Source organism: Anopheles ziemanni, chromosome 3, assembly GCF_943734765.1.
Source record: "Anopheles ziemanni chromosome 3, idAnoZiCoDA_A2_x.2, whole genome shotgun sequence".
NCBI classification, from domain to species: Eukaryota; Metazoa; Arthropoda; class Insecta; order Diptera; family Culicidae; genus Anopheles; species Anopheles ziemanni.
Window position 1 is genome coordinate 27,791,304 of NC_080706.1, and position 124,305 is coordinate 27,915,608.

Sequence of the window (124,305 nt, forward strand, 5' to 3'; positions counted from 1 at the left end):
GAATAATTACGTCGTCCGTTTCATCATATTGTTTACGTGTGAAGATGAAAGTGAGGGCAGTTATTTGTTTGTCTTATTCCGATCTCAAAACATATTGAAATTGTTATAGAGAGAAATGAAAATTGATGCTTTTTAGGTATGAATGTCAATGCAAAATATCATCAAGTATTTTAAAATTCAGGAATGTTTTGGAAACAAGTTCGCATAAACAAACAAACATCGGTCAATTGAAGATCATCTGCGTACAAAAGTGCCACAATGGAATGCATACAAGATCGATAAGCAGGTTATGCTACTCTTCAGACACATTTCGGGGACAATTACAAATGGGCCCGATAGCACGTGACTCAATATACACGGCTCATGGCGTTCCACATTTTCAAAAAAAACAAAAACACACCCAAGTCTTGCGATCGTTCTGTCCTGCAACTTGCCAAACCGGAGGATTGAAATTAATGATGAGGTATGAGAATACACTAAAGATAGAACCACACAAAGCCACACCATTTATCGCTAAACTCGATGGGTTTTTCACTGACCTCCCGACCGGACCGGAGATTGAACCGTGACGATGTCTTCGGTTCGCTGGAAATCGTACGGACCGATCGGATACTCCTGTTACGATGGCTCCAGTCTCCTGCCAGCCGGATTCGGATACACACCGTCCGGCGGACTCCCCGATGGTTAATAATGATCGGACCGTATGTGATAGTTCGACCGAAGCGTGCGGCCATCAATTATCCGTGATTAAATATCAATTTATCATTATGTTTTGCTTTTTCGATCCCTTTCTCTCCCACCACCACCCGGCCCTTCTCCTCACGTCCCGTGGCGTAACGAGTCGCAGTGAGCAGGCGCAAAGTAATGAATAACTGTAATCCCCTGATGCCAGCTGTCCGTCAACTCGCTTGGGTCGTGGCTGTTGGTGTTGGCAAGAAAATCCGGCATCGATCGGTCGAGCTGCTCCTGCGGAGGATTTCGCCGGCGGCGGCCGCGTTTTGGGGGCGGGCGTCGAAAGGCAAATTATACGCCCGGTAAACGCAGGGAGCGATATCTTATTAACGGTCACGCATCCCAGCGGCACCGGGAGAAGAAAAACAGAAGAAAAACAAACCCCGACGACGCCGAGTAATCGATGATCGTCGACAAGTGTCGTGTGGCTCACCGGGTGCGCCCTGGCCGAGCCTTTTACGGTGTGCTTTAGCTGGGGTGGCTCCTAGGGGCGCCGACGCTATTTGGGCCAGGTTCGCGTTCGCATGAGCGGATTATGGGCGAGATCGCGATTGTTTTTCTTCTTCACTCCGGCTCGGAAGGCAATAAACGATATAGCACCGCGGAGCGGCCCTGCGAGGTGTTAAACACTTAATTAACCTTGCCTGAAGGTGAATCGCGGAGGTGGACCGATCAAGGTGCTGTGGCTTTGATGCGACCGAAAAGTAGGACTGGAGCGGATTTGCGCGTTTATGGGGTAGCTTGCAAGATTTTTTCAACTGTCAAGATGTTTGCGCCATTGGTTATAACTAGAGTTATGTAAATCTGATTCAGATTCCTGAATCTGAATGAATCTCTGCCTAATAAGGGATTCGTGAATCTTTCGTCAAGAGATTCATGAATCCTTAAGGCACACCATCTGATGAAAAGTCACCAATCAAAAATGGGTTGAGGGACCCTTTTTTTTTGTCGCATTGTCCACGCCTATGAAAGAATCGGGGAGATTCGTGACAGATCCATGAAAGATTCATGAAGATTCATTAAGGTTTCGAAAGATTCATTAAGCTTTGAAGATTCGAAACCGCAAAGATTCATGAATCAATGGGAATGAATCTTAGGTGAGAGATATATGAATGAATCTCACCAAAAGATTCATCAAGCACAACACTAGTTTTAACGTATAACAATGTATCTTGTCTGATTAAGATAACCATTAGATTTTTTTAATTCAGTTATTTAAAAAAGGCATCAAATTTTTCAAATAGGTATATATCAGTTCTCTGCGTTTTAGAAAAGTCGATGGTTTGAATTGTCTTGCAACTTTACCACTTTGTATAAGTAAGAAATAAACTTGTTGAATTGAAAGTTCAACTCTTAGTTCTATCGTGCAACGTATCCGTTAGGGAATTAAATGAATACCGGCCAGATTTAATATATTTACTGCACGCGGATGTACTGCTCCTTTGTGGAGCCGATCTAGTCTTATTTGAGACAAACCTGATCAGCTACCAACTGTACATAAACTAGCTGCAATGGCAATGGGATCACGCTGCTATCCCTGCCAATCCGCTGATCGACAGTTATTAATAAAATGCACCTTTTAATATCGCTCGTAAAGTACGGAGCACTACTCCTTTCTTTCGTTCGACGGACTTGTTTGATGGATAAGAAAGGGAGTGTAAGCTTCCCCGGCATCTATTTGTATTTCTTTTATGTGTTTTTTTTTCCTACCCTTCACCGGGTGGCGTTACTTTTACGAGCTACTTCGATGTTAATTTATGAAACGATCCTACCTTCAATAGCGCTCGGTTGCAAACGATATGTTTGGTAAGTCGGTGCAACTAAATCTTCTTAATAAGAACACCCCTTGAAAGACCTTGCGACCTTTGCAGCACTGGCAACTGGTTGAGATGAGGATACTGCTCCCATTTTGATCTCCAGCACGATGTCCTATAAAAGAGCACTATGGAATGATAGGTTTTATTGGAAAACGCCTTGACTAGCCAATCCTTTATTGGTTTGATGGGAATTCTTTCGATTAATGGGTCCTAAGGAAATTATCCCTCGAGCTGTATTTGACTGTACTGGATGGATTTAGCTATTTTCTCACTTTTTCACTACCAATATAATAAACTAATCGTACGCGCGGCCTGTTTTGAAACATGTTGGGTCGCTTTTTGCGGTCGACAAGTCGCAAGTTCCTGTTTTCGTTTCAATAAAGTGCGCAATTTCGCTCCGAGGAAGCCGTACGCAAACGCAAACCGTTGAATTCGAGATAGGAGGGTAATTTAAATCATACTCTACCTAACTGGAGGCAACTGGGATCTCACCGATAAAATGCGAACCCCTTGCGAACGGTAATAATCGATAAAATCGTAGACTCCTAAATTTTGCCAGCGGTCAAAACTGGCGGACCACCTGGCAGTGGCAGGTTTTGCTGAGGAATCGTGGAAGTAAAATAAAATAAAAAGCCAGAATTCGTATGGAGAAAAAAGGAGGCAAAAGCAGGTTAAACGTAACCGGTCAGCTAGGTTTGCTCAGTCCGGGTAATCGCGAGATCATCTGCCGAAGGGCTGTTTTGTGTAACACATTAACGTGTAATAACCGCCCAGGTGAAACACGCAACATGCGATTGCCACCCAGAAAAAGTGGTTGAGCTCGGTTCTACTTATTTATTGAAGCAAACACATGCCAACAAATTGAAATACGTTCGCAGTAGGAAAGCACTTATTGAGAAACACTAAGAGAAATATATTTTGAAACTGATTTTATAATTGCGACTTAAAGACTTTATGGTATTCTATCGTTTAAGCGATAAAAAAGTGCATGCTACACGTGTCTACGACACCTGCGCAACTGATCCGATTTTTCAAGCTAACAAACGAACAAACCAACCGACAAACAGTCGACTTATAAACCACTTTTTAACACCCTCAATCTGCTTGCACGCGCTTGCCCAACAGCCCCGACGGTCAAAGGGCCATCCGATGTGGTTTCCAGGTTCCCGTTCGTTGCCTTTTCCCCTTCGCGCCGTATCACGCTCAGTTTACCACAATTTTCTTTCTTTCTAGGATTTCGGTAGTCCCTTGCAAGGGACGGGACAGATAAATTGCTCAATCTCCAAAAACAAGCCAAAATACACCGATAAATCATGTGGCAAGCAATTTTTCACTAATTTACTGTCGCGGAGGGGGAGTTCAGGTGGCAGGGGGAAGGCCCGGGGAGGCTGGTAGGATTGGCCCGCCTTGGGCCGACCGACGGATGTCGACATGCGTATGGATTTATTTTCGTCATCTCGGTTAGGAAACAAACGAAATAGAAATGTCTGCGTGAGGCATTCGCATGCATAGGCATGTGTAAACATTTTCTTTCGCCTTTCATCTGAACTATTCGTCTACAAAACCGCAGAAAAAGTGGAAGTAATTGATATGAACTAATTGTACCTTTTTCATACAACTCTCAAAGTACTAGAAGGTGGTAGAATAGGACATTTCATTTGAATGGAACTACGCTTCGACTAGTCTTTTTAAGCTTAGTTTTTATCCGGGTTGGATTCAGATGGTTCCTCACACAACATGTCACCTATCAATGGTGACATGTGGACTACAAAAGTTGTATACTATTTACGAATTTTTCAAATCCGTTAATTGGATGAATTTCGTTGATCTTTCGTATGTGTTTTTCTCTCGCTCGTCTCTTCTTTACTGCCCGATTTCTCTCCTCTTTTTCCATTCCAGTTGATGAATGGCACAGCCCGGACGGAACCAGCGAAACCAGATCGTGTCCGCACGAGCGCGTGGAAACCAAAATAAATAATAAGACAGGTCGCTCCCCAAACAAGTGGCCCTTTTGCGCTGGAGCCGATGAAGTCAATCCGTCATTCCGAAATCCCTGGCCCAGGCGACAGGCGACACTGTTGTGGCACGTGCTACGACGACGACGACGATGGATCCACGGAGTTGTCCAAGACTTGAGAGCGAGACTTGAGGAAACAAATTGAGATTTGAGCAGGAACCGTTTTAAGCCAAACCCGGGCAAAAGGGCTCTGGTGGCCCCCGGGAATCGCGACCGGAGAAAACAATCGGGGGAGGGCAGCACGCGCTTAGCGAGACGCACTTTTGCGTCATCAATCAACTGTCACGCGGGAAATTAGAATACAATGCACATTATTTCGAGCCGGTAAGGAAGTAATGCACCGCGACAACTTTTCCAAGTCCCATCACCTGGTTTACTCCGCATGGCAGCTGAAGACTATGCCAAACGCAAGTACAAAGCGAACCACCCCATCCCGGGGCAGCATCCGCCGGCAAGGTATGTTTGACTGCGGAGCAAATTGTATCGTACGTTAAGTTAATTTGTTATGTGATTAATTTGTAGCTCTGACCTGGCCCTTCCCTGGCACGAGCGCATGGAAAGAGTGCCAAAGAAGTGGCAGCTAAGAGAAAGAAGCCCGAAACGTATTGTTGTGAGCCACGGGGTAGAAGCCCTTGGAACATTGGAACGGTTTAAGAAAGATCTCGCCTGCCCGCGTATTGTTGCTGCTCCAGAAGATGCGCAGTCAATTGTTGAATGTTAAAGTTGTTTGTGCCCTCGACTCAACTGTCACCCCATTTAAACTCGCAGCTGACATGTGATGTGTGCCCTTGTATGGACGGTGGAAGACGCTAAACGAATTTCGGTGGAGCAATATGTATTGGAGAAATGGTTGAGCTCTTCATTTTACGCCGTATGACAGCAAGTTGCCCCATATTGTTATCATTATGCCAACTATAATTCTTTGATTGATGACTGAAAATTTGTTTGAATACATATAGATCATGATGGTAGAAAGGGCCTTATTATCATCGACATGTTTTGAAATGTGGATGTTTTTTTATTATTTGGGGAATGATCTGGTGTTTTGACCGATAAATTCCTGGACAATTTTATATTTACAGGTTTTTGCTGCAGTTATTGTTTCATGCTATAGGATTTTTCATTTGAGTAAACCGATGAAAAAAATCTTCAATGTGCATTTCATTCAAATGGTTATTTACATATCATCAACAAATATTAGACACAACAGATAGCATTGCCCTTTCTGTATTTTAAAATCAACGAATTTAATATTCTATAGATGTGTGCATTTCATTTTTAATTTCTTAAACAAAAATAATAAAAAAAATGCATTTCATCGTACTTGACAGCAAAGGGCACCTTAAAGGTAAGTAGAGAACAATTTTGTTAAACCGTCGGCATCGAGCAAAACAAAACTCGGGGAAGAAAAATTAATAATGTTCGAATGCAGGGTGAAAGCACTTCGGAAGAACTTCGTACGGTGCACCAATGCAGAATACGAAGGAACTAAAACGCCATGAAACGTTGTTTCATTGTCGGATCGTCCCGCTGCACAAGGAAATGTGCGTTGTTGCCCCTTGTGCACGTGCCTCTAACACGATCGGGCGATCCGTTGCGAACATCGCCGGGCAAGCATTTTGCGGGCAAGAGGCTATACGTACAGCGCATTTCGCGATCATCTTCCTTCCACGTCGCTGGGATCAAGATGCTGAAGAACCTTTCGGAGAACTCATTGCCTCCCATCATCCCGCGTCGGGGATTTCCTTCCTTCTCTCGTCCGGAAGATGACATCGGCACTCCGGCAGCAACACGGAAAGCGGCAAAATGGCAGATAAATCTTCTGATTGACTGATTGCACGCTATGTTTACCATATTATGGGGCCTTTCTCTCCATATTCGCACCGTGTGGAGTAACCGGGGGAGAATTTGCTGCGGGAAAATGGGAGGCCGGGGCTCTGCGCGTGTGTTTTATGCTTTTCAAAATTTATAATTCATAATAACAATAATTGTTTTCCAACCGCTCGAAGACGCGTGCTGAACGGAGCCGTGGACGTTTTTTGCTCAACGAGTTTATTTTTGGTTTTATTTTCTTTTACCAACACGACGTTCTTAAAAACATCTCCAAGCGATCGGGAAACGATGCCGTTTACCGCCTGATGAATGAAACCCGTGGCTCGCAACAATCGAAGCGATTAATGGTGGGGAAAATTGAATTAAAGTGAGGTGCGCGTAAGTTAACTGCGCTTTTGTGATGCCACGCTGTAGACGCGCCAGTTGTTTTTTTTTTTGCTACAAAGGAGAGACACGGCTTGAAAGGAGTAATTTACGCTTATAAAAAGCGCACACCGTAGGATCATTATGGGTAATTCGAAAAAAAGTGTTTGAATATTGCTTTCCATTGTCTCAACATTGAATTAAAAATTGAATGTTTTGTTTTGAATAAAATTGAAAACAATATTGTGTCACAAGGAACTCGTAAAATAAAACATAAATCTCTAAAGTCTATCGCATACGGTATGAGTTTTTAAAATTCAAATTTATCAACACGAATTTGAAAAATAAATTGTGAAAAACGCCATTGAATACGAGCATCTAGTAACACCACAATACAACATTCTAAAAACAAATTGTGGACAACAAAACCAAACCACCATTGCAGAATTATTTTGAATTTTAACAACTAGTTTTGGGTTAAAATCAAAAAGTTCTCTAGCCTCCGGACCGTACGCAAGGCAAGACATGCAAACACAATCCAACGAGGAGCAACCTTTCTGTGACTTCCATCCCCCGTCGGTTCGGGACCTCCAGCATCTCCCTTCAATCTCCGGTCCGTCGTACGAAATGGAAATATAAAATTAAATTAAATAGCGCTATTACCTTAAATAAACTCCAACCGGCGTACGCGTGCCGAGTGGGTCGCATCGTCGTCCGTCGGGCACCTCGACCGGCGAGGAGATCACCTCGGGAAGCCGCAGATCCTCGTCGGCCTCGTCGGCGTTCGCTCGTGAGCTGACGCTTTGGCGCGTATCGCGGCGGCTTGATCGGCTTGCGGTCTGTGGTTACCTTCCGCCCGCAGGGGATTGGAGGCTGAGGAAATGGCGGTGGACGGGGGCATTAATAGAGCGCATACAATTTTAAATTGCTGCCGATGGTACCGATATCAGGATGGGGGAAAAACACCCCGCATGTGTAATGGCCGCCATGGATAACACGGGACGGAAGATGCATGGGAAATGGTCGGTTCTTTTTTGTGTGTGTTTTCTATGTTTTTCGTTCAAGTATATCTACAACTTCCCTGCAGGTCACTAGATCGTTTTGCCAACCTGCCTTTCCCTTCCCAGTGCGCAGGGGAATGGTCTAATGACCGGTCCATCTGCATTCTGCACGCGGACCTACATTGTGCGCCTTTCCGTAGAACACTCGGTCGGCGAACCTGCAATCAGGGTGCCGGGATAAGCTGGACCAGGTGACCCTCCGGGAAGGAAAAGTGCATAGATTTGGCACACAGAGCCCCCGTGCCAGGTGAGTGGTGTCTTATTGTGTTCGGTAGTCCACGCAAGAAGTCGGCAAGCGGCGATATCGCAAAGGAATTTATCTTTTTCCCCCGCTCCACATGTAATCAAAACACCCCTCACGGGTGTGAGTGTTTCCCGAAAAAACAATGGCACATTATGTCCCTTCCGTGGATCCTGAGGACTTTCCCGGGAGCCGGTCGCCTAGATTAAGTTAGCGGTATGGGTGCATTTATTTGTGCCCCATCACAATGGGGCGGAACTGGGATATTTTATCACGTACGCTCCAGTGAAGTGGCGGCAGGAGAAAGACAAACCCGGAGATTGGAATGGGCAGAATGCAATGGACAGTAAATATAGAGGCCAGGCAATGAGGCAACGGTAAACTTTTGCATGTTGTCTATTGAATCGCACTCGTTCACCTAATTGACCCAAGTAATGAGTGCTAATGCAAGTGCGTTTTCGTTGGCAGCTTTGGCCCAATTAGGAAGGGCGATAAACATGTGTTTGTTCTACGCTTGTGAAGCAAAGTGGCTTAGCAATAAGTATTGAGAAACTGGGATGAATACCTACAGTTGTATCCAGTGCATTCTGAATCCATTGTTAAAATACATTCAATTTAGTACATTTAATTAAATTCTATCTTTTCAAAAGCAATCACATAAGTGTTCATACTTTTTTAAGAATCAAACTTAATTATCAAGATCGATGTAAAAAGAGGTCGATGCAAAGATAGTCTCTGCACCGCCATTGTTTTGACAGTTAGTTTAAAAAGTGTTTACAAACATGTTTGCATTATGTGATACATATTCGTAAGAAGCTTTTACACGAAATAGGTAATTGGAATTTATAAATTCTGGATCTCAGCGATTCAGTTGTAAACTATGGCCATGGCGGATATTTGACTTTCCGAGTAGCCGAAAGGGCTCCTCGGTGCGAAGTCGTGGAATATGGATCCTGTTGGTCGCCAAGATATGGTCCCAATCAAAAGTGAAGGCCTTTCTCATGTGCAATCTTCCAACCAACGCCCCAGTTACTTGTTCAGTTAGTAAAATGTACCAAATTTTCTGTTTTACACAAACATTTCGAGCCGCTCATGTAAGGTACACAAAGTTCAAACTAACTGTCAAAAATATTCCCACAGTTTTTGGCTCTTTACTCCGATCTCTTTTTTCAAGGATCTTAATAATAGTGGTCCAAATAAACATATTTATTTTGACTTTGAAAACGATTATTTTAAGTCGTAGTTACTTCACGCCGACAAAGAGCAGGGTTACACATCCATACTGACCCCATTACCAAGCATCTTAGGACGCAGTAATTACAGACAAATAAAACCTCCTAAAAGTAGCCCCCCCCTAGTGTCCTAATGTTGCTCCGAGTGTCTTCTAGGAGTGGGCTGGTTGAGCAGGTGACGAAACGGGCCTCCGTTGGCGGAAAAGCACGTGTAATCACGTTGGCGCCATCGCCGAAGCCCCCGAGAGAACCCGTTCCAGCGACGCCGACGAGGTCTGGCCGGGCGAGAGTCAAGTGTCGTGTGTCCAGCCAACAACGGACAGGTGTCACGGCGTCCACGGGGACCGGGGGGAGTCGGATCTGCCGATTGAAGGGCGAGAAGACGAGGCACGAGAAGGTGGTAGCTTGGCGCCACCACACACGGATCAAATAAATTCTGCTCGACCGTACCTTTGCCACGCGGGGCCCAGTCAAGAGTCAACGAATTTGTAAAGTGTCACCACGGGGCCAACGTGAAGCCGCGGAAGGATTAGGGAAGGCTTGCTTACTGCACGCCATAATCGCCACGGCAGCGAAATGAGCTTCATCAGTGCAGGGCAAACCTGGGTGCAGGGGATGGGAAGGGATATGGTGCGCCACGCGAGCGAGCACGCTCGGAGAAAGCTTTTAAGCTATAAATTAATCATTCCCCCGGCCGGGCCAACGCAGCCGAGTGCAGCCGATGCGCGGTGGCAACCGGGTAGTTAGTGTAAAACAAGGCCGAGTTATGAAATGCAACACTCGTGACCACCAGGGAGCGAAAGCAGACCCTTGTGAGTGTGGAATTGTACCGTTTACCAGGTTGAAGACTTTAAGAACCGGGCGATAGGTGACGCTGGGTTAATGCAGCTAGAGTAAGATCCCCGGAACATATCTCATCATCCCGCGGGTTATAATTACTTTGGGACTATCTTTCACGCAAATGTATATACGTTCCGAATGCCTTCCTCTATCCAGCCGAGCGTGTGGATCATTTCCCTACGAATCACTCGATCTAATCCATTACACATCGTAATGGCGTTGCTTTACGGTCGGCGCATACCAACCGTGGTGTTAAAAGGAATTTCGAGTCCAGGCAACATCAAGCAGTGGGCCGAAAACCCCCAAAACAGAACGACAAACCATCTTAAAGTCGCGTGACTAAACCACGGATCCGCATCATGCAGACACTTCGCATCCATCATCAAATCAAAGTTATTCGGTATTTAACACTTTGACGCTCCCCTTTCGGCCTTCGGACGACTGTTCGGACCCTTTTCTCGTTGCTAGAGACGGTCGTATCATAATAAAAAAAAATCGTGATGAAGAAGAAAGCAGTTACAGCCGTTACCACACGCTCCACCGTTCCACGCAGGGAGACTTAACGGAGCCTCGACGCAGTGAGGTCCAGCGATTGTCGGGTCGAGAAGCGTTTTTGGGACGATTGAAGATTCCGCGAAAGTATAATAAACCCGTCACCACGCGAACGGAGCGGCAAATTTAGGTGCTTTTATGCCTCGGGCCCTACGCCGTGGAGATACCTCCTCGGTTGGCCGCGGTGGACAACCGTGCCCTTATTTCCGTCGGCTACCGAAATGAGCTGTCAGCTGTCGGGAAGATCAGTGCTGCTGCACGCGGCAGCCCTTATTCCAGCGAACGCCCATAAATAGGCTTCTTGTGTTGATCATTACTTGAATGGTGCATTTAATCTACTATACAAACCGCCCCGAGGGTTGGATTCATCGCGGGGAAAGCAACCCAAGAACCGGTACAACGTACTGAAGGGGTTTGTCGATGGCAACGCGAGGAACTAGAGGGTAGAGTTTTGGTAGAGCGAACGTATTTTACGATGCGTCAAGAAATTTAGCCACATAAATGATTTTAAGTAAGCGTTGAGTAGCTCCCGAATTCCACAATGAATCGTTAGGTTTAATCCCTTCCAATATCAAAACCGGATGTTTACTTTAATTTTAGGTTGGTTAAATACCGGGACATGCTTTACTATGTATGTAACAAATTAAAAAAATTAAATCCTTGAAAACAATAATTTCGATGCTTTTTGTTTTGAAATATCATAATTCTGATTTATTTTAAAATTCAAATTATAAAAGAATTTGAAATAAGTTAATTTATCTTCCAAAACCTTTCTTCAATCATAGTTTTACGGAGTTGGGAAGAGTTGTACCTCCACTAGTTGCCCGTTCGTTTTCCTCAATGAGCGTTGGGTACTTCCTCTCCGCAATCAAAAGTGTTCAAACAAGAAACTCGAAGTCGAAACATAATACCATAAAAGAGCTCTCCCAACTCTTTGCATTACATTGCCGCGATTTTGGTGCTGCGGCCTATCGTTGATAATGCCGAGGATGAGCACCGTGATCAACCCCTTTCTCCATGCCATCGACCATCGAGAAGCGCCTTGTTGGAGTCCAGAATTTATGGCCAAAGATCATAAATGCTATAAATCTCAATTGATGTCGATTAAGGCACACATTTACATCCGATTCGGATTAAGCGGTACGCGTGCCCGCCACTCGCCGCGGAAGCGCAGGAAAGGGCGACGGGGATCGTTTGACCGGGGTTTCGGTGTTACCACAAGAGCACACACACACACATATACGTCGCCATCAGCCGTAACAACTTTGTATTCACCAGGCCAGGCTCGTTCTTCGTCGAAGAATGTGGCGCGAAAGTCGAGAGGAAAAAGTAAAACGCAACAAGAAAGCAAAACAATAACGGCCGCCTCAGAACCCCGGTAGCGGGCAAATTGGACGCCCGGTCAAATGTCATCCCGATTGTTTTTAACTCAATCCTTCCGTTTTCCGCTGGCCGGCACCGTTTCCGGCGTGGCGAGATTTCGAGTCGTGCGCTCGTGCGCAAAGTGTGTGCGCCATGGCACGAGCCTCGTATTTCTCCTTCCTTCGCCAGCGCGTCCATTTGTCGTCGCACTGGGACGGTATTACGTCCACATACGGTTCGCTTTCATCCGGGACCGGGGAAAAAGGGCTCGCAGAGGAACCCGGCGCGGACCGGGGCCTGCATTTGATGGAAGCCGTGAAAGTGAGTGAGAAAATTAATATTTATGGTTCACTTGCTTCGCCCCCTTCGCCATGCGCAACCTTCCTCCCACCGAGGAGGATAATTCCAGTGCAGTTTTCGCCCCGTTTCTTATGTCCTCCTCTCCGGTGTTTGTTTGTCAACCGCGGTGGAACCGTTTAACCTGCCCGTTGCGATCGGCAATCTTGGCTTATCGCGCTTACTTATCGGTTCGCACCGCTTCTGCCACCGATATCCGTGGGGTTTCCGACGTTGCGGTTCTCGTTTTAGCTCGACGTCCAGTGGAGGATAATAATTATCACGCTTTGAGCTCGCTTTTCACACACGCACGCATAATCGTCCAATGCCGGTGTTTCCATAAATCGTCCCCCGAAGCTACGAACCGAAGTAAGTTGGTAGGAGAAACAACAGATAACGATCTAACAAGAGTGATGGTCAAAATAGTCAGTAAAAGGCTCGTTCTGTTATATATTGAAAACAACTTCCAAGTACCACGAACGTATTTTTTAAATTATTAAAAATCGCCCAAAGATGCGATGAAACTTTGAGAATTCTTAAGTGTCTAATAAAGTTTTGGTACACAGAGTTTAATAATTAAGTTTGAGTGTCCTCTATCGTCATTTCGTTCATGAATCGGACCACTCTGGACCATTCGAAAAAAGATGAGCAAAGTGGAACAAACAAGCATATAAGATCAAAAAATCCAATCACAACTGGCCGGCGTAAAAAGAAAACTACAAACAGAACATGGAAAAAGCCCGCGGATGGAGCATGGGACGAACTTCGGAAACCACGGAAGAGCCGTGTTCAGCCACATGTGGCCGTTTCTCTGATAATTTCTCGTTTAATATCTTGTTAATGAGATTATTATTTAAGATAAAAGAAAAGTCAACGATAATGAAGTGTACCTCCCCTGGGCAAGAGGACTCGAGGGTGCCGAAGGTGGGAAAGGTGCACCGAGAAAAGAATTTCAAAATGCTAATGAATATTATGGGAGTTTTATTACATTTTGTGTTCATTTTTCTCCTACACAAGAGGTTGGCCGAGGACGGTTTGGTGGATGGAGTTCAAGGTGGCTTCCAAGGTTTCTCGTGCACTTGCGCTTGCATTCGCCAATGTGTAGCGCAGAAATTGATCACTCATTCACGCGACTAATGAGCATATATTAATGCACCGTCGGACACGGCCGGGCCGTGAGGGTACATTGTTGTTGCGCCCGGTAATTGAAGCCGGCCAGCTGGGCCAGCGAACCCACCCTTCCGGAGCCAAGAACACGTAAACCCCTTTAAGGTCGTAGTTACTACGGGGTGTGTTCACCTTCCTCCACTCGAGGGAAACGAAAGAACGTTCACAACCTGCCCAGGTTAACTTCGTTCGGAGCTCCAAGGAAGATCGAGAGCTGCACTAGAAGGGACCGTGGAGAAGGACTTAAGGCTGACCGAAGCTTGAACCTACGAACCAAGGCGCATCAACAAAGATGAACGATGCTTTCGAGCCGCGGCCTATAAAGCGGCCGAAACAAAGAAGTGCGTAGGAGAGGCGCGTGTCGGTTATCGGTTTGGCGCTTTCATCTCCGCCGGAAAACCTCAGCACGACGATTCGAAGCATAGAAAAAAATAACCCACCGTTCCATCCCTTTGGTATTGTATGCCTTTTTATAGAGTCCGATAACATTCTAATTGGAACGAATTAATGCCCCGGAATGGCCGGATTCGGTATCGATTAGCGTCGAAGCGTGCGCAAAGGGCAAACGGACCCGTGTAGCTGACAAAAATAAAAAAAATAGGAGAGGGTCCAGCTATTCGTCTCTCACGCGGGTGGATTGATTTAAATGGACTCCCCAACCCCAACCAAACATGCAAAATGGAACAAAAACTGAAGAAGATGATCGGCGCTCCGAAAAGGGCGCCCCCGTAAGGCGGCGCCTTTTAAAGTGTGCTTTCGGTGTTGGTTTTGCTTTCTGTTTTGCTGTCAAAAGCCTTCAAACGGGCGAGTGACAGGTTCGAGAATTTATGCAAAAAAACGAAACGAAAAGATGCTGCAACAGTCGCAAGATGCAGCAGCACATTGTGTTTTGTGTTCGCTCGAAGGTAGGTTGGAACAACGAAAGAAGACATCGAAACGCGGTCAGTGCGACCAGAAATGGGACAAGCGTGCCACGCCGAACATCGGGCGGGCAGAGTTGTTCAAGGGAGTGATATAAAATATATGCTTTCATGCAGCAATACGGTAGCCGATCCGACAGGCAATAACGTCGAACGGAGAAATCGGAGGCAAAGCGGGCCGAAGAAAGTTATACCCTCCCTTTTTACCGCCGGAATGAACAATATCGATTGTTTCGATCGACAGCTAGCACGAGAAACGCGTGGATACTTAAGAACATTCCTCCGTATGGGAAAGCGAACAACGAACTCGGATTCATCGCTTTTTGACAACGGAAAGTCAAGAGCAAAAGCGACGCCGGACGAAAAAACCATCAATGCGGGAGTGTTGAATTTCGCATCTGGCGATCGGACGGTGGCCGTTTTTATTCGCGATTCAGCATCGATTCAGTGCGGCACCAATTAATACGATCATTCGGTTCGGCCGCCCGTCGAGGTGTGCTACTGGAATTCCCGGCCGCGCAGGGCCCAACTCTCGCCACTCAACTCCGGCTCGCGCCAGTAACGCCTCCGGAAGGATGCCGGGGATTCGATGGATGTGATTTATTGACCCGCGATCGATTGCGGGGTGAAAAGGAAGAAAAAAAAAGCATAAAAATGGGAACCCTGGGCCGTTTCCATTTGGAACACACCGGCCATGTAGGCCGGTAGCTTGCAGTGCAGATCGTTGATTAAAATATTTCACCGCCCAACCGAGCTCCGGCCCTGTCCAAACAAGCCACACGGGAATGCGAATGCCACCTTCCTGCGGTTGCCGTCCCGGTCGATTCACTGATTAGTTGCTGAAACTGGAAATTACGGATTTGCAGGTTGCATTCAACATGCGACCACGAATGCCGCCACTGCCACCGCGGAGTTAGAGACCTCTCGCATGTCCCCAGGTGATCAAAAGGAGTCCGTCCACTTGGATAAGCAAGAATAAATATATCTTACACACTGTTTAAATTTTCTAAATAATTATATGTTTTTTCATTTCATTACGTTTAATGTATGAATAAATAAACGAGCATGGTTTGAAAACCAAATTGAACACTCCATACCTGCATCGAACGTATAAATTTATGTAAGTAATCATGGGACCAATGAAAAACGGTAGAACTGCGCCTCGAAACTGATCTGCTCCCGGCGCACGGAATGTAATTTGCCTCCGCGGTCTCCACACGTGGCCCGGCGGGACACCCGGCCGATTGGTTTGGGTTCGCTTTTGAGTAATTGCCTGACCGCATGGGTCCTACCAGACGGACGCTAATATCGTTCGCACATGGTGAGCTTTAGTCGAGCCGTGCCCGAAAGAATCAAGGCAACTGAGAGTACATTTAAGCTTCCTTCCTAGCTCCGCTCAAGTCGTCGACGTGCAGGCATGGTGTTGTACTAACAAATATGTTACATGAGGGCTTACTGCACCACCTTGCCGTGCAATGTAAATGGAAACAATTGATCGTGCTGTTGGACCTTGGCAGGACTTTGTTGTTAGCTGTTTTTTCCTTTGCGGCTTTACTTTGGAATAACGTGAGCCCATCGTAAATATGAATAAATTATTGATTGAGCAGTAGAAGAGCGAATCAATCCAATGAAAATTAATAATTTTGTTATTCTAATTTAGGTTAAAATGAATATTTTAATTTATTCGGTGAGCTATTGGATCAAACACAATAGCTGCATGAATATTGAGTATCCAATATTGAATATCTAACACCAGAGGCTGATTAAGCATTCTAGGGCCCCCAGTCAGCTATTAATTGAAGACCCCAAAAACTTATTCTATATTCACCATTAATTTAATTATTTCAAAATTTATCAAATTAAATTAAAATTAATCCACAACTTTGTGAAGAGCAATGAAACATAGATAAAAATCGCGAAATCATCAATAAATTTACAATAGAATCCACAATATTATTTTCTATAATAAAAATGGGCAAGTAAGTTATTTTTTAACTTTCAATAAAACATCTTTTGAGTCGTTTTGAAACTGAAAATGTTTTTGTGTTGGGAAATTATTAAAACAGAAAAAGGTGCAGTTTGACAAGTTAATATACAATTTGAAGCATTATTTATAAAAATTTAAATGTGCAATACATTACGTTTGCTAATCCATTATGGGGTTCAGTTGGAGGATACTCTAACTATTCTAAGAGTTTAAACTGATCCCTGATAATCCCTGACGAGAAGGCGTTTAGTGACCTCATCACAATTCAATTCACATAATTCATTTGTATCATTCTGGTATTTTCATATTCCCAAAACTATTTTCAAAATATCCCAAGGTTCAGAGCCCTGACAGCAAATTCCAACAACAAATAAAAAAAAACATGGAAAAAACCATCAAAAATCCTCGATGATAATGAAAACATCCCCCAAACATCTAATTAAGTATCGAAAAGTACTCTGGCTGGTTTGGCAAAAATATACGAACTAGAGTTGTGTAAATCGGATTCAGATTCATGAATCTGAATGAATCTCTGCCTTATAAGGGATTCATGAATCTTTCGCCGCGAGATTCATGAATCCCAAAGACACACCAAATGATGTAAAGTCACCAACCAAAAGTCGGTTGAGGGACCACCTTTTTTTTTTTTTTTTTGGTCTCATTGTCCACGCCTATGACAGAATCGGGGAGATTCATGACAGAACCATGAAAGATTCATGAAGATTCATTAAGGTTTCGAAAAATTCATTAAGCTTTGAATATTCGAATCCGCAAAGATTCATGAATCCATCTGAATGAATCTTAGGTAAAAGATTCATATGAATGAATCTCGCCAAAAGATTCATTAAGCACAACACTAATACGAACGTTAACGTTTAGACATTCGCGATGTCTAGAATGTTGATTGTCTAGGGTCGCACGGTCGCCAACGGGCGAGCCAGACATAAATGTTCTCGGTAATTTATAATTGAAGCAAGGTCGTATAAATAACTCCGCCGTCCAGCGCGGAGCTGATAAGTGCATCCACTTACGGCGAACGTAATGAAGCGTGATAAAACGGACAACGGAGAAACAAATGCGCGAGCAGCGCGAATGGGCTGCTAAAAATAACCAACGGTGGGACATCCCAAGATTCGTTTCCACCGAGCATTAGCTGCGAATACGAGCGCCCCATTTCGACGACTCTTTGCTTGTTTGTTTTCCTGGATAAAGTTGTATCATGCTTTTTCTCCTCCAAAAGGGACCTGGAAACAAAAATATCGTATTGAACCCTGATCGAACGACAACGCCAGGCCGCGAGCGATCCAATCAGTGCTCGAGCATCTTAATCACACCTTTCGCCGCCATCCGTCTCCATGTCAACAACGGGGCGCACATACTCCCTTCGACATAATCTCGGTGATGTACGCTTCGTCCTGATAGGATCTTAACAGATTGTGTTGGTATTTTCCAAAGGGATGCCAGCGTTACATTCCCCGAATACAGCTGAACTAATGCCGAGGCAACGAGCGCCGTCCCGCCCGAGAGTTCGCGCCGCAAACCGACCCAGGTCGGGCACGAATGGGGCAGCGACATTCGAATACGCGAAGACACAGCGTCCAAGAATTTGCGCCGACGTTGCGTGATTGGTCGATTTGCCGTCGGTATTTTAATGTGGATGCTTTTCGTGTTACATTTTAATGGCACGGAATGTCAAGATGCGCGAGTTAGGCATAATGGGCCGCGGGCGATACAATCGGAATAATCCAATAAATGGCATTGAGTTATGCCCGCCCCGATAACAACTGTCGCTAAGTGCATGTACATATATTGTAATGTTTTGTTAAAAAAATGAAATATCCATTTCGTGCTACGCCATTATAAAGAAGTTGGATTTTTTTACACGGGATAATATTTTTTTTTAATCATGGAAAAACATGAAAAATGAAATTAGAACTTTTTTAGATGAAAAATTGTTTTGAAAAATCGAAATTCGATGGTATATCAATCGGCTAGCTCCTATTTTACAAACATTCTTACAATTCTAGGTAAAATGAAATAAATTACGAAATATTTAAATAATAATATAAAAACCTAAAAAAAATTTCCATGTAAAACCATAGCGAAGTATAAAAGGTAAATGTAGACATAAATAATGAAATTTGAAGAAATCGTAATCAACAAACAAACAATTTTACAGGCTTTCTCATGGTTGATTGTTGTCGTTTATACAAAAATTACAAAATGTTTATTAAATCATGTAAAAAGCATAGAAAAATACAAAAAAAACTAGGTATACAAAAATAAATTGGAAGAAAATCTTCCTCGACAAACTTTAATTTTCTTAAAATAAACTCACAGTTAAGGTTGTCGTTCAAAGAAAATCTAAAATTCAAAATCGGCCACCGTTTCTAATTGGCATCTAATTAATCATTATTTTTTATCTTATATTTGCAAACATTTTCAACAACTCCAAAGGTGACTCTTGAAAAATAATAATAAAATTAATTGATTTCCCTTACAAGCACTCAAGTAAAGCGATGAGCATCGTTTAAGTGGTCCAGCGCAAACGAGCATAAGCACTCATCTGCCTAATATTGTGCCTTCCGGCATGTCATAAGTCAAGCTCACCGTGACCCGGGGCTAACCATCAAGATCTAGCCCGAGGGAAGGATGGCTGCCACAACCAAAAACAATCCAACGGTCAGCGACCAAACTGCTGGCATTGCAGCGCATTACCTCGGGTGCTTTATGGTTAAAAGGGGTGTCAGTATGTGCATAAATATCCGCCATAATCGCATGCAACGCATGTTAATTTCGTGCCCCCTGTGCTTCCCTTCCTTTTGCACCTTCTGCCTGAAGGATGTTCACTATCCGGAATCGTCTCTCCATCCCCCTCCCCGGCGGCTCCGGGGCATCCTAGATTTTCGACATTATGGTACTCCTTCTTACCCTTTACACACATGGAGCCCAACGAAAGTGCACCTCGGTTTGCGGTTGGTTTTCCGGCAATGCAAAAAAAAAAGCACGAACAGCAAATCGCCTCCGAGCGATTGTTATGACTGGAAATTTGTTCGCGCGATCCGAAAAATCTATCTCTCCCTCGGCACTATCCATCTGCATCGGAGCATTTTTCATTTGCTTCGCCTCGGTCTTCCCCATAGCCTTACCCCCTCCCCGCCCACTGTGCATCCCAGCGCATCAGATGGCTTTCCGAATAAGGGTTCCATCCCAGTGCCCGGTGAACCGGTGCCGTTTCTGCAGGCCCCGCAGCGTTCCGCCCGCTTTTTCAGGCCTATGACAGGCCTAGAAAAGCCGTCTGGCACTTACACGTTCATTATTGATTTAGTGCCCTCGGGCGAAATTATGCAAATTATTAAAGATATTTCTTCGCTCTCCGGTCGTCCGCGCACGACCACGCTCCACTATCTTGCCACCCCTCTCCCTCTTCCTTCCTCCCAGCCGAACACCGGGGATCTCGATCGGGAGGGAGGAAACTGTTATCTGATTTCGAGTCCAATAACTTACCACCGAAATGGACCCCAACACGATACGCGCGCATGTAAACACGTACCTATGGTCTGGCGGGCTTCTACCTGGTGGTGTGTTTGTTTGTGTGTGTGTGTGTGTGTGTTTCAGCCCTCTCCATATAGTGACCACGAAGGTTGTACGAGGGACGAAACCTCGGCCAAACCGGAACACGTACGGTCACCGAGATTGAGACTCTCGCTCCCCAAACACACTCACCTCCTCCTTCACGTCCTCTCCGTCATGTGTTGGCTCGTGCCGCTCAATTTGCTGGTGCACCCCTGGTAAAGGGAACCGTTTGAATCCCGCGACACCCGGGTACACACGGCCGTGGTCCGTTGGCGTAAAGCGGTAACGTTACCGGGTCCGTATGTGCGGTAGCCGGTAGTCGGTAAAAATTGTCGACAATCTTGCTCGGGTTCGCTAGGATGCCGGTGGTTCCCTGCCGGCGGCAGCGCGTGCGGTCGCGTAAGACGCTTGCGAAAGCGAAGGCCGGAAAAATGTTGATTGCAATTTGCATGCGGTGGCTGATTTCGAGGAATTTAATTGCTTGTAATGGACATGTTGGCGATCCGTTTGGCGATATTGGCGAGCGCATCACGGGCGCGGGTTAGAAGGAAATTATAACGCAGGGGGAGGAGTGTGGCAAGAACGGGATTGTGGAAGCAATGGGAAAAAAAGTAACTCGTCTCAGATGCATCCGGCACGAGAGAAGTACAGCGAAAGAAGTATTAACATCGTTATGATGTTCACATGCAGTGTTTATTCAATGATCATTGATCTTTTTATTTTTGTGAAGTGTTTTAAGATTTGCGAAAAATTCTATACGAATATTTTTGTGAAACAGGAAATTATAATCTTATAGAAGTATAATAAACATTAACATTTTAAATTAGACTCAATTTCGTTCAACCATACGTTTTCCAAGTATCCTTTGTAGTAAAACCTTTGAGGTATTAATAACTTTGTGTTTTATTCCACTTGGTGTGCGTATTTGGTAATATTTACATGCAAAGCATCAAGGAAGGCATAAATCATAACCTGAACCTGATCGGATGATGGACTCATGCAGCGTCCGGACCAGAACATATGAGAATCCACTATTTAATCCACCAACGACAGCCTTAATTTTCGAGCAAAACGCGAACTTTCGATCCAGTGCTCAAGCAGACTGTCAGCATGTGAAGCAATCGCCGATCAGTCCGGGCACACCCGAGCTGCTTTCACTATGCCTTAGTTCCACCGAGGCCTGGGAAAACTGGACGATCGCACGGATCATGATGCGGAGAACACATCACGACCTCCCCCGAAGCTGACCGGCAGCGCTTTAGCGTCGAAGCGGAAGAGAGGCCCCTCAACAAATGGGGCCGGTCCAGGGCTGACCTGCATTTAACACCCCGAAGTTGCCTCCCGAAGTGGACCGTTGAAGGTTCCTGTTTAATTTCCACCGCCGCCCGCCCGCACTCGCGCAGTTTTCCCTTGGACACCTGAAGATCCGTGCCGGGCAAACGACAGCGAGAAATTTTACTGAGGACTAGGACACGGGAAGGCGAAGCTGCAGAACGCCGAGGGAATGAGGCGAAAAAAACACGACAGAAATCTCTGCTAAAAGTGTTGTATGCACGCGTGTAACAACTATGTAATTATTTATAAATTTACCTGTCATTTCGAGTTTTATTGAAAAACCCGACCATCGGGGGCAGCCAGTGCACGGCGTGTACAACCGACCTGGAAGGGTTGTCATGGGCGCAGGGATGCAGTTCTTGGAGACCGAGCGAACACCTCGCACCAGACGGAGCAACCGACAAATGCAGCACAAATGCGGGAACTGCTGCTGCATTCGTTGCCGGTTTTCTTCTTCAGCTTCCCCATTGCCATTCCAACGCGCAACGTTGACTGTCAAATGATTCGCAATGCAGGGCCAGCTGCGGACGTAAGGGGGGAACGAGAGGATTCCAAGGGGGCAACGAAGTCGATCGAATAAAAAGTCATAAATCATAATGATTTATTAATCAATGATTAATTTATTGGCAAGAAAGCTTTTGTAATATTTAGTTTCATTAAACTCTTTTCGGTTTGGCATCCCTGGATCTGTTGTTTCCCCTCTCACTCTCGCTCACTCATTGAGTGAATCTATTTTGTGTAGGACTGTTTTTCTGCAGTATTGCCTTTTTTCTTCAACCAAACCACTACAGGCTGCCTCCTTAATATATAATTTGTATTCCGTTTATTCGCGAAAAAAGAATAGATCTTGAGATTCTTGAATGAACTTGTTTTTTACTTTAGGATCTAAAATAAATTATACTCTCTACTACCAATTGCTTTGCGATGTTCAAAGAACATTTTATGAATTTACCCGTAAATACTCATGCTGAAACGGTTGTGTGATAATAAATAAGTAAATATTTCATCAGGTAGGTTCAGCCATCATTAAAATGGGCATTTTCCTAATGGAACATCGAAGATCGTTCGCCTTGCGCGTTCTGTAGTTGGAGAACAAATTGAAACAACAAATAACCCCCGCAACGGGCCGTCTTTGTTTCTCTCCCTCTCTCTCTCTCTCTCTTTCCGCGTACAATAACTACAGCCAGATACTATGCTGCCCACTGATACTGGGCGTGTTAACAGATTTATTTACACTTTACCCGTGTTTGCAATTTACTGTAAATTCCACCATTTTAATTTCGCTCCCCACCAGCGTCCTTTGCCTGGCGATGACCGCAAATGGTTGTGGCAAACCCGGCTGGGTAGAACGTTTCATCTATTGCGAATGCCGATCACATAACTCAAGCTTCACGACCACCTCCCTTCCCCCGCATATCCCTTTCCTATTAGCCCCGCAGTGTCGTGGGTGGAATCGATACGTGCCGATAATTAGTTCGTCCCTTCCGAAAAAGGCAAAATCCTGTTCCCCGCCAGTATAGAATATGCTTGGCTCATCGCCGTGCAACTGTTTGTGCTGTGGGGTGTTGTTTTCATTTGTGCTAGAGGTCTTTCCATGAAGCTGATCCAAGCTCCCTCCATAGTCGTTTGAGAGTCACAAGTGTGTGTGTGTATATGTGGTTGAATTTTGCTTAAACTCCAACGTATGCACGTACCGATACACCAAACGGTGCGTGGGGCCTCCCAGAAATCGGTCCTTCGCTGCGAGCGTTTGTTTGTCTAAAGCACGCCCAATTAGATGTATTTCTGAATCCGGTGTCCTAGTGGCTCCTGTATTAACAACTTCGGGTTGTATCGGGCGAAGCTTTTTATTTTTCTTTCTATCGCTTATCAAGTAGTCTACTACCTTTAGCGATAACTTTCACTCCATTAGAATGATTTCGTTCGATTCCATTAGAGTGGGCCGAAATTGAGCATGTGGGTAGCCGTAGAACGGTTCCAGAACGTGTGGCAAAGGACCATGGTGGTTAATTTGACTTCCATTTACTGTTTGGATAAACCTGCCTCCTAAGTTTGCTGTACAGCAGATGAAAAGAGAGTGCTTTTTAAATTCTTTGGATGACATAAGTTATTCTTTGATACAATTTGTATGAATCGTAGCAATAAAATTCAAGTGTATTTAATAATTCACTTAGTCAATATTTGAGAAAATGGACCTCAATATAAACTGATCTGGGAAGAACTTTGGTGCCCTCAAATAAAACATAAATAAAAAGTTCCAACTCATCGATTGGACCATTGGATTAGAACCGAACCTGTGTTCAGCAACAGGCTGCCATTAATACAGTTTCATTGATTACTATCCTCACCAGCGACACATGTTTCCTATCGTTGTGTGGCATTGGATCGCTTCGCGGTTGCACTCCCTTTTAACCAATGGCGGCTTCTAGTGATCCGCCAACGGTGCTCGAACCTGCACCGACGGCGTGGGGCAAATTTACACAAATTCGATGCACCTTCATCAACAGCAGGCATCAGCACACCCGCGGTACGATTTGTAGATTTCAGCTTATGTTTGCCTCCCCGCCCTCGGTGGGCGGGTCTAATGTTTGTAAATAATAGACCATTCCCGGTAATTTATTGCTTATTCTTTGAGCGACTGCGAAAACAAGTTGATTTAGATTTGTTTTGTTTTACTGCTGCCCGCTGTTGCGGGTTTTCTCTTTCCTGGTAAATAATTGCCGGGTGCAATTTAAGTGATAATGTTACATTTAGCTGTGGATAAGCCTAAATATTTCCCGATAAAATACTTTCACGATGCTTCCATTACTGGTTTCAATTATAAGGAAAGCTTTTCCTCTAATCGATCCAACCCGTGTGACATAAATAAGAGCAAATCAAACTAAAATCATATCCAGCGATTTCCCACCAGGCGTAAAAATCATGCTGCTTCGCAAGCCATAAATAAAAGCGCCTTTCACGTGGTCGTTGTTATTGCTCTTACGTGTACTTTCATCTATTAATTGTCGAACAAGCTGCCGGGACACGGGATTCACGTTTGCAGCGTGCAGCATCATCGCAATGACGTCAAACGGGAATTCCTCCGCCACGGGGAAAGCGGTTCTTGGGAAGCTATTTTATAAAAAACTTCCAAACCGGTGGAAAAGCACGTGCACGAAAGTCCACCCGGGCCATTCACTTTCATACTGAACCGCAGCAAATGTGTAGTTCACGTGTGCAGGTACTCTTCCCGCGTCGGTATCGGTCTCCTTTAAGGAATCACCACCGACGGCACTATCTTTAGAAACCGGTGCGAACCATCAATGCGTTTCGTTAGGAATACAATACTATTTACGGATTTATCTCGTTCCGGTGCCTGCAGCGGGTGACAAACGTGGTTCAGTGTGGCCGACTGATGACGTCCGCGAAACCGAAGTCACGCCGTCTGCGGTATATGCTGAGCCGGAGCCGTGCGAAAACGCGTGAAAGTTGTGGAAATGAACGTGCCCTAGTATCACACGCAAAGCGCATGGAAAAGCGCGAAGGAAATCGTGTGTGAAACCACGCGCCTTTTCGCACCGGAAGATGATTTTCCTTGCCACGGATCGGTTGAAGCAGTCTTTTGTCTGGAGAAAACTGCAGTATTTTTAGATGCGATTAGTGGAGACATAGCGACAAAAGAACCTGCTGTTGTTAATGGGTTTGGTTTATGAAAACAGATATCGCGTAGTGAACATATGAAATAATTGTTTATTATTTATTATTTATTATTATTTAAAAAAAGGTTATCTGGCAAGCTGGCCTACATAACACTTATTCCTAACTATTCACATTAAGCATTGGAAAATAACAAACAAAAAGACATTGAGAAACTTTCCTCCTACTTTCGAGAGAATCGAGACCAAACAATAAAAAGCGTGTTCTATAAGAAAGACGGGGCATACGATTAGACCATGGTAAACGATAAAACAAGACACGTGTGGCTCTCTTCTGAACATTTACCAATCTATTAATCCTCGTGATTTGAACTGGTGACCGGACAGTACACGCAAACTCTAGAATCGCTATTACCAACGAACAATACAGGGATTTTAACGTAAACGCGGACTTAAAGCTCTTAGAAACACTAAAAATAAAACCTAATTGACGTAGAGCTTGAGCAATTGTAGAGTTGAAACGGTCAGAGAGCGTCAATTTACTGTCTTGCAGAACACCTAGGTCCCTGACAACCTCCAAACGTAGGATCGAGAAGCCTTCAGCATATTATTAAAATTTATAGGAGACTTCTTACAGAACACTTCTTAATATTAATTCGCAACCCATTAGCAGAACACCACGCGCTGAAACAAGTGAGGCAGTCTTGAAGATGATAACAATCGGAGACATCTTTAACAGCGACAAACATTTTTAAATTATCAGCATACAGGAGCTTGGCGACCTTAGTCAAGTGTAGCACGACATAAAAATCACAAAAAGCAGTGGTCCGAGGACACTACCTTGCGGAACTCCAGAAGCATTGCAGAATGGAGCACCAAAGCTCGAACCAATGGTTACTTGAATGCGTCTTCCAGTCAAGAAACTTTGAATCCACTGGACAATGCCACCATGAACACCGTACCTTGTCAGTTTAGCTAGCAGCAGGGCATGGTTGACGGAGTCGAAGGCAGCGTGGAAGTCCGTATAAATAGCGTCGACCTGGCCGGCGTTGTCGAGAGACGTATAACAATAGTTCAGGAAGCAGATTAAGTTGGTTTTGATAGATCTATTTGGCATAAAACCATGTTGAACTGGAAATATCGAATGTCGAAAAATAGAACTGTAAATATCGATATTCACACCAAAACACTTATTAGTCGACAATCTAATTCCTAGAGTCACATCAATTATATCTGTTTAATGAGCTCCAACATCTATAGTACAGACACACAAAGCATCTACCACTAATACCAGAACCGCACTGAACCGCATCATGGCGCAAAGTAACTCCCGACGGCCTCGCGCGGTCTCCGTTATCAGAACAATTTACACCCACCAACCCTAAGCGCAAGGCGAATTCGCGGGACGGAATGCCACCCGGGCAGACGTCTTCCTACGGGGCGCTCGCAAGTGTCGGCCAGTGGGCCGGTGCGTTTGGTAGTGGTGACCGCCGTGTCCGCAGTGTCAACCGGGGCCGGTAGGCGCACGGAGTGTAGGCCGCACGTACAACATCGAAAACTGTGGAGTCCGGTACGGGGTGAGAGAGTGTCTCCAGCCTCCGCCTTGCTGGCGCGATCAAATTTGGTGCGTCCGTCCGTTGGGTGGGTTGGCGGCCCCCGGCGTTAGGCTAAGCCGAAATTCATCCGGGGGTATATGCCGTCTTCCGTGACTTTCGTCGGACGCTCGCATTGAGGCCAGTAAACGCCGGTCAACTACGGACAGGCAAACACGTGCTCGCGCGCTCGCTCATGATGGGTCCGGTCGAGTTCCGTGCGTCCTGTACTATCGGTGTAGTGGAGTGGTGTGCCCTAGTGCGTGTCCATGTGTGTGCAAGTGTGTGCCATAGTGTAGGGTTTTAGTTCCAATTCCAACTCCCGCTAGGTCAGCTGATGGCTGAATGCGGAGGGCACGCTATCTTTTTTGGCGAGCGTACTTCATCTCGGCAGGCCGTCAGTTAGTGGCCGCTAAGGCGAGACCCGCCTGCTAGTGATAAGTGACGGCGACCCTCTAGAATGTGGCGCTGTTGGCGACACGCTCTGCCGCGATATCAAATCAGTGAAAAAAATAAACGCCGGCCGGCTAAACGTGCGGATGTGGCCTCAGTGTTCGGGAGAGAGTTGTTTTTTGCGCGACAGAGCACTTTGTTTACATGCCATTTTCGGCGTCGCTGTGTTAGAATGAGTCTATCCGGGTGCTCCGTGCTGTCCAATCAGTGATTCCGCGGAGAATTTCATACGCCCCGTCGCCCGGCAGGTGGTTGCGTTTGTTTCGTGAACGATGAACCAATCGTAGACGGCGAGCACTATTTGCAAGTCCGGTTGCTACGGCATCATCGAGCGGCCACCCCGGGCAATTGATGACAGAATGGCCGGCGTCGCTCACCAGTTACCGTCGACAGAGGTTGCCGGTATTCTGTCAGTGCACGGAACGCCCCGGTCCGTCCGGAACATGAGGTGCGCACCGAAGTAACAACGACAGCCGAGTCAGTCATAGGATACATGGAGTGGTTGTTGGCCGGAGCAGGCAGTTAATCATAGTCGCACATCCGGTCGGTGCGCATTCTGCCGAGTGGCTTCGATGCAACGCGATTATTTCTCGTTCTTCTTCCATCTCCGCGCAATCTGACATAACCGGGTAAGGCACATCCAATTGCTGCATCTTCCACTGGCAAACGGTTGTCGCATATCGTTACGTTGAAGAAGTAAGCGTGATTAGTTCAAGAGGATTTCCTTGGAAGTAGTTGTGTGACTGTTTTCTTCCACACGAATTCATGACGTAGTGATAAACCGTTCTCCGAGTGAAACAACTTATCAACGGTGTGGTTACATTTTTATTTCAAGCTTTCATCCCTAAAGTATTGCATCGAATCAACAGATCGGTTGTGAATGTTTCAACAGTTGATAGATAAGGAGCACTTATTGTAAAGCTTCTTAAAGGTGCCTCTAAATCCCTACTATATCAAAATATTTTATTTAAAAGATAGGAAATATAGCATCTTAAGACATTTTTCCCATGGCACACAGGTATTCTCCAAAGGCAACGACAAACAATTTTCCAAAGAGCACAAATAACTTATTAGACGTAAATATCCCTCCGCCCGGACACCGTCGGCATCTGTGAATATAGGAAATCAATTCAACAAATAACCGGTCGTGTATATTAAAATGCTGGTAATACAAGGAACAGGAAAATTGCAATTTAAAAAAAAAAATCAGGAAAATTCATCATTTAAATATGTACTAGTGCTGAACATGAACTGATCTGTTTTCTATATAAATATTGCTAAGAAGATGAATGTGAGAAGAATTGATACACTTTAATGATGTTTCCAGAAGCATTTTGGGATAGTTTTCTTTAGGATTTTATTTCAATTTTCAACGTCCTACCCTTTAACCCTTCCCGAGGCGTAATCCCGCTTGTAGAGTAGGAGATACAAAATATCGATATCAGCCAAGCTAAAAAAAGATGCAGACTGAAGTTTCTCGGCTGTCGTAAAGTAGTGGACCAGTGTTTCCTCCCCGCAACGGTTCTCTCGAACCTCTTAGCACAATAAGCAACCACGCAAACATCTCCGTACCAGCCTGCTGATCTAGCAAGCCTACTTAGCGTCGGTACACCGACAGTATTAAACCTACGCGCACCAACCGGTGTGTATGTTGGCGGACCATCGGGTAAGCCAAGGTCGATCGGAATTCCCCCGTTCCGACGGGGAAATGGCGTACGCCGAACCGGAACTGGACTATCCATTAGGCTGTTTGAAAATGTTCTATGTTTCTTCCTTCAGCTCTCTGTATGATAGGAGCTAAAAGTCACCAATGGAAGTTAACGTTTAACATCATTTAAATTCTAACAGCTGATGGTGGTGTGAATAATATTTTTATTTTCTTTCGGGTTGGTAAATCTCACCAAACTCCTTTCAACATGCGCTCGAGTGGGTTGCACGAGAGCTTAAAAGCTCCCGAAACGAGGCTCCGGGTTTAATTAAGGTGCTAATGCCATAATTCTTTCATTCCCCAAACTTTGCACCGATCACACATCCTTCCCATTCGCCCACATGGCAGGGAAGCCACGGTTTCGCGTAAACTGCAGCAAAACTGCATCGATGGCGTCGGTGAATCTCGACAAACATGATCAACCGTTTCGAAACGGTTCCTCCCACGCCACACGCAATAAAACACACATCACACACGCGTGCGGGGCACGAGCTACAAAAGTGGGTGAAAGAAAGAAAAGGGGAAAAAAGGCAAACAAGCCCACGCGCCTTCTGCGCCCCGAAAAAATCGCCCACCCTTCAACAGGTACGGGTACATTCAAAGGGGCTCAAATGAACGTGGCAGGAGAGATATGAAAAAGAAAATGGAATGAAAACTTCAACAATCGCCTATCGATGCAGCCGCGATGGGGCGATAAGGATGCGTGAAAACATGTGTTATGCTTTATGTACGTATGCCAACAATGGGACAGTGTGAATATGGCAAAATGATGTGTTTCGATACAGAATTTCGAGAATTGGGAAACCCTGTGTATCGCAAGCCAATTTGAAATGAATTTTTAATTTTTTTAAACAAATCCTGTTGGAAATTTTTCGCACACAAAAGTTGCTTTCCTACCTGTTTACCTTCCTCCCGTTGGGCACACACCTTTCAACTGCCTACCAGCGCCAGGGTAGGAAAATGATTTACTTTTCGGATCAACCATTTCATTGCACCCATTTCGTTCATCTCGCAGCCGAAAAAGGAAAACGGATCGTACTTTTCGGGCCACTTCTTGCGAACGCACTGTGAAAAGCGACGGCTTTGCACGCCGCGTAGGCCTCATGTTTCACCCCTCGCTCTCGGGTCGCTGGCGTGTGGGAAGCCGGTGTACCCGCCCCGGCAGTACGAGCGGCCGTTTCCGACGGCCCACCTAATATCGTCCCACTGAAAGCGGGACCCCCGGACACCCACCGAACCCCGTCAGACACCCACGCACTGGAACGGCAACCTGAAGCGCGCCGTGCCGATCTTTTGTCGCTCGTTCTTTACAAGTTTTATATTGGACGCTTTCGTTGCCTTAGCTTGGGTTTAATGTTTTTTAGCCTTTTATTTTTGCCAGCAACCTTTTCCATTCGCACCTTTCCGCTCACGCCGATGAGCTCGAGCGAGACCCGGTTCACGCTCACCGGCTCACGCAGCTCACCAGCTCCGGTTTGGCCCGAGAGGAGGTGTTTGCCGAGGCGTAGGCTTACCGTCCCGTTTTTATGGGGTCGCCCACGCATCCTTTTTTCCTTCCCCCCTCATCTTGTGCTCTCCACCCGACCCCATTTGTATCTTTCTCAGCGTACTTTCATCTCTTTCTTCACCCTGCGCGTTCCATCTCGCTCGTTCTCGCACTCCCTTCGCGCTTGCCGGCATCTTGGCGAACCGTGGCGGTAGTAGCTTCCATTCGACGCTCACTCGTTCCGGATCCTGGTCGCTTCCCGGTTCGTATAAAATCCGTGCACACACACAAACACGTACGCATCATTTTTCCTTTACGCTCGAGCAGTATCTCTTTCTCCTTCACTCTCGACCGCGTGCGTTCTCCTGTCACACTTGTCCCGCAAGCCCACCCACCCGGTACGCTAGCAGTACACGTTTTTCCACCGGTCGAACGGCACGCTGCTTCATTCACAGTTTTTTCGTACAACCACTCGACACCGGAGCGACATCGGCCCGTGCGTTTGTGCCTTGATAACACACGCGTTCGGAAAGTGTGCGGAACGAAAGTTGGGAGATTGCTTTTCTGGCGCCGAAATACAATTTTGGTGTTAGTTTGTATAGTGCTGCTAGTGAGCATGTGATTGAGAACCTAAATTTACTAACAAAAGGGTGAAAACTAGTGCTGATTAGGTGTGAAAAGGTGCATCATTCGAATATGGTGAGTAAACATGGTTAAACTATTTTAATTATGACGAAAAACGTGAAGAGAAAAAAATGCATCTATATATTTTATTTTAATACATTTACACCGAAAAGAAGTTTATTCAAAAACCATACCAAAACTGCTAAACCAAGTTTAAAGTTTATTTAAAAAAGAATTCTATTCGAAAACCATCCAAAGAACTGACTTTAACTTTTCTGTATTACTTTTCATGAAATCATTTTTCTAACGTGACTGTTTGAAACAAAATCGCAACACACGGATTCTTTTTGTAAAATGTGTGTAGCCCGAAGGTTGAGATTAATGCGGGAAAATTGGACGTGGGTAGAAATACTACATACAACCCATATTGAATTACTTTACATCGTAATAATGCCCGGAAGGAGCTAAGAAAAAAAAAGAGCGAGCTCGAAAGTAAACTGACATCTCAGTAATGCTTAATATTGACAAGAATCTTTACGGCCTACACGTTTTCCATTCATTCGGGAGTGGAATAGGATTTATGAACCCCGGAGGGACAGAAGCGAAGCGGCGTGCATGCGACCCGAGTTCCCCGAATTTGTTCGACAAGCTAGTTCTACGAGCCACCAGGCGCCTCCAGGAGCCTCGCGTTACGTGAACATAATAGGCTCTCGAGTCCGCCTAATGAGGCCTCACTTCGGTCGCTTCTCACTCGCCGCTCACAGCGTCGCAGCGTTCGTTCGAAGCCTCGAGCCATTCGCCTTGGCTGTATGGACAATGGCCGTGTATCGAACGGGTAACGCCGTAACTATACGCCTTCGTGTTTGCAAACAAATAGTTGGAAAACTTTTTTCTCGCTTTGCATGCGAAAATCATCTCACCTCGTCGGCCGCTTTTCCGCTTGCACTTTCACTCGAGAGTCGTGAGAAGAGAGCCGTCGGAAGGAAATTTGCTCGCATCCAACCGCCTTACAATGGGACGATAAAGCATGTGCAAGCGTCGTTCGAAAGAGCGTTGTTTATGGCTTTCCCTTTATATTCCGCCTTGTCTAATGAACTACCCTTTCCAACTACCCGCCATCTTCTCTTAGCAGCCTCAAACACCTGTTGCTTTCCACGAGTCGCCCTTTTCTCGCTCGCCGTTCGAAAACGAACCTGCTCGCTCAGCCACCCACCTGCTCACTCTTGCTTCTCAGCTCAGCGAGCAGCATCTCGTTCGTTTCTTATCGCCGCACACACAGTCGAGCGCAAGTGATCGATTTTCTCCCATTCGAAGCGTTACGCCGGACGCATGGCACTTCGATAACGCACGATCTGCTGATACGGGAGGATTCCGTCGCATCAATGAAATGCGGTCTCCGCTTCATTCATCAAACGTGCGATTGCCTTCCGGCCGGCAGGACGCGCGTCGACGTTAGCGAGGAGACTTGTGTAGTTCCGACGTGTTTTCGTAGTCGATAGTAAACCGGTAAGTCAGCTGTGTTCAACGAATATTACGAAATTAAACGAAGTGCTGGTCTAGTTTTCAAGCTGAAGATCATTAAAACCCAAGTGTTTGTTATGTGATTGTTTTAAATATAATATCTTCTATTGTGGAAAAATTGTGTTTAAAAAAGTAAACTTTAAGACTTTAAGAGAAGAAGAGAGAGATCCATTGATTTGGATAATGTTTACACATGAACTGTAACTGATGAAAATCGGTTTTCCGATTCCGATGAAATCATTTTTAATATAGCCTGAACAGATTGTATTTCAATTTCAGTTTATTGTTTATGATATTTAATCGTTAAACAAGACACTTCTTAGTAGGTTCTACAGAGAGAAAACAAACATGTTATTCTTATTATGTAGTGATCGGTCGCGGGGAATCTACTTTGATAAACCAAGTGACTAAGGTTTACTTACGTGAATAGTGAGGATCATTGGAGACACTGCTACTTAGTATTTGTTTGTGAACTTGAATACCAACAGCTCGCGGCACTGAGTAGAACGGAAGCATTTTAGTGACGCAATTCTAGATCAGAAACACACAAACACATTCGGCAGGGTGTTCGCATCACATAAGTGTTCATTTTAAGCACGCTGACTAATAATCATCATCATCACTAGCATGTGCCAAGGAGTTTGTGCCGTTTTTTCATTTGTGGTGGAGACGCTTCGTTTACTTTTCGAAACGTCACTAATTTAGTAGGCAAGAATAGTGTCCCGGGTAAGGTTTGCAGATGTTGGTAACGACCACGATCATGCAGGTTGGTTTTGACCGTTTCAACGTGTGTGCGTACGCTTGGAGAGTGTAGTTTTTTTTTTCTTCGACCTGATCTGCCATTTCTTTTGGCGCTGAGATGGGGGTTGGTCTCGTTTCCTCTCACACACAAACGGCTCCACTCTGTATGACATTTCGGCAAATGTATGGACGTTCGCTTCGGCACATTTCTTCGTGTGGTTAGTTGGCACGATCCTCACCCCCGCACAGAGTCAACAATCTTCGCTTGTCCCAAGTAAGATACTAACCTCACGTCCACCCTCCACTAACGCAATCTAGCGGATCGCACGTGAACTCACCACTTCATTTCCGTTTCCCTCCCCCAGACGCGTCCAAAAGGGGGCCGCGGTTGCGATGGGGTGGCAGGAAAATTCGTCACCGTTCGGGATGGCGATTCCGCTGGTGGATTAAAGTGTACCCGATTTTTTTATTTTTCTTCAATTTTTGTTTGCCTTTCGTTCCGTCTCTGTTTCCCTCCCTTGGCCTCGCTTCCCCTGGTTCTGTCTCGCGACGTCGATGCGCAAACGGTGCGCAGCTGCTTTCGCGCTGGGCGTCGAACGTGTCCGGGAAGTTGCCACACACTTCCATCGGGTGTATTTGCGACACGGCGGTTCAGTTTGCGAAACGATCCGATTTGAAACACCTGAGCGTCCTCGAAACCCCGGCCGTGCGGACCGGCGATCGCTCGGAACGAACCCAACCTGTGCGAAAGTGCGAACATCTTCAATCAGCTCCGCCGCGGGTTTTCCATCTCCACACTTTACATTTTCCGCCGTTTTATTTCACCCTTCGCGAGTCGGGGTGAATTTTTGTGTTTCCCTCGCAGCGTCCACTTCCCGAAAACGACGAACGACGGCGGGCAGTTTGTGAAGATTCTTCGCCACGACACGTTACACGAACGAACACTTAATTGTAGCTTCCCGAATCGAAATATAAATCCATCATATGAAGCTCTTCAGGGTGGTCAACTCATAGAGTCAGTGGTTTTAGGCATATTGAAGTGGAGTGTATACCTACCTTATCTTCTCGCTAAAATTCCTCGCAGTAAATGACCGCAGAATTGCGTGAGTAACTTTTACCGTCGGCATTTCCAACCAGTTTGTCCCCAAAAAACCCCTAAGGTTTTTCATCCGAAACAAGATGTTTTGATTTGTTTTTTTGCTGGGAATTTCATAGTCAAACAAATTTGTTTGTTTATTTGTTTGAGTGCATTAATTTACTTATACATTTTTGTACATTGTTTTCGTTTCAGATTAGTAACTTATCTTTAAAAACAGTGTCGCCAAGTGTTTATACTTAAAGATCACACGCAACCACGCTCAGGTGTACGATTACCTCAAGGAAAGGTGTGCAATGTTTCGTCGATCTGCAAATGCCAAGTGTCATTGTGTCATTCTCCAGAATAGCTAGTTGAGTGTGCTTGACAGGTTTTGCACCAAAAGTTTTAAGAACGTCGAACTTTTCGACAGTGCGTGTTCCAGGGAAAAGCAAGTGTGTGGGAAATAAAAGTTAATACCGCTCAGCAAGTAATAGGGAAAAATGGTCCTTTATATTGTGGGTGAAGAAACAAGTGCACGCTTATGATCTAGCAAGCGGTGGAACGGAAGTGTTTGACATTTAGAAACCTCGTAGAAAAAGTCTCCAGTGTGTGTTTCCGTGTGGGCCTAGTTCCAGAAGAATAGTTTGAGTGAGGTGCTTCGCGTGCCACGTAAGGAAGAGAATTAAATCGGGCTAGGGAAAATCAGTGTACCCGTGAAGAATTGTGTTCCGAGTCGTTTGTTTTGTTTTCCGTTCCGCGGTTCATCTGTGGTGTAGTGTCCGCGTTAATCCAACGTGCTATGGAGTGTTTATCATTTGCCGTATTTTATTTCCGTTTCGTTTCGTTATCGTTTTCGTTTTTCCCTCCGTCTACCTCCGTCCGCCCTTCGTGCCTTTCGCTGTGCCGTGCGTGTGTTTGCGTCCACGGCAGGGAAAATGTTAGCTATGCGTCGAGAAAGTGAGCCCATCTACGGTAGTGCCAGTGCTTCGAATACGCTCAACAACCTGCTGCACCACCACGGGCACGTCCTGCACGGCCATCCGCATCACCACAGCGTCCAGCCGTCGTCCCATCCATCGCCGTCGGGACAGCTTTCGTCGGGGACGGTGGTCGAGTCGCCGCTTGGCGATCACCCGCCGGGGAACGGAACACTCGCCGGCTCGACGGCGCTCGTAGACAGGCCATCCGAGCATACGGGCCTTCAGGCTGCCTTCCACAGCCATTTGCTTCATCAGCAGGAGCAACAACACCTTCAACACCAGCAGCAACAGCAGCAGCTCGTGGAGCAACAGCTCCATCAGCACCATCGAGCGTTGTCACCGGCAACATCGGCCGGCTTTGCCCACGGCGGTTTCCCCGGTCTTAGCAACGGCTCGTCCGGTGGAAGCTATCCGGGACTCAACAGCTTCGGCTCGGGCTGTAAGTTCGAATCCGAGCTAAAGGTTTCCCCAGCGCTACAACCACCTGTCCCTTTCCTCCGTCCCCACAGTGTCCAGCGTGAACGCATCGGTGAGCGGGCGGTCGCTGAATCATCCGGTCACTTCCAGCCTGGACGAGTACGTCGACATCCTGCAAGTGCAGCAGCTACTGCTCGAGAACTCTACGTCGGTGTCGACGTCCAACGGGGGCACGACAGTGGCGAGCACAACTACGGCATCTCCCACATCCACCACCAACACCACCACTACCACCACCAGCACACCCACTAGCACTAGCACGTCCTCCTCCGCATCCTTTTCCCAGCAAATCGTTCCGTCCCCGTCCACCAGCACGTCCTCACTGTTTAATGCTAAATCACGCCCGAAGGTGAATCTCCAGAAGGCAGCCGAGTTTTCGTCGGCAGCAAACCAACTGCAGGGTAAGTTCTGCCCGACACTAAGATAGACTTTTTCCTTCGGTTTGTTCCCAAAGTGGTGCTATTAAAAACTAGTGTCGGTAGTAGTAGTTTGTGTAATAGACCATAATAGTAGAGTGCCATTAAATGTAATAGACAGGATTTTGGCTGTTAAATGATGTTGTGTTGAAGTACGTATAGGAAAAACTTCGGGAATACCCATGGGTCAAAAAAATGTTTGATGCTATAAGCTTAATTTGCCTGCTTGTAAGCTAGTAGAAACCTTTGAAATAGTGTATGGCCAGATGATCACAAGCAGGTTAACACTGCGATAGATCTAACAGCACTTTTAAACGGTTTAAACTTGACGCTTGAATCAACGTCAAATTAATGTAAAGAGTTCAAATTTAACATTTATGAAACACAATTACAGAGTTTGCCACCTATGTTCAGCTCTAACCCACCGATGATTGAAATAGCTCATCAACTGTTGTCTCTAAAGCATGTGGTATTGAAATAGCTCATCGACTGTTGCCTCTAACTCATCTCATTTTGTCTCTAACTCATCTGACTTTGTCTCTAACGCTTCTGGGTTTGTCTCAAGCCGAAAACTGTGGAATAAACAAAGTAATTGTGGTTATGATACGTTGTAGAACTCCAAGAACAATAAACATTATCATTTTTGTATGCTTTGTATGCCCAGATGAGTTAGAGACAAAACGAGATGAATTAGAGGCAACTGTCCATGAGCTATTTCAATACCAGTTGCTTTAGAGACAACAGTTGATGAGCTATTACAAAATAACGTGCGTTATTATCGTCCAATTTTGTTTGGAAAAATATCGTGGAACTTTTAATTGAGTCATGAATATTTCCCAAAAGATCCGTTCAATGGACTTGAACTGCTCCATAAAAAACTTTTTGACTACCACGGACTCACACAGTTTAATTCCATTGGAGATCGCGTGTTTGCCTAAACGGAACAACCCTTTCTCGTTGGCACATGAGACGAGAGTTGTTTTCGGGCGAAATCTTCCCATCCAGTTGGACAGAGTTGCCAATGTTGCATGTCTCTCTGGCGTCTGCCTCCTTGCAGGCAGGCGAAGGACCCAATCCACCGCATGTGTGCACACCACGGTCAATCAAGGTCCGCAATGGTTCAGAGTTCCGCTCGCCGACCGCTTGTAGAAAATCCGTTTCCGCACGCGAGCAACAGCCATTCCCGGTCGTCTCCCGTCCGTCCGCTTCCCATAGCCACAGTTTCGTCATGTCAATTTGTGCTAAATTTATTAATAAAACTAGACACTTTTATCATTAAGTCCATTAGCGTTATCGTTTAATTAAAGCCCGTCGCCTTGCGCGGCTCGGACACCACCGGTCCGGCCGTTTTGCCACGAGTTACCGAACGATTCGACCGATGTGGAGTGCAATTTTTCACCGATTCGCCGCCGACAGTCAACGTGCGGCCAGTCCGAAACTGGATCAGTGATCGTGACGACGATGATGATACGACGCGACAGCAAACACGGGGTCTGACACCACCACCCGGGCCAAGGTGGCCGCTGCAAACCGTCAGCTGTCTTGCGGGCAAATCATCGGCAGCAGCTGTAATGAGAGTTGTTTTAGTTGCGAAAGTCGTTGGTTTTTCGCCACCTCTGGGTTGGTTCGTTTCGCAAGAATGCGATCGAGCGGAAGGAGGGTAGTAAAGGTGATAGTAACCATTTTCATGACGTCTTTGGAAAGTACACCAAGTTTCAAATCACATTTCACAACTCTTACCAATAGATCGATCTCGCGTGCGGGAGCGTCTAATTGATACATTTTGATTGAATTGTGTTACGCCATCGCATGAGTAGAAAACTAATTACGGGAACGGCTTATTTCAATTAGCCAATTTCTCACACACGCCATCCTTACGATTGAGACAGAAGTGGCTGCTGTTTCGGTAGCGATGCTAGGCATTCCTAACCCTGCGTGCTCCTGTCGTCCGTGGTCACACGCACCAACGGAATCCATTGACTAGGTCCATTAGAAGATATCCCACTTTGATCGATCCGTTCGCAAGAGATGGGACTTTCGTCTCCGATTCTCTGGCGTGGATAGCCCGAGACTCTGCAGCATTATCTAAGCAAACGGAACCTTGACCACTGCAGCATAGAAGTGGAGCTTAAATCCACCCGATTTCGCTGGCGCTGACGCTGGCACCCTTTTTGACACCGAGGTTGAAGAATTGCATTACCGCTGCCCACGACTTTGTCTATACAGTTTAATGTAATTTCAATGTTTTTCGACTCACGCCCGTCTCAAGAGGTCCCTCCCCCGCCCCCCGAGCATGCTCAGTTGGTCCCGGGGGCTACGCGCTGGACGTAAAGTAACCTGCGCTGAGCCACCGGAGGCACGAGATTCCGGGGGACGCCACGGTGCCAGGAGACGCCATGCCAGACACTCGTCACCTGTTGAATGCGTTGGCATCCCCGGCGCTGATTGCATGTCGCGTTGAATGTTTTATTTCTCCGCTTCTCGGCTTATTTGCGTCCTCGCTTCCCTCCCCCCTGTTACACCGTAGTCGTGCGTTTCTTAGCAATTTTTTCCTCAATCCTTTTATTCGGGCTGCTTTCCACTTTTCCTAGCCTGGCCAGCCACTTGCCCCGAGCTCGAGCACGATACAAGGTGTCCACTCGAAAAACCCACCCGATATCGCAATATAAATCCGCGTGTGTTTGTGTGTCTCCATCCGCCCGGGTGACGTTCGATTTTTATTATTTATTAGCAACCGCAAGGAGACGGTCGCGTTAAAGCCAACGTGCCTCGGCGCTGGCCTACACACACGCCACGCGGTCGTCGAGCTCGTGCTCGAGTTTTTCCGAGCGCCCGTCCGGTGCGAGACATTCCGATACGGCAGCGGTATCGGCCGGCACCGACCGGTGGTGTTTGCTCATAGATGGCTTTTGATTTATTGGCCGCCATTGGCTGGCCGCGTCACCCGGTTCGCCGTACATGTAGGATCCGATGTCCGATAACTTTCGAGGCTCTCGGCTGGACCCGCAGCCCGGAGCCGATCCTTTTTCGCTGACGCAATCGCGACTGGCGTCCTTTGGGGTGTTGGGGCAATGTGGTACACGGGTTTTTTTTTTTTTTTTGACAGAATTACAACATTTTATGCTACGAACCATTTTTCACTGGTTTTATGTTCAATTTGCTTCTTAAACACTTGCCATTTTGTACAAACGGAAAGCCACATTTAACTGTATACTTAAAAATTTGAACTAAAGAAAGTCTTATACCTTTTTGAGAAAGTAGTAGTGTTCCAAAAACCTATGTTTAGAGACTTAAAAACGGTCACCAAATCAAAATTTAATTCCAATTCGTAGCGAATATTTGTGGTAAATATTTTGGTACATCCTTGATCATGTATATTTCCACATCGCTTACCTTTTACAGCAAGACTTGGATGAAACTCATCCCAAAACGCTCGTTGGGCCATTTTTGTTTCGTTCGTTCGTTCCGGTACCAAGGTCATCAATTATACATGACCGAAGGAGTGTACGAGGGAGTTTTTCGAGACGGAAACGTGTCGTCTACAAAAATTACTATGAAATCAAGAGTGACGACCATATAAAAATCCACAGAAACATGCGATGGTCCCTCGACTACATGCAAGCCGTTGCATCGGGGAGAGTAAAGTTAATTTTTATTTCATCCTCGTTCAGTTAACCATCACCATCCCAATAGAAGCCCGGTCCACGGGTACGGGGGAAGCGTAAAATGCATTCTTCTTGCGCCAACTTCGTAGCGACGGGTTTTGTCGTAGCATTTCACCGAACGGACACAGGGGTCGCTAATTTATTTTCACGCACGTTAAACTGTCTTCCTTGTTTGTCAATCGGTCTCGTAAAAACAGCAGCAGTTTTAAAATGGCTGTAAAGAATAAATGGACGCTACCCCGCACGCCCGAGCCGAGGGAGCACGACGTTCGGAGGCCAAATTCTTCACCCGAAACCCCAAGCACAAGATGTCGCAACACCGGAAGACGGTGCCGCACTCCAAGTGGGACGCTGCGGGTGCTAATAAGCAGCAAAAATAGCCCTGAGCGCTGAGGCCGCGAACAATGCAGCGGAGAATGAGATGAGCCGATGCGAATAACGCTCCATTAATCACACCCAATCGGGTGGCGGGGTCCATTTGGCGGCGATGGGTTTGGGTCCGTGCGGCCCCGGAGCGAGGGACAGATTTTCGCTGCACCGCACCGTCATTAATAATGATTTTGTTTTAATGTGAATCATCAATTTCGAGGGAATGGTTTAAAATGTTGTAGGGTTGGAAGAGCAAATGCAAGAAATAGTTCAAGCAGTTGCAATCTTGTGCGAAGGTTGAAACTGTTATGCTTCACTTTCCGTTGCAATAAGACTAGCCATATGAGGGTTCGGAAATATTCCTTTATTTAAAAAGGTGGCAATAAAATCGAGCGGAAAACAAAATTAATTTATTGTGCGTTCAGAAACAATAAATACAACCCATTAATTTGAAGTTTTCTTTTTAATTTAATTTTAATGGGAGTTTCAGTGCCTCCCAAGAACGCTAAAATATATCTCGGTGGAATGAAGAATTACGCCGGGGTGCAGATTGTGTCGCCCGCGAGACGCGAGATTCCCTTTTCCTACCTCCTCTCTCTTCTTGGGCTCGTGCGAATCAACAATGTGGCTGCACTCCTCAGCGCACACGCACAGAAGCCAACCAACGGAAGCGAACATGGTTCGACCGTCGGAGGACGCATCGACACGCGGACCCAAAGGTGGAACTGCATGTTTCGTCGTCGCACGTTCAGCCGAAAGCGTTCCCTTTTGCGTGCCGAGACGGGTAGGGCCAAGAGGGGCAAAAACGAACCTGAGGCGAAGGGCGATCGCGGGACGCGCGGAGCCGTGATTTTAAATTATTGGCGACAACACACGACAACGGCATTGACTCGCGCGACGACAAGAAAAGTGACAAATAAATGTTAATAAATTTTAAATACAAATAACGTGGCGTGCCGCCGGCGGCAACGCACACTTTCCTCCTCCCCTCCTCTTATGCGTCGACTTCCCGACTCCCACATCCCTTCCAATGCTAGCGCGACTCAGGTTTGCAAACCTACTGTCCGAGTGTGCCTCGCTGGCCGGATTGCGTCCAGAAGAGGTTCTTTTATTTTGCCCGGCACACGATCACAGTCCTGATCGATCCTGGCCGCGTAACGAACGTCCATGGCCGACCGAGCTTGCAATGGCGAGTTTTCCCTCGTCTGTGGCATGGTCTGGAGGAGACCAGACGCAAACCCACACGGGAAATGAGGGACGGGGTGAGGTTTATGCACCGATTTTGATTGCCTGTCGTCTGGGGCTTGCGTTGAGATTCGGGTTTTTCCTTTTCTTTCGCTGTCCGAGCGTATCGGAACGCCACTGCACCACTTAAGGTTCAGCATGATCTCCACCGTTCGTCCAGCAGCGACTCAAGAACATCGTCGACAACGACGACGACGACGACGACGACGACAACTTGATGATGCGCGGACGCGTTCACGATAATGGCCGAGCGAACGGGGAACGCGGGGATCGCAATGGCCGCGCGACATAAGTAAATGAAGATTTGAAATGAAATTCGATCAGCGAGCGAACGAGCGAGTTTGGCGCAGGAAATGGAATCGAATGCTTGGCCCGTGGGCGCAGGGCATCGGGCAAGTGATTGGGCGAACTGGTGCGGGGATGCGGGGGATTGGCGTTTTCTTATCCCCTCGTGTCGTGTCGATTCTCGGCACGGGTGTCAAACCACGCCTGGCGACGATGACCTGGCCTGCCCGCGACGTCTGACGACGCGTGGCGTCCCCGAGTGCGCTGATAATGGCAATGAGGATTTCCATCATACCGTTCGGCGTGTCGGGACGGGATGGGGTGACATACAGTGGAAGGGCAGACCAACAAAAAAAAATAAACCAAAAAACAGGCACCATTAAGCTGACGGCAATCAGCGTGATGGCACTAATAAATTAATACGGCGAACAAGTGTATTAATTAGGATAATCAACCGCGAAGGACTCGCCGATTGCTTAAGTGTGTTTTAATTTATTTATTGCGAATTATCGGCTGCCAGCCGGGGCCGGGTCGACCTTGGGGTCGGATGCGATCACCTCGGGGAGGGCTCAAACCATTTGAGACCATTGAAAATAAGATAACCCGTGTTCGTCTCCTCGAGGAGCGAAGACGCGGGCCAACAGGTAAGACTTTTGACACCCTTAAGTGCTTTCGCGAGTGCAGCTTGTTGCTTTGGATGAACGATAATTGTTGGGGCAGTGAAAGTAATATTTTGGTTTTTCGCAACAGAGGAGCAGATATAGAATTGTTTCTCAATTACAAAGAAACAAAGCTTCACTGTCCAACATATGAAGCAAGGGTTTATTAAAGCCTTAGCTTCGTGATATATCATTTTAATGATTCAATTACACACCGATGAATTGACACTCAAACTACGTTGTTGAAGATCATTTATTTATTTAGTTTTTGGCGTAAAAATTCCCAATTTCAATATTCTTAGACTTACCGAATGATGAGAATAAGGCACATTAGAGTAACGGTACCAATAGTGGTGCACTTAGTAATGTAACTAATTTATAAGTGTTAAACATACAATATTCAACATAATTGTATCAATTATGATCAAAACACGACTTTTCCTCTGAAAAACAACTATTTTCACCGTAAACCATTAAAAATAAACAAAAAAAGCGTATATTTCTGCCGAGTTGGTTGCTCCTATAATGGTGGCATCGTTCCTATAGTTGTGGTATCGTGTTCCTATAGTGGTGGAAGTACTTGGAAATGACTGAATATATTTTGACTGTGACTTATTTTTGAAGCATATTTCAAACAGAATGGCCAAAATACTCATAAGCCAATGCATTGTCTGGGTCATAGACCAATGCATTTGGCAGTGATTTATAGCCTTAAGGAAATCATGACATACCTGATGAATTCTTAAGAAATCCAGCATATTAGTACAACCTTAGTTAGTTTGAAAAATATTAATTTTGGAGCCTTAATATATAACGGAATGGAAAGGTTTATCTTTTAAACACTCCACAGAAGATCAAAGAACATTTCATAGAAGAACAAGTTTCTCCATAGTATTTATTTCGTCGTAGAGTTAGCAATTTATTCGACTACATCCACTACTGGTACAAGCACTACTATAGGAGCACTTACCCTAATGCTTCTTTACATTTAAACCACATCAAAACAAAGTGTTCTAATGATTTGTTAAAACTCTGATGTTCCATTATGAACCAGTACCTAAAACCAATTCAAACAGTTATCAAAAAGATGAATGTTGACATTAATATCAGAGGTCTATAACCGTTTAACGTATTCCACGACCATTATACGATCAGCAAGTTTAAACACGAATCTAAACGAAACCCATTAGCTAGAATTATCCTCCTAATGAAGCTCACATGCGAGACTTCGAAAGCATCGACACAAGAAGACAAGTAACGCCCGACAGCATGCGCAATCAACTCAGGAACAGAAAATTCTTCCTTCATCCGACTAGATGTTGGCGATCCTCTTAGGACACTAAACGCACAAACTTCTCACACAATAGATCCAAATAGATTCGGTCTAGCCCATAACTTCTAGGCCGGTTCCCCAAATAAGGAACCCCTGCCGGATCGACCAGAAGAAAATAAAGAGTGTTTTGGTATAGGCCTCCAATTCTTCGGAAAGCTGGAAACGCTATGAAAAACCCACGCCCGTGACTGGCGGACTTGAATCCGTTTTTGGAAGAGACAAGTATTCCTTCAAAATCATTTCCAAGGTCCCTCAACTCATTCTCTGCGGAGCACGCGGAGGGCCCGTGAAGTTTCTCTTCCTCGGGGATTCTAATGGAGGTTCGGCAAAGTTGTCCCGTCCATTCGAACCAAATTCGGGAACTTGCCGCATGAGCATGCAGGATGCGAGGCCATTGGCTTCCCAAGAGGACCCGGATACGACCGTTAATGAACCCGCGCCGTTGTAGTTTGACGAGAATTCTTTCCCCCCTCGGCTTTCATGTCTCTCGTGCGAAACAACACTTCCAAAATGGCCGACGGTGATCATTTGGGTACGAGTTGTATCTGGCCATAGGGTGTTGTTTGTGACTGCGAGATGATTTCCCAAACAAAAAAACACCGCAAAGGAAGAAAACCAAACGAAGAAATCGTACTTCCATCAAACGTTTTGCTGGTGATTGTTTCGTCCGTTTCGTTGTCCTTTGCTTCATGACCCCATCTTGGTTTGGTATCTCACGATCGTTTGCCACACGATAGCTTAAAATCAAAATAATAAAAATGTTGTAAAAACATTCTGCCCGCCTCAGCCGCGTTAACATCGAACCACCAAGAAAGTAACGCTTTTAGTGCCTTTTCTCGTCCCGTTTCTCCTTCCTTCCGGCGGGGGATAGCAACTCACCTGCCTCATCCATCCATCTCTGTTTCTGTTTTCCTTCCAGGCGAATCACCCTCCAAGCGACTTCTCTTTGATTACCCGAGCCCATATTTGTATGGTAATTATCATCCGTCGCCGAGCGACGATCTGGTCGCTCTATGGTTTGGAAGTAACGGAACAGGTTAGTGCGAATACATTACCCACCGCCGGCGGCCGCCATTTTGTTCGACCCGACTGGCCGTCGTGGCCGCTGGAAACACAATCCCTTTGACGCAACACTCGATTGTTCCACGAGAGAAAGAAACATGTTGCTCATTTTGATTTCGACACATTCGACATATATCAATGGTATATACAATTTCTCGCTATTTTCGATAACGTTAATTACTGCAGCGTCTGATACTAGACACTTTGACAGGCGTATAGTTTATTTCCGTTTAAAGTGAAGCATAATGCGCCTCCATTCGTACAATTAATTTCAAACAGATGACGTTACATTGCAATGAATCCTTAAAATAAATTTCTGTTTACAAACTAATGTAGGTGGAAATGGAAAGATTCGGTCGAAAAATAGCATTTCAATACGTAGGCATAAAACGCCTAGTTGAATGTCTTTTAACATTCTTGTAATTAGATTTATCTTCGAGAGAACACAGCAAGACATACTAAAACGATGTGAGTAAACTCTGTCTGGTCGATGGAAAATGTATACAACGAATTATGTGGAATAATTTGGACGCCTTAAAAATTGCTCAATCACAATCTGGTTATCATTGCACCGCATGTATAGCAATCATCTGAAAATAGTAATGATGCTATAAGTGCAGATGTGAAATTCAATTGCATGCCATTGTAGGTTGCTATTAAACCTCCTACAGAAACCAGTATGTTCATAAGAAATTTGAAAACATTAACATGGCTCACTAAATATCGTATGATTTCAACGCAAACTGAAACATGGTATGTGGGAGTTTGTGAGAAAAAGCAAGCTTTACCGCATGAAGTAGAAAGCTCGTAAACATTTGGCGCTGTTGTGGTTCTTTCTCCTTGGAGGTATAGGTGGCGCACCTGCTTGGAGATGATGCATTTTAATATGATATGCTAATTAAACGACGTCCGAACCTGATATTTTGCCGGACGAGTCCGTCCCCAACGATTCAGTCCTGTATGTAAACATATCGTAACAACGTCCCGTAGTAACCTGCGCATAATGCAACACCGATTCCCGCCCAGCCTAAGAGAACTCGCTTGGTGCGTTGGTTAACGTTCGCGCCCAAAGTGTTCTTATGTTACTTATGTGTACCTTGCTTCTCCCGCTTTTCGGTAACCGAATACCAAAACAATCCCAGCTCCAGTAACGACCACAAGGGTAGATTAGCTCAGGCATTTCGCGCCTTTCCCGCCCGACGTGTCTTTGCAACGAGACTCCGGAAAGGGGAGATTTATGAATGGATAAATCTTATGTCGCGCCGTACGCTCTCATCATCGTTGCCGAGACCGCCGTGGCCGCGTGTGGCGCAAATATGACGCGGGAAAATGGAACCTCTTTCCGGCTGAATGCATCGCTCCAGCCGTCGGAGGTTTGTTTTTGTTCAGGTGAGCTTTTTTCTTACTGTACCTTTCTTCGAGCATGTTTTGCTTAATGTTCGAATGGTATCTTCTGCACCCCGTGCGGTGTCACTTCCGGTGTCGTTTCCGATCGGGTTCCAGCGGGCAAGACTGTACCAGCCAGACCGCTGCTGTACCGCGTTATGTTTCTGCTCGTTAGGAAGCTCCTGGCCCACTCCTGGCGTGGATGTTCCCGCCTTCAATGTTATTTTGATTGCAGTTACGGCCGTGGAGTGAAATAAAACAAAACAGAAGACGGTCAATGGCGCAAAGTGATAGCGCCCCATCGTCGTCGTCAAGCCATAATGAGCTCCAGTGTGCTGTAAGGTTTTTCGTTGCTAAATAAAACAATACCGTCCGTCGGTCCGTCGTTTCAGGCGCGCAACGCAGCCACGTTTCCGGGAAATGCGTTGGCGTGGATCAGCCGTCGGGCTCGCGAGCGGTTCTAATTTCGCGCCCAAACGGTAGCACTCGCTTTTCAGAACAAGTAGCAAGCGTCGCCGTGGGCTTCACCGTGATCGGTTGTTATTTTGCTACTCCCGACAAACTTTCGAACCATTCGTCCTGGGACGCGTTGCGCTGCGAAACGGGAGTCTCTTGTTTTCGTCAGATGCACGGCACTAACCCTGGACCTGGTTCGAAAGCAGCACGGTCCAGACATTTGTTGTTTATATCCGCCCGGCAACGTGATGCCTTCCGGAGGCGTTGAGTATAGTTTTCTTATTCTGGGGCGTGTGCGGCGCGCGCGCGCTCGCCAAACGTCGTCTCATGCTGCGACAGCTTTGGAAGAGGTTTGCTGAACCGTGGGAGGGATTGTCATAAAATTGCATTCTGTCGCGGACACGACCATCTCAACACTCGGCCCATGGCGCGGATGCCTAAACATCTGGCTACGGGAGATGTTTTATTTTCCGTTTTTATTTATTGTTTTTATTCTCTAAAACAGTCGGTTAAGTATACAAGTATACTTAAGATGGGTGCGGGGCTCTTAATGTTTTCCTTCTGTTGGTTAGGAAGTTGATTTGTGTATGGTTATATTTATAAATTCTCGACAGAGTTTCTCAACATTTATTATGTTAAATAATGAATCATACGTGTAATATTGTCCTAAGTGATATAAGCAAACGGGTTTGTTAATTTCCTGTTTAATTTTTACTTTACTTTTTCCTTTCGGACGTCTAAGATTTCTTCTTCTTCTTCTACGAAGAAGAACGTCTAAGAAGTTTTTTTATGAATATTTTTAAGATTAGATTTTGTTTAAAAAATTTTAAATGCTTATTTACAACCACTTTCCCTATTTTCTCTACTCCTTTCGTTTATGTAATCGTTTTATGTAATCAAATCAATTCTCTAAATGATTTGATTGTTTAGTCAATTTGGTTTCATTTTTTTGTGGCAAGGATATACTGAGGTCGATTACATTTTCGTCTGTTTCAACGGCCATAATGTTCTCGCGTTCGGCTCACCGTAATAAAACTACAACCTAGTGATTCCATCAGTCAGGTTCCCATAGAGCTCCAGAAGGCTAAATATTATGCTTGCCTTGGATGAATGAAATAATATACCGATAGGCTGACTTTATAGGCCCGCGGAGTGAGTGATAATGATCTTGTCTTATTAAAATTCATTTTCTACATTCGGGAACACAGTCTAGCATGAATAATATGTTACGTTTGTTTAGTGGGTTTTGTTTTATCATTTCCATCCTGCCCGCACTTAGGCACATCATCAACGGCCGACCACCGGCCCGACCCGTGAAACAATCAAACGAAGCAAATTGATGAAATCCTAGAAGCATTGATTTATGCACATAATGCGCCTCGGATGAGGCGCGCCCGAGTGGGCTTATGGTGAGAATTTTCATGCGTATGTCCGAAGGGAATGTTGGGGAGTCGGTGGTGTGGGAAAAGATCTCACCGATTCAAAGCTCATCTTGGTGAGGTCTTTAATGTTTCCAAATTATTTAATTTTGTTTTGTTTTCATAATCTCCTCTTTTCACTATTTGCCCAACTCGAAAGCGTATTAAGTTTAATCATCCCAAACAAATGCTATTAAATATGATCCTGATGAAATCGCATCTCGCTTTCCCCAAGAGATTATTCATTCACATGCTTGGCCAGTGCTCGATCAATCGCCCGTTTGCGACATCATGATTATCGTCATCATCATCATCATCATCAACATGATCATCTTCGGTGGTTGGGGTATGGATTGGTGGCAAAGAAACTGGCTCAACCGATGGAAATGGTTTCCCTCCCGCATAGTCGCATATCGGGGGGATTATCTATTCCGATTTGACTTCGAACAAATTCGAAGGCAAATGTCAACGGCTATAAATTAAAATGGGAATAAATTTTCTCTATCTCTCACACCCCCTCCCTCGATGCTACCACAACCGAACGATGTTGCCATTTCCCCGCGTACACATGCTCGCCTATTTGGTGATGTTGGGTTCGTCCAAGGCTCGGTAAACGCGAGCTCAAGCTTATTTTCATCGGCCGAAGAATAAACAAAGAAATGAAGCATTTTGACTGAATTATAGCAATCATACGATGCAGACGATAACCCTTTCGATTACTTTTGAGGAAACCAATCCGGTTGATCCGAAAATAAGTAATGGAAGGAAATGATTTCTATCTGAAATAATGACATAAACTAACAGATGTTCCTGTAACTAACTGGATCTAATAGAAAGTGACACCTTTGGAGCTGTTTCCTGTTGCTAGCTATGCTTTTTTAAATCTTTATATGATCCTTACTTTCTGCTTTGTTTGGAAGATGTTTTATTGCAAATCAGAAATGCATTTTTCATATTTTTTAAATGTTACTATAACAGGGGTCCCATCAAAAACAACCATAAGTTTCAAACCAATTTTAACCGATTAAAACCTAGTCACTCTTGCCATATGGTGCGTAGGATAAACCCTCATAAACATGTCCTATGTTTCATCATTACAAGGATTCTTACAAAACCGTACATGTCACAGATTCGACACGTTCGTCCCTAAGTGGATCATATTATTCATCTCTCCAAATAAGGTCAACTTTTGGGTGAACCGTCGGACCAGTTTTGTTTTGCCTCCTACCAACTCTTGCATACTTTGCAGCGAGCAGGTTTATCAGCTCTACATTTATTGCCTACAATTCACGGCGGTCCATTTTAAAAACATCGCGATCGTACGCGTTTTTTGTCCGCTCGTAGTTCGGCAACCATTCCTCAACCATTCTGGTTTTCGATTATACTGTGTTGGCTTGCTCCTAGAAGGACCGGATATAGGTGAAGCGAACTCTAAAATACACTCCTAAAGTGTCAAAGATTTACGCGTCGAACAGTTTTACGAGCGGTCATAAAGATGATCTTCTTTCAACTGTCATAACCGGTGCTGTTAACGTTAGATAAACACAAAGTAAACTAACAGTCAGTCACTTGAGAGACTTTTGCGTTGCATTTGAAATATGGAGGTAGGTCTTAGGTTTTTAATTGGATGGATTATGAAATTAACATTGTTCCATGGGTCTAAAAGGTTTAATCCTTTTCCACTCCCAGGCCTTATTGGATGCACGCAAAATAGTATCATATTACAATCGATAAAATACCAGAATATGTTAAACGTTCTTTCATGGGTTTAATTGCGCACAATTTGTAGCTTGTAAAAACAATTTTCATGTTAAATACAACGAGCAGGTTCAATTTAGAATCGATTCCCCAGCCGTCGGCTTTTGAGCAGCACAACCCGACGGCCATAAACAAGAAGACAACGCATATTTAATCGCATTAGAAAGAAGATAAAGTCCACGGGATTATGCTAATGATGCATTATGTTTATGAGCGAATGATTGAAAAGTAGACAAGAAAAAGAGAGGAAAACAGCCAAATAAATTAAGGGAATTATTTTTTATAGATTAATTATTAGCGTCTGTAAGCGAATAATTCCTACGTTTTACAACTCCACAAGCAACGAACTGCACGATGAAGGTAATTATGAGCAGCGTGCGTACTTATCCGTGCGCCATAGACTCCAGTATTCCGTAGCACTTGAAGCTAATGAAGAGGACGACGGTTCGCCGTAGTCGAGTGTCCCGGTTGCGGAAAGGTTGAACGGGGACACGGCCATAGGATCCGTCGAAATCATAGACCTTCACCGTGAAGTGGCTCATTTGAATGGAGTTATGGCAAAAATCGGAAGACTATTTTACGACTTCTGTCGAGCTGCAAGTGGGTGACATCATGTGCGCCACACCGGATGAAGGCTCGTTTTATCTATGCATACAACGTTGTGAGTTGTGAATATAGCTCAAACCATAGGAAAATCACTAGCTTTTGTATGAGCTTTGCTTCATCGAGGAGATTCTGGAAAATATGAGAGTTTTGGAAGGTATTTAAAAGCATATAGACCACCTATCCGATTTATTGTAAGAGTTATTTTTCAAGTAATACTAATTGAATTTATTTTCTACTTGACAATGTCATGTAATAAAGTGGTTTAAATGTTCAACCATAAAGTACTCATCTCAATTGGGTAAAGAACAAGTAAATTTACGAGAGTACAAAGCTTCTCGGATTGAAGCAAGCGCATGATCGATAACTTAATTCTCCTAATGAAACACTCATGGGAAAGGAGTCGATATTTCAAAAATCAATTAAAACCCACACTGCACGGCATGCAACCAGCACCAGTACGCATCCGCGAATCGAGGTGCAATTAAATCACACCTTCCGCCACCGGCTCGTAGTGTCTTGCAATGCAGCGCTGCATTACTGCATCGTAACCAACCGAGCGGGAACGGCTAAAGACACTGGCACGCGTGTACACAGCCACAGCCGCACATGGAAACGGGCACGATTTATCTAAATGCGCTACAAATCCCACATTATATTGACTTTCGATGTAGTCCACGACGGGTCGTGCGCCCCGGGGTCGGCCACTATCGGAAAACATTTTAATTTTGATTCAATTAATTTCAATATAAATAGCGTGCCTGCTAAATGCATGTCCCATACAAGACGGGGGAGGGGGAGTGTGAGGGGCGGGCGAGGCAGGGTGGCATGTCGCTTCAATGGGGGATATTAATTTCCGTTCGACCGTCCGTACCACGTCCCAGGCCAACTGTTCGCGGCAGTGTAAGTACACATGTTTTCTACTTTCTGCACCGAAGGATCGCTTTCCGGGCTCGAGTGGGAACGTTTTACACTTTTCTTCTCCGACGGTGGCATACCCGGTCTGGTACGAGTCGCATCTCGGACGTTCCTAGGACCTTCCTTTTTCCTTTAGCCGAGCATTACGAGTCGCACCTTTTTTCTTTTTCTCCGGTCAACGATCAACAAACAAACACAACAGTAAATCGCACGAAATTACAGTGCGGTTGGCGGTTGTTGGCCGGGCCAATGCAATTCGATATGCACATATTGGATTAACTTTATTCATATTACTAATCTCATTAAAATTGCATCGCTTCTTGGGCCCGGCACTCGGCGCTTCTTGCGACTGTTGGACCTGCATCGAATGCCAACGAGTGAAGTGCACGTATCGATCCCGGAACGTGATCGAAACACCGTGTCACCTTTGTCGTTTCTTTGTGGGCCCATTCGGCTGTACCTAGTCGTACGCATTGGGTGCAAAATGACGATTAAACTCTACCTTCCTGGTCGAATGAAGCGTACGGATACTTAATAGGGCCATTTAGTGTAATAAAATTGTTTAACACAATTGAGGTATGTTGTTGCCCGAAAAGAACGTATTTTAAAAATGCAAATCAAATTGGTTTAAAACAATACACATGACAGCAGACAACAAAAATTATCTCATTTAATTAGAGTTGAAAATAATTGGGGGTTAACAACAATTTTCATTCCATTACATCACTGAACGATGACTGAAAATGTGTTTTGATTTAAAATACTGATGATTGTACTGAAAACCTTCAAAGGAAAGGAATTTAATAGCCGATTATAAAACCTCCATATGGGAGACTGGCTCCCAGAAGTTACGTAAAAAAAAACCTGGCGCCTCTAGATCCGACAACCTTTTGTCTACAGCCATATTTTTCTCCACGAATCCGATTGATTCCGTTCCGACCGGAAACGCGTGGGACTTGTCATTCAACAAAACATCGGCCCGGCATCTACTGTCTTGCACAAATCTCGAAACAAACTCTAAAATCGAGCTACGACATTGCTCCATCCGAGCGAGGCCCGGCCGAGGCCATCGCGGAGAACAACGGAAACCATCCGCCGTGCGTAGGAAGGGTCACCAGGCGGGTTTGCTGGCGCTGCCTTTGCCTAGGGGACGATGCAGCTCGTTACGGCAAGCGCCACGCAAACGCGGTAGCTCAAGACCTGGCGCAACAGTGGAGTCCCACTGTTTCCGATCGGGTGAAAATGGCGCACTTTTTCTTTTCATCCCCTAATGGAAGGTCCCTCGGTTGGGGCTCGCCCGTCCGCCATCTTCTTGGGTCGGTTTCGTGCCGCAAAAGCAAATGGCCGCCGATCGGCTCCGCTCCGGGCCGAAGGCACGCGCGTCCGCACGACGCCACCGACACCGGTTGTCCAGCGCACACAAAATCGACGAAAAAGCACGCAACATCCGCCCGCGCAACTTTTGTCACCGCCCGAAAGTGGTTCCGGCCAAAAACGGCGGACGGCCGGATCATCCGGACCATTTTCGGCGCGGTTGAACCGCTTTCCTTAATTATCGTCCATACCGGGAGGGGGAAAAAAACGGGTCCGCGGAAGACCGCGGCCAGGGTTTCATGGGAAGCAACATGGCGCAGCCAAAAACAACAACCAAACAAGATACGACCGCCATGCTGTTTTGTTGCTGTTTGGAGTTTCGCTCAAGTTTGGCTCCAAAGATACATTCGAAAAACCGGGTGAAGGCAAGCGAATCGCCTCATTTGAGGTTGAATTTCATGCGATTATTTCATTTGCCGGGCCGAGATCGGCCACCATTGGCGCCGAAATGGGGCATAATTACGCATCGCATCGGGTATAATTATGGGTCGTTTTTCTTGCGTCAAGATAAATCTGTTGTGAAATATGTTTAGCTACTTGACACAGCTTTTACTTTAAATTATTTAAAAGTAAATTATTACAACCAACCGTACAAAGGAAATGCTTTAGTTAAACAATGCGAATTAACAAAATTTTACCTTTTTAAAGGATTGGCAATAAAACCGTTTCCTAGTTGATTGCCTTGCTTGTTTCCTGTTGTTAAGTATGGAGTATTTTGCGCCAGTTTCGGAAGTATCTGTCCACAGTATGAGATACAATTTACCAGTTCTAAAGATAGGGGGTTCGCGACAGCCGAGCGGTAGCGCCGGTTAGAAAATCGGCTCATGAGCGCCGAGGCTCACCACCTCGACGGCGTGGGTTCGAATCCCAACCGAGACCGGACCTTCCCCCTGTACGAGAGGACTGACTATCCACATACACATAGGGTAAAAAAATCGTAAGCCCTTTACGACAGGTATGACCAACAAGGGCGTTACGCCAAGAAGAAGAAGAAGAAGTTACCAGTTCAAGAATGGTTAAGGTGAATAAATAAAATAATCCGAAAAATAATTCAAATCAGCAAAAACCTAACGGGGATTAAGTTGTTGCTATCATGAATCCAAATTGTGGTTAACTAAAACCTGCTCTAGAATCTGCTGGTAATCCTGGATGAAATCGATAATACCGATATTTATACGATTAGTTTAAGTGAACACGTAAGCAAGCACTACAGTTCCAAATTGGAAGTCTTTAGAGGAAACGTGTCAAATTGCTAAAAGGCAATAAAATAGGGTAACTGTACCAATAGTGGTGCACTTAGTAATGTAAATACCAATTAGGTGTAATTTATGAGTGTTAAGAACACATTATTCTACATATTTGAATCGATTATTATCGAAACATGACTTTTCTTCTGAAAAACATCTATTTTCACCGGAAACCATACAAAATACACGAAAAAAGCGTATTTTGCTTCCTAGCCGGTTGCTCCTATTTTGGTGGTATGGTTCCTATAGTTGTGGTATCGTGTTCCTATAGTGGTGGTAGTACGAAAAACTTGAATATATTTTGACTATTACTTTTTTTTAAGCATATTTCAAACAGAACGGTAAAATACTCCTTGACCAATGCGTTGTCATTGAAAAGACTGTATTGTTTTACCGAAATATATCCAATTTTAGTTCATAAAAAATGCTTTGAATATTACAGCTAAAACTAAAGTATATGCTTTATAGCGTATCCTTCGCCCGCTTTATTTTTTCTTTCCTCTGCTTCTTCTGCTGAGCCTTCACTCCAGTTCCGCTTTGTTTATTTTGTAGAAACAGAATAAAATCACTAAATTTACCTGATTATATTGGCCAAAACCGTAATAAAACTAAAGTATACTTGTGAAAAAATCTATGGCTACTATAGGAACAACTTGGGTTTTTGTGCCTATAGTGGCACTATAGTAAAAACTATAAAAATATAATAAAATTAAGCTAAAATGCACTAATTTCGTGTAAATCAATTATATTGGAGTATGTAAGTAGCGAAATCATATAGTTTTAATGATTTTGCAGTGATTTATAGCCTTAAGGAAATCATGATATTTGTTATAGATTCTTAAGGAATGCAGCATGTTGGGACAACCTGTTTTGAAAATATGAATTTTGGAGCTTCTATATTACGGAATGAGATGGTTCATCTTTTTAACACTCCGCAGAAGATCAAAGAACATTTCATAGAAGAACAAATAACTCCATTGTATATATATCGGCGTAGAGCTAGGATTTTATTCCACTACAACCACTATTGGTACTAGCTCCACTATGGGTGCACTTACCCTACCCAAATATTAGTTAAAAAGGATTGAATAACAATTTCACAGGCATTCACCGAACATCTTCGACCTGTCAAAGCATCAGGTGGGTCTCTCTAAGAGAGGCCTTTATCGGGAAGTTGGTGTACGTGTGTTCGTCGGTGTGTTGTGTGTATGATCGGTCGTTGCAGAAACGTGGGCGTCGTTTTAAGCAACCGTAACCCTAGTGCACCCGCCAACGCATGGAAGGGCCCGTCCATCGAAACCAGCAGACGGGCCACGGTTTCATGAATGAAAACTACTCTCCCCATCGCCCGGTCCTCCCTTCACGTCGTGGGCTCCCAAAAACGCTAAACTACGGTGCGTGAGCTTGCGTAACCCAACCGTTCGACCCGCAGCGAAAGGGCCCCCCCATCACAACCGCCTATCTGTCACCATCAATGATAGTGCACCGACGACGCGGAGCCTTACGGTGAATGAAATCGAAGCCCGAACGCGTACGAGCAGGCGCCTCATTTCCATCGACCCCAGATCGAAACCGTTGCCAACACTGGAAGACCTTGCAGCGTGCCGTTTTTATGAATGAACGACCAAGATGGCGATGTTGCGAGGGAGGGGAGGGGGGTTCCGAGGAAGGCTCGGCAAAGCCTCATTTCTGCCACATCTCGTATTCTTGTCCGGTGCTTGCCCCGATATGCAGAGTCCACCACGGAGACGGTGTGCTTTACCTTCGCCAACAAACCGATTTGCCTTCGAATGTGAAACCATTAGTAGTTAGGGGAGATAAAAAAAGCTCTAAAAAAGACGCAGTAGAGTATCACCTGGCACCACTACTAGGTCTGCTTGATGGATGGTGGCCAGTTGTCGCGCCATTTCGATCGCGAGCGTGAAAATTGAGGGCACCGGAGTGACAGCTTGAGCGGCTCGATCGCACAAGAAACCTGCGTCCGGTGCAAACTTCCACTCGGTAGACCCTTTGACCGTGGCGTCACCCACGTCCTGCGGTAACCGAAGGTCTTCCTGAACCGAGCTGCGGAGCCCTCTCGAGCTTTTGGGCGTCAAAGAGCGGAAGCGGGAACAGGGTGTCGTTGCGCCCTCGTAATCCCCCTTCAAGGACCCCGTTCCGTTAGCACCTTACGCGCGCCACGGCTGTGTAACTGTTGTTGTATAATTTATAAACCTCCACCCCTCCCACCGCTCTCCCAACCCATGCCCGGTGGGTGCATCGTTAGACTACCTACGTACGGTACGGGGCACGCTTAGAGCCGTTAGAGCCTGCACGCTATGGGGTTTGCTTTCATTCATGAAAAATATTCATTCATCTTGCATTAAATTGGCAATCGAGGGAGGAGCAAGTGGAGGGGCTGCGGACGGAAGTCACGCCGCAGCTGAAGCTAGCCAGCGACAAATGGCAGTCGCTGCACTATATGGATGATTGCATCGAACCCGCACCCTTCCGTTTCACCCGGGCCGTTCCGTTCACCCTTTGAAATATTCAAATTTTCTCCGGACGACAGATTCAAGTTTCAAGTTTCCGATGCCATCGTTCGGTGTTTGTGCAACGGAACTTCCACCGATTTGTATGCCTCTGTCAGCTCGAGCATATTTAGAAAGAGATGTAATCGTATTCGATGAGCCGCACAACGGTTGCCCGGGGAAACTTCGTTCATCACAAATTTGTCTACGAGTTGAGGGAGAATAATCCGGGGATTAGAATATCATTTTCCACCATTGGTCATTAGTCATCCATCTTGAGAGATCGTTAGATTATCATCTCATCAACATTCTCTCCGGGCGTAAACAGTTACCTGGGACACGAAAGTATGAACGGAATCATCTTCCGTAAGACTCTTTTAAGAGTTTTGAATAACCTATACTGCAAAATTGCTACTAATCAAATTCAAGTGATTATAAGCCAAACGCATTCGTTAAAATTAAATTTGGAATTTTTCTATTCATTTATCCACGATCCTATTCATCGGTTTGTGTTCCTCCGTAAGTATACCAATATGTTTTGCATTGCCTGCGATAAATTTTAACCTTAAAGCTGCTTTAACTAAGCCGCCATCTTTTGCTCGCCCTAGATGGGCCTGGTCGTTTGTCAAATCCACCCGAGGCCCCCGAAGGGAACTGAAAACCGAAACACCTCCGCAAAGTATCGATCACGCTCATCGGATACCCATTTCATATGACGATGCCGATGCCTAGGTTGATGATGATGGTGATGGTGGTGGTGATGGTGATTTCCTCATAACCTGATTTTGCCCGTTGCACCGGAAATGGATGTCGTCATCAAACATCGGTCGTGTCTATCGAAACAGCGAAAGAGCAGCTCCAAAATCCACCGTACGATTGATGGAAAATCCGGGCGCGAGATCGGGCAGATTTAAAATGACGATTTTTATTTCATCGTTCATTCGGTCCGGTTCGCTTTTGAGATAGGAATCTTGGAATTCCAATGGCCAGTCCCATTGAGTGTTACAAACGCCCGTGGGAATGGGAGCCTTTCGTTTCTAGCGCAAATATTTCCCAAATAGAGAAATAGAAGAAGTAATGAAGTGGGTGAGACTGTCATGGATAGTTTCTTCGCAGCTATCAAGATTATGCTTTTATGTCTATATACTCTCTCATAGGTGAGATAGCGCTTCAAACTGATTGGATATTGATCCTTATGCATTGTTTAGAAAGTTTGCGTTTTTCAAGAAGCGTATCTCATTACCATCAATTTTCCAGAATATACGAGAAATTCTTAAGTGAGCTGATGGAAAACGAGACAGTTTGAGGCTTTGATTTTGGTCCGGTGGTTATGTGTTAATTAGCACTCCTCCATAGTTTTTGGGGTTATAAAGCACCCGAAGCGATATGCAAATTTGGCACTTAGACAAAACATTGGATTAAAAGTCAGGCAGTAGCAGAAGCTTTCGAACACATTGGGAACCATCTGCACGAAAAAGAACCAAAAGAGCAAAGCGCCATCTACTATTGCACCTACGCATCGCTTAGTGGCACCTTTGCCTCTGGATACCTAGTCGTTACCCTCCGTTGTCGCCAGAAGGTATAGGCTTCGGAAGTGACTCCCCCGCTTACTAGAGACCCCCCCTCGTTCAGACCCCCCCTTTGCATCCAGTTTGCCTTCACGCGGAAATCCTCTCGCCGTCAAGCTCGCGGGGCGGAACTGAGTGGCTCAGCTCGCGGACTGCCACAACAACAACCGCTGGGCGCTGGGACGAACGGTAGCAGGCATTTCCCAACCCCGAACCGCTTTGTGAGCACCGCCAGCGTTCGATGGGGCGTCCATGTGCGCCTGCCCCGTGCCACGGTGTGCCGGCGTGTGCGTGTACGTGTGTCTTTATGCTGGTGTGGCCACGAAGCTCTAACCACGGCGCGTAGGTGTACACGTGTCTATTTGGTCGTCGTGTGGAGAGCTTTTGCCAGTGCGACCTGTTTACTACAACCATTGACGAGGACGACGACGACGATGGCGAAGGCAGCATAGAGAGTCTACGACGATTCATTCACAAATTCACGACAAGCTGCCTCACAGCTTCCCCCCCGGGACCGACCCACCCAACCCTCGTTTACAACCCTACCGTGCTTGGGCCCACACGATCCACCACCTACACGAAAACGGAACAGCGATGCTGAAGAGACTGGGCTCGGTGGGCCGAGCGAGATGAAAATGTTGGTTTGTAAAACGCGAAAAGAGACTAGACAACCAAGCCAAGCGAGAGGGTGAATGTGACGGAGGTAAGTAATGAACGGGAAAGAGAGGGACGGGGTACCGTTTCTGTTTATGAATGAAACCCACCCCAACCTTCGCGGGCTTTCCGAGAAGGGTAGCCGCAAATGGGTGCTTTCGCTGAACTGGCCTAGTGTACGGGTCTAATGCCACCAGTTGGTGGTGTTGGTGATGCTGTGAAGCCTGTGCGTGGGTTTGATTGAAACCCAAAGTCGCGCGCCGTGCGGTGTAAGGCAAAAGCAGTACCAGGAGGATGTACGAGCAACTTGATTGAATTAACGAGAAACAATCCTGATGCCATATCGGTTGCTGGCCGAAAATTGGCCAATAGGGTCAGAAAGTAGGGAGGGAGAGGGGGGAGGCACAGCAGGAGGGAAAATTGAGCTACGTCCCCCCCCGTTGGAAACCACAAAATGTCATCCCTGGATTGGCTCTCTGCAACATGAACATTAACACCACCAACTTCATCACGTTTTCATCGTACAAAACCCACAATGGAAGTGATTTGTGGAAATTCAAAGCTTAAAGGTGGTGGAAAAGCGATAACTAAAACACGCTTTAAACCGGTTGAAGCTGGGAATGTCCATCCGCCAAAGGTCTTGCGGTGTACTCTCGCTAGCTCCTCTAATGTGATGCTAAGGCGAAATGGATACGATGGAAAATGGTTTTCCCTAGCCAACGCCTGCGCTCCCCGGTGCGCCAGTTGACATGTTTTTCCGTCCGTTCCGGAAAGGACGAGCGGAAAACCCTAACGGATGCGAACAGGAAGCTGGATGCCCATGGAGCCGAGGGTGGTGGGTTGAATTGAAATTTATCATCACATTTGAGTCGTTTACCGTTTTCCCACGGGAGTGCGTGGTCGATGATGAACGGAGAAGGGTTTTCCCCGACCCGTTTTTCTCCTTTTGCCGTTACAGGCAAATAAAAGGAATCAATTCGCCCACGTGTATGTATTTCAAAGCGGTCCATCTAGGGGATCGGTTCGCTTTAATGTCCATGTTGAATATGTTTGCAAGAATAATAATAAAGATGATGCTCTTCGAAAGTGTTTATTCAACAGTATTTGTTTAATCAATAAGCTTTTTCCACAGATTAAAAACAAAGTTTAATAAAGTTAAATTGATTTACCTGGTAATGAAAGTTCAAAAGAAAAGCATGAAACCCCATTTGGTAATAGATTCGCTCGAGAACCTCTTCATTTAGACTACCCCCACTGCATCCAAAGATTCCTTTTCCCCGCCACTGTTCTCCGCTTCCGTTCTTAGTTTTTAAAAACCTGTTTTCCATTGTGCCCATTAGCAGGCGCGTAGCATGCCAGGCTTCGCATTCACCTGCCTTAAAAATATCGTTACCATATTTGTCGTGGATTATGGTTAGCCTAAATTAACCGCGGCAGCCTTCGCGAGCCTACGCATTCGCTGGATTCATTCACAAATTCATTCTAATCACGCCCCCGCAGGGGCAAGCGATATGGTGATAAATTTGTGGCGAGAGCATAAAAAGCCTAAGAAAATGCAAACAAAAAAACAAACAAGAGTCCGTTGAGACAGTAGCTAGCAAAGCGGGAGCAAAGGTGGACAATAACAGGTCTCAACATAGCGCTCGGTTGTCCTAGGGAATGCTCTGTACCGTGCAAGTGGTTCGTGGGCGAGCTATAGGAACACGACGATAAAGTTGTTCCTAAGCCGGTACAAGCCCTCGGCTTTTCTGTGCGAAGGTTAATGTTGGCAAGGACATCGTGGAACACTGGACATGGATGCCAAGGAATGTTATAAATGATGATAGAAAACGGTGCCTAACGTCGAGGGAAGACCAGTGAAACCTTAACGTAAAACATCAAATTAACTTGTGTGTTTTACAGGATACTAGGATAATTTATTTTGGTTCAAATTTCTTATGGTTTGTGTGAGAAAAAAAGTGTCTAAAATGTCTAAATAGTTGATTATGCATCATTCCATTAATGAACCTTGTTCAAAACCATCGATATTCTGTTCAAATAATGTAAATCATACTCAATCCACTTTAAACTAACAAAAATAACACAAAAACTTAAACTGATCAACGTCGTTGATTTGACGATAGGTTTAGAAACTGCCAGTTTGTTCAACCTCAACTCAATGCAAGCAATTTGTTTTGCGACTTGGCGGTACAGCTTCTCACATTCCCATCGTAAAGTCTGTAAGCTTCTCTACCACTTGCTGCGAGTGCACTCATGGCTGCATTTAACTGCCGTGCCCTCGGCAACCTCGTTTGAGGCGACTTTAATTTCATCACCCCGAAAGACACCAACACGGAGCCTAGCGGTGTGCGTATCGTGACAGTGATGGCACTAATTGATTGCAAATGAGCAGAATTCAATGTTTGAAAATGAATGCAGCCTCGGTCGTGCTCTGAGTCCGTAATGGCCTTGGACGTGCGGTTACGTTTACCAGCGAGGTTTTGTTTATTTGTGATTTAATTTCCTCGAACTGTTATAAATATAATGTTTCAGCTTTTTCAAGCTAGTAGTTTCTTATTTGAACGCCCTGGAGCATCGGGGCAATGGGTTAAATCGAATCACTTTACGAAGTGACACTTGACACTAATGGCACTGTTCAACGGGCGATTGGATCGACGATGCTTTCGCCGGGCGCCAAGTGAGAACTAATTTTTCTAACAGATTGCAACCTGCCACCTGGCCCCAACAGCGTCATGCCTTCCGTCGTCCGGGCGGCGTTGAACTGCACCTTTCGCTCGGCGCCTGGCGAGACTGCGTCAAATCAAAACCGCAGTCCCCGGGCACTGGAACTTCGTCTTATCTTAAGCGGCTGCAGCACGAGCAATCGCCGGAGAAAGGACGTCTGCTCGCGCATGTGCAAACACATTTGAATAATTAAAACACTACCACCTTTCCAATCTCGGCGCGGCCGGAGGAACCCGTTGCGCGAGCGAGGGAAGGTACGCGGTTGATACACACATCGAAATTCTTAAGCAGCGAACCACGATCGTTTTGGGGCGACGCAAAGTTAAACGGCCAAATGTTGGTATTTTAATGCATCTCCCCTCGGGGCCTGCACGTTGCTTGCGTTCATCCCCCCCGTTCCTCGGCTTCTCTCTATCTGTCTTTCGCTGTTGGTTAATTCTGTCAACTAAAGCTTCAAAAAACAACAAAAAAAACAACCACTAGGTTCTCCGATTGGCCGAACTTCTTAACTTCACGTCTTGCGTGCGCCACGTCCGCGTCTAAGATAAGAATGGCACGACTAATGGATGATCAGGACCGAGGTCGTTGGAACATTTTCCAACGTGTATAGCGTGTCGCAGCCGCACCACGGTCAACGTAGGCCAAGGTGCAAGATAACACGCTCCAAATCGACCGGTCGGGGAGTTTGGTAAAGTTGTAAAATCGGGTCGAATGGCTTAGTGGACTGAAAGCGAAACTGATCGAAGTCTTGAGAAGTTCCTCACGTAATCCAGCGCACCGTTCCAAGTGACCGCTACCTCAAGCCCAATGGGGTATTACTGAAGCGAGAGATATGAGGTCGAATAAATCATCGAGCATTTAAATCATCCCTGCTAATGTTGGCCACCGGTTGGCACTAAACCCCCAGATCGAGGCGGAAATTCAATACACCCGATTGGTTGATCCTGATGCATACGGAAAACAAATCAATTTGCTTCGATTATGTCGTCCGTCGAATGACATTTTCAATGAGTCAATTAACCAATCCCATGCAGTGAGATAACGGAAGATCCATTGCTGCTTTAGACATTTGTTTTAGAAAACAAGAAATTTTATCACCAACATTTCGCATTCAAATAATGTGGGTCAGAAAAGTCACCAGCTGTGTCTTGTTACCACTCTATATTTACTTGCAACTCATTAAAGCGTTAAGTCCACACTCTCTGAGTAGTTTCCCTCATGGTGCTCATGGCAGTATATTCCTCATCACGTGCGTAATATATCCTTTATTTATTGATCACCAATGTTCACTCTCCTCCATTAAAAAAGGAAAGGAATGAAATTCAGAGTGATGATTTAGCCATGTGTGCTATTAAAACCGGGACATTGCTGCACCGTACATTTTGATGAGTTGGAATAAAACGACCCTTCCAGGCGCTCGAGTGCCCAACGACCTCTGACAGAATGGTGCTGCCAACGGTATTTCGAATGGTCTCAACGTACCAACTCAGCTCACTTATTAATGCTCGCACCTAATCCACACCACTCCATCCTCAGCCCATTCCGCACGCTGCGCATTCGCTCTATCCCTCTGGCGATCGTTTGATCTTCGAATGACAATTAATTATGATTAATGGATTGACCTGGCGAGCGCCTGCCACCCGCTACAACCCGTAGCACTTGTCTGCGGCTTGAGAAGTGTTACTTCTTTTTACGAAATCACCATGTCACCTTCGCAACCACCGAGTGATGGTTTCTAAGCGGGTTCAGAATGTTCTGGATTGAGTAACCTTTTTTTCCAATTTCAACTGTCTCCTACTGTGTACTTTGGTACGTTTTATGGAGTCACAAAAACGTGCACAGGTCTCCACGTTAATTAATGCCGCTAGGTTGGGTCGTACTAAGCGTTCCCTAGTTTTTTAACGGCTACGCTAGAACGATGGAGGGTGTTGCCGTTCCGTCAAGATTGAGCAAGATTCTAGGGCAGACCAGTTCCGGCAGCGTCGAAGTTTTCGAGAATCTGGTTCACATCAACGAAGAAGGGTCTCACTTTTTGTTCTATATTGGATAACTAGAGCCATCGGAGACCATGGATCTTTTCTTAATTTTGACTGCTATCCTCATTCATTATTCATTGAGTTCGGACTCAGAAGGACTCAACTGCGTGGCATCACAGCTAAGAAAGTCTTCCCGGGTGTATAAGTTGGCTGTATGGTGTTTACAAGCCATCTCAAACCGGGGACAATATTTCGCAAACCCGACGTCACCCGTCGGCCGGAACGTATCCCAGTCACAATCAACATTTCGTGCGCAACCATAAATCACCACCATCGAAAACTCGGTGGCATTCAGACACGCGAACGCGAGGGGATGGGTCTTTAAATTTATGAATCACATCACCCCCACGGGTAGGGCTGCTGCAGAAGCGCTGGTGGTAACGGTTCCGGCGTGTGGATAGTTCCTTTTCGGTAAGCGGAACACTGTACCATCATCGGTCAAACTGCGCTCTCAAATGGGCCCCGACTGCGGTAATGAGTACCCGTGATGGCACATTATCCCACTACCAGCGTTTCGCGTGCGTTCCTTCTTCGGATCGTGGTCCGTGGTACGGAGTCCCTCCCGGTGTGTGGAGCGCAACCGTGCACTGGAACACCGGGAACCCTTGCGAGACACCAACGGCCACAACAGTGTTGGATCGTTTTCTTCCGAGTGCGAGTGCGAAACGTTAAAAAATGAAACACCCTCCACCCGCGAGCTTCGTTCGACCACAAGAAGTCGTGTGCGACATGAGCAAATGACCACCGTTAATGACAGCGACAAGCTGTTCGTCCTCCCGTCGCCCGCCGTTCGGTTGGTCAATCGTCTGTGACATAGGGCCGGAGGGAGACTGCCGGACTAACGCCAACTCCAACACACGTTTTGTTAAGCCACACGCGGCCTTCGGCATCCTGCGCTGTCGTGTCGCTGTCTTTTTTGCAAACTCGCGTTTGTTTGTTTCCCCCCCTTTGCTATGCTCCCATCCCTTTCCAGAGCATACGGCAACGCTCAGCCAGCGAAAGGGAGCACTCTGGTGCAGCCATTAAAATAAATTTAACCATCCATCGGGGCTTCGAAATGGGAAAGCAGTCGAGCAGTGGGTCGCTCGTTGACAAATCGGGCCAAGAACGAAATTTATGATCACTGGCACGCGTACCTGGTCAGTTCGATGCAAGGACATACTCTAAACAAGCACGTACCGTTTGCTACACATCTTTTTTGTGAGACGATAGTCAGAGCCTTAGAGGATCTCGTCTCAAACAAGATTGCTAGTAGCGTGCGCCAAAGAGTTTACTCTTACGATGGTAAATGTATTCTTCTTAAACCGGAAGGTACTGCCGGTGGAAAAATGAGCAAATAGACCATGTGGTACTTAACCTCTGATCGTATTCGCCCTTTTTTTCAAAACCCTTTTTATGAACACCTAAGCTTACCTTTGGTAATGAGTTCCAAATTAATCCTACCCGCATGACACGATCCAGACGAAAGTGAAAGGATCGCGAGGCGTATCTGGCACATCCAACATCCTTCCCAGCAACTCCTGTACCATCTGACCCCTTTTTGGGTGAATTTAATTCCTTCCTACGCCTCACACTCCTAAGCAGATGATAATGAACATTTTATTGATGTTCGATAATTAGAGACTCCGTAAACGCCTCCACCCGCTGTGACCAAATCACAGGGCGTGCGCAACTTCACCTAATGGATCGAATGTAACACCTACTATCTCTGACAGTGCCGGCGGCGATGGTGAAAATGAAACTAGAAGCGTCCGCCAACGAATCGCACCGTTTTGCGAAGGACAGCTATACTGCATGTGGACCTGCTTTTTATAATTAGTATGTCAAAAATAGGACTCACCAATGGTCAGGAGAAAACCGGTACGCGGTCCAACGGGAGGAATCTCCGTCTGTCATCTTCCCGAGTGCGCATCGTCGTCTGTAAGACAAACCTAATTCATCAATACGTTTCGACGGTTCTATCAGTTCATCAATCGACAATATCCTCTGGTCAGCCTCCGGAAGAGCGTGTGTGCTGGGTAGCATCGCCGGGGCCGAGCCGAAACCCTGCCACCGTTGGCGAAACGAAACCGAACCACTAATTTATCACCATTTGACAGTTGTTTTGATGTCATCAGTCAACGCACTGGTTCGTGTGTAGCTCGGAGTCTCGGGGGTGCCCGGGCGCTTCCCTGCTGGATGGTCAGTTTGGGTTAGTTCATTCGTGTCCATCCTAGAGGTGGCCCCGCCGTGGTATCACGTGAAAGATCGGACCGGGTTGTCATAGCGGACCCTGCCCCATGGTGGTAGCGGGATACGGCTTAACGATCTTCACCTGTTTGCCCGCCAACCGGTCCGTGATCTTCAGCTCGTAACGATGTGGTTATCTCTATTTTTGATACTTCAAACAACGACGTTGGACGTCGTTGGAATGAAGCCGATATTTGTTTTTGCTGGTCGGATCATGAGCCATGAGTCAACGCCGTTCGTGGACATACCTCCAAAATCCAACCCCCCCGAAAAGGCTGACCAGCGCGGCACAATGTTTACACCGTCGATCGGTCGATCCCGCAAAATTCCCGCGCTTCCCCAGTGTTTACAGATGTCGATCATATGATGGAAGCGACCTATTTTTAACCCTGATCCGTGTATTCGCGAAAAACACCAGGCCCGTCGACCCGGTACGATGCAACTAGCTCCGTTGTTTGCCGCTGAACTAGGTGAAGTTTTGGCGGTCGCCGCATACACGCGACGACGCGGCCATACGTACGTACGTACGTTCCAAAAATATCCCACCCGAGAGCGTCCGGCGGAAAAATGGTCGCCTATTTTAAATCCAAAAATGGACACCGGAATTCCGGCGCGAGGGCCGCGTGTGGTTGTGTTTTGTTTTGGGGAGAAGCTTGTTGGTGTAGATCAGAGTCCGGTGCGAAGCGGTAAACACATCGCTAATAAACGGTTACGCAATTGCAACCCGCGCACACGAGCCGGCTCGAACTCGACGTCACGGGAGGGATATTGTGTTTATGCAGCATCGTAACGTCACCACTAACCGACCAATACGCGCGGTGTATATATGTTTGTCTGTGGTGCTGTTTAAATGTAAATCCATCGCGGGTGCGGACATCACCGGGCTAAAATTAGGGAAGTGACAGGGCGCAATCTATCCGTCGATGCCAAAAAATACTACCCCGAATCGTGCAAATGTCAGAACCTTTCGTCACCGTGACCGTGACGCTTTAAAGGGGAGCATTTTCCACCCCGCCCTGCAGCTCGCTCACCTTCTCCAACAGCACGCAGCGCTGTTCGGGAATGTTTATAACGTGTGGATCTACTCACTCCGGTTCGCTCCGCAACGTCTCATCCTCGGTGTCTATTATTTTCAAATTAATCATCCATGATTCCGGTGGCCGGTCAGCCGGCAACCGGGGGAAAATCACCGGTGGGAAATGCTGTGTGGATGCGCGGGCCTGTAGACCGGTTTGAGAATGTGTTTTTCATCCCCTTTTTCGCACCCCCCGGTATAACCGCACACGTTCGGACACGGTTACATAGTTCGCGAGTATATTTAGCATCCGAAGGAACTTCCTGCCTTCTGACACACCTCCCTGTGGCCTCCCACCTAAACCGGTAACATCTGTACGAGTTACCTTTTTCCATACCCCGTAACTCGAGGCCCGCATGGAAAACCCGCTCTTCTACCCCGATGGGGTTAAGAAAAAGGAAAATCGATGCGATGCCGAACTCACACAAGTCATATGACTATTTTTGCTGACCGACTGACTTTTGGCTGCCGTGACGTCGTTGGCACGGTACCCATCCCTCCTTGCGGTACATCCACCCCCAGTCGCAGTTGTTTATAAATATTGCCCCGAAATAGAGGCTGAAGTTTGACGGTTTTAATTTTCTGCCGATAAAAATACTGCCCATCGTCATGCGGCGTGATGGCGTTACAAAGGGAAGGAAAGGGAGTGGGGGCTGCACGAGACTGTGCGACGACGAGTGGTGGAAGGTTCTAAAGTAGTAGCATCGCTTGGACGAAGCACGCCGTAAACCCGAGGAATTTAGCGCCTCAATTTTCGGCAAGTTTACCCAGGAGCGGTTACGGTTTGAATGTTCGCTTTTTATGCTCTTTCGGTAAGCATATTACGGTTGGGAGGGGTGGGGAATGGGGCGGTGTGCATGAGTCACGCGAGAGCCCGCGTGATGAAAGGTGAAGAGGATCATTCGAATAAATAACGTTTTATTTGTGCACCCTTCTCCTTGTGCTTTGTCGCAACCTGTGCCGCGCAGAAGGTGAATTATGTTGACAAATTTGATCCTTGGGTGAGATTTATTCTTTACGACCTTCCTTTTTGTTTGTCAAGAAACGTACTAGGCTTTTAAATTTAAATAAAATTGTACCTCTGTGTGTTGCGATTAATTATTCAGTGAATGACACTTAAGGTTTCACCAAAAATGTCATTAAAACTGTTCATCTGCAAGACTTCTGATAACTCAAGACAAATCCACTGACCGACCACCGTCATATATTTTACAAACCCCCAATTTCGTGCCATGGTGTTAAGTAATCCACTTGAACATAACGTTGTCGCACTTCACCGACAAAAATATGAACACAATGGCGCGCGAAACATGTCCGCCCGGCCCAGAACGTTCAGCTCTCTGCACTCAATGAAAATCAACAAGTGTTGCAGATCATTAATCTTTGCGAAGCGTGCGAGATCAACAAGTGAATCTTCAAGTAGGCATACTCCCTGTCCCACCGCCACGGACGAGGGCTGCGGTAGCCAAAGGAAAGGCAGGGTGTAGCGTCAGGAACTGGCGTATGCGTGCCACAGTATGTGACGAAGAGAGGTTCTTCATGCACCGATGGTGTGCGCGATCGACTACTCACTTTACCACTCGTAGTTGCTCGTCGTTCTGTTTGGATGATGATTTAATTTTAAGATTGTCGCCGACGCTGGAACAGAGGATACTTTGTTGCTTTTTGATTTACGTGTATTTGTGGATCCACGAGACAAAAATCTAAAGCGATCTTTTCGTTCGTTTTCCTATAGACGTTTTTACGAAAATTTTACCTGCCTCCTGATAAGGTGTTTTATATTGCGTAAATTTCTCAAGTTGTTTTGTTTTAAATAATACTTAAATCTTGGTTGTTTTCCTCGCTTTTCTCCAAACATTGCTTCACCATCCGCCACCGGCATCCATAATGAACACACGCGACTCTGCTCCGACTTTCGCGACTTGCGTTGATGACTAAAATTAGAAAATCATTTAAATTTAGAAATTTATTACACGACCAGCTGAGAGCACCGGTACGCGTGAAGCGTGTCGTGGGGAATGGGAATGGGAACCGCCGCCACAGGAAAAACGGGACCGGGATACGGGTCGTAAAGCGAACGAGACACGCGAGGATGGATTGAGATGAGAAAATGAAGAATTATTAGTGCGATGAGGCGTCACATCCCAGCGCAAAACCACCGGCGCACACTGGCGTAACTTTTCGCGCCAACCATTAGCGTGCAGGCAGGGTGGAAAAACAAAAACGCACGGGAAAACCACCACTTTCCACCACCCAGCAAGCGCGGTGGGTACGGTTGGGCCGGATTGTTTTTCCCAGCTGGCGAGTGTTGGCAGGGATGGGGAAAATTGTTATTTTACAGAACGACACTAATAACCGACACTATCAATGGCGTTCACGATGGTAATGATGCGGCTGATGATGCTGTCTTGTGGGTTTGTTATTGTGTCTTCGTTTCATATTTTTATTACTTGCCTCACATCTTGCCTGGTTCTATTTTACCCTAACGTGTTCAGCAGTTTGAAAAAGCTTTAACTTTCTCTTAGTCTCTTTCAATCTGTATGTTTGCAAACATTCGGTTTTGCAAAAGCATAACAACTTGGGAAACGGAAACGGTACACTGAAGCGGATAACTTAACGACAGTTGGACAATGATGAACACACTGCATTTGGCGCTCGTCGGTAGTCTCGATACACGGCCGGCTCACCAAGGCACAAAAGCCTCGATATTCGTTCGTACTCCAACCGAACGTCGTGGTGTTCCGCGGGGCAAGAGTGGCGACCGGCTGCGGACAGGTTAGAGTAGACGGTTTAGCCGTGATTGACATTTATGAGTTCGGCCGCGCCAACCTCCCGACTCCGATTCGCCCCGGCCCGGCACCGGACGGATCACTGAAACCACGAGTGTCAGTGATGATTTCTTTCCCGCTCGTATGTCAACCAACTGACAGCGCGCTGTCAGTGCGTCAGGTTTGGGTTTCGCGGCACCGATCGCGTACCGAAAAGTGCAGGCACGCGCCACGGACTACGCCGGGCGCTCCCGGGCGCTACTTCCCTGGCCGCGCAAAGGGTCTTGGGTGGCCCCGAGCGGGAGGGGCAAAATGTGAAATCTCAAATTCAAATTGATAGCAAAGGGATGGAAAAAGTAAAAATTAAATTTTCCACACCATCGGCTGGATGGGGACGCGGTTCGACGCGCACAGCTGTGGCAGCGGTTGATGAAAGTGTTTTTCATTTCACTTGCCTTTTTTTTCCTCCCTGCGCCAGTACGACCCTTCGGGTGCCTTTCCGCTGTCCCCTGCCCCCCGGGCACTATGGAGCAAAAAGAGCAAATTGCCGGGATAAAATTCGGAATCAAATGTTTTGCAATTTTTTCATTGTAATATCGTGTAATACTATTATATTACATGAAATTATGATGTTTCAGGACAATCCCGCCAGGTGGCGCTGCAAAAACCACAAATTTTTGGAATTTTCTTTGGGTGCATTTTTTTTCAATTTTCTTTTTTATATTAACTTAAAGATTTTTTTAAGTTTGATGCAAAACAAACTAAATTTACTAAAAACTTTTATTCAAAATATTGTCATTTGGAATATAATTGATATTCAAAGCATCTAACGTGGACATAACGTCTCCTAACGAAGAGCTACTATTTGAATATTCTGAACTTGTACCATTATCTTCTTGGTTTTGAATTGGCAAGGGACTATTACTATTTGAGGAGCTGTAATCTACGAAAAAGGGTTTTACTGCGTCTGGGTATGGGATTTATTTTTAATTTTTTAACGATTTAGCCAGAGATATTGTTGAAATGTATGGATCGGATGATTGTAATGCTCTCATAAAAATGTCTTTAATATTGAATTCTCGTTACATTTGACGGATGTGTTCTCTTCTATACCTTCTTCATTATTTATTTCTACCTTCTGCTGCTTCCTCTCCTAAGGGTCCCAATTTTGCTGGGACATTTACATGCGCAAGAACTTTGTGGACAGTAGAAGGCATTTTGTACCAACTGTAATGATGTAGTTATGTAAAACATGTATGTGTCTTTGCAATATATACTAATAGTTTTTGGATTTGAAGGCTGTGAACAGTTGATGGCTATTAAAATATTTAGAAACCTTTCTATAAGTTCTGTTTCTATTTGCAAAATATCGCTCAATTTTTCTATGTTTGAAAAAGCCCGACGACAAATATTTGGTTCATCTACTTTAACACCAAATTCCTTGTACATCTTTTCCAATACAATTTTTTTCGATGATTGTGCATGTTTTTATAATTTTTAAGTTACCTTCCGTTTTTTAAATTCAATTCTGTACGAAGTATGAGGCAAGCATTCGAAAAATCTCATCCAACAGTGCAGTGTAGTAGAATATAAGTCATAAGATAAATTCTCAGGATTTTGATTAAATCCATTTTATAAGTGCTTTACACTGTTCATTTCTGTTGGTTTTGCACCATATATACAACATGTTTGCATATACATAGTGTCGGTTAAATATGCCAAAATTTTTCCTTCAATTCAACTCATGTAAAATGAATAATTTACCGTCACATAACTTGTTTCATTTAGCTGAATTGTAAAAGGAACTAACCTGGTTACTTGGCGTTTGATTTCATCTACTGTTTGTATAACTTTTTCTTTTGAATCTTTCGCAAACTTGATCACAATTAGCCTGCAAAACCTAACACTTTGGGGCATCAAGTTTATCCAGATGATATCTGAATTGTCACTAATAAATGAAAGACGGATAGGAGTTACTAGTACTAGATATACTAGTAAATCACTGTCTGATGCAGTATTTTCTCCGGAACCATGAAACAGTTGATTGTAAATGCTGTGTCCACTAGATCCATCAATGCCCCACGAGCGCAATAATACGACGCTTAGTGAATCACACAAAGAAGATGAAAAGTGCCGCAAGATTTCTACTTTTTGCATTTCAATTATTCTACACGCAGTGTGATTCACCAACTCTTGAAGATTAACTTCAACTTTTACAGGTAAGGGTACAAACAGAACAAAATGTTAGTGTAGGGTACATTATTAATAGGAATTTTGGGTATAAAAAGATGGGTTTGTGAGCTGTAGGACAAGAAAAAGCGACCTAATACATTCAATGCAAACCAAACCAAATTTCATTCTTTTCCATTGACTTGGCTTGTCTTTTCCCTTTCACGTGATGTTCAACCACTACCCTGCTTCACATGTTTACGATACGATCATCGACCTATATTTGATTGAATGAGAATTTCATATATTTCTTACCACACATGATGTTGCATATGGCATGATGGAGACGCCTAGTAGGTGATAAACTATAAGCTTCACATATAAAGTACAGAATAACGTAAAGATGCGCGCGTATGCGCAAAAAAAACTATCATTTATTGTTACAAAACATTCTAGACTATAAGTGGGTATGCATCATATTACAATCTTTCACAATCCTTAGCGATGGCGTAAGGTTAAAGACAGAAAATTGAAAAAAATTCCAGGAGTTTTGCGAAACAATGCTTAATATTTTGTGACTTTCAATTTCAATTTACTTAAACTGTCAACAATTTTAAAGCTTGATAATATAGCTTTCCAAAACTGTACTTGAAATTCGATTCCGACCATTATTATAGGAGTTACAAACCTTCAAAGTTGATGGATTTTTTTCAATTTTTCACGCAATATTTTCACAAATCTTGACTTTGACGGGCTGTTTCTCAGAACCTGGAAGAACAGGGGCTCTAGTTTTTGGGTCATTTCTTAGTTTCATCTTGTAGTTTAAGAAAACATATGTCATTTTTCTGAAATCCAAAAATGAATTTTTGATTTTTATCCCGGCTTCGCTCCATCGTGCCGGGGTGTCGTTCTTCGTTGCCGAGCGCCTCACGATTTGTAGTGATGGCGAGAGGTAGGAAAATTCATCGCTACGTAATTGACACGTCTATCAGCGAAAAAATCTCTCCGAGTGGTCTCATTTTCCGCACCCCACCGACGGTTGGAGTTCACGCCGTGTATCCGTTGCCGGGTTTTGAAAAGGAGAATCGGTGGAATGCGTTTCTATTTATTTATTATTTTGTTGACTTGCTTCCTTGCACCTTGCCGAGGCGTCTTGCGCGGTGTCATTTCTAGAGATGTTCTTGTTTTTTCTTCACACTTTCGTGGCTGGCATTCTAAGGCGCAACATTGCAGCGAACGTGCGAATGCAGAAGTAGGGAGCATAAAAATAGGTTTGCTTTTCCCCCGTTACACGTTTGGGGAGGGGGACGTTATTTAATTAAGAGATTTTAATGTGTGAAATAGTTAATTTTCTGTAACGGATGACGTACACGACCGGGAGTTGGAAATGGAACGTCCTATCATCGGTGCGGGTGCACGAACTAGTTGCACAACATTATGGCGTCGGCTTTCGCTGCTTACAAAATAATTTGAAAAATATTTCTTCGTAAAATTAGACAATGTTGTTAACAGTGTGTTTTCTTCTTTTCGTTACAGGTAAGGGTACAGCTGTTAGCTCTACTGGAATACAGGGGTATGAATAACATTTTACATTTTTACATCGTTTAATATCAATCCACATTCCTATCTTTCCATGTGAAAGATAATTTCACTGAATACCATGACTGGAAATCATTTTTAATTATTTTCCCAAATGTTACTTCGCAAATCCTTCATCACTTCCCTGCGGAACCCGTTGAGGTTTCACCTCAAACCAGCAAACCATAAACCATTTCTTACTTCTGACTAACTTCCAAGCATAAACCTCAACGGTTACCACACTATTTCCACACCTTACTAAATTGATCTAATTGATACACGGTATAAACATGATTTACGACTACACGGTGTTAGATTATTAACGTTTCACCAGCCAACCGTTTTCGGTCGGTGGAAACAGTAATAAACAAAAGAAAATCGGTTCCCTGCTCCACGGCTCGAGCCGCTCGCGGCCGGTCATTACGTGGCGGAAGCGTTGGAAACGGGGCGAGTGCCGATGATTTAGAAGGTAGCAACAATTTATGCTCTCCCCCAACATCGGCACGAACCGATGAATCTGTCTCCTCCGTAGGGCACCCGGTCGATTGGAGTTGAGACAAGTCGACAAAATTGTTACATAATATATGACGAGTTCAGGCACCTCAAACTTAAAAAATGCGAACACGTTTATGGTTTAAATTTGTGATTTAAACTAAAATTTGGTTGATGAAAGCCAGTCAGTTAAATTATTTTTGAATAACCAAATTGAAACAAAACAAATTTAAGCAAACGGTTTTCGTAGCAACCGAAACACAATTAGGAATTCTCCCATCTTCTCGTCTGACTCATAACTCACCGAGCAAAGTTTGAGGAAATGAGCCGTGAGTCGGTATAATTAGTCACAGGCAAAATGGAACGATTAAAACCAATAATCGGCCCATAACTTATCCGTCCGCCGGTGCTCGGAAAAAGGCAAGGCAAGGGAAAGGAAACAGAGAAAATGGGACGGAAGCCGAACTAAGTCAACCTCTCCGGTGGCAAAAGTCAGCCACGCGTCCTCAAACAATCACTGCACAACACCGACGACCCAGCTCCGAGGGTGTGTGCAAGTGTGATTGTGACCCTTCCCTCCTACGATCTTGCAACGCTTCCCTGTTTGTCGATCGCATTCGACTCTCGCGTGCTTGTTTGGCGGTTTAGGTTGTGGTTATGTCGCAAATAAATTTGGGAAAAGTATAGACAACGTCCTCCGGCTGTCGCGGCCCGTTGATCGACGGCTCCGTCTACGCCCCGAGCATTCCGGACGGATTGTTCCCGCAGCCGCCGGGTGCGGTCGGGCTCCCGTGGGGGCCTCCAGAATTTAGAGCTTTCAAACAATAAACAAAATCCGTTGAATTATGACTCGCCGACACCGTTCTAATGGCCGCTCGTGTAGATGGCTAGATAACCTAGCCGCGGCCTCGACGGCTTTCCCGGCACGATCGTCACCGGTTTTTTTCCGCGATCGCGATCGCGCCGTAATAAACTCCTGACACGCGTGTCACCTTCTGGCGGGCATGTCGTCAAGACCAGACCTCTCCACAACAATGCCCCACACGGCTACTGGTTAAACGATCATGCGGGAGGGTTCGTAAGCGGGTGGAACAGAAGACGTAGCGAAGACGAAAAAAAAACGTCGTGTAAATTTATGTGCGATCCAGGCAACTGTCATGGACGAACGGATCGTTGTCTCGGGTGCGTTTCTTTGCCTTTTATCTCCCGACTTACGCTACACCCGCTGAACCTGCGGGTACTTCATCTTCCCAACCGTTGGGAGACATTTTCCGACAATACTCTCCGCTCACCAGCCCCCCGCCCGCTCCAAGCAACCCTCGGTCCCGACATCAGTCAGCTATGCGCGAAATGAAAACAACACTAATTTATGATAGCGCTTCCTCGTAATCGAGCTGGCCGCGCGGCTGAACCGGTGAAATATAATAGGATTTGTCTGCTCCTTCCTACCCTCCCCATGTTGGGTCCCGTCGTCCCGGTTGCCAGAAATCCTCGGACGGTCGGTTTCCATTGTGTGTGTGTGTGCACGCTCGCGAGGATACGCCTGTCTCCAGTTATGGCCCCGGTGCTCGTAGCCGGTGTCATAACAGGCCAAATAAAAAGGACCAATTAATTATACGCAGGATTACTGGCTGGCCTCGGCAGGACCGTGTCAGGAGGTTACGTTTAGGAGGTGAAATTAGCAAACCGACCGTTTTATTCTGGTGAAAACGGACAACGCGATTTAATTGATTTTAAATGCGTGTCAGCATTAATTGAAATTGTATGGAATTCGCACGCGAAAATAACGTTAGAATCTTAAAATTTCAATAGATTTTCAATAGAAGAACGAGAATTTATCAAATGTTTGTGCTCCTTCTAAGGTTCTATATTAATGGTCCACTTTTTCATCGTTGTATTTTAAAAATGAAATTTAAATACTATGTCTTAACAAATAAATTAGTCAATTAAGTCCATGAATATAGTCTTAGTTGGATCCTCTTGCCTAACCTGGGTGCTGACAGGTGTAAAGTACTGATGTTGCACACATGACGACTAAATATAGGGAGTAAAAATAATATGAGGCATGTTGCGTACAGATATGCTAAAAATATGTATGTAGAAAACACATCAAAATATCTCATGATGAACGTTTGCTAGTCCATGCTTTCAATCGGAAAAATAACTGTTCCTAGAAGGTGATGGTTTGTTTGATTCAATAAGATCACCTCACCTAACCAACGGTTTCCTGGAGACGGGTTTTCTAGACATCGTTTCCTGCTCGCTAATAAAATATCAAAGGAATTAGATCCCAAAACAAAGCGATTCCTACACGCTGTAGGCGAAAATTCTGTTCCGGTAGAGCTCTTTGAAGCATTGTTGGGCGGAGGATGTAAAGTAGACGATGAAAAACACTTCATACGGCTACCAACGACCACCCAAAGGATGCAAGACGTGTGGGGGAAATATGTGTAGTACCATTTTATCCGCCACTTAGGTGCCGAGTGAAACATTTTCCGCTCCAAATGTTACCTAGAAGTACTCAACAATAAACAATCGCCTTCGCTCCCGAACTGCATCCGCTCAATAGGTGGCGGAAGTGTGCAGGTGCATCGTGATGCACCAGTATACACCCCAGACGCGACCTACCGCACTGGAATGGTGAAGAATCGGAAGAACTACACTCGTCTCACGATCATCCCACGCAATCTCCGGGCAAATAATTTACCTCCGCGTGGAGGCAAGGCATCAACAACAACGGTCTGTGTGAACTACTCGGCGGCATGCTTCACGAGCTGCAAGTGCGTCTGGCCACAAATACGTAGAACCACGCCTCGCTCGATTGGCATCGAAGCGAAACGCTGTTTTCCCACCGTCTGCATGCATTTCCGCCGCATTCGGTGCACCGATTGTAGGAGGCGTTTTTCCGCTGGACTGTTTTCATACTCGACCGGCGATAATGTTTGGGCAAATCAATGTAAGGGAAGTCCCAGTAGTATGCATGGTTAAATGCCACCCAGCAAAGAAATTTTCCCACACAACAGATCTTTAGTAAAGGAAACGAAGTCTATTCGGAGAGCGGAAGGAAACACGCCTATGTTCGATTGCAATTCAGCAACAAAAAAATGATTCTCTAGAACAGAGAAGATTCACTTCGGACACCCACTGCTTAACAGAGGTTGAGCGTTTCCCGAGATGAAATTTTCATTTTCCCTTCACTATAATGTGCACGTATCGAATCTTGCAGCACGGCGAGGTTAATAAACGCTACGGTTTTAGTGTAAGCGTTGGTTTCGTTTCGCTTCGAGTGGAAAAGTATTCCATTCAAACACAATTCAGTCCAATAAAAACTGCGCGCAGGAATGTTTTCTCAGGGGGTTAACGACCTTCCAAGCACGTATGTAGTACGAAAAATGGGTAAACTTTTGCAAACTTTCCCTCCTACACAGGTCCCCTGACGCGCTAGTATTGGGATGGATTTTCACTCAAACAGCCATTTTGTCCAAAAAGTTTTCCATCCCCCATTGCCATACCTTCGCTGGGCGCTTGAGTACGTTGAGTGACAGCCCTTTTCGCCCGCTTCAAAGCGCCTACGCCTCGATGGGTTGTGGATCACGCGGTATAATTCACACCACTCGGAGACTATGAAACGTTGGTGGTGGCAGGATGGCTTTTCTCACGGCGCACGGTGAGGCGTCGTCCTTGAAGAATTTTGAAACAATTGCTTGAATTCGGAGAAACACGCCCGGCGCCTCCTTCTGGGGTTGATGAAATTTTGTTGAAGGGAAACATCATAATTTCCGGCCTCGGTAGCGCGCGGGGGGGAGCGTGGTTCTTGGAGCGGGAGGACACGATTTCATTCATTCAAAAATGTAGTCCTTGATTCCACCTACGCACGGAAGGTCGCCCTATGTACACGAGCGTGTCCATGGCTCGGAAAAATGGTGTGCCTGGGTATATGTGTTCCACTACATGAAAATTGACACTAATACCAGCTCGCTGCAATGTGAAGTGTTCATACACGTCCGGATTAGGCTCATTTCTCCTCCAAAAAATATCTCTACAACGGTTTGGTGAAAATTGTGCGGTTGTGTTGTGCTCCAGCCGGGGCTTCTAATCGAACCACCCCAAAAACCACTACACGTGCACGCTTATAGCTAGATGAGGAACCGGTCCCTGGTGGTGGAGGAAGGTATCGGTCGTCTAGTTATGAATGAAATGATTTTTTGCTCAAACTCTCGAGCCACTACCTTTCAGCAGGGTTGCCAGAAGGCGTCATACTCTCTTAGCGTATGTCAAGGTCATTGATAAAAAATCGTCAAAACTTTTTACTAACAGCCGTGGTGATCGCTAATCTAACGTTTGGTTTCATTCCAATTGAGTTGAATTGCTGAAAACTACTTTCGAGGTCCAACAATTCGACCATTTCCTTGATATCGGCCATTATCTAAAGGAAACGCCGTCTGCCACGCCCCGGCTGGCAACACTGGCACGCTGTAGCTCTTGCCCTACGTCCTCCCCCAGACCTGTGCCACCTCTAAGCACCTGCCCCCCGGCTGCCCCACGGTGTGGACAGTGAACTTTGATAACGTAATCATGCGCAGTGGCATGCCGAGCTGGAGCCTCCGTGCCCTTCCAACCCCGTGGCTTCGGTGTCTCCGTCCGAGCAGGCAGGCACACCAACACCCTTCGCATCGTGCGGGCCTCCAGCGAACCGCGCCGTACTCGTCTGGGGGACAGCAGGATGAAAGAAAAAAAAAACGATGTCACCCGACCGCTTCGGGCGTAAAAATTTTATGAATGAACATGACGTCAAACGGCCGAAGCGCCAGCGCAATTCCGACGAAAACACTCGATCCAGCTCCGATCCCCGGCCAAGTTGGTGTGTGTGAATGTGTGCGTGAGTGTGTACTTTCCGGGTGAAAAATCGATAACACCCATTGCACGTCGCCTGCCTCAACGTACGCACGCCACGTTGGGCCGGCGTTTTCCTCCGGCCGGTTGGAAAATTCTCATTCACAAACGCTCGATGGCCACATCGAGCACTTGCCAACACTCCGATATCCGTTATCCGGCGTACCCGATGGGTGACGTTTCCCCGTACATTGTGCGCCCCGTTTTTTATTGCGTTTCTGGTCAATGGAAAGGTATCGATTTTCACACGATCCAGGCACCAGACTGGCTCCGTTTGCGTACGTATATGTTCCAAATTGACCTATCGATTGGGGTTGATTTTCCACCCCGCTCCCCTTCCATAAGGTTGCACCAGCAACGTTGAGGGTAATTTATCAGACATCCGATCTTATCAACCGACATGTTCCGCTTACGTCAACGATCTGGAACAAGATTCCGAAACTAATCGTTTTTCGATTGCGCCACGGTGTATTGTTACCCCGGAAACGAGCCGTTTTAACAACCCGGTGTGTAAAAAGTAATCTCTTTTTGTTGGTTTTTTTTGCTTGCTGGTATCTTGTGGTAACTTGAAACACGCAAACCCGTCGCATGGGCTCGCAAGCTTATCAACGAAACCTCTTATGACGTCCTCAGAGAAAAGCTCCTTATCCAAAATCATCCCGATCGAAAATAGCTGCTGCGTTCGCAATTTGGCAAACGTCACCGTACATGCCATGATTAAAGGCTGGAAGACGAATTTCATCGTACGACTAAAATTAGCGACGAGCAACCAGCATGACACGAAGAGATATAGGTTTGCTTTGAAAAAACAAACGATAACATTGTAGCGTGATGAACGAGGGAAAATTAAGGCCACCAGTAACGCATATCAGGACGCCAAGTGGATGTTTTGAACACCATTTCCAAGAGGTAGTAATTTTTAGAAGGTTAAATGGTTTAACTTTGTATAAACCCAAAATGATTTACAGAAAACAGAAGAAACCACACGTTAATAAACGGTTCGAAAAACTTCGGTAAGATTTCATCCCGCAAACGAGATGGCCATGTAATTCCAAGGCGAATGGCCGGATGTGCAAAGTGTCCCCTGGCTGATAGATCAAACGCCGAGAACGGAGCGCATTGTACAAAATGTATTTTTATTGACCACGCCAGACCAAACAACAGTCAACCCAACGGTAGTCCGCTTAACGGCGGTGGCCGGAACTATGACAGGACTCCCATAAAGTGGCTCCAATTTAATTCACACTCTTGCGCCAGGGATGTCACACCACGTACGGGGAAAGCTTTAAGTGAAACACCGTTACCCGGGCGCGTTAATGTTATATACTTTACCGCCGGGGTCAGCGCAAGAGCTGAGGGACCCGCGCGAGCGAGGACCGAACAAGAGCTGGGAAAAATGTACCCGCCGTCTGTCACAGGTCGTGAAAATAAGAGACACCTTCACGCGGCCGTTAGCATGCTGTCCGGTCGGTTGTTTTTCCGCGCCTCTTCGATCGCCGTCGCCCCCCGGACGAGGTCCGTTGATCCGCGGCTTCCCAACCGCGAACCCGCAACCGAGTGGCAATTACGTGATACATTAAAATCTTTATTCACCACATTAATAATTTTTAACGTACGGAGCGAAAACGGCGCACCAAAGTCCAAGTCGGCGTGATTTCATTTTTCCGCTCCGCTTTTGAGGCGATCTAACAGGGGCGCGGACTGTCCTCATCTTGGTGTCGCTTGAAGTGGTTGATCACCGAGTTGGATGGCGACGCGTACTAGAAGGAACGAATCAAACGTTCTGCTGCGTTTCCCATGGAAAAGGAAAAAGGAATGAGTGATGAAGAGACACTAGCCAAGTAAAAGCCGAGATTGGAGACATTAAGTTTGTTTTAATTGATCCCGAAAATCTTGCCAGCTGCAATAAATGATGTATTGTAAATGGAATAAAATAAATTATACGTATCAAAATATGCTCTGCATAACAGACCCCCCAGATGTACGAATTTCAGTGTGATAGTACATTGAAACAAAAAGGTCTCAAAAGTAAAAGCTTTACAGAGTTGAATATGCATAATTTTTATAAATTTTATCGAAAAATTTGCATTTGTTAGTGAAGCTAAATCTCATTTTTCACAAAAATAGTTTTTTTTCACATCGAAGCCATGCTTAAGCGCTCCTGCTGCTGGTTTGGTAATCATGCAGGCTCATTTGACACAAACTACTACAGCTACAAGCTGGTTGGTAGCGACTTCACAACTCATCTCACTCCCGACACATCATCAATTAGAACTCCTTCTCGGGCACGAAGGGATCGTCTTTTCGGTGCCATTTTTCATCAAACGCTACGCAAAACTATCCGCTTGCATCTTGAGACCGCGTCGCGATTTGTCACTTCGTCCGATGCGGAAAGGCGCGGGGAAAGATGTCGACACTCGGAACAAAAAAAACAAGAGAAGATCAAACCCTTAACAAAACAGCTCGCAAAGAAGTGTTGTGCCCGTTTCCCAATCGTCCTTTTCCTTCCCCCCGGGCGGGGGGGCTGTTGTTTTCGCACGAGCGCTTCTAGCAGACGCATTATCGTGTTGCTCAAATGAAAACAACGTTAGAAAAATGCGCGCGTAAATGGATTATCGAAACGGAGCCCATACCTTGGTGTGTGCAAGAGAAAATAAACAAAACACGCGACAACAAATCGGTGGATGGAGGAAAAGTGTCCTCGTCTGCTAAGGAACACAACTCAACCCCGTGTGACAGCTTTGGCGTCGTGCATCCCGCGGAGACACCACCCCGGCCCTGGGGCGGAGCCCAGCACGTAACAATAGAGTAAACAAATCATCTAGCGAACCGATGCAACACGTTACGGTGCGGGAGTGCCACAGACCCGGAAAAAAAATGGCCGCGTTAGACGTTAGAAGAAGCAGAGGAAAAGTAACATTCCCCGCTCGCACCTCCGGCAGGAATGCAGCGGGATGCGGGAGGATGAAAGTGCACCACGCAGTGACAACATACCGACACGCACGATATTTCACGCACGGTCACTTCACTGCACCCCCGACGCGGTGGGGCGATGCAACAGTTTGTTGTGTGTTTTCCTTTCGGCCCCAAGATTGAAACAACAGCTGATCAATTTAGATTAATTCCCCGAACGGCACCGGGGCTGCCGTGGTGGGAGATAAAAGGGGGCAAAACGAAAGGCGACCGAAGTAGATTAGAGTGGATTCCTTCTGGAAGCAGCCGCCTTGGGCTAGCTGTGGAAGACACTGTGTCTTCTTCGCTGCTTGATTTGAGCACTTGACAACGCTTTCGGAGGATTTTTAGCCGGTGTCTCGCATTCTTGCCTTGGACAGGCTTTTAAGGCTCAAAATGAAACATGCTTTCCATGGACAATTCCAGAAAAAGTATTCCGTTTTCAATGTCATTTATTCAAGCAATGTTAAATCGAAGTCAATTTTAAAAGAGCTTGAGAATATTTTTGTGTTAATATTTATCATCTGGAAAACTACTTGAAAGAGAAAGATAAACTTTTCATCAAAAGTGCATGATGAAAACATAACAATAAATGCATAGCCATTATGAAGCAATATTCTGTCTCCCCTTACATAAACATGAGACCATAACTATTTTTATAACGGGCTGCAAAACGTGCTTTTCACGTTTTTCCCAACCAAAGGAAATTCAATTGATAAATTTCGGTTAAAAATAGCACCACCAACAGGGCGAACGCCCGCACCCGGAAGAGACCTTTTCAATTATGCTGCGAAGTCCTTCCGATTCCTGCTAAGCAAACAATAACATAATCGCTTTTGTCGAACTTTTGCCCAAAATTGGTACGGCTCGTTAGAAATAGGCGTCATCTGCGGCACGGAAATAAAAACATATGTAAAAAAGGCGAAACCGAAACCGAATCACCGTATTTATATTTTCCTCCCGCACTAACTTAGCTTCCGCCAAATACCATGATCTTCGTACGTCACATCAGGATCCCGGAGAGTTTTGCCTTTATTTTTTGCATGTACCAGTACACACACGTCACACGCTTGTTGTGTACGCCTTGTTTTCTCTCCAATTGTTGATTCCATGCCGGGTTGATTCGATGGCGTGACTAATGCACATTAAAGGACACCGAAGGAGGTGCGAAAGGGGTACCGTAAGTAACGCGAAGGGTTATTTTTACCGATACCGTAAACGGCCACCGGGCGTCATTGTTCTTTTGGCCCCACCTTTGCCGACCCCCAGCTTCCCGTTCGACCCTCAACCCCGTACGTAAACAAAACCCCTGTGATGCGCTGGTAAAAATATATATTTCAGTGAAAAAACAGAGACTATCAGTAACGACCACAAAACACGGATGCGTACACGTCAAAGGATCGTGGAACCCGGGGTTAGGCCCGGTTCGAGTGAGAGTGAGCTCGTTGAGAGATGATCTGTTGAAGCGTAACGTTCCCGTTTTTTCTTCTTGTACCCACTTGTTTACTTAGAGTTCATTTGTTTCTTCGACCAGGCTCAGTTTCGGCACACGCCCGACATCGGAGGCAGCACGCTTTCTTTTCGCACACGCGTCATAGTGTGTGACGCCGCTAAGTAGGAAGTGGCTAATTGTGGAAAATTGCTCGCACTGTTTTGCTTTCCCTCCTTCCAGCGACATAGCTGCAAACGCCGCCCTGACTGCCTGCCTGCCTGCCTGCCTGGCGGAAACTGGTGCTCTGGTGGGTCAGTGCTCTGTTAATTTTGGAACTCCCGACGACTCCGCCGGTTCCGCCTAGAGTGCGTCGTTGCCAGCACACATTTTCGCCTAGCAGGCGCACAATGACCAACTGTGCACAATCCCAAACCCGAGCTGCTGGAGTTTTTGGGAGCACGGGGCAGAAAGCCTGGTAGTGGCGGGGGTGTGCTGTCGGTGATGGTGATTAAATTGGACCGAAAAACAACGACAACAAACACCACCGTACCCAGGCAGGATATTTTTAGCGAAACACGAGTGTGTACGGCCTACGCCGGGCGAGCTATTTTTAAACCATTCCGGCACACCAGTACCGATTCCATGCGGTGCTTCCATAATCTTACACTTGCCGCAGCATGCCAGGAGTGACAATAGGGCAAGGTGGTGTTTGTTCGGTGGAGTAATGTACTGCCACGCTCATAGCATCGTTAGAAAGACGTCGGTGCGTAATGTGTACTTTGCGGCGACACTAGCTTCGTTGGACGAAATGCGATCCGCCATAATTAATCTAGTTCTATTTCTTTCGTTCGTTGTACTGTTTTGATCATTCGTTTTCGTCTTCAGTTAATTGGTATGTGACGCGATTTTAAGGAGGTGATAGAGATTTTAGACCAATTGAATTGGCTACTCTTTCGGTTCATGCGTATGTATTCGATTTTTCCAATAGATAAAAAAGACACTTAAACATCTTCCAAAAAAAAAAATACAACTTTTCGAAAACACATTTCAAACGTTAACATGTGCTTGTTAAAAATCTTAAACTGTGTTTGAAACCATTAAAAAATACTAAGAGTGAAACACCATGAGTGAATACTTTATCTAATACCATGCGTAATGATCGCTCAACATAAAACCAAACCCACCTGCTACTTTACACTCCTTATTTGTTCTTCATTCTGGAGCACCTTTCTTCATCCACTTGGGCCTAAGAAATCTTTTACTTATCTCCCTGAAACCGCTACACGACACTCATCGATCGAAGCGGCCACTTGACAGCTAAATAATATCCATCGCTCCGATCACCGCACGGCGAGCGAGAAAGAAGCTGATAATCTTGAGAAATCGCTTAAAACTATGATAACATCAACGGGGCCCCCGTCGGCGCCACACGGGTGCGCGCGTGTCTGTCGAAACATCGATTTTTTAACCTCATGCCAAATGGCCGATTCGGAAATGTATCGATCGGTCGAGAACCTCGTCGTCCCGCTCGCAGCATAATGAATGTGGAGTGTCAAAAATAAACATATTTATTTACAACAGGCTGTGGAAAGTCACTCCATCTCTCCCTCCCTCCCATACAGTGACCGATACGAGAGGCTTGATGGGGTTGGTTTTTGTTGGAGAGACAAATGCGTTGCCAATCTCGCCGGACGCACGATATCTCAAAACACCAAATTATTCATCCACACGCCGGTGCCTGACGGCGCCGCATGCGGCCTTTGACAATTTTTGGCCATTTTGGCTATCATCCCCCCCCCCCTCCTCCTCCTCCCCCTGTCCAAGCCAGCGGGCGTGGAACGGACGGGGTGGAGAAATGCCGTGAACATGCTTCTTGTCGCTTTTCCTCACGCCCGGGCCGGGCGAATAACTTGTTCCAAAACTCGGCCGCCCCAAAACAGCATCTGTGGCCCGATGCAATGCTGAAACCGGACCAGGACTCCACCACCACCACCGTACGCAAATGTGTTAAAAGATTTATCAATCGAGGATCGCCATGCTGGGGGACTGTCCCCCGATGGGGCGAAGGGTGGGAACGCGATTAATATCCACGGGCGGAACGGAGCGGGGGCGACCGTATTGGAGAAAATAAGAAAACAAACAACCAATTTTATCACCTCATAATCCTGTCCGTCCGATGCGCCCTGTGGACACGCCCGGTGGACGAGCACCGAGGGAAGAGGAATAAAGGAAGCGGAAAAACGACGCTCAACGATCGAACAGGACCCGGTTCGGCTCCACCCGAACGTGTCCCCACCCTACCCCTCTCCGAATGCCGCCGTGATCGAACCGGACCGAAAATCGTTAAATCTATTATCGCTCAAATATTTTAAAGCACCAACAATTACGGTAATGATATTACTATCCCCAATAAATATCGGCTCGCAGTGCCATATCTTACCCACGAGCCCATACGGTTCGCTCGTTCCGTTTTCTCGATCGCCCGGACCCGGACGATCGGTTCGATCGGTTCGCCCGGGCGCACAAGGCCGCTGCACGTGGCTGCACCGCGTCGTCGTCTGCCGTTCGTACAATCTTTCACTATCTGCGGTGCAATTTATACATCATGCTGAAACGGCACGCAAGGAGCGGCCTATGCTCCAGGCCCTGGACGGTTCGGGTAAGGACGCCGTCGGAACAACAATGCTGGGCGGAGGGCGTTTGCGAGATATGTACGGGTGGATAAAAATCATCGATAAATATCGTTAGGTTCTAGGGGAATAGTTTCCTCCCAGCCGGTGCAACGCCAGCATATGGGGCCTAAACGTTCAATTAGATGATAATTTACTTTTCTTACCTTACTGTATCATAAAAGTGATCTTCTGAATGCTATTTTTATTGTTTGGATAGTTCGGGCTACAATAAAATGTAAAAGGAAAATATTTGAAAAGAATAATTTCATTTTTAAATCATGCATGAACTTGTGGAAACGAAATACCAAGGCAGAGGATCTTTTGACTCCTTGGGTTATCAGTTTTTGGAGCAAATGCAACTGTTTCAATCTAATGCGATATTTGATTTATATTTTGATGCTTTTTTTAAGCTATACCTACAGTGGACAACAGCAAAGCCGTGTTAAATATTATTACATTTACCAGATTGGTAAAAATTGTTATTTCCAAAGTTTTAGTCCAAATCTCTTTTTAAAAAAAATGCAATTAACCATTTACTAATGTAGGTAAAAAACATGGTTTTGTTAGTTCTTACTTCTTCTCAACTTAACTCTTGTCCTATAAACTCGTTCTGGAAATCGATTATCCGGGGATCACCCAGTCCTGAACACCCCGATTAATCGACGTTCTATTGTATTTATTATTCATATTTAATTGATTGTTTTTTAAAGAATTTTAGGTTTTCCTAATGTTACATTTCGTTATATTTTTTCGTTAATGTAGCCGAATTAAATTCTTTTTCTCGGGTCTTAAACCGTGTTTGGTTTACGTTTGAGCTAGCGTTAAGTTCAAATCTTATCGTAATGCATGTTCCATATTGTCTCGACGTGGTTTAAGAACAGTTATCACCTAACCAACATCTTGCCTTTTCCTGGACTTTAAATGCTACCCTAATGCCAATCACCTTGCGGCGATGTGTCAGTACGGACCACTGTGGCCTCAATCGTTTGCATCTAATCCCTTCAAATTTGCCATTCTAAAAAGCCTCCTCGGCCAAAGAACCGACCATATGTTTCCACCGGGCACGCTCGTATGTGGCACGCACGGCCCCTAAGCTTATCCTCTCCGCCAAGGGGTTCTTCCATTGCGTGAGCATTTTCCGTACCGTTGCGTTGCCGATGATAAAAAAGTAAGCAACCGAGTTGCATTTCGAGCGGCAAGCCGGAAGCGACGGGAAAGGGCGACGAGTGTGCCGGCCAGGGCTCGTTGGAAACGACGCTTGGCCCGAAAGCCAATCTACATAACGGCGGACCATTTTTCTCCACACCGTGGCATAAATCCTCACTCGATCGTCGCCCCGCCATCGCACCCCCTCCGTCGATCGTACTCGCCCGTTTTCTCGTCGTTGCATCTCGCTCGCTCGCACGCGTCGCTCGGCACCAGCACCGAACACCAGCATCCGGTGCAACGCGGAAGGCTCGATGCCATTTTTTTCCGATGCCCTTTTAACCCCGACCGGGTGGTTCGATCGCCACCGACCGGCGCCGGATCGATTGTTTCGTGCCGGACGCTTCACCTGACCGGGTCGGCGCGAACGGTAGCCCGCGGGAAGGACGCAATTTGCCACTTTTTGGTACCATCTGGGCCGCCCTGGGTGCCGGCCCGTTCCGGGGGAGCGTTCCGTTAGCGCGAGACGCGGACGCTGATTAAGCCACGCAGATCGTACGAACCGCGTTCCGTCGCATTCGCACACCCGCAGTCGGTTAAGCGTGCCGCTTAGTCTCGCTCGCTCCCCCGTGACACATGTGACACTTTTCTTCGATCGAACGGACTTCGGTCGGCCCGGCGGGAAACTTCTTCACCGAAGACCGCACCGGAGGAAGCGTCTTCGCGAGAGCAAAAGATATAAACATAAATATTGGAGAAGATCGACAAGCTCAGTTTATGGCGATGCCGATCTGCTGGCCGAAGCTTGCTTGGAGAACTGTAACTGGACGATTTGGCTCGTGCCGAACCTACTTTCACTCTCAATCGATGCAACGGGGGGGAAAAAATACTATCTCGTACCGAAAGACTAGTTTCATTTGCATTTGTTTTCCTATTTCTATAATACGAAACTTTTAAATTGCTACCTTTGCCTTCATCTAAGTACGACCTAAACCTTAATGACCAAAAACGATTTCAATTGTAATTTCCTACCTTCATGAGTTATGGCACATCGGGTGCCATGGAAACCGGGCCCATTTTTGAATTATCTTTCTTCATCAGTAGATCTCCGATAGTCGCACATTCCGTCTCCGAAACCCGGTCGCCTCCGCCGGCGATGAGCACCCGAGCCCTTTTGCTTCGATTATGTCACAAGGAACACAAGGCACGGGGTGGAATGATGGCTTTTGATCGCCAAACCGCCGCTACATGGCCGGCGGAAGATTTCTTTTGATCGCTTTCTTCGACGCGTGTTCCTTCGTGTCCGCCAGGCCGCACGTCGTCGGCTTCGTCGTCCTCGGCCCGTGTTCTACCGAAGGAACAAGCCCCGGTCCATGTTGATATGGTTTTCATTTTCAACAAGTTTTTCTTTTATTTTCCATGCCGTTTTCTTCATGTTTCAAAACGTTTACCAACAAGCAACCATTCAAGAGTTTCTTTGTTGAGAGGAAATTTCTTGGAATACATTGTACTTGTACGTTCATTGGTGAAAGCAATTTGAGAATAATTGCATTTTAGGAAAATTTAAACGAATATCTTCTAAGTGTTACGAATGAACATGTTTGGCAAATTCATTATTTCTGAAAGGCAAGCTATATGCAAAGAGGATGATAAACAAAGTGAGTTGAATTAAATAGACGAAAATATCTGCATCCAACCGGTAAAGAATGTTATGCCACCTCTACCCAAAGGTAAGCGGAAACATAAATCTGGTTGTACAGAGCCGGAACACATTTTCCTTACAAGACCCTCGCCCAAAAGTACAATGAAAATTTGGCATTAAGCTTCAGCGGCAACAATCGCGAAACATCGCCCAAAGCAACAGGCGGCATCAGGCGAAAACCTCCCCTCCCCCCAGCTTGCGTCGCGAAAAATGATGCAAAATGAATCAAACAAGGAAGAGATGAGTGAAAGGAAGCGGGAACGGAAAGAGGCAGAGGAAAGAGGAAAACAATAAACAAAACACAACACAGCAAACAAAAAGGACGCGTGCCCGGTGTCATTGCATCGCGTTGACGATGATGACCTGAAGCGTGTGGGGTATATGGGATGTGTGCGAGTGAGCGCGATGGAGGCAGGAAAAAAGGAAGCGCACAACTTGTGGAGGCTGCGAGGAGCTGTAAAGGGGTGGTCGAAGGGACTGCCACGGGGAACGGGGGGGAGGGACGGGGGAGTTGAAAACGCAACACACAACTCCCGCGCGATGTGTGGGAGTTTGTGTTTGGAAAATCGGTACCAAACAGCACACACACACACACACACACACCCCCCGTAAGAGAAAAAGTCTCCAAACTCTACAACGCCTCCCGACGGTACCTCCCTTTGCTCCACCGAAAAGGGTCCACCCTCCCTGTTGTGTGTGTATCGGAACACGGTTCGTTCGCGACGTATCGCGAGCCACCCTTCCAGACCCCACCCCCCGCTCACGCACACATCGGCACACGACCGTGCTCCCCCCCGCGGACCGAAGCCCCCCCAAAACGCACACACACAGCAAGTTCATTCATACTGAACCGACCAATGCGGACCGGCGCAGTAGCGCCAGTCTCGAAAGCTCGCCCTCGATTGGCTGGCTGACGTCGCACGCACACACGTTCGCGCCCTCGACGCACGGTGCGTGATGCAGTTCATTCATAAAACTGAGCCGCGACGGTGGAGCGCGCTTCAGTAGTATTCGAACGTTCCGCGCGCTAGCACACACCGAGAGCACGAGTGACACTTTTCGGTGGCCCCGCGGTTTGCTTGCTCGGTACAGCCCCCCGCTCGAGAAGCGTACGACTTCGCCCTCCGTGTTTTTTGTGTGCAATCGCCCACCAGGTTCTACGGCATCCACCACCAACACGAGCGCCATTGTGACAACAGCCACCGCGGAAAACGCGACGCGGAAAATCGAACCGACGACCGGCCCCCTTTCGCAGGGCAGTCGCAATCCATTAGTCTGCGCCAAACGATGGCCAGTTGTGGTCACGGAAAGGCACCTCTCGGAAAAAAGTTCCCCCACGATCCAGTGCTCCAGTGCTAGTGGTTGGTGAAATCGAGAAATCAAGTGTACGTGCAAATCAAAAACCTGTGCCAAGCCAAACCAGCCAGCAAGATTCAGTGTGAAAAGTTCCGTCGGTCAACCAACGTGTGTAGCGGTGTGCATTGCATTGGAGTGAATCGATTGTTGGAGTTTAAAATATTGATGCACCAAAAAACAAATAAACGAAAGAGAACAAATTGCAAACAGGCACCGAAAGTGAAGTTGATCGTCACATAAACATATTTTTCGAAAACATACAAAACAAACAACCGCCTACTGTGAGAAGGAAAAGTGAAGTACAAATAAATCGTTGAAAGTAAAGCCCATCAAACGCCGGGAAAGATATTTGAGTGAAATTCAACCAGTGCTTATAGTTAGTCGAACAGAACGAGTGAGAACATAAGAAGTACCTGTCGAGATAAGAGAAATTAAAAGTAGAGCAAAAAGGAACCGCACAGTTGAAACATATAGCAAAGCAAGCAAGCAGCTTTGGTTACGTCCTTAGCAGATTTAAGCAGAATAATTCCCAGTGTGTAGAAATTAACCGGTGAAATCGATGAACGAAACGGGAAGCACGTTAAAAATCGTACCGTTTAAACTGAAGTGTCATGTGTCCTGTGAAGGCCTACGAAAAATTACGCAACAAGTGCTCTAAATTGTCCTAAACAGTGAACGTTGAACTTTCGGCTCGAAGATAGAATACAACCACCGTGATTAGTGGTTGCGAATCGAAGGGAGTGAAAAAAAGAGGAATCAAAACCGATTCCTTCGAGCAGCAGCTTTTGCTGCAAGACTGAAACGTATAACCGTTTCAAATTTTCTTCTCGTTTCGGATCCGTCTCCAGGTAGGGATTCCAATGGAAACTTATATTCATAGAAAGGTTACTTTTGGAAAAATGTTTCTTTCCCTGGTAGTGTTCCGATGAATTGTTATTCAAATATTTGCTTGAAAATATACTTAAAATTCTCTCAAATTAAGACGTAGGGCACTCCTCCTTAAAGACACATAATTAAACGAATTAATGTGAATTGAAGTGGTTTGCAGGCACCTTGTTTCGCGTAAAGACGGGGCACCATCCTTCCGCCGAAACAGGTCCGCTTTTCCCAAACAAACGATCGATTATTTGCTTACACTGGCAAACATTCCACCACACCCATTTCGCTAGAATGATTTTCCGAGCCGTTGGCACTGGTGTGGGGTGTTGCTGCAGTTAAAAGGCTGCTCTCGGCAGGATGGTGTAGAAAGTTAAACAAGCAACCAACCAACTACCGTTTAAGTTGCCCATAGCAACCGCAAACCGCAGCTTATACGCCATGCCAACCCCGCACGGAACGAAACAACAGAAGAACCCCTCGGCATGTTCGAGAAGGATGAATGGAGCTGGGCGTATGAATGAAAATTCTCGCCGGAGGCCGAATCGGCGAACCGCGAACAATACCCCGTGGGGGTGGCGGGGGGGGGTTGGAACGGGTGCCGAGTGGGAGTCATTTTTCCAGCACGGAAAATTGCGCGACGCCAGGGAAGCTAGCGAGCGAGCAGGTTGATTCGGGGGTACGAAGGATTGTTCGGGGCGAGAAGTGCCGAGCGTGACATAACTTCAAGGTCGGTCGTTCTGCGCATTCACGCGATTTTTCGCACGCACACTCCGATACAGGCCGTTTGTCGAATACCGCGCGGATGTGGCTGGAGCCGGAGCTGGGGAGCGCCCGGTTGGAAAAACGGCTGTAATTTTCTATTCCAGCATCCAGGGAAAAGGGACGTTGCTACGGTCTTCAATGACGGCGCTCGTTCGCCGTTTTTTTCCAAAAACAACCAAGAGAAATTAATTCATGGTAAAATTTGCCGAAAATTTATACCCAGAAGCAAATATTGTCTCAAGAGGAACTTACTCCAGATGAAGTAATGGCATTAGGGACAAATTCGTAGAAGGCCACCAACAAACAAGCCACCAAGCTTTGCAAGCACTGTTTCAGCCATTGCTCTATGTAGACGCTCGCATAGATCCCCCCCTTGTACGTTTTCCCCCGGGTTGAACCCGAAACTCTTTACCTTTCCGCACGCTTTTCCCGCCTTCGTTTGGAACCGCGCCAGCGCGCCTGGGTGGACGCAAGTAGTGTTCATTCATAAAATTCGATTGCCCCGCGATTTTCACCGATCCCATTTTCCACATGCGGCCGGCGGGAGCGTCGTGCCGTTTGACGTCATGAGCCCACTCCGGAAAAGTGTCGTGCAGGTTGCGATAATGGTGTTTGATTGCGGCCCGCCGGAATGGGACGTTGCCTGCGTAAGCATTGTTTATGGGAGTTGCAAGTTGTCGGGTCTTTTTTTCTATTATGTTTATTTGTTTGTTGTTTGGCAAAGCGTTCAATGTTGCTGCTGCTCTTGAACTTCATTTATTGAACGTGAACGAAATGAACTTTCTTGAATAAATAATCTCTTCCCAAACCCTCACCCTCACAACACAAGCGGTCGGTGGAAGATGATGGAAGAAAGATAAACACAACACAACATTTCCTCCCAAACGGGCGGAATGCAACGTACCGAGCTAAAAATATGTGCACCCGTGGAAAATGCAACCTGCTCCCGTTTTCCCGGCGGCGCAGAACAACGCACCGGCCTATACACGCCTCTGGTGGAATGCGCGGTGCAGCCCGGTTAGTCGCCATTTGGCAGCTCATTAAGCGCATGTTTTACGCACGACAATGTTTTATACGTCGTCTATCGTTGCAGAGAGAGAGAGTCATTTGGAGTGATGCTGTTGTGGTGGGGAAAAAGCAAAATAAATGAAGCACATTCCACGTCTACTGCGGGATGGAAAATAAATCAAAAGAAATATAGCTCCAGAGCAATGAGTGTGAAGCGGACAGGAGGATGGAGAAATTGGAGGTGACATCGAAGGTTTCATTTGTGGAGATGTGTGTCTTCTTGCGCCAACGATGACCGTGATCGTTCCGAACCGAGAATAGAACGATCCACTGGCGACCCGTTGTCCAACCACCGCGCTTTTCCAACGGGACGATTCCCTCTCTCTCTCTCACACACTCTTTTTATTGCTCTTTCTCTCTTAATTTTCGTGTGGAAAACTCGACATCGCCCAGGGTGGCACATCAAAAAACATCCCGCAGGGAGCCGCAATAAAAAAGGCGGAAAGCAAAAACCCAATCCACGCCAAATAACTCACCAACAAAAACCCTTTCCATCGCGGCACCTTTTTTCCTTGCCCTTCATGTGCGTGTGTGTGTGTGTGTGTTTATGCCGAAACACGCGCCGTTGTAGCCAAACATTTTCAACACACCACGAGCTCTGGGCGTCTTCTGTCGATGAATCATCGACGGTCGACGATCGAAAAAACGCACGAGACACGCGAGATTTGTGATAATCGCGTGTAGGCCACCTATCGTCCGTTAACTGTTTGGATCGTGAATGGTTTTATTATTTTTTCGTTCGTTTTTGTGGATATTAGATGATCACGAGGGATGGGAGGGAAGAAGAGATTACAAAGCAAAAACACCCTCACAGGGAGTTTAGATATCGCCGGCTGGGGGTTTTGTGTGGTTTAGATTTAGATTTTGGCGATCGACTGTGGTTTAATGTGTCCCAAGCGAGCTGTTAACTGATTAACCACATTTATCTGCGTGTTAACGAGTGACCGATCATTCCGCTTTCTTCCCTTCTTTGTAATGTGCAGATGATCGTTCGTGCTCGCTAGCTTTTCCACGATCCGATCTTCACGTTAGTTGACCGTTGATGAAGAGTAGATAAAATAAATTTACCGAAATTGATTTTTATAAACACTTTGGGTATGTTAATTTTCGTGTCTACAGAGTTGATGAAATGCAAATCGCTTACACGAGAAGGAAGCTAGTTAATCAAACTTGGTATTTCATTCATAAATATTGCATGATGATAAATACTTCTTGTAATGTACCAACACCAACCAACAGGTTGCTTTATATTTGCAAATCTGCCACAATATAATCACTTTATGGGTGGCACTGTCCTTTCCTTCACTCCACTTCGGGCTGCCTCCGCTGTCGAGATGCTTAAACCGACGTCTTTTCTCACGCCCACCGCATTTCGCCAGCCAGGCCTTCGTCCATCCCTTCTGTCCGATTCGGTTGAACTTTTTTCCGGGAGGCTGCACCAGCTGCCGAGTGGAGTGGAAACTCGAAGAGCTTCTGTCACATCACCGTTCCCTCTGTTTGCCTCTCTCAACCCGATAATCATTCATGCGCAGCGAGGCAACCGCTCGACCGAATGTGTTAATGATAATTAACAAACACTAACGATACGCCGGAAAGCCATCATCTTCGAAGGATTGTGTGTGTGTGTGTTTTCGTAGAGTTTTTTTTTCTCTTACTTCTGCTGGGAAAGTGCTTCGAGAGCGGATAACAACAAACGCACTTGATAGAAACGTTTGCCGACATTTATGGAGGTCGCTGGCAGCGTCCGGAGCGGGGATGAATGGGAAAGCGAGGGGGGGAGGGGGGGGCGGGTGGGCAGCTCGTCGTTCCGCCCGGGCAGTGTGTTTGAGCTTACAATTTTCCTCCGTTAAAATAATCACCGGCTAAGGAGAATGGAAAGAATTGATAGTCGCTACCGGTATTGGGCGGCGGTATGACCTGTTTGTGTTTGTGTGTGATTTTCTTCTTCGTTTCATCTGGCCGTTTTCTTACCTCCCACCGTCCAACGTCACCGTCATATCCGAGCTCGGCTTCCGGTCAAAGGTGGTTTACTTTTCCCATCCTGCTCTTTTGCATCATCTAATCCGAGGGTTTTGCCCCCTGCCTTCCCTAGGAATCAACAGGTTTTCCGACGATTTTCCAACACCCCCCTGACGCGGGGACTTGGGGGCGGCGTCCCTAGTCGGTTGGCTACCGATTTTCTTCCGTTCGACACCGTAAGCGCAACATTGTAAGCGATCATTACCATTCCTTTCAAGTGTGACTCGGGGCTTTTCCACGAATCGGTTCTCGCTTCCACCTTTCCCAGTGTCCCAAGCACTCCTTGATTTTATATCCTTGCCCCACGAACGTAGGGCATTTCCACTCGTGCCAATGCGCATGATCACCGCTGCCCGGTGACATTACGGACAATTCCGGCACCCTGCTGGACTACCCATTCATTGCGGTGTTTTTCCATCAGCTTGCTTCCTTTTTGCTCTATTTTTCATCCTACTTTCCATTCTAGCCTTGTGATGGAAAAGTCTAGTCTACTGTCGAGGGAATTAACTTTTACACTCTAGAACCATCGTTGTCTGCCACCGGTCGGGTGGATGCTGAAAGTTGACATATTTTTAAATGACCATAACTTTCCACACGACCGGACCATTAAGCACCAAGCCTCCGTAATGGATAAAGGACAACTTTTGGAACCGCTGAAGGCATTCATTTTGAAAGCAATTTCGGGAAAGCACGCAATACTGCCCTGAGAGGAGTTCTACTACAGCCTCATTTTGATGCGAGATACAATGGAGTGGCAGCAGATGATTTCAAAGCATGTCGCGCTCCTGGTTCCCTTTTTATCGCATTTGTGTCCAATAACAAAAACATCGCCTCGCAGTTGAGACCTAATTGATTCAGCAGAATCCAAAACAACATTCGTCCAACATCACGAAACCAGACAATGTGCAGTCACAAGCCTGACAGTGACGGTTTTTCCTCCCCCTTCTCATGCTGCAATGCGGACACGGTTGAGAAAGTCATCCTTCTGACGACTTGTACAATGGGCTCCGGAGTGTGAACGAAAACAAAAAAACATGGGGATAAGAGGGAAGATCCCCATCGCGTTCGGATGATCAGATAAGCTAATCTTTTTTCCCACCCAACCCTTGCCCAACCCTAACGATCGATCGCAACCACGGGCTGGAGGTTGGCCCACGATGTGTGAATATCGATTGTAACCTGCGGCTAAGCAGCAAGTTTGTGTCCGTCTCAAGCGGAGAAGCGAACGACGAGAGAAAAATGAGCGAGAGTCAATCTGTTTCACTTAAATCTTATCTTAATCTCGGGTCGAAAATCTCATCCATAACCCCGCGGTCCGCGTGGTGATTCCGATTCCGGGTTAAGAACTTCGTCCCAGACAACAGCCAAGCCAGCGGCATACTTCCCTGTCCCAAAGGAAAGGCCCTTCTCGACCTGGCGATGGGGAGGATCTCGCACTACTCCAAGCCCGTCCGAGATCGGTCTGTCACCTATTATTAAACAATAACAGAAAAAGAGGCTGCACGCAACCCTGCGCGCGCGGCCACAGGAAATCTCTCATACCCATACGCACCCCGGCGACATGTTGATGATTTCATTTGCACGATGCCGAGCCGTATCACCCGTCGGCCCTCACTTCTCCGGTCCCGCTTTGTTTTCCTAGTTTTCTTTAATCTTCACCTGGAAGAACTGGCAGAACGAGGAGCGGCTAGGAGAACGGCAATAACAGGAATGTCGGAAGGGGAAAAGACCCGGGGACAAACTACGACAAGAGGCACACCGAAGCCCTCACAGCCTCCGAACACCGGGAAAGTGAGTGACCGATAATAATAATAATAAAAAAAAAGCTCGAGGAACCACATCGCACTCCGGGCCGCCCGGGAATCTGGAACCTCCGGCATCCATCCCTCCCGCCTTCGTCGACGGTGTCCCCGAAGCGGACCCGTCCCCGGCCCATGGGCTGAATAAAATCTATAAATTTAATACGTTTATTTTGACACTTCTATGGCGCGAGCGCGCGCGTTGTTCTTGTTTCATAGTCATAGTCCGTGGCCTTTCCTTTTTCCTCCTTTCCGAGCAGAGTTGTTTCCTTCTTCGCATCCCGCTTCGGCGTTTCATTTATCCGTGCTCCGCTTCATCCCGCCACCTCAAGATGGCTTGATGAGCCGGCGGTTGTATTCTTGGGCTTCTTCGCGCGCTCGGCCGTCCCTAAAAAAAAATACACCAAAGACCTTCTCCACTCATAAACCGGCTTGCACGGTTCTCACCTTTCGCTACAACCACTTCGGGGCCCTGCCCATCCTGCCTGCTGCTTTCGATATTTTATTTTTATTATATAAACATTTTCTTTATCTTCTATAAATTTTATTGTTGATCACCAACACCACCACCACCACCACCACCACAACCACCACCACCACTAGCTCTTGGTTGTTTTACCCTTCTCGTTACACCACAAAACCCGGCCGTTCTCGGCGGTGGTCAAACGCTGTGTTCTTGTCTTTGTCAGGCTGCGCAACGGGGCGAACATTTTAAACGCTCCCAAGAAGCCCACCCGAGGGTCGCAAGGAAGTTCAAGCGTTTTACCACAATGTGCAAACAGACTAGACACATTGGATGAGACTCAGAAGACACGGGGGACTGTTGCACTTTTATCCACGGCGCGGTAGCGATCTCTAGCGATCTCTAACGATCTCTCCTATATCTTGAGTGCCTAACCCAAAGTCACTGGATCAACCGCAGCTCCCGAGTGCAAACATCTGGATTATCGATCACTGAACGATCGGAACGTTATCTCACGATCACTTCCCCCTTTCTACTGTGGAATAGCTTGCGAGCGTATGAACCTTCATCCCAGACTGTCGACAGTTGTAAAAGTAATTTGGAAGTTATAGCCATCCAGCAAACTGCAAGTGTCGACAGAGGTTTCGGGACTGGAATCATTTGCTTCCCTCATGTGACTTCCGCCAAAAGAGACTGTGGGGCAAAAGAGAAAACAACAAATTGTTGGGCCCTGAGGGCCAGCCTCAGAACGGGCACTTTACGTCAACAGACAACAATTGGGGTCTCTTCTTGTAGCCAGAGTCGAGAGTTTGTCCAAAAGCGTCTGAAGTCGGGTTTGTGCGGGGAGTGTTGTACCTAAGATGAAGAAAACAAATGTTCTGCCTTATCGGATCGAGGTCCCCCCACCTCCCCCCACCACCTCTAAGTCACACCCGTCCCTGGACCGATTTGCTCTAATACGGGGTCGCCCATTTATGGGTTTGAATTCATTTCGGGACGCCATAATGTTGACTGTGCTTCATCATTCGGAACGACCACGGCGACCATCGGCGGGGCTAAACGCAACGTCGGCTGTGGCCACGAGACAGACAGCGCGGCCACGACTGAATTAGTTACGCGTAGTGTCACGGTGTCAATTGTTTAATGACATTTAATTAATTAATTTTCCCCGGCCCCAAAAGGAGAGCAAACCTTCCGCTCGGTGGTGAAGTGGAGAGAAATAGTGAGCAAATGTTTGAGTTCTATTTTGGTTGCGAGTTGCGGAAACAATTGGCCCCTAGCGATTATGGACGCGGGTCGGAATGGGAAGCATAGGCAATAGATCATATGTTTTCTGCAGTCCGCGGGAAGCAGCAGCAGCTGATGCAGCATTGTAGAGATCATGGGTTTCTTCCAGTTTTACTGACCGGCATCTTTCTCCTTTCCCACAGGTGGCGTTGCCCCTGGACCACCAGCAGCTGCCATGATCATGGAAGGGCTAGAAACGTTGGTTGCGCCATCGCATCACACATTCCTGCTGACCGAGTCGGCGGCCGCGGCACACTTCAACGTGCTGAGCTTCGATACGTGCGGCCTGTTCAAGACGGGCACCACCACCACCTCGCTCGGGCTGAACAACAACAGCACGGCGACACCGAACAACAACCACCACCACCACCTGTACCACCCGTACCACCACCAGACGGCCGTCAGCACCGCGTCCGCGCTGTCCCACCATCAGCCCCACCACCTACACCACCACCATCACCATCCCCAGCATCAGCAGCATCATTCGAGCACTCAGCAGCAGCAGCAACACAACTCCCCGAACAGTGCGATCGTGTCGTCTTCGGCGTCGGCGTCGGCGGCGTCCTCCGGGGCGGCCAGTGTGGCCAACTCCACCGCCATCACCACGCACACGACGGCCACGACCAGCGTCACGGCGTCGCACCACTCCGCGCACCATCAGCATCATCCGCACCATCCCCATCTGAGTCTGCTCAGCACCGGCGGCAGCAACAGTAGCGCCGTGTCCGGTGGCCATCACTCCAGCGACTCCGGCACCGGCGACGACCACTCGCAATCGCAGACGGACGCGCAAGCCGGCGATCTCAACACACCCGTCACCACCTCCGGGGACATACCGTCGTTCTTCGGACCGTCGACGGTCGTCGAACCACCACCGATTACCGGTAAGTACCCGCAAAGACAACTCCACTGAGTGGTTCTATTTCTTATACCAAGGCTGATATGAGGCGGGTTATATCTCTTAGGAGATTTAGCCGAATGTCTGCATACTTTGACAAATGATTTAATGTTGGATCCTAAAAATAATTGTCCTATCCAATACCAAACGTATCCTTTATTAAACCGATAAAAAGACTACTTAGTGCAATAAGATCAAGAGTTGCACCATTTTTGTAGATTTCAGATATACTATAAATTTTACAAGAGTACCATTCTTCTTCCATATGGTTTCCAAACAACTTAGGGCCCGTTCCATAAATCATATTTCATACTAACTCGAATGTCAATACCTCCAGAGCGTTATCCGGCCTAAACTGCACGGTTCTAGAATACCAAGAACCTAAGGCCGGTTTTGTAGCCGTTCTCTTTTTTCCTTTGCTTTGGCAACACCATCCATCCATCTAACCACAACCGCCATCGCCACCAGGCCGCGTCTCGCATTCTGTGTGGTCCCGCCGATCAACCCGGCCCAGCCGCTCATTAACAGCCCAAGATTAATCAGCGGACGGTTCATATAAATGGTGGAACTACCGAAAAAACGGTAGTGGCCGATTCCGCGCGCGCTCACGGGTTCACAATCGGATTCGGTCGTTTGTAGGAGATTTTCAGAGAATATGGTTTTTTTCCTTGCTTTATTCTGTTCGTGCCCTGCCGTATTCAGGGCAGACGCGGTCTCTAGAGACTAGCGTTGAATTACTCGCTGCTCACCGGTTTTAGTCCGATCTTGCGTTCGAGCTTCCGAGTCACTACGAGGGCTTGGCCAAGGTCCCCGTAATCCGACGATCACGAGCGTCTGGGCGTTGTGGTGCGAGTTCCACCTCAGTGAACTATCTCCAAGGGGCTCGATAAATAATAATCCTCCGGAAACGAAACAAATCATCAGCCACCGGCATGGACGACTTGGTGAAGGAGTTTTCCCGATTGTCTTGGGGGATGGAGTTCGTTTCGTTCTTCTTTTTTTTTTGCTGCGAACTGATGCGACATTTGAGGATGGCAGCATAAATCAGCATTTATGTCGGATCGCCCTGCTATCGGTTGTGGAACGCTGGCGCATAATAACGGTCAACGTGAATTAATAAGATCACAGATGATGCCTATGTTGCCATAATTCATTCTCTAGTGAATGCTTGAAATGATCAATATGAAAATTGGAAAATTCTTTTGCTTGTAAAAATTGAAAGAAATGTAAAAAGAACGCGTGTTCAACTGTCCCTTTAAAATAAATGATTAGAAAAATATAAATAGGACAAAATTATCATTCTTCATGCTTTGAGAATTAACGAGGAAATCATCGAACAAAAAAATATATCAAAGAATGGCGTCCATAAGATTTTACGACACCGAAGGTATCCCTCGTTCTAACCATCCCTGGCCGCGCGCTGAAGTACGCTCGACACGAGCTAAGCCTCTAATCGCCCATTTCTGCTCCAAAAGGTCCCACAGATCAAACCCATCAAAACCAAACGCCTCTGACAGGGCCGATGGGCGATGAGCATGTCAGCGGAGCTAAGCACGCCACAGATTTGACACTAATGCTATCCAACAGTCGTCCGCGGGAATGTGTGTCTCTCCCGCTTGTGGCGCGCAGCGATCACACCTTCCCCGGCTCCTAACGAGAGGGCCCAGATCACCGGGGACTTGTGAAGAGAAACAGCACGCGCACAGGGCAAGATGCAAGATACGAACCGATGGCTCACGAAGGGTTCAAAGGTGATCACCAACGAGGTTCTTTTTTTTTCGGGGTATCCCACGAAACGATAATCACCGTTTCCGGTCGGGTTTCGGGTGTGCCGGGCCCCGAGAGCGTCGAGGTGCGTGTGCGTGCATGCGTGTACTAAATCGACATCATCATCATCACAATGTTGACTTATTGGAGGCCCACTTGGCTTAAAGCCTTCGACTGCATTCGCCCCGGCCTCATTTCGACGACTCTCGATCGACGGGATATCTACCACCCGCGGCTGCCGAGGTCTGGCCCATGGCACATAACAGGCGCATAAAACGAGGCCCTCTTCAATCGATCGATCGACCGAGTGCAAGTATTGAAAACATAAATTACGCTATCAGCATAAATTAAAACGGAGGCTCCGTGGTGCAATGGACGGTGATTACGGCCGGGCCAGATTGCGGTCGATCGAGGTGAGGCGAGGATTGAGGCTCGCTGCGGATCAACCGGATGGTTATGGATGGATCTCACAACTGGATCAGCTTGCCGTTTGCCAGGCCCTCTATGCACTGTTAAGGCACATTAAACACACGGTTTAATTTGTATGCTCCCAAGAAGAACAGATTTATCGCAATCTTCAGCAACATTTCTTTCGTTCTACATCAACACTGCTGATGATGCTGCATCTCAGAAGAGCGCGAAGAAAAGGTGCAAGTTTTGAAAAAATAAAATCAAACTAAAACGATCCAACTTGAAATCAAGAATGGAGCGCTGATGGGGGGAAACCGCATCGAAACTAATTAGAACCCTCCGGCTTTAATTAGCAATTCCATCTGATTTATGTTAATACAGTAGCGGGCAACAAGGCGGCTCCGAAGCCACAAATGGGTTTTGTTTTTTTTCCTACCTGCCCCCAAAAAACCCGCCCGGTTCCCAAAACCGCGCCACGGCTGGTGATGTGCGAAATTTGCTACCGAAAACGTATATATGACCATAAAATTATCCCATCTCGTCTGATGAAACCTTCGTTAACAACCGTCTTCCTCTGGAGCAGGTCCGAACGAGAAGAGAAACATCATGATGGGGGGACACGGTAATCATTTGTGGCACGTGATGATCAACCGCGTAGGGTTTTTTGTTTCCTTCGTTTCATCAAACGCAGGGCTGTAATTAGTTTTGCTTCGGCAAAGTCAAATGAAAAATATTTTGTATCAATCCTTTCTTGCTTGATCTTACACCTGGTGCAAGCCCAGAGTTTGACAGAAAAGAGCATGCAAAGTATTTCCGAAAAATGGACCATAAGAAACATGTTTCAAACAGACTGATCGAAAAAAATATAGGAGAACAACTTTCAATAAACTTGTCCGCTGGCATCGGAACGATAGGAAAACTGAAAAACCCCCGAAAACAAAGGCATCCCGCAAAGCATAAAAGCACACGGGAAGGTTAGAGCGAGAAGTGGAAAATTCCCTCACTCACTCGAGGGAAGGAGAGAGAAAATCATACCAATAACGATCGCGGGTGCGATTAAAATTTATGGTTAATTTATGCAAGCCATTATACCACAAAAAAAGGGTATCGAAACAGCATAAGAACCGCAGGAGAAAACGATGAAGCGTGCGCGTGGTCCGCGGGCGAGAGAAAAATAAACACGCCGATAAACACGAGAAAAAATGCGATCGTCCGTGTGGTGACTGGGGGGTTGGGGGAAAGATTGTGATTGTGAACCTTGATCGTTGTTGTTGATCCCCCCCAAGCATAAGCGATCCAATTCCATACGTCACCGTTCGGTTCGAAGCGACAGTTTAATGCGGATGGGAGTTGAAGTCGTTTCGAACGTGAGGATTTTTTAACTATTGCTGTTATGCGATCGATTGCAACATTTCGGAGGGTAAGGGTTACTCGATTCATCGGTGGTAGTTTGTCTTAATTAACGGGATTTGATATTGGCAAAAGGTCGTGGCTTGTTGGATTTGGTCAGGAATGCTCGCCACTTCCGTTCTGATGTGAGCGATTTGTTTGCCTAGAATGAAGCTTCTTTTTTAAGCCTAGTGATATCAGCTTCGACGATCTGATTGTTTTCTTTTTGAAATAGTCTAAAATAAAACCTACTTGTTTCTTCTTTCCATCTCACGATCACAGGATCGATCGAATCGGACGATCTCTCGCTGGAACCGCAAACCGTGTCCAGCCCTTGCGTTAGCCTGTGCAGCCCAACCAAGCAGGAACGCAGCACACCGCAATCGATCGTCAACGAGGAAGAGGCTAGTAATACCAGCAGCACCAACACGATGTACCCATCCTCCGGCTCACAGCAACAGCAGCGACAGCAGCAGCAGCAACAGCAGCAACATCAACAGCAGCAGCAGCAACAGCAACATCAGCAACAGCAACAGCAGCAGTCGCTCCACGGACAGATCCGGGTGGCCGGGCTGGCCAACGTTACGGGTGGCGGCGATCTCCAGCACGGTGACGGTGTCCAGTCGCAGGCGGACGCAATCGAGAACAAGATCTCCTACCGAGGCATCTTCACGACGAGCGGCAGTCCCGGGATGGGGCTGCAGGCGAGCGGTGTGATGCCCTCGGGTCAGATGTCGCCCACGGCCGGGCTCGGTCCGGCTAGCTGGGGTCTCCCGAGTCCCGACAAAAGCCTCTTCCAGGCGCCCATGTTCGGTCTGCTCGGTCCGCAAGCGACCAGCGCGGCGCAGGGCGGTGTCTCGGCCACGTCGCCGGGCCAGCAGCAGCAGCAGCAGCACCAACACCAGCACACGGGAGGGCACGGCCACTACGGTGGGGACGAGCGGGGCCACGGGAGCGAACTGCTCGGGCTGAACATGGACTGCGCGAGCATCATCCTGAAGCAGCAGCCACCGAGCTACAACAGCTGCGTCGGCTCGCTCGACATGCAGGGCCCTTCGGGTGGCCAGGAGATGCACGGGTATGGGCGGGGTGCGGGGGGTGCCCTGAGTGCGATGGGTCAGAGCCAGAAGTACCAGTGGCTGGACTCGCCGGTCGACCCGTACGTCGGCAGCCCCCAGCATGGCTCCGTCGTGCTGCCCGGCCCCTCGTCGACGCCCGTCTCGGTTGGGCCGATCATCCCCAAGCAGGAACCGTACTCCACCCCGAACCCGTGCACCTCCGACTCGAGCCAGCTCGGTGGACTCACGCAGGCGCAGTACGCCGTCCAGCTGGCCGAGTACAACCAGGCGACGAGCAAGGGGCACGAGATCCTGTCGCAGGTCTACCAGCAGAGCACGATGCCGCTGAAGCTGGTCCCGGTGAAGCCGCGCAAGTACCCGAACCGGCCGAGCAAGACGCCCGTCCACGAGCGGCCGTACGCGTGCCCGGTGGAGAACTGCGACCGGCGGTTCTCGCGCTCGGACGAGCTGACGCGCCACATCCGGATCCACACCGGCCAGAAGCCGTTCCAGTGTCGGATCTGCATGCGCTCGTTCAGCCGGTCCGACCACCTCACCACGCACATCCGCACGCACACCGGCGAGAAGCCGTTCTCGTGCGACATCTGCGGCCGGAAGTTCGCCCGCTCGGACGAGAAGAAGCGCCACGCCAAGGTGCACCTCAAGCAGCGTATCAAGAAGGAGAAGAACGCCAGCGGAAGTGGCAACAACAGTACCAGCACCTCGTCCTCCGCACACCACGCACATCATCAGCAGCAGCAGCAACAGCAGCAGCAGCAGCAGCAGCATCATCATCAGCAACACCACCAGCAGCAGCAGCAGCAGCACGGTCACCATGCGGGCCACCCGGGACTGCACGGCCACCACCTGCTGGGACACGACGACCTCACCGGCATCCCGATCGTGTCGTCCTCCTCGAACCCGGCGGCTAGCAGCTTGTAGACCGAGCTTTCGTCGATCGACGTTATGCGACTGAACGATCCGCAGATCGAGCTGGTCCACGACGATCCCTTCATGGGCTACATCAATGAAGAGAGCACCGCCCAAGACGACGCCCCCGCCGAGGTTGCCGCAGGGGCTGACACCGACGACGACGACGACAACGACGACGACGAGGAAGAGGATGAGGTCCTGGACGTGGGTGAAAACAGCCGCTCGGGTTCAACTTCCAACGTGCAGCGGTCAGTGGTCAGCAGCAGCACGAGCGTCAACCTGACCTCTAGCTTGGTGCGGCTACCAACCGAGGGAACGCAAGTATCGAACGCCACCGTTACCAGCACCACCACCGAGCGACCTCCTCTGGTGATCGTTCTGCTGATGAAGTAGACAGATAGCTACAGATCCTGAGAGGACAACGCGACAACAGCTCAAACCTGGTACCTCCAGTGAGAAGAAAATCCCACACCTTTACCCAGAATGCGCGCTTCACACAACGTTAAAGCCCCAGAGACAAACACGTACAGTATAACTATGAGATATCAAGTTTATCGTTACAATATAACCGCACATCAGCAGGATCGGCGGTTCAGAGTCGGCTATAGACACCCAAGTCAGAGGCTCTCGTCTATGGCTGGTTAGGATTCGAGTTCTGCAACGCAATTTTTACGCAATTCTGCACCGAACGATTTACATCTTACACACACTCAGGCACAAAGGTTACATCTTTTCTCCAACCAGCGCACAACACTCGAATTGAACTTGAATTTCACACCTTCCGGAACACACACACTAGCACTCCGTGCATGCGTACTCGATGTTACCACCTCACTGCGTCGGCACTCAAACCCTGTCCTTGGCTGTATTTTCGTGGGACGATTTTTACATTGGTGTTTACAGTAGACGCCCTAACGGTTCGTCCGCTAAAGCGCGCGACGACGCAATGGCATTATCCATCGAACCATTAATCGGGATGCGGGACACACCCGCTTAAAGCCCTTGCTCCGGTCTCTTAAGCCCCCCTCCCTCTCCCTCCCTCTCCCTTATATCTCTAGAACACTGTGATCTCATTTTAATTTTTTCGTAAGGAGCTACAAGACCGAACACGAACACGAAAAAAGCAAACAAACGAAAACTATGGCGCACACACAAATTGATCAAATGGCATCGAGGTGAGAGTGAAATTGCGAAGCTGGTAAGGAGGGTGAGTTAGGTAAGGAAAGTCGTACCGATTTGTTTTGGGGGAAAAAACTGTTGATGCCAAAAGCAAAGACACACACATACACACGCGCAAAAAACAAACCAATGAATGACAAAATGAGAAGAAAGGAGACTCGAGCTAAGCTACACTATTTATTGCCTTTGATTAGGTAATTTAACAAATTGATTGAAACGCTCCTACAGGACCTACAGACACAATGGGACTGTTGGGTACGTCGGGCGAAATCGTTGTGTTTGTCCTCGTTTAATTATGCTACCAACTCGAAAACTCTGCACGATTTGGCCAAGCGCAAATTAAACCTCTTCGCATGTACAACATGAGTCTTCTCCAGCAACACCCTACCCTCCGCTAGCTATCCTCTTCGCCCTAGCCCCTATACTTCCATGACGTAGTTCTTAAGACACGCTACGACAAACGCGGAATCGAGTTGGATAAAGGTTTGAGATGAAACCGGATCAAAAGGGAAAAGAGAGATACAAGAATCATAGATTTCTAGCTTAAGAGTAACATATTTTAGATGTAACAGAACTTAGGGTAAGCAATATTCAACCGGGGCTAAAGGGAAAAGAAAACCAAGTCTGTCCACAAGCGTACAGATGCAAACGTGAAAAATTGAACATTAATGTAGCTAGGGTTCGACATTTGGGTCGCTAGACAAATGTGTATGATTCTCAATTTAACAAAAAAGCCCCCGCCCCAAATTCTTCTTCTCTAGCTGGTAGGTTGTAACAGAAAGACCCCAATCCCGGGGATGGGATTACGGGCGAGGATTTCGAGGACACACATTCGTAGCATCAGATCGGGCATATACATACACACACAAACAAACTCGTTGTCCAAAAAATGGAGGAAGTACGATGTGATCTGATTGTTTTGTTTAGTTCTTGCCATCCTTAATTGTGGTAAATAATTGCCGTTTTGCCGAATGTTTGTCCAAACCCATCGGGGGGGGGGGGGCAATATACATAGATGTCACAGGCACAGTGACGGTACGTTCCTTTCGTTATGCGTTCTAGATGATTTAAGTTTTAAATTATGTATTGTTTTCCGCCATCTTTCCACACATTGATAATCTACTAATTGTTCCGCTTCGAAAGCACGCTGCCGAAAAGCAAAGCCCAAATTTCCCTTTACGATTTCCCTTTTCCGATTCTGACACGTAAACCGTGTCCGCTGCCATAATAAGATACACCCTGCAGAGGCAACTGTGTGGCGATGTCATGTGCAAAGTGCTTGCAGAGTGCTTTAAGCCCAGACTTTCTGTCCGTCAGCTTTTCCCGGGGGTCCGAATTGCGTTGCCATGCAAAAGAAGTTGTTTGAATAGCGACAACCGAAATTCTTTCCGTTGCATTTTCACCCGTGTATAGTTTCGTGAAGCATTTCAAATAACTTCATTCTCCATCGTGTAAATAGTTGTATGGTTTAATTGCTAAATACTGTTTTGCAACCTGTTTCTGCTCGTGCCATTTAATGACAGTTGAATTTGCGCACAATTGTGCGCGAAACCTTTTGGACCGTTCTGTGGGAGATGATTTTTCCTAGAGGTCCTTGTGGTCGTTCGTGTTCACTTTATACAATGCCGCGCCACAATCAACCCTGGAGCTTGTTCGTTCTGGAACATTTTAAGCTAGTCGTAACGCTTGTACTAGTATTAACAAATGCCGCACTCCTGCGCAAAGCAGCAAAAACACTCTGGCTGTAGTTTGTGTTTTTTGCCGAAATTACTACATCTAGTTTGCTGTGCGTTTGACAACGTTTCCGTACATGCACGCGCCGGTAACAAGTCGCTAAAATTAATCTAAGAAAATCTCTAAACATATGTTTTTAAGCTTAGCAAATCGACCGAACACAGTCAAGGCTTTAATAAATTAATTGTACGGTGTAAGTTAATTTCGAATCAATAAAATAACAACGATTGATACACTGACACACACACTAAGCAGCACGATATGATTTTGTTTCCCAGCACACATTAAGTTAAACGGTTAACAGAATAGAACAAAAAAAAAACTAGGAAAGAAGGTTGTACGACTACTTTTGGAGCCACTCTTTTCTGGTTCTGCAGCATAATCGCTCTGCTCAACTGATGAAATTTCCTTTTGAAACGAACAACTGATTTGGCTCGATATTCGGCATTGTTCGTACGCCATTCGTAATATTGCAGAACTTTCTCGATCCACTTATTTTCTTTTCCTCTCCTCTCCGAGTTTCAGTGTGTGCACCAACTATATGTAGTACTTTTGTATAATTTATATGATACTCTTTTCCTCGAAGAAGAGGATAAGCGCGTAAGAAAACAGAAATCTTAAAGACGAATGATAAAAAAAAACGATTGAACAAATATTTTTAAATAAATACAAATTAAATGCATAAGAGTACATTCCACAACTTGAGTTTACTTTTGTTTGTTGTTGTTGTTGTTGTTGTTGTTATGATTTTCCTAGGTAAAAATTTCCTTGCTGTCCCCAATTTATTTTTTATAGTTGGTTGTTTATAATTTGTTCAGGTTTGTATTATTTCTTTCTTGTGTGTTTAACATATTCAAACATGGAAAATACTCACAGATACTTTGATTTAACCACACAAAGGATAAACATTACAAAATCTAAAGCCCACACAAAACACTTGATAACTTTACCGATCACTACGCCCTTATCACTACGATAGTTAGGAACATTTATTCAACCAGATCAACCAGAAAATGAGGGTCTCCTAGAGAACGATAAATTTACAGGTGAAAATGGCCTTAAATTATATTAACAAAAATCATTACGGATTAAACGGAGCGGCACACGCAATCGTACAGAGTACTTTTTATCAGCAAATTTGAACAAAGTAAAATGTGGCCAGTTCGACAGTCGAACGGTACTAGATCGGGCTCTAGTTGATCGATTTGCTGAATAAACTGGTATAGGCAGCATTACGAAAGTGAAAACGAATTCATTACGGCCTACATACCTGAGGGAAGGCACGTAAGACTACAGTAGTGTTGAAGTTTAACGGAGACTTGAGCTTCAGCACGCGTTTACATACGCGATATTAATGTCGACGGATCATCGAGAAGAATCAAACTTAACATAAATGAAATAACATTTATTTTCCATATATATTACACACGATAAATCTGAATATACTGTCAATTTGTGGAAGGATCTACTGCAGCATAGAAATATGGAATAGATAGCGTTTAAAAAACGTCGGAGAAAGGGGCTGATGAAAGTAGATCCAAAAATATTGCTGATGCAGATGCACCACCAGAGGCATCGATCATCGGTAAACAGTGTTGTTCGAATGCATATTGCACAATTATACGATTAACGAATAGGCAGTTAATGTTATCGTAAGAAATTTCTACACATCCATAAATGCACTTGATATTCAAAAATTTATTTAAAACAAACTTCCCGTCTACTAACGCTTGTCGTTCACTTCCCTGTGTCGAAAGCCAACATAAATGATAACAAGAATGAGCTCCTTAGTAGAGTAAGTATCTAAAGTGGGAGGTATATATTTTCACTTTTTCCGTGCACCATTTTCTAAAAACAAACTCATCTTAGCTATTTTAATTGTAAGTGTTACTTGTCGAATCAGATGTTTATTCCATAGCTAGCGATCAGCTCTGAGCGATTCGAACGAACCGATCAGCCCGATCACATTTAATGCTAGAATATATTTCGGCCTGCGCTGAAAGCGTTCTTGGACTGTTTTTTGATCCACCAGAAAGGATAGGGCCGGGAGAGTGAAACAAGCAAAATGAAAAATTCCCACTACGAAAAAAAAAACAAACAAACAAACAAACACAAAACGCAACACACACCGTCAGGAGGATGCTGCCTTTAGGCTGACGATATTTTCTCTTTTTAGATAGATCTTACAAGGAACAAAAGAGAGGCAAATTTAAAACATTCGGAAACATATAACCATCATGTGCTCTATTAGGTCGGGGTGCGAGGAAGGAACAGTGGAGCAAAAGCAGGACCAGTGCATTGGCCCCCTGAGGAATGAAACATTACCGAAAAATTGCATTTTTTTTTTTTTATGAAATATTGCTACGTAAGATGGTTTTGGATGGTTTCAACGAAGGATAAACATCTGAAGATTTAGTGAAGAAAATTTTTTAGATAAAACGAGTTACTGAAAGGCCGATTGCTTTCACAGGAGTCTTTGGCTGGTCCTGTTTTACAAAACATACAAACATAAGGTATTTATCTCATATAGAGACTAATAGATGCATTAAAGATCTGGAAATCGTAAAAACGTCAAACTGGCGTTGAAATAGAGTAAATACAGTACAAAGAAAATTAATCCATCTAAAATCCCCATACTTCACAATGTAATTCAATAAATTACCTAACACATCATGGTCATGACTTATTGAAACATCAGATTGGAAATTGGAGATAATTTTGGTATACAATTAATGAACTTTCCGAGTTTTAACTCGTATAAAGCTAATTTACACAGCGCACGACGCTACGACAAAAAAATATTTACAGCAAAAACCCATATGTTTAGACGGCTACATTTGATGTACTGTACTTGTTTTTAGCATTATCAGCCAAAAAATTTCACCCCGTACATAAATAAGTGTCATTAAGCCCAACAGTTGCGACAATTGTTGGAATAATTCGTATCTCCCGGATGCCTCCCTGACCTTCCGCGCAAGCTAGGGCGTTCGAGGGCGCGCGAAATAAAACGCACATCACTTATTTACCACATTTACTAAGGTGTATTCTACTAACAATTCTGAAACAGTTTAGCTCATAAGAACATCGTACCGAACAAATTGATCATCCGGCACCAACGACAGGCCGTGGCCGGTGTTTTAACACCAAGGGCCCAAAACGGTTCGGTTGTGGCAAGGGATGGAATGGAACAGTGAGATTTAACGGTGAATGGAACAAAGTTCATTGTATCGTGGTTGTAAACTCTTGCTCTTAAAAAAGAATAAATCTAAATAAAATCACAAAGAACAAAGTACAGCATTGATGTTTTTAACACTAAAATTTCTTCCTAATCTAAATTTTTATAAATGGTTCAATTGTTCTATAGCTAAATCCGAAACTTAATGGAAATTAAAATATAATTAGATCATGTATTTAAAACCTTTTGGTTGGTATTCCATGAGCAACTATTTTTCCACTTTTTCTGGTCCTTTTCAGTTGTAAAACGAAACGTGTAAATTAACTATACCTTCTGGAGTAGCTGATCGTAAACTTCCTACCGCTTATGAACATTTTTATGTTCGTTCACAACCATTGCCAGAGGGTGATACGTTCACACCGTTACAAGAAGGAGTCGGTAACACCGATGCTCCGCGGGCCGGCCAACCGCGTGGCCATCGATTCATAAACCCAATGGCAAAGGTCAGTGTGGCTTAAAACCCCCATTCGAGTGCAGAACCGTTCACCATCAAGCAAGTGGCTTTAACGGCAGCATAAACAGATGCCTGGAAGCTGCGTTCCATTTTTCCGATCGAAACTTTGAGGCAAGAAAAACGATCTCTCTTTAAAATGCACAACTCACAAACAGTTCAACTCGAATCGACTGTGTTGCTAATCATGTCTAATAACATTATTTCACCAACTTTAGTACGGTCCACGGTCCGCTCGCAGCAGGTATTGTGGAGCATAAATAACGCTGCTCTTGGCTCCTCGCCTGCCCATGTTCAATGTGCTCTCGAAGGATCAAGGAAAGCAATCAGTTGGTGGTCGGACAAGAAGAAGCGAAGCAATTGTAATCAACAAACGGCCGCAGTTTGTGCGTCAAGATTTACCTCTGCGTACCACGAACGCGTCAGGCGTTGAACAATGTTAACTAACCACATTCGCGATGGATAAAGCTAAGGATGATCCCGTCCACAAACAAGCTCATCGCTGCCACGTTCGCTTGCATACACAATGCCACAATACAATTTGCTGACTATAAGGTGATGCAGTGGCCATAGGTAGGTATGGTGTAAGGTGCTTTTGTTCATATATAATGTAGTCGAATATGCTATGTTTGGGATTATGTTTATACAACACTTTCGGTTAGTCAGCAAACACTTTGATCGACAAGCGATTTTCTAAAAATAAAGTTCTTGATACAACTCTTGCACCCCCAAAATTTCTCCATCTGCCGTACACCAAATTCACTATCTCGGTTCTACACACAATACATCCATTAAACGGCTTAATACATCGAAGGCACAAGCAACCACCGCGGCCATCAAGAAGGTGGTCGTAATTCGGAATACCTAGCAACCCCGCTTCATAAATACCAACCGGTTCGCCCAGACCCGGGCAAGACTTTAAATGGCGTCTCCCTGCCCGGGAACAACAAAGTCCACCGGAATTCGCCGACCTTCTTGTACGGATACAAATGATTCACCAAACATGGCGCAGATACGGTGGCCATTAAGTGCGTGTAGAGCACGGTCCGATACCATTCGCCCCCCTCCCAAACGGGTCGCGCGTTCTAGTGGCCAATGTTTCTCACCTGCCAAAGATGCTAGCGGATGGCATTGTACAAGGAACCCGTTTCCCCACAGCTCTTTCCCCCCTGTTCTAGGCCCTGACTCCCCGGAACCGTGCGATCGTCCGGGATCGGGATCGCATTCATCTTGGGCTGCGCACCGTTACGCCGAAAGGGTTTCGCCGGTTCGATAACGTTCGATTGTTGGTAATGATAATTTATGCACCCATAATTGAAAACCGACCCGAACCGACCCCGCACAAATGATCTCGATCTCGTTTCTTGTGCCGATGCCGACGAACGGGAGGGGAGCGAGTGGAACGGAAGGAAAAATAAAGCATATGAAGGAAAATGACAAAAACTACATAGAAAATCCGACAATGTAGTTCGGTATTGGAAAAAAAAACCAATTCACCATAAATTTTACATTATTGAATGAATTATTTAAATAAAACCAATTTTGATACTATAACGAGACATATTTGCAGATTGGTTGAATTTTAATGTTGAAAATTGTCTTAATTTCTCTCAAAATGCTGTCTTGACACGTCATTCCGTTGGAAGCACCTTAAACACACACTCTTATCTTCTAAAATCGGCTCGTTACCCAATTAAAATTTCACACTGATGACACTCGGTCGTCATCGTTCTCACTGTTTCCCTTTTCAAGATTTTCAACCAAAAATCTCCAGAACTTGATCAACTGCTAAAGTGCAAAGCCACCGACGTCCACCGGATGCGGGTCATTTCGGTGGGCAAAAACGTGACCATGGGCGGAGATGCTAATCCAAAATTGGATTACCTACTGGCTACCGAATTGTGTTAGCCGAAAATGAGAAGAAAAATGAATACAAAAACCACCCCTAGTGAAGTGGAAAAGATCACACCCGAGACGCCACTGATAGCAACTCCGACAACACTACCGACCGGCGCCAGCATAAAGTGCTCAACAACTTATTCATGCCCATCACAGCCGAGCCGCGCACAACTACGTCTTGTGTATCTGTCCGGTTCGGTCTTGGGGCGTGGGGAAAAGAAAAACACGCCATGCTCTTGTTGCTTGCCGTACATTCTTGGCCACCGTGGATGATGGGCACGATCAAACGAGGCTCCCGTAAGAGAGATCGTCGGAGATCTCTGTCGCAGACGGCCTGTCGGGATCCTTTATTGTGCTCGCACGGTTTGCATTTTATTCACGCTCTGGGCAGCTTTTGGTGGTAGTCCCTTTGAAGTCATATGGTGGGAACAGTTCTTTGTTTTATTTTCATGCCATCTGAAGCTCTGTGAATGTTTTAGAAAACATATCGGAACGTGACTATGATGCATCGACTGACTACTACAGTTTACTTCTTTCTTATCGATCAAATCTAACCTTCCTAAAATGGTTAAAAAAACACATCAAATCTATTTTTGCAAAAGCAACGTTAAGAAATGATGGGACAATGATAACTTCACCCTTGACCGAACAGTTAGTTATCAATTACACTAAGTGATTTATTTTACTACCGCATTACCATTCTTCGGGAAATGTCAATGTCAAAGAAGTATGTTCCTCGTTTCGGTACCTTGTTTTTTTTTTCTTTTTGTAGTTCATTCTTTCCAGCGACACTGAGCACTTACGCCAAACTTTAGCACCAAAGCCAATCGGCTCAGGCTTGCAGGAAAATTGGTCAAACATGAATCGATGCGCGGGAAGCGGACACAAGACCTTGGCGAAGACCTTTTCCGATGCGCTCAAATATGCTCATAACTTTCGATGATCGATGGTACGGGCTATGTTTCAATTAGGTAAAACTTGAGTTCCCTAGTTCTGAGACCCTGAGACTAAGTTAACTTTGTATAAGATTTTAGTTTTATGTGTTCCCATGTGGTGGTTTTACTGATCTACACACTGTTTGACGTTTTTGGTCGGGCTTTCCGAAGCGAAAATGAAAACTAATATTCTCTTAAGTTCTTAAGTTCTTCCAATTTACCAGTTCAAAAGATATATTGGAATAAAGATGTAGCAAGAAAACTGTCGATACTTATCAGCTACCGTACGCGTTTTATAAATGATTTGAATATCAGCAAATAATGAGACCTCAGGTGCCATCCTCGCGTCCTCGGTCGCCGATGCCCTCTGGCGTCGCATTCCCTGTATCAGCTTCCATTTCCTTGTCTCTCCCTGCTGAGCACAATTAGCCTAGAATACTTGCAGCCAGAGCCAATTGTGCAAACCACTTTCGAGCGCATCCCTGCCGAGCCCTTAACCTTAACCTTCGAAGCAGCAGCCGTTTTCCATTCGATGGCCTCCCGCGGTGCGCAGGCCACCATCGTACAGGCCACCACCGGTAGCCAGCGAGCCGGTGGACATTGTGGAGCACCCGTGTAGCTTCCTTTCGCCATGAGTGATGCATCCGTTTTGTGCGCCAAGAAGCCCTCTTTTAACCTCTCGGGAGCGTTCTGTGGTGCTCGGGACGCCCGGTAGCTACCTACCCCGTGCACCCCGGACGCCGGAGGCACGGAGGAACGAAAATTAATTATCCCTGATGAGATATCACCGTCGATTAATCTTCACATTGAGGGGCACGGTGGCCCAACTCCCTTGGGCTTCCGTTGGAGCGGAGCAAGCTCGGTGAATTTCGAGCGTAGCATTCGGTGGCCGGTGTAGGATATACAATGTTTCCTTATCGTCACTTCGTACAACGACCGAGCACCAAACTCAAAATACACACTGGAAAAATCCGTTTCCGTATTTAGGACCACTCCGGCTTGCCGAAAGGTTTCTCTTCCAATCTTGTTCCGGGATTTTACCGGGCGTATCTCATTACGATCCGAACACGAGACAAGGAAGGGAACCTAAAGTAAACCTTAAAGCCCTTTTCTTGCTGCTGGAATCGAAACGAAACAATGGTGGCAAAAGAACTCGAAAAGTGAGGTGAAACAGCGCAACAGTTCTAGCTCGTTTGTCCGGCCCGATTCTTATGTCAATCGAAGTGGCGCCTGGCGTAATTGAACACGCTACCACAAACCAGGGAAATCCATCCTCTTAAGTACCGGGGAGACAATCAACATCCTTGTTTATGTCCTGCGTCAGTCCCGCAGTGCCCCTGCGGCCCAGGGCCCCACCAAAAGGCCCAAGCGTGGTTGGTTTACGAGCGTGGCGAATGTTAAAATGTCTTGTTAATTTCATCTTTCATTAACCGAAAAACCTGTAAAATGCAAATCAAAGTCATTTGCCTCAAGGCCTCAGGTGTGTGTGTGTGTGTGTCGCCTCAGACGCCAAGGTGTTGCCACCGGTGGGGCACCCGAAAGGAAGCCCAGCACATAATCACAAACCACCCCGAAAGACGATCCTGGCAAACGGAAAAGAAACGAATGTCACCGTTCCCATAAGACACGCAGCAATTAATTAACGACGATTCGTGTCGGGGGTTGAGGGGTAATAAACACATGCCAAGAGATGCGGGGCCGGTCCTCTGTTTATGTTTATTTTCGGCCAAAATTGTAGTGAAGAGAGAAGGAAAAGAAAACACAGGTAGTCCGGCCACCGGGGGCTGGAAGTTTGAATTGATTATTTGTTTTCATTTCTTGAACCTCCGACTTATTCACGGAAGGAGCAACCAACCTTTTCTGGCCAAAAACGAAGAGGATCGTTCCGAGCGAAAGTGTGCTTCAAGCGCCAATTGGCCGTGTCTTTTTTAACGCTTCATCCCGATGCAACAGGACGCAGATAACTCCCGTCGGTGGAAGGTAATTTAGCGCAAACACCTATTTACCCTCGTGTTTTTTTAATATGGTTGACGAACGGTTGGCCGACCGGACCAGATAATGGCTGCCAATCCTTAAAACGAAACGTCCAGTCGGCCTCCTCCATCCCGGCTGGAAACATGGCGATTTTGGTATGCCACTGATTTTATGCAGCGTGGCCGGTTTTCCCCCGGCCCCCGGTGTTTTCCCGATCCACTCGCGATCTCCCAACCGATCCGGATTGATTTCGATCATTAGCGTGTGACATCCGATTAAAATTGTGTCATTAGCGGCTCCGGAGACGAGGCCATCGTATCAGGCAGGAATGTTTGCTCCCCTCCCCTCCCTTCGTGACCGATCTCGCCGGGTGGATCAGTTTTGGGGTGGAAAATACATATTTCTTCAAATTAAAATCCAGTTCATCCTGCACCGTAACGCGCATTTATTGTTTTCGACGTCTGGCAGCGTGGCAGCTTTGACGTTTGTCCCGTTCGTTCGGTTTTGAGTGAAATTGGAATCCGCGATCTCCTACCTTCCCTTCCCCCCTCCCCGGATCGCGAGGGTGAAAAATGGTTCCAATTTGGTATTTTTGTCACTGTTTTTTCTTTTCATTCGGTGTTGAAGAAAGGGAGCGAAACGCGGAGTGGACGAAATATGGTCGCCCGTTTGCAATGCAAAGTCCGCCAGCTAGCCCAATTTGTGATCGACGATGTAGTGATTTACATTTTCGCTAGGTCACGGTAGCTTCGGGCTTCTGGCGCGATCGTTTATGCCGCGCGAAGGATAATTACAGTCAATTAAAAGCCTACAAAATTCACAGAAATTTCAACACCAGCCGAATTGCTATCTATTTGGGGTTTTTTCGTCGGTCTATTATCATATTTTAGCGATCGCGCTTCCGTTGCCCGGAGGTGGGAATATGTATCGCCTACATTATGTGTCTGTTAATTAGTTGGGTTAGATTTTTCTTATTTGATTATTTTACAGATGTTAGGATTAATTTTTAATCGCAACAACACAATGCCAAATTTGTTTGTTCGTGTGTTCGAATTGAAACATTAATAGAGGCGATCATAATTGGAACACATTTTTCATAGTTTGCTTGTGATGTAACACGATCAGAAAGACCAAATAGGTATTTTCTGGTATGGATATTAAAGCTCATAAAACGTTAATAAATTTTTTTATTATAATATCAACACAATTTTATATCTAGAAATGCAATTTAATGTTGTTCCAAAATAATTTACAAACTATAAATATAAACCATCAATAACACTATTTACTAACGAACGAAAATAAATAATTCTACTCGACAGAGCACCAATCTAAGCTAAGGGCTTCGAGGATAGAACCCTGTATAAAACATAACACCATAATCGCTTTACTCCAAATTCGACTCGCGAAGTGAAGCAGGGAGCGAAGTTATAATTAATTGCCATCACTTCTACGACAGGAAATGTCACATTTCAAGTCACTTTTCTCGCTGGTTACTCTTCCATTCCCTTCCCCACCCGTTCGTCCTGTTTCGCAAAGCAGCATCGAGCAGCGGGTTAGCCAAGGGTTGAGTTGATGTTGGGATGATAGCCGCTGGTCGAAGGTGTGAGATCCGACCACTATCCACCATGGTTTGGATGTCGATTTACGAACCGTGGCTTCAATGTGTGAGGCATGGCTGGCCACCGACTGGCCGAAGGTTAAGATGCCGAGCGTGAATAAATTATAAAGTTGAGCGAAAGAAAACCAAGACCAAACTAATGAATGAACTGGCAAGGACTCGGAAGGCGGAAAACGGAAGGAACGGGTAGTGTAGGGAAAGTAAAACCAATGGAAACCCTCAACCCTCCATGAAGCCTGGAAGGCTTACTCCTAGCTCCAAGCTGCCACCGTTCCTCTGTGTTCTTTTCCGTTCATTCTTTGAGACGCTGTTTCAAAAGTCAATTCGTTTCGTTGCGAACGCTCGATTCGAGTCTGATAATTCCTTCGTTTTTCGTTTCCCCCCGACGAAGGTAGCGACCGAAAATCCATCTAGCGACCCCGTCCGTATCGCCCTTTTCCCAACACCTTCCTCGCGATCCGTCGAAGCCTAGTTTCCTCCGGTTCGGGACCAACGACAACGGTGGTTATCGTTTAAAATTAATCAATATCAAGCATTCCGCATCCGTAGCGAGTCGGAGTGAAAAATGAAACATGGAAGTGCGAACGAACGCTGGCATTGGAAAGAAATGGGAAGTTCTTTATCTTCTTGCACGTTGCCTCATTTTTGGGCATTTCTTTAATTGATTATTACAGAGTAAGGAAAGGTGATCTTTTTCGTGTGATCAGAGTGAAAGAAAACAGTAGTAGATGAAGATGGCGTGAGTCACTTTAATGACATTTCATTGGATTTTGTTGGATTTACTTTTCGGACAAGGTGTTTTCAATAAGAACAATACTATTTTAGAATTACAATAGCAATGCTTCAATTATATTGTGATGCAATTAATTGAATTAGTTTTCTTCAAATCGATAGCCTTAATGGCTAGTGTAGAATAAACTTTAATTTCCGGAACACAAGTCACACTCTTCTCGAACATTTCTCATTTAAATAATGTCACATGTTTCTTTAAAAATGAACGATCCTTAGTAAAATATAACGCCCATCAATCTGATTTCACACACCGTTTGGGAATTAGAAACGGGTTAAAATCTCAAATTTGCCTCATCAATTTAATCCCGATTGTAGCAACACTGTTCCCGAAACGAAACTGTATGTAAATTATCTGTTCTGGACTGCTTCTAAGCGGGTTCAAATTAATCTTCACCACAACGCTTCCCCGCTCACGTTGGACCAAAGTGGATTTCCACTCTCGGTTTCGCACACCGATCCGCGGTTCGTCGATCTCACCGATCGAGTCCGTCTGATAAGATTATCGCCGAAACGGATCGCTTCCTAATGTCGAGTGTGCGGTGTATGGGCAGCCGGTAACACCCCCGAAACCCCGGATGCCATCAATCCACCCAACAATCTTACCAGCCTTACCCGGTTGCACACGGGCAGGCCCACCTGTACGTGTGATCCTCCTCGGGGAACGCGCTCCTTTTCGGCGGATCGATTTCGTTGATGTTGAGCATCGTCGTTAGCATTATCAGGAATCTCCATCGATCGATCGACCGATCGATCGCTCGATCGCACAGTGGAGATATCCCTCCCCGGTAGCAGCTCATTTGATGTACTTTATTTTCGATGTTCGCTTTCCTCCGTTCGGAAGCCGATTTGCCGCCGTATCGATCGTATCGCGGGTTCGAGCGTAAATGTTTTCTTAAGTTTCGCTGGCAAACCTCTTCACGTGCCGGGTGATGAAGAAATGCGAGCTTCCAAAATAATCGTGTGTGGCTTCATCGCAGCTCCAAGGGTCTAAGGGTCTGGCTGGTCGCAACACCGTGGTCGAACAGTTTGGGGTAAATAGCAACGGACCCGGGAGCACACGAAATCTATTCATCAGCGTGAAAGAAAAATCATTGTGTGGCCTCCTTCAGCCTCGTTTATGCTCGAGCGTTCGGGAAGCACGATTCGGTGCTTTATTTATTTTCCTATCGCTCCGTTTGCTCCCGATCGTGGAACGGAACAACGGTGGCCACTTGACCGTCGGCAAACTCCTGCCCCGCAAACCCCCACCCCCATGAGTATCCAGAGCTAGTTTGCATTCCAAACACTTCACCTCGATCCCTCGGCTCGATGGGAGCCAACGTCGATTCAAGCGAGGCAGGACTCGGGCCAGTGAAATAATCGAGCGAGCTTTTGGCCGATGGTTCTTGCTACCGCCGGGGCGAAGCGATGTTTATATTGGAACTTCACCTCCCCCGCGTCAGCTCCACCCTCCGCCAGGGGGTTTTTGGGGTTTGGCTCGTTGATCCGCACAATTCACCCCATGTGTTCCAACCACGAACGCACGTTAAAGTAGCGAATAAGTGTGTTCGAACCGGGGGGAGGAAAACACAGAACCCGGGCGTTCGCTTTCTAATCACAACGACTTCTCTCCTAGCCGTCGATCGATCGATCGATCAAACGGCTACCGAACGGTGGCATGAGCCACCAAACAAAACACCAACTCCTCGGACAGTAAGCGAAACATTTTGATTGAAATGTGCTTTTAACAACATTGTTCCTTTTATATTTTCCTCTCCCTGTTTCCCCATCTTGGTGCTGACAAAACGCTTCATATATTTCCTTTAGCGTGGAACGCACTCCTCTTCGCTTAGCATTTTCTGTTAATAAGATTATGAACGCCCTTTCCGAAGCGATTCACCACGTGCGTCGTGTGATGTCTTGATGTACGACTGCCTCCATTTCCACCAGTCATTCCGAAGGGTGGATCGAACGAAGTAATTCTGTGTTGATCGGAGAAGTGAAGAAACCTCCTTGTCCACCTCAGGGCACTAAGGGGAGCTATAGCTTTCAGGTGTTTTGTGTAGTTAAATTGTGAGAGATGGCCGTAGATGTTATTGAATAAAGGTTTCAATATGAATATTTCCATCCAAGGAAAAGTGAATTGTTCCAAACAGTGGATTTGAAAATGGATTATATTCTGTTACCATACACGCGATCTTGTATTAAAAAACATCAAATTTTGAAGAATTCAAAATGAGATTTATTATCGAACCGGTTGCGTCTTCCGAGAAATCGTCGGAACAAAGTATCACGGTGCGAGTGAACAAAGTTAATGTTTTATTCCGACTACGGGCTGATGCAACAGCACCGCAACCTCGTTCATGTCCGCGATCGCAACTGCACCTCCCGCAATCTCTTTGGCCCAATCGAAGCTCCAAACATTACACCAAGCGCCGTTAGTTACGCTCACTCACATCCATCAGCTGCGTACATCAGCTGGCCAGGCACCGCTGCAGGGTGAAACCTATGATTTAGTAGGACAAATGCACACACACCGATTGGCATACGTGCGCCCAAGGGATGCACACGATGCAAAGCGCATCGATCGCACCCGATTGGTGACGGGCCATAAATTTAAGGCGCGCGGCACGCACCACAAAGAGTTGGTGCGCCCTTTCCTATATCTGGTGGGAGCGGGCGGCCGGAGTTCCTTGCGGTTTCCTTGGACATCGATTAAAAAAAGCAAGAAAGCAGAAACAACACGTGTATGCGGGGGCCTTACCGCATCGAAAGGCTAATGATTAATTAATCATGTAGCACACGGTGATATGTTGCGCACTGCTGGTAAGCTAAATCTAATTGATCTTCCAAGGAGGTTACCAAGCAGCACGCGCAGTTTCAAAGGAGAGGAAACCCAAAGATAATTTCACGTTAAGTGATTGTGGTGGGTTTAAAAAATAGTTTTATTTAAATACAAATGGATACATCAGGTTTGGAGGGGTGTAAAGAACCAACATCAATTGGAAATTCAATGAACAACATCATAAAATCGGTATAATATTTGGTTAAACATGAGTCAAGGTACAATTTTCAACACATCTTGCTCCGTCTTTTGGGCTTTTTTGAAAGAATCCCTGGTGCGTTTGGAATACGCTCGCCAGATTGTTTGGTTGATTTTTAAGCGTTCACGAGCTTGGCCAGCGGATGGGAAGATGAGCAACCGTAATGGTCCTTATGTCACATTTACATGCGATAACTGGCTCCAGCTGATCCGCGAACAACCACCGGCCATTGTAGGAAATCTCCTGCGGCGAACACAGATGGACTCGCCGCCCGCACCCTGCCACCGCCTGAAGACTTTCGGCCCGACAAAATAAACCCGGTCATGGATGGTAATGTAAATAAAACATGATTTTAATCGTACACCGGCCGGGTGGAAAAGCAAACTTGCCCCCCTCCTGGCCCTCGCCAAAGTGGTGCAGGTGAAGAGGAGACTCCAGTTTTGGCCTCCGGAATGACGGCAGGGATCGGGAGTTTAGTTCGTTTGGACCGGTGAACTAAATGTTTTAATGTTGATCATTGCTTGCCATGCAAATGCCGACCCAGGGGTGGTGCCCTCGGTTACCGGAACGCATCCAGTCCTGCCCTTTAGCACTCCCCGGGCTTGGTTGGTGAAGAATTTCGAGTACGCATGCATTCTACCGAAACCTGGTGGAGTGGACAAGTTTTATTATCTTCCTGCAGTCCCGGCCGGGCGACGCTGGTAACCTATAAAAAGGAAAATTATGAACACCGTAAAACGTGCTCATGCTCATGATCGCCATTTTGATGCAGTCCGCCACACTGGGATGGCAGGTATGTTTGAAATGGCAGGAAACTGTGTCTGTCTAACATTTGCGCTCAACACGCACAAAACAACATTTAAGCCTTTTCACATGCGATCCGCAGTGGGGAAAATGAAAGTATTAAGAATCGCTCAAAACATGTTTGGATAAAAAAATACTATCCTCGATACCGGGGAAGTCATCTTGCATTTGAAATTAATCTATTACATATTTTAGTTTTTTTCTATGGAGTTTTGTGTACACTAAAAACTCGGCCAATAATGAACCGTCGATTCCGCAGATGTTCTTGAAGATTTGTTTTTTGATCAAATTATCTAATCTTAACAATTGAAACTCAGTTGTACTAGCACTAACAAAACAAGCATGTACACATATGTCAAGGTGTATCCACCAAAGTTGTACAACAAGGTTTATACAACACTGGGAAATCGATGAAATATGTAACTATTAAATTAAAATATATTTAATCGACTATTATATTTAACTATTAATTCTTCCCTCTCCAATTTCCGCTCTTCAATATCCTCTACTCCTGCTTTGCTTTAATTTTCTATTGCCTTCTCTCTGCTTCCGATTCAACAGCATCTTTTCGGGTCCTCGCTTATCCTTTGTTTTGTAGTCTGAGCTAGGGTCTAGTGCTTAAGTCCTTGTGTATGTATCTTAATTTTAAATTTAAGTTTTGTTTAGCTCATAAGTGGAAGATAAAATAAATAAATAAATAAATAAATAAATAAATAAATAAATAAATAAATAAATAAATAAATAAATAAATAAATAAATAAATAAATAAATAAATAAATAAATAAATAAATAAAAACATAACTCTTAAGCAAAGTGTTAAAACCATAATTCTATTCTTAATCCCTTCTTCACCGAGCATCCCCAGGGCGTCAAGTTAATGTCAGGCGGCCAGATTTTTTCACAAATGATACAAAAATGTAATATCTCGTGAAGCAACAACGGTTGATTTGCAGAAACGGTAAAAGAGTAAATGAGGCCCCGGGCTAGATTCTCCTCTTCCTACTGATTCACATTAAGCGCCTGAAGCTATGCAAAGCGCGACACATGCATTCGTTTCGAATTTTTGAACGCTAACGGTTCGCTTAAAAGGCCATAACGGTTTAAACTAATCACGCAGTGGAGGTTGAATGCGGGTTAATATACTTTTACATGTTAAGTTACTAGTAAGTAAACTAAACACATGATGGACAACATGAATCAATGAGTTTAGTCGAAGAAATGAGTTGGAAACGGCGGCGCGCCCGCAGCGAGCGCAGCGAGCGGACTGCGCTAGGTCTACCGAAAAAGAGAGTTTGTTATAGTTTTGAGAAATAAGGGGGGCCCGTGGGCCCCCCTCATACCGCACCCCTAGGTTGATTGCGTAGCCGAAATTAACGGCACACACTACGGTTCAAATACTCGTAGGTTGAATTTAACGAATTAATGTATCACCAATTGCATACATTCAGTTTAAACGTCCACAAGAGGTGTAGCCACGATCGAAAACATGGCGGCCGGGGCCTCATTTACTCTTTTACCGCAGAAACAAACGAATGAAATTCATAAGATAAATCTTACCTCTACAAACCACATTCCTCAACTCATAACATACAAACTCAGCACTAATCGGATAAAAGGGGATCGATGCGTATGATTAAGACAAAATAATTCGAATGCTATACGCATCGCTAGATCTTTATTTTTATCAGACAACATAGCCACGGAAACAAATCGCTTATGACGTATCACCTACTCGCAGATGCCACGCTTAAAATTATAATAAAAAATCGCCAATCATCATTCTGCGGAAACATACTTCACCCCCGAACGAGCTGGCGGGAATGAATTTTCGGGCACACTGACATCGCAATTAATTAAAACCCTTCTCACCCATCAATCCACCCGGCACGAGCCATGTTGGGTGTTGCTGCCTGTCACGGACCTTTTATCTGATCGCCGAGGCCCGTCCGGAGGTCCCCGCGCGTCCCCAATGATTGTATCGCCCAGAAGCAACGCCTTCCTGCCTGGATCGTTCGATTTTCCCCAAACCTTTTAGCGTCACATTAGCGACAGAGCTTTTTCTTTCCCCGCACACCCCTCCACGCGATCGCACACTTGGAGGCTTCTCTG

At 46.1% G+C, this 124,305-nt stretch overlaps 1 protein-coding gene across 1 annotated transcript; it reads left to right on the plus strand.

Moving 5' to 3' along the window:
• The first annotated feature begins 35,754 nt into the window (after positions 1–35,754).
• LOC131286406 (protein grainyhead) lies at positions 35,755–104,558 on the plus strand. Its single transcript, XM_058315353.1, has 5 exons — positions 35,755–36,067; positions 44,558–44,674; positions 98,237–98,977; positions 102,841–103,121; positions 103,209–104,558. Exons 3-5 carry the CDS (start codon positions 98,269–98,271, stop codon positions 104,556–104,558), a joined length of 2,340 nt encoding a protein of 779 aa, XP_058171336.1. The 5' UTR covers positions 35,755–36,067; positions 44,558–44,674; positions 98,237–98,268.
• The last annotated feature ends 19,747 nt before the right edge of the window (positions 104,559–124,305 follow it).

Bases quoted from the DNA above. Each gene is read 5' to 3' on its own strand.
- LOC131286406 (XM_058315353.1), top strand. From the start codon at position 98,269: ATGATCATGGAAGGGCTAGAAACGTTGGTTGCGCCATCGCATCACACA. The intron at 98,978-102,840 runs GTAAGTACCCGC...TCACGATCACAG, and splicing joins CGAACCACCACCGATTACCG to GATCGATCGAATCGGACGAT. The intron at 103,122-103,208 runs GTGGCCGGGCTG...ATCGAGAACAAG, and splicing joins CGCTCCACGGACAGATCCGG to ATCTCCTACCGAGGCATCTT.